Source organism: Phascolarctos cinereus, unplaced genomic scaffold (assembly GCF_003287225.1).
Source record: "Phascolarctos cinereus isolate Bilbo 61053 unplaced genomic scaffold, phaCin_HiC Scaffold_2;HRSCAF=192, whole genome shotgun sequence".
In the NCBI taxonomy this organism is placed as follows: domain Eukaryota; kingdom Metazoa; phylum Chordata; class Mammalia; order Diprotodontia; family Phascolarctidae; genus Phascolarctos; species Phascolarctos cinereus.
The window spans coordinates 23941723-24073553 of NW_027555625.1; the positions used below are offsets into that span (position 1 = coordinate 23941723).

The following is a 131831-nucleotide window of genomic DNA, read 5'->3' on the forward strand; positions in this document are numbered from 1 at the left end:
AAAGAAGAATCGGAACAAAAGGGAAAAACCATGAGAAAGAAAAAAAAACCAAAAAAAAGAGCGAATAGTATGCTTCGATCTGCATTCAGATTCCATAGTTCTTTGTCTGGATGTGGATAGCATTTTCCATCATGAGTCTTTTGGAATAGTCTTAGATCATTGTATTACTGAGAAGTGCTAAGCCTATCGAAGTCAGTCATTGTGGTTGCTACTACATACAGCGTTCTCCTGGTTCTGCTCATTTCACTCAGCATCAGTTCATGTGAGTTTTCCTGAAATCTGCCTGCTCATCATTTCTTATAGCACAATAATATTCCATTACAATCATATACCACAACGTGGTCAGCCATTCCCTAATTGATGGGCATCTCCTCAATTTCCAATTCCTTGCCACCACGAAAAGAGTTGCTATAAATATTTTTGTACATGTGCCCACCTCCTGACAGTGCAAATTGAGGCATATTATTTTTCAGACCTGGCCTATGTAGGAATTCATTTTGCTTGACTATGCATGTTTGTAACAGGGGTTTTGTTCTTCTTTCTTTCTAAATGTAGGAGAAAGGAAGGGAGGAGGAAGAGAAGGCAGATTTTTATTGATTAAAATTTTTTTTAATTTAAAGAATGTCAATACACCACGAATGGATGGCAAAGTTTAATAATAATAAAAATAATAACAATTCATGTTTAAATTTTTTAAAAGAATCCTTTCTTGAGAAGCCCTGGCAGGCCTCTGTTTAAATACTGCCAGTGACAGGGAATTCATTACTTTAAAAAGTAGGCCATTCCTTTGGTAAACTATTCTGTTAGAAAATCCTTCCTTATACTGTGTGGAAGATCTTTCCCTCTCCAAAATCCACTGGTCCTAGTTCTGCTCTCTGGAGAATAATACATTTATACATAATATTTTTATATTACATATTATTACACATTACATACATGATATATAATATTTTAATAATACATTTATTCCTCCCACATAACAGCCCTACAAAGAGTCAGAGACAGTGATTGTGCCCCTACTCCGATTTTCTCTGTTCTGGACTAAATCATGCCGGGTGCTCCAGCTGTTCCACATGTGACATGACCGCAGTGCCCCCTGAAGTCCTCTAAGCCTCTAAGTCACTGATGAGTTGCCAATTTGCATTCATAGAAGGATTTTCCACACTGGAAGTAACTCATACACTAATGAAACATATTGAGAGGAGAGAGGGAAGAAGAAGTCTCCCTGTTCAAAATAAGTAATAAAAGCCTTAAAGAAGGTATTTTGGCTACTTTCAAGAAACAGGGCAAAGAGAAGGGAAGAACTCTCCCCCATTCCAGGCTGATTGGCAGGAACTCAGAATCATAGAATTTCCTGGATGGAAGAGACGACAGTAGCCATGAGTCCAACCTGTACCTCACCGAGAATGCCACCTACAACAAATGTGACAACAGTCTTCTCACCCTGGTGCTCTGATTTCTGCCAGGCCCAAGCCGGGTCCTTCTTCCAGAGGATGGCTGTTGGGGGATGTACTTGACAGCATTGGTCATGAAGCCTCAGGAAAGAGCTCAAGAGCTCTTTTCTTCTCAAAGCACAAAGCCTCAGTTCCTTCACTGGATCCTTATATATCATGATCCCAAAGCCCTTTGCCATCCTTTTCCCTCTCTGGGATATTCTCCAGGTTGTCAATGTCTTTCTTAAGCAGTTGTGCCCAGAACCCAACTGAAGACTCCAGATGGAGTCTGGGCAGCGCAGAGCACAGAGAACAGAGTGGGGACAATCGATTCAATTTAATTAAATATAGCAATGGTTTATTAAGCAACTCGTGTGTGCAAGGTCAAGAGGAGAGATGATACCAGTAAACAACTAGCACAGAGGGTCTTGGGATTTGCTGATGGGGTACTAGACCCAATCATCTATACCCGAATTCATTGTCTTCTCTCATAAGCCCATGCCCTCTCCTGACTTTGCTATCTCTATATAACAGCACCACCATTGCCCCAGCCCCCTTCAGATGAAGCCTGGAAATCACCTCTGGCTCCTTCTCTCCATCATGCCCCACATTCCCTTGAGTCCTACAGATTCTTCCTCTCTAGTATTCCTTAAATCCACCCCTCCTTGTCATTCTAATAGCATCCTATTGAAGCTCTTCATTTCCTCAAGCAGTAGCCTCTTAATGGGTTTCTCTGTCTCTGGGCTTATCCTACACTTTCCTGTCAGAGTCATCTTAGATTGGCATGTTGTCATTTATCCTTCATTTTGGAAGAGGACCAATGACATCAATGGTGATGACTTGTACATGAATTAGATTTAAGTGAGGCAGAATTGTGTAAAGTTGTTAGGCTCATTTTCTCTTCCTGAGTCATTAAAGTCGTCCAGCGACAGGACAAAAGTCAAGAATGCTGGTAATGGTAATGGCCCAGGATACAGTGGATGACCTTGGCATCTTTGATGCCTGACCAAGGTCAAAGTGCTCTACAGCCTTTGGAACCCATTCTGTCAGAGAAAGTCTTCATGTGCTTGGGGTAGACACCCCCTAACTCACCAACAGGTCTGAGGCCTGTCAGTTACCCTCAAGCTGGTTTAGCCCATCTGCCAACATGGTTTACTGGGGTGTGATCGTTGTACATGCTATAGCTTTAGGAGCCACAGGTGAGAGTTGGGTGGTAAGTGGACACCAATGATGGATGAATAACCCTGAGAAGGGCTTGGCAAGTCCCCACACCGGAAGTGATAGTCCTCCCTGAACGCCCCACACACCCCAGATTGGTACATTAGCTATCTCAAATGCCTTTTATAGCTTCTCATTACCTACAGGATAAAATCCAAATCACTTAGTCTGATATAAAAGGATATCTACCACCTTTGCACCAACCTTGCACTCTAGTTAAATAGCCACATGACATTTCATGAGCACCCTTTCTGCAAGTTTTTGGTTATTCTACTTGAAGAAATGACTCTGCCACCATTTGTGCCTATTAACATTCAAGGCCCAGGTCTCCCTGAAGACCTTCTCAGATAACCCCAGGCAGAAGTGATCATTTCTTGGAAATTTCATGATATTCACCACACACTGCATTTTTTCTTTACCCTTTAAATTCATTTTGTTAATTAATTTTTGTTCTGAACTTAACAAACAGAAAGTAAAACAGGCCCTTCCATAGATAATAGAAAAAGCGGATTGCATATAAAATTGTGAATCTCTGTTATATATAGCTTGCCTTTTTTTTTTTAAGGCGATTGGGATTAAGTGACTTGACCAGGGTCACACAGCTAGTAAGTGTCGAGTGTTTGGTCTGAAGCTGGATTTGAACTCAGGTCCTCTTGACTTCAGGGCCAATGCTCTATCCACTGAGCCACCTAGCTGCCCCTACAGCTTTAATTTGTGGTCCCTGAACCAATTTCAGTTCTTATTGCATTATGGTATGTAAAGAATGTTTTGATTATTTCTGCCTTTTTACATTTGTTTGCAATTTCTCTTTGTCCTAATACATGGTCAATTTTTATAAAAGTTCCATGTGGTACATAGAAATATGTATGTTCTTTTGCAGTAGCATTTAGAAAATGCCATAAGTCTTTTAACTCTAGTTTCTCCAGAAATTTATTCAGTTTCATATTTTACCTTTTAAAAAATCTTTCTGTTAGACTTACACAAAATTGATAGAGGGATATTGGAGTCTCCTGTCACTATTGTGTTACTATGTCAATACATAAACAGTTACTCTGTCTATGCACTGGTAGTTGAGAGCCTGCTTTCCCCAAAAGTTCAGAACTTTGCGCTTTTGCTACTCCTGGGTTGCAGCCCCCAGGCTTTTGATCCTGAAGGGCTTTGACCAAGCTGGCTTTTGAGACTTGAGGAAACTTCCACTTGAGGAACCTTTGAGAGCTGGAGTCCTTACAGCACTGGAAGGAGGAAGGGGATTCTGGGGTGTAGGGATGGGCTTTGAGGTAGGCACATGTTGTATCCTTGGGTCTGCTAGTGTGACCTCGCTGGTGGTAGTGTGGAAGGTGGAAGAAGGCTACTGAGTGAACTCAGGGTCAGTGAGTATCAATTCCTGGGTTTGGGTTTTTTTTTTAAACCTTCTTTGGGATTCTTTGTGTCCTAGACCATATAATAGCTGAAGTTGCTTTATCCTTGACACATAATTTCTTTTTGGGGGAGGTTTGAGAGGTTGTGGGGATAGGAGAAAATGTCTAGTATGTCATCTTATTGTCCACATGACCCAGAACCAACATGTAGCTTTCAAAGCTCACCTACTTGTCCCTGGTTCCTTCTGGCCTTTCTTTTATTTTATTTCATGCATTTAAAACAAATTTCAATGATGCTTTTACTTTCTTTTTATGCTGTCTACGCTTTACCTTCTCTATTAGACTGTTAGTTCCTTGAGGCCAAGAATTGTGTTTTATATATGTTTGTATCCTCTGCAGGTCATAAGATTTAAAATTGGAAAAGGCTGCACAATCCCCTTGTTTTACACATGAGAAAACTAAGTCCAAGAACGTTTAAGTGACTTACTTATTATCATACCTGGGTAATAAGTAGCAGCAGAGCTTTGATGTGAACGCAGATACTTTGCCACCAAATAAATTACTCTTTTTGCCACATGATATTGTCTCCATAGTATCTTGCACATATCGGGTATTCAGTAAATATTTATTGAATGAATGAAATGCTGACATGCTCATTAATGGGTTTCCTGAAATCAGTGCCCTATTTTTGTTGCCTAACGAATCGTTGACTCTCAATGATGGGAATTTCAAGGTAGGTGGAAGGGGACCTCCATGGTTCTTTGGTAGACACTTTGGGAACAAGGCAAGACATATTTTGGGGTGGAAACAACCCCGGGTTACTGGTCACATGATAGGATATGGAATGGACTGTTTATGTGTCTGACAAACTCTGGGAAGACCAGTAGTAAGAAGTGTTTCGCTCATCTAGCTTCTAATCTCACCACTCCACTGAAATCACAGTCCACAAAGTTATCAATGATCTCCAAATTCACTAGACTAATGAGATTTTCTCAGTCTTTCTTTTCTTTGTCATCTCTGTCATTTGACACTACTGATTGCTCTCTCCTGGAGGGTGAATGTTCTCTCTTCTTTGTGTTTTCATTTCCTAGTTCTCTCCTAGTTTTCATCCTACCTGTCTGACCATTCCTTCTCAGCCTCCTTTGCTGGGTCTTTATCTCAGTCATATCTACTAATTGTGAGGGTTCCCCAAGGTTCTGTCTTGGTCCTGATTATTTTTTCCCAGTCTCTACTATCTCATTTGGATTTAATTTTTATTTCTTTGTACTTAATAACTCCAAGAGCTATCTGTCCAGCCCTAATGTCTCTCCCCAGCTCCAGTCTATCTGCCTATCAGACATTTTGAAGTGGATGACCCAGAGGCATCTCAGACTTAACACACTGGAAACAAAACTCATTATCTTTCCCTCCAAATCCATCTTTCTCCCAAACTTCCTTATTTCTGTTAATGGCAGCAACATTCTTCCAGTCACCAAATCTACAACTTTGGTGTTATCCCCAACTCCTCAGTCTCCTTTACCCAACATATTCTACCCATTGTTAAATCTTGCCATGACTACATCTACAACATACGGCACATCTGTCCTCTTCTCTTACCCACAAAACCACCATACTATTCCAGGCCCTCACAATCTCTTTCGTAGACTATTGCAATGACTCCTTAATTAGTCTTCCTGCCTCAAGTCTTTCCCTATTCCAGACTTCCTCCAACAGTTGCCAAAGTGATATTCACAAAGCACAGGTCTGACCATGTCACTCCCCATTGAAGTTTATAAACTTCAATGGCTCCCTATTATCTGTAAGATCAACTGTCAACTCTTGTGCCCTCTGAAGCCTTTCACAACCTGGCCCCAAATCTATTTTTTAACCTTATTATACATTATTCCCCACCATGCATTTTTCAGCCTACTCAAGCTAATCTTTTTAATGTTCCTCATACATGGTACTCATTTCCTATGTGTATACGTCTGCACTGGCTGTCCTCCACACCTGCAATGCTTTCTCCCTTCACCTCTTCTCTTAGAATTCCTAATCTCCTTCAAGTCTTGAGTTAAGCACTCTCCTATATGAGACCTTCTCTACTCCACATCCTCCTCCATCAAATCACTTGTATCTATTTGGTGTGTCAATAGATGCTTTCCCTGACAAAAAATAGTTGCCGAGCACAGTGTCAGTTTAATTTGTGTCTTTGTACCTTCAGCACCTGTCATAGTACGTGGCACATGTTAACATGGTAGTTGTTTAATAAATACTTGTTGCCAACGATCAGCCATGATTCCGAGTGGACGGACTAAGAGACAGAATGAGATACGTCATTTTGGAAATGGCTAATGTGGAAATTTGTTTTGCTTGACTAGATATATTTGTTGCAAAAGGTTTTTTTTCTTTTTCTTTCTCTAGGGGTGATGGGTGGGAGGGAAGGAAAAAATGCTGATAATAAAAAACATGTTTAATTTAAAAAACAAATACCTATTGATTAAAAAAGAGAATAGTGGAGTAGAATGATATTCTAAAAAGGAACTAAGGAGAGAACTATGATGAACATGTGGGTGAAGAGCAATGAAGGAAAGAACAGAAGCAATTTTTTCATCAGGGTGTACTATGAGTCACCATGACAGAAAGAAGAAATAGATGAAAGTTTGGGAAACAGACCACAAGCTTGGACTAGAGATGCTATAATAGTGATGGGAGACTAGACATCTGCTGGGGTTTTCTCTCTGCCAAAAGCAAAACAGCTAACAACATTTTGGTTTTTCTTAATGGTAATTTCATTCTTCAAATTTGGAGAAACCATCAATGGGAAATCCTAGTCCAGGAGTGGGGAACTTGTGGCCTTCTAGGTCCTTGGGTACAGCCTTTTGAGTCCAAGTTTTACTAAACAAATCCTTTTATTAAGGGATTTGTTCTGTGGAGTTTGGATTCAGTTGAAGGGCCGCACCTGAGGACCTAGTGGGCCACATGTGGCCTTGAGGATACAGGTTCTCCATCCCTATTAGGTTCAGGGCCTAGTCTCTGACTCTTGCCAATAAGGGGGAACTGGTTTCTGGGGTGGATATTATGAGAACCTTTAGAATAGCAAAACTGACCGTTCTTTTCTAGAGTCTATGATGGAGAAGAAGAAAGCTGGGTATAGTGTGCCATGCATCCTAGATTTTAGGGGCAGATTTCAGTGAGTTCAGAGGAAAGATAGGTGGAATCTCATGGACTAAAATTCTACTGGGGAAATCCTCCCACAAGGATTGGTGAATTCTCAAGAATAAAATTCTGAAGACCTAAAGGGAAGCAATTCCAATGAAGAAAAACAAGAGTCATCTTAAGAGACCAATGTGGATGCTCACAGAACTCAGAAGACAACTTAAATTTTAAAAGGATATGGACAGAAGCTTCACAGGGCTGTTCTATATGCAGAAGAAAGCAAGGGCTGGGAAGGAGACTAAATACAAAAGCCTACCAAGTTCCTATAAGGATAGCGTCAATGAGCTGATAAAGAAAACCAAGAAACAGAAAGGGGTGCGGGTGTGTGTGTGTGTGTGTGTGTGTGGTGTGGTGTGTTTTAAAGCTATACTGAAAATGGAGGAATGGAAAAGTGATAACAGCTATTCAGGGGAAGATGGAATGATAACTGACAAGAAAGAGAAGGCAGAATTTCTCGTTTTTATGTTGCTTCTATTTTTTTCCACCAGGGAGAATGGCTTTGCATTTGAAATAACAGAAATGGCTTCCAGTGAGCTAAGTACAATGATGCTAAGGCAGCCTCTAGTTGCCTTTGATGACTTTGCTACACCTTTGGGTTTTGGCCGAACTGGCTGATGGAATTCCTCTGCCACTGCCAGTAACATTTCAGAGAAATCACAGAATTTTAGTGTTAGAAGGGACCATCTAATCCACACCCATACAAAAAGAACTCTTTGCTTGAAGCCCTCCAGAAAAGAGGAGCCTACCACATACCAAAGCAGCCCATTTCACTTTTGGAAAGTTTTAAGTGCTAGGTAGATTTTTCCTGACATCAAGCCTCAATTTGCTTCTTTGCAACTTCCATCCCTTATTATGGGGTTACGGTCTGGAATTAAATGGAACAAACCTAATCCTTCTTCCACTTGACAGACCTTTAGACACTTGAAGACATCAATGACATCTCTGTTGAGTCTTTGCTAGACTAAAGATCCTCAGCCCTTTCAACGGATCATCCTCATGTGACATGGACTCAGGGGTCTTCACCAAGTTGGCTGACCTCCTCTGAACAGGTATCAATGTCCTTCCTAAACAGTGGTGCCTTGAATGGAATGTAACGCTCATAATAGTTCTAACAAGGGCAGAGAACAGTGGGATTATCGCTTCTCTCTTCCTAGAAGCTCTGGCTCTCTTGTCACTCAAAATCTCATTAGCTTTTTGTGAGCTACCACATCATAACCGCTGACTCAGATTGAGCCTGCAGTCCTAAAACACTCAGATCTTTTTCAAACTGCTGTCTAACCGTGCCTTCCTCCGTCTCGTACTTGTGAAATTGATTTTTCAAACCCAAGCATAAGACTTTCCATATTTATCTGTATTAAATTTTATATTACTAGATTCAACTCAATGCGGAAGTAGTACATTACCTGGAAAAGGGCACATGTACTGATTTTCAAAAAAGGGAATTAAATGGAATCTATAAACAATATGTCAATGAATTTGAATTATATTCTTGGGTAAACTATTTTTTAATTAAATTTGCCTTTTCTCTGTCTCTAGCTCTCTACCCCACCATCATTTGAGAAAGAAAGAAAAAGAAAACACCTATTATAAACATGTATAGTCAAGCAAAACAGACTTCCAAATTGGCGATGTGTATACACACATATACACATGCATATGTGTATATACACACACGTATATGTATACACATATATACATATATGTATATGCATGTCTCTTTCTGCACTGAGTCCTTCACCTCTCTCTCAGGAGGTAGGCAGCATGTTTCATCATGAATCCACTGGAATCGTGGTTAGTCATTACTGTGATCAGAGTTCTTAAGTCTTTTAAAGTCATCTTTACAAAATTGTTATACGTATATAAATTGTCCTGGTCCTTTTCACTTCACTCTACATCAGAAGTACTCTCTGAAGCCATCCCCTTCCTCATTTCTTACTGGGCAACAGCATGCCATCACATTCTATACTATAACTTGTCGGGCCATTTCCCAATCAGTGGACAACCTCTCGGTTTCTAACTCTTTGCCACCACAAAGAGAGCTATTTTAAATATTTTTTACATTCTTAGTTTGTATTGCTTAGGACTAATTCCTTCCTAATCTACCTTCTCTATTATTCTCCTTTCTCCCTCCTCTTATTTCCTTTCTACTTCCTCGTTGAACAAAATGTATTTCTGTACCCAACTGTGTGTGTATTTGTCCCTCTTTTGACCAGTTTAGATGACAGCGAGGTTCAGGTGTCAGCAATCTGCCCTAGCCTTTCCTCCTTGTTTGTTCAGATATCTACTTTCACACCCTGATTACATGAGATAATGTTCCTTAACTTTCTTCTTGTGTTCCCCTCTTAGTGTATCCCTTCTTCCCTCCCTTTCTGTTCTTCTTCTAAGATTATCAAGACATAACAGAACCAGTTCCCTTCCTGGGCAAATTCTAGAGGAGTCTGTTTTCAAAAAGATGGTTAGTGGATGTCTAAATAAGGAGCATGAGGAACCATCATGGCTTGTCAAAGAACAGATCACCCTTGAATTTATCTTGTATATATCTTATTTGTAAGTAATTATTCACATGTTTTCTCTCCCATTAGACTCTGAGTTCCTTGAAAGCTAGGGCTGTTTTTTTGTCTTTCTTTCTATCCCCATTACTTAGCAAACTTCTTGAAAAATAACAGGTGCTTAAGAAATGCTTGTTGACTGACTGATGATGAAAAATGATACCTACCTCTTGACAGAAAGGTGTTGACTCAGGACACAAAACGAAACTTAGCCTTTGGATAAGGCCAGTGTAGGGATTATATTTGTTAAAAGAGTAATGGTTTTTTTTCTTTTTCCTTTAATGGGAATGTGGAGGTAGACAGGAGAGAACATAAATTTCTGTTAATAAAAAACAATTTAATTAGATTTGAAAATAAGAAAAGCCCTCTGAAATAAACCATTTTAAAATTATAACTTATAGTATTCCCAAACAAAGACAACATTGCACACTAAGACAACACACAGAGAACTCAGTGAAATTCAAACTAACCTTTTTGGTTATTCAAATAAAACAATTGATATAACTTGTGGTGAACCTTGAAGAATCATTTTCTTAAGAAAACATTCAAACTCTCTTTAACAGTGTCTTTGAAGGATTCTTCTTTCAGAATACTCAAAGGAAAACTCAAGAGATGTTTCTATTAATTAAATTAAGCAAATACTTCTTTTTTAAAATTAATTTAGTTTTAGTTTTCAACAATCACTTCCATAAACTTTTAAGTTTTAAATTTTCTCCCCATCCCTCTTTCCCCATCTCCCTCCCCAAAGAGTGTGCAATCTGATATAAGCTATACATATACATTCCTATTAAACATTTTTTTACTTAATTTATTTTGATTTATCAACAATCACTTCCATAAGCTTTTGAGTTTTAAATTTTTCTCCCCCTCCATCCCCAAAATGGCGCCCAATCTGATATCGGTTATACATATACATTCCTATTAAACATATTTTCACATCAGTGATGTTGTAAGTAAGAATTAGAACCAATAGGAGGAACCACCAGAAAAAGGAAACAAAACACAACAGAAGGAAAAAAAAAAAGCAAATAGTATGCTTCGATCTACATTCAAACTCTATAGTTCTTTCTTCTTTGTGGATAGCATTTTCCATCATGAGACCTTTGGAGATGTCTTAGATCCTTCTGTTGCTGAGAAGGGTTAGGTCTATCGATATTAGTCATCACACAACATGGCTGTTACTGTGTACGACGTTCTCCCGGTTCTGCTCACTTCACTCAGCATCAGTCCATACAAGTCTTTCCTGGTTTTTCTGAAGTTTGCCTGCTCATCATTTCTTATAGCACAGTGGTATTCCATTACATTCATATACCACAGCTTGTTCAGCCACTCCCTAATTGATGGGCAACCCCTTAATTTCCAATTCTTTAAGCAAATACTTCTTAGTCTTAATCAAACACTATTTACCCTAATCATTTCAGGTAGGTGTCCCTCCTGAGCTGATCAGGCTCTATACATTTATTAGTCCTTAAATAAGAAGGATATTAAAAATAATTCAGTGCTGAACATTGTCTCAGAATTGATACTTAAACATTGGCAAGGTTTCACATTCAGGTGGGATCAAGGACTTCAGAATGAAGTATGATCTTATTAGGGTTCTATAAGAAGCAGCCTCAGTTTGCTTCAGCAGAGAAAAGAGTCAACACATAGCATCAGGAAGGAAGCTAATGCTGATGTCTCCACTCTGTGATTATCTTCAATCTATTACGCTCTTACACACACACGTATGTGTATGTAATATGCATGCAATGTGTGTATGTATATGTGTATATGCCATATATACACACATATATACATATATAGATATGGATATAGATATATCTTATTTGTACATAGTTGTTTGAATGCTGTCTCCACTATTACAGTACCAGCACCATGAGGGCAAGGGCTGTTTTTGCCTTTCTTTGTAACCCTAGAGCCAAGCACAGTGCTTGGCATACAGTAGGTATTTAATATATGCTTGGTTTGACTTGATTTGACATTCTAGAACATTGGTCTGTATCTAATAAGATGAAGTTGGACAGGGTTACATGTGAAATCTCATATTTAGGCTCAATAAATAGGGTTTTCCCTAAGTACAGGACAGAGATCCCAGACCTTCAGGGGCTTTCCTGAACAGCCAGCTCAGTATGATTCAGCAGTGTGACATGGCACCCCCCCAAGAGGATGCAATCTTTGGCTGCTTTGAGAATGATTCATTCAAATACCCCAAGCAGCACAGGGTTAGCGGGGAAGGGACCACAAAGGGCATCTCACCAAAACCCTTTATTTTATGGATGACAGAGCTCAGACCCAGAGAGGATGCCGGGCTCAAAGTCGGCAGGTGTAGGAGGGAGTATGTGAATCTGGGTCCTTGAACTTAAGATCTGGGGCTGTTTCCACTTTACCAGGATGCATAGCTGCCAGGTATGGGGAGACAGATAATAGTCCCTCTGACACCTGGCCTGCCTGACCATACCTGGAATATTGTGTTCAGCTCTGGTTACCACAGCCCAGTGAGGACATCGATGAACCGACGAGCGTCCAGAGCTGGGCAATCCAGATGAGGAAGGGCCCTGAGTTTGTGATGACGTGGGATTGGTTGAAGGAACTGGGCATGTTTCGCCCAGAGAAGTAAAAGTCAGGAGAGAAATGCTTGCCTGCAAGTACTTAAAAAAATACTGTATGAAAAGTGATTCGATTTATGTCCTCCCCTTTGGCCTTCCAAGTTCAGTTTCAGAGCTACCTTCTATAGGATGCCTTTCCAGCTCCCTCCCCCCCCCCCCCCCCGGCTACTCAGCACCCCTCCCCAAAATACCCAGCATTCACTTGATGCCTATAAACTATATGTACATGTTGTCTCCCCAACAGAATGTGACCTCCTTTATTGGTGGGGAGGGGGCTTTTATCTTCTTAATCATCGTATTCCCAAAATCTAGCCCGACGCCTTGCATCAGGTTAAGCGTTTAAGAAATGCTTGTTGACTGACTGACTCCAGAGAGAGCTAAAAGCAAAGGCTAGACTATGGGAAGCGGCAGATTTAGGCTTGAAATCAGGAAAAACCTTGCTAATGATTGGAACTAACCCAAAGAAGAATGGGCGGCCAGAGGAGGGAGTGCCTTCCCCACACTGGAGGGCTGGTCAGTGGACGAGCACAGAGTCAGAACGAAAGGAGCAGGGCTCAAATCCTGCCTCTGCTCCTCCTCCCTGGGTGACCTTGGACGGTCATCCTCGTTCAGACATCGTTTTCTCTACTATAAAAGGAAGGGATTGGATTACATGGTGTCCAAGGACTCTTCCTGCTCTAGATCTGAAGTCCTGCGGTTATTTGTCGCGTGACGCCAGTAGAGAAGACAGAGCACCAGACATGTGGAGCTGGAGAAGGACTCAGAAACTCTCTAATTTACAAATGAGGAAATGCAGGCCCAGGGAATCAGGCCACTCCCCCAAGGTCATATGGAAAACTCAGAGGCAGGGTGGAACCCAGGAAATCTCTGACTCCAGAGCAATTTCTCTTCCCTTTGCATCACCCTGGCATAACTGCAGATTACATCAGGGAGCAACTGCAGATGAGAAAAATGCTCATTTCACTGGTTCGATGCTGGCTCAGTCCTGGTCCTCAGCACCAACACAGGACATCCAAACTACTCTTCCTGGCTGCTTCCTGCCAAACCACCAAGACCTTCACCTTGACCCCTGGCCTCAGCCTGGGCTGCTCAGGCTGCTACATCGCACAGCTCTGGCATCTGCTTCTCGGGCCCCCGGCGTTTTTGGTTTTACAGACGCCAGGGAGAGAGAGTCTTCTAAAAGACCTCCAAAGTGGAGTCACTGTCAAAGTGCCGTCCCCTGACCCACTGACCATGGTGGATGATGAGCCTTCCTCCCTAATCTCCCTCTTCACCTAGAACTCCCAGAAATAAGTGCTCTTCCCTGGGTGTACTGGACAGTTATCTCACACTGGGTTTCAAGCCTCATCAATCTCCTCATCTGTATTTAAGAAAATTTAAAAGTTTATTGATGGCTTTTGTTTATACAATCTGCATCCATCCATCCATCCATCCATCCATCCATCCATCCATCCATCCATCCATCCATCTATCTACCTACCTATCCATTCATTCATTTACAAATGTGAATTCCTCCCTCTCCATGGAACCTTCTTTGTAACAAAAACAGTGAAGTAAACCTAAGCCACACGGTGACCTCCTCAGAGGTATATACATTCTTTCCCCATAGTCCTTATCTTTCTTCAGGAGTTCTTAACCTGGGGTCCCTGGACTTGTTATTGTTGTTGTTTGAATAATTATATTTCAATAATAGCCAGCCTCTATATGGCACTTTGGACAGCTAGGTGGTGCACTAGATAGAATGCCAGGCCTAGAGTCAGGAGGACCTGAGTTCAAATTCAGTTGCAGGTACTTGCTAGCTGTGTGACCCTGGGCAAGTCACTTTACCCTGTTTGCCTCAGTTTCCTCATCTGTAAAATGAGCTGGAGTCGAAAAGGGCAAACCACTCCAGTTTCTTATCAAGAAAACCTAAAATCAAAGAATCAGACACAACTTAAAGAACCGAATAACAACAAATATACCACATAACCTTTGTAAGGCTTACAAAATGTTTCCTATACCTTATCTCGTTGGTCCTCACAACAACCCTGGGAGATAGGTGTTATTATTATCCCCATTTTACAGACAAGGAAACTGAGGCAGACAGAGATTAAGTGTCTTGCCAGGGTGCCCTGGCTCCTAAGTATCTGAGGCTTGATTTGAACTCGGGTCTTCCTGATTCCAGGCCTAGGGCTCTGTGCATCCCTTAGCTTTGTAATACTTTGTATTTTATTTTATGCATTTAGAAACAGTCTTTTGAGATGGGGTCCATAGGCTTTATCAGACAGACTGCCAAAGGGGTCCACACCCTGCTCAAAAGGAAGGAAGAATATAGGTTTTCTTTCCTGTTCTCCAGGATCAAGATTGACCACTTCAATTACTTAGAAGCTGGTTTCCTTTAATGTTCTCATTTACATCATCCTAGTCATTCAGGAAGCCATGTGGTGCTGTGCACACAGCACTGGGCCTGGGGTCGGGAACACCCAAGTTCAAATCTACCCTCAGATACTTACTAGCTATACAACTTTACATCTGTTGACTTGATTTCCTCATCTATAAAATGGGGATAATAAAAGCACCTCCCTACTAGGGCTGTTAGGAGAATCAAATGAGATAATAATTGTAAAGCCCTTAGCACAGTGCCTGGCCCTTGGTAGGACTATGTAAATGCTAGCTAGTGGTGGTAGTCGTGGTATTCCACATGTCCTTGACTTCCTCAGTCACTTTTTCTTAGGGTATAATAACATTCTATTACACTCACACACCGATTTGTTGCAGCTACTCCCTCGCTGATGAGCATTCACTTTGTCCTCAGTTTTTTGACGCCACAAAAGTGCTGTATGTTGGGTCAGGACCACATCAGTTTTGTCTTTGTCTCCTAAGCACAGGAGCACAAGGAGCACATAGTAGGTCCTTCATAAATGCTTGCTCATTGATTGCCTCTGACCTCCATGGGCCTGTGCCCAGCCGTCTCCCCTTTCTCCTTATCTGTAGATCTTCCCTCAGAGGCCCTTTACCTCCTCCTCCACTTTGGCTGCTGCCCTCATGAAGATCCCCACCAGCTGAACCCCGTGGGGGGGGGGGAGGTCTGCTCTACCTAGAAGCAGAAGCACTTACTCTACTTTACACGGTATTGTCCTTGAGCTCTGGGACCCCAGGCCATAAACCCTCCTTTGAACTTAGTACCTTACTGCCCTCCCCCCCAACCAGACTCTGTGGTTTTGAGCTTGTCCCTCCTTATGGCCCCCAGCTGAGTTGACAGAGAGGTGACCTCCTCCTTGGGGACAATGGTCACTGGCCACTGTTCTTTCCTTCCATCTACCGGGTCTGTGCATTTCCAAAGTTATGACCAAGTCCAAGAGGTGGAATTCACAGGGAAGCTTCAGGATGCTGAACCACAAATCTAGGTTTGGTCTTTGTAATACCGAAAGACCACATACTCTGGTTCTGAGAATGTTTGTTAATCACCTCCTAGGTGCTATACGCTGTGCTAAATACAAAAATGAAAGTGACACGGATCCTGACCTCAAGGAGCCTATCATCTTAAAAAAAAATCAAAATGACAAAAAAACACCTGGACCTCCCTCCTTTCAGGAGAAAGGTTGGCATCTGCTGGCATGGAATGTCTCATACTGGTCACAATGAGTCGCTGCACTGGCTCTAATTGGAGAGCACCCAGAATTGGCTGCCATGTCAACACAAATTCATAAAACTTTCTTTTTTAAAAAAATTCCTGGGACTCCCTTAAAATCAGTATTCCAAGGGTCACATGGCTCATATGACCCTCCCAGTAATCTGGCAGGGCCATTTCATCACCAAAGACCCTCGACGGTTTTGAAGGGAAATTGCAATGACCTCTTTTCTGCCCCCATCACTGGTTGGAAGGAGGCTGGGTGGGAGCAGTCCTTCCGTGGAAGACTTTGCAGAACTGAAATGTCCCGCAGGTTCTGCAACGCTTACGTGAAGAAGCTGGTGGCGAATTTTTGAGCTGCTGACTCAGCCCTGAAAACCTGAAGCTGCTGGGGTGGCTTATCAGTTGTCTGTGGTCAGATGAGACCTAAAAGTTCTTCACTTTCGCCTGGAGAGGGGATAACACTGAACATGGCGACTTGAGGTCCTACTGGGTAGGAGAGAGCCATGGGGTTCTGTCTGTGCATTTCCAAAGTTATGACCAAGTCCAAGAGGTGGAATTCACAGGGAAGCTTCAATTCTTGCTTTACTGATTACCTTCAATTTATCTCATATGCATCTTGTTTGTCCAAAGTAGTTTGCACGTTTTCTCCCCCATTTGACTGAGTTCCTTGTGAACAAAGGATATTTTTTTGCCTTTCTTTGTATGCCTGGTGCCTGGCATACAGTAGGCATTTAATAAATGCTTGTTGGTGGGGGCAGAAGAAGAGAGGCAGCTAGGTGGCACAGTGGATAGAGCACAGGCCCTGAAATCAGGAGGACCTGAGTTCAAATCCAGCTTCAGACACTTGACACTTACTAGCTATGTGACCCTGGGCAAGTCACTTAACCCCATTGCCTAGCAAAAAACCAAAAACAAAATCAAATAAATGCTTGTTGATTCTGTATTTAAAAAAATCTTTATAACAGCTAGAGCTTCCCAACAACAGGAAGGGAAGCGGTGAGCTCTTTGTCAATGGAAGTATTTGAGACGAGTCTGGACAGTCAGTTGTCCAGGATATTACTAAAGAAATTATTGCTGCTTGTATGAGAGACCAGACCAGAGAGCCTTTCATGTGCCTTCTGACTCTAAGGTCCTATAAAAAGCGGGGTGGAATTGCCCTGATACTGGGCCTGAGCCTTCTGCCTGGTTCATTTTCAGAGACAAGCAGACGAGCCTTTGATCCTTCCCCTGCACAGGTCTCTCTTGCTGACTTGGCAGAGAGCCGTTATGGGTTGTTTCCCTAAGCCAGGGCAAGGCCGTTGCTCCTTTCCCTCCCTCCCCATTAGAAAACCAAACAGGAATTTCCCGCTGGGCATCTGCCGGCACTCTTGCTTTCCCCAGGCATTCTGTAATCCTCGATGTCTGCACCTCCACTCCCTTCTTCCTCCCCTTTCTGTCCTCCCTCCACCCTCCTGGGCTGGACCAATGATAGAGAGCAGGGCTTGGGACCACTTGGCAAGAAGATCTGGTCTTGGCTGTGGTGATGGCAGACACCATTCAAAACCACAACCAAACCTAAACCATTCCCCCAGAATAATTGATATTCAGCTTCATAGGTCTTTTGGGACTGTTTCTTCTCTGAAATTGTATTTCCTTTCGCCAGTCCATCAGACATTCCTAAGAATGTGGCTCCGGGAGCGCGTGGTGGCTAAGCCAAGCCAGTGGGAGCTGGGAGCCAAAAAGGAGATCATTCCCTAAGCAGAGGGATGCAGGAGGGCCTCCCTGGAAGAAAAACTAGCACATAAAATGAGGTTTCACCCCTCTCCCACGGGCCACATTCAATCCAATCCAATCCAATCCAGTATCTACTCTGGGCAAGTTGGTTGGTTGTCTGGTTGTCCTCCATTCTTGAAGAAGACCACAATGACATCTCCACGTTAGAATCAAGGTATAGTGTGTCTGGCGCACGTTGACCAGACCAATATGAGCTCAGAACGCTCTACCACCGGGCAGGTACAAATAGTCCATTTGGACATTTGGAGTGGAGATGTCTCTAAATTTGCACATCTCTTATGTCTTTTGAGCTACTGAAAATCTGTTTTGCTCATAGAGCAGAGTGTCTTCTTTGATGCGGGCACGCCATGCTGAGTGGTCTTCTGCCAGCATGATCCATGTCACCCAGCTGATTCCAAAGTTCTTCAGAGAGACCTTGACAGTGTCCTTGTATTGCTTTTTCTGTGAATGCTTGCCTTGTGTGAGTTCTCTGTAAAATAGTCTTTTAGGCAAACATACATTGGCATTCAAACCACATGGCCAGCCCACTGGAGTTGGGATCTCTGCAGCAAAGTTTCAATGCTTGGCGATTTAGTTCGAGAAAGCACCTCAGTGTCTAGTACCTTATCTTGCCAGGTGATCATCAGAATCTGCCTAAGACAATTCAAATGGAAGCGATTCAGTTTCTTGGCACGGTGCTGGTAAACCGTCCAGGTTTTACAGGCATACACCAATGAGGTCAACCCAACAGCTCTGCAAACCTTCAGTTTGGTAGGCAGTCTACTACCTCTTCTCACCACACTTTCCTTTGAAGCCACCCAAACAGCGAGCTAACTCTGGCGATTCATGTTTCAACATCATCATCTATGTGAACATCACTGGAAAGTATCCTGCCAAGGTGAGTGAACTTAGCCACGGTATTCAAAACTTCTCCATTTGCTATAACCAATAGTTCCACGTATGGATGGTGCGGTGCTGGCTGATGGAGCACCTGTATTTTCTTGGTGTTCATTGCTAGGCTGAAATCAGCACAAGCAGCAGAGAATCGATCCATACTTTGTTGCCTCTCAGCTTCAGAGGCTGCACTGAGTGCTCAATCATCTACAATTAAAAAGCCGTGCACCAACACTCCCTCCTCTTTAGTATTGGCTCGAAGCCTTTTCAAGTTAAATAGTTTACAATCAGTGTAGTCGCTCACCTTGATGCTGTGTCTATCCCACGCTAAAGAGCACTCCACTGGTGACTGGGAAAGTGCAAGAGCATCGTCCATCATCTAGAACCCAGGCAAACACACCGTCATGAAATTGATCTACAATAGTGATGACCTTTTTGATGTAATTTTCCTCAAGCCCAAATGACTGACAGTATCAAAGGCCTTGGTCAGATTGAAGAACGTTGTGTACAGACCTCTGTTCTGCTCCTGGAATTTCTCCTGGAGTTGTTGGGCAGCAAACACCGTGTCGACCGTTCCTCGGCCCTTTCTGAAGCCACAAGGACTCTTGGGTAGATGACCATGGTCCAGGTGAAGGATCAGCCTATTAAGGACTCTGGCAAGGATTTCGCCAGCAGCGACTAAGAGAGAGGCCCCCTGTGATTGTCACAGTACAACCCATTTCCTTTACCTTTACAGAGATGGACAACAGAGGCATCCTTGAACTCCTGGGGGACAACCTCCTCCTGACATGTAATACAGAAGATTCCAATCAGCTTTTGTATGAGCAGCAGACCCCCTGCCTCTGGGCGAATACACATCAGGGAGTTATTATTAGGAGAATGGTAAATGTGGAGTCAGAGGAGCGTGATCTAAATTCCACTTCTGCCACCACTGGCTATGGGACCATGGGCAAAGCCTTTTCCTTCTGGGAGCCTCAGCTTTGTCATCAGTGTGAATAAGGTAAGTGTCATAAATGTCAAATGAGGAGTTTGGACCAGGTGAATCCTTGAAGCTCTAAACTGACTGTATTATATTTCAGAAATAAACCTGACCCTTCCAGTGGAGAGCTACTGATATTTCTTAAGCATTTGGTAGCTTGACCACAATCCTCCATCTCCTCCCAATTCCTGTCTCATTCCCTCTGCACTGTTTTTAAACCTTCCCTTGCAACAAATCAAACCCACACCTTGGCCACGTATGAAAACATTTGTCTTCTTCTGTGCCTCTAAGGAATCAGAGGCTCTCACCACAGCCTTACAAACACCAAACCAAAAAATATACTGGCCTACAACAGAGAAATGCACGTGAACTGTGCGGCTGCTGTTTGCCTTCCCGGTCAAATGGTACTGCACAGCAAGATAAATTACATCAGCAGTTTTCCCCCTTGCTTATCAGGCAAAACTGCTACTTATCTAAGGCAAACAGGTGACTGGTTCTTTACAAGACCACTTCCCAGTATTATATAAGCATTTAAAGATACCTTGAGCTGGTAAAGATACCAGCTCAAGCTGGCTCCAAGACTCTGGACTTCACATGGACCGAGTCCAAGACTGGGGGTGACCTCCATGAGGATTATTTCTTATCTTTGGCTCATTGCTGCCATCTGGAATTGCTCCAGAACTTATCCTCGTGGTGTGACTCAGGCTCAGATCTCCCCAAATGAGGATATGAGTCCCCAGTTCACGTACTCAAGGTACCAAATACACACTGGGTTCAGGACAGCCACTATTGCATCTCACAAAACCCACAAAAGATGTAAAAGATACCTGCGGGATCATCAGACACTCAATAAACATTTTTTTTATTAAGCACCTACTATGTGCCAGGCACTATGCTAAATGATGGGGATACAAAGAAAGGCAAAAAAATAGTTCCTGCCCACAGAGAGCTCACATAGAATTTAATGGGGAAACAACAGCCATGTATGTACAAATCGTACAACAATGTACAAACAAGCCACAGACAAATTGTAGGTGATCAACAGAGGGAAGAGTCTAAAGGGGAATCAGAAAAGGCTTCTTGAGCTGAGACTTAAGGGAAGGCAGAGGGCCACTCAGGAGATACAGCAGCTGGTGAGAAGAACAAGGAGGCCAGTGTCACCGGACTGAAGAGTATATGAGGAAGAGGAAGACTGGGAAGGTAGGAGGGAGGGGGCTGGGTTACAAAGGGCTTTGCACTACAGAGAATTTTTTATTTGATCCTAGAAGTGATAAGGAGCTGTTGTTCAGTCTTGTCTGCCTCTTTGTGACAAAGGTGATCTTTCTTGGCAGAGATACTGGAATGGCTTGCCATTTCCTTCTCCAGCTCATTTTACAGATGAGGAAACTGAGGCAAACACAAAAAGGTTCAGAACTTTTGCCTTGGTCAAGACTAAATTTGGTGCTTTGCAACTCCTCTGCCCCATTGCTCCTAGGTCTGACCTTTATGGCCAAGGAAAATAAGTAAATTCCTCTTGGACATTATACGTCCACTCCAAGTCTTTTCTACTCCAGGCCAAACGTTTCTAGTTTCCTCAAGTGATTCTCACATAGAATGACCCTTTGCCATTCTGGCTGCCCGCTTCCAAATGCTCCCCATCATATCAATAGCCTTCCTAAAATGTGGCACCCTGAACAACATATGGTCTGACTCCGGCAGAAAACGATGGTGCTCTCACCTCCTTATTCCTCAAAGCTGTATCTTTGTCTATCAGTCAGTTAAGGAGCATTTATTAAATGCCTACTGTGTGCAGACAGGGTGCTGAGAATATAAAGGCAAAAGACCGTCCCAGAGGTCAAGGGGGGGACAATCTAATGACAACGTGCAAACCACAAACTAAACTGGAGATAATCTAAGAAGGAAGGCATCTTGGCTTTGACTAATATTGATCCTGGAACCACAGATTTCGTGATGGGAGGGTCCTTGGATGTCACCAAGCCCAATCCCTTCATTTTACAGATGAGGAAACCGAGCTTCTTTGAGGTTAAGGGACGTGCAAAGGGAGGGGGGAGGAAGGGGTGCTATTATTACTCTCCTCTTCCAGAGCGGGGCTGCTGAGACAGAGAGATGTTCGGTGAATTGACGCGCAGGGTCACGCATCAGGTAGCTAAGTGTCGAGCTGTCAGGCCAGCGCTCTAACCACTGCACCACCCCGCTGCCTAACACGAGTCCGAAGGAGGAGATTTACAGAAAGCCTTTGCAACAAGTGCCCATCTCTCAGCCACGTCGAGGTGCCCTTGCAGCCTACTCTTGTTTCTGCCACGGGCGCGACGGAAGCCCTCCATGCCTTTGCCCGGCGCAGGGGAGCTCCCGCTCCTCTCACCCGGCTGCCCCTTGGCAAGTGAAGCCAAGAAGTCACTTCTCGTTCTCTTTACAATTTTGACAGCCAGGGAAATCCCATCAAGACCCGCCCCCTAACTCAGAGCCTTCTTAATACTGATTGGTTGATCCAGATCAGAATGGCAGCCCCTTGGACCAATAGAACCATGAGCAGGACCAGCGCCTGTGTAAACAAACCCCCCCAAGGTACTCCTCGCCCCGGGCTCCTCCCCCACGTGGGGACCGTAATAGCCCCTGGGCCAATCTCAGCTCCGGACTGGCTTAGCCTGGTTTTAGCCAATCGGTGACAGCCTTTCCGTAGTGGTCATGCTCCACCCCGGGGGGGACCCCGCCAGAAAATCAGAGGGTCGGAGCGAGGGGGCGGAATGACGTTTACAACAACCAACCAGCAGCCGGGAAGGGCCAACTGGGGGGGCGGGGAGACACTCGCCTCTGGACCAATTCGAGTCAGGGATTCTCCATCGCTGGGGCTGAACGGCAGCCCCCTCGACCCAATGGGGCCAGCGGGGCGGCGGGCGACGGCCAATAGGGCGGGCGCAGGGGCGGAGCGCGAGGCGAATGTGCCGAGTGTGGTAACGGAGCGAGTGGCATCGGTGGCGACGAGGGCTCTGGAGCTCGGGCTCCCCTCTTGGTGCTTGAGGACCAAGGCGGCGGGGGCAGTGACGGCGACGACGGCGACGGACTCTTGGCGGGCGGAGAAGCCTCTTCTCGGCCCAGGTGAGGAGGGGCCTGAGCGGCGCGCGCTGATCCGCTCCAGCCACTGGGGCGCCCCCCGCCGCGTGCTGCCGGACACGGCGCGCGCCCTACGGCCCCGCGTGCGCGCTCTTGCATGCGCGCCCCTGAGGCAGGTGGGGAGGGGGAGGGCAGCAGCGCGGGCGCGCGCGCGGGCTCTGGGACGGCGGCGTGCGCTCGGGATTCCGCCCCAGCCGGGCTTCCAGGAATGGGGGCGGGGGGTGCCATTGTCACCCCTGGGTTCGCCCTGGATTCGAATCCTTCTTCAGCCAACTACAGTCTCTTATAGCCTTCCTTGGCCTCAGTTTCCTTATCTGTCAAACGGGGAGGCTAGATCCTGGGATCGTAGATTTAGAGCAAGATCTTAGAGGTCACCGGGTCACCTCTCTCTTGATTTTACAGAAGAGGAAACTGAGGCTCAGGACCACAAAGAGGTCTGAGGCAGGATTCGAACCCAGGTCTTTTGAGCTCTTCACTCACTGCACATTGCTGATGATCTCCAAGCGTCTGCCAGCCCCAAACCGTATGATCTCGGTGCTCCATCAATGCGTGTTCATCACTGAAGTCTCCTCCCCAGAGAGGAAAGGGCTCAGGCACCTTTTTTGGGGCGGGAGGGGGGGGGGCTCGGACAGCTCGTCTCTCCCCTCGCCCCAGTCAGTAGGCAGAGACACTGCCTTCTCATGACTCCCTGTGTTCTCTTCTCTTCCTGCAGCCCCTGTGGCTGGCCGGAGCCGGGGTCTCGGGGTCTCGGACTTAGACGCTCCTTCCCCGGCACTCGCTTCTCCTCTCACCTTGCCCCCCTCATCCCCTCCCCCACCCCGGCTTTTCTGATTGGGCGGCCCCAGGCTGGGAGAAATTGACCCGGGTGCTATAAACTGGTAAGAAACAAAACACTGGAACATTGTTGCCTCCTTCCCCCCCCCATACTGCTCCCTTTAAGATGCAGCTGTTCGCATAGCGAGGTGGCCCCCAGTACTGCCTGCTGCTAAGGGTGAGGGGCTGCGGTGTGTGGGGCAGGAAGTCGTTTCTTTGGTTAGTCCAGAAGGTGGGCATGTGCTTTGGCATGAATGGGGGGCAAGGAGAAACAATGTAGTCTGTTGGGCTGGATTCACCTCCCCCTTGCTATGGGCAGCACAGGGTAAGGACCGGGGCATGGCTGTCTGTGGAGACCCTGCGGCCCTGGGGCCCACAGTTTATTTATAGAGACGCTCTTACGTGATCATTCTGAATTTCCTAACTGATTTTGGAGGATCCAAACTGTTCGTTTAGCCACTAGACCATGCCGATTTTTTTAAAAAATGGAATGAAATTTGGAGTGTAGGATAAATAGGAGCCTCATGGGATTTTTCTCTTTTAGTATGTTTGTGAAAACCCTGCATTGTGTTCTTAACCCAATCTCTGCTTTGTCTCTGGTTTTACCAGAGGGATCTAGGATTTCCCTGGGTAGCTGTGGGGATAATAGCCGCTGGGGTGTCATATTTATCACTATCCCAGCTTTTGGGTGGTGGGAAGAATTCCCCTGCTCACTCTCACGTGTATCCCAATGAAAGATAAATGTTAGTAAAACAAAATCAGGAATGCTTGTTCATAATGATTATTGTAAAACAAACGGCATCTGAACAGACTGGCTGGAGGTGACACATGGTCCTGGTGTTCCATATGTTTGAACTGGACACAGTTGAAACCAGCAGTAGGAAAATCGGCTTATGTTAAAAGTACATGTGAAATGCAGGTCTTGGCCTCCAAAGCTACAAAAATTCTAAGACAGGTTTTATCATAAAAAAAGTGTCTGGGCCAGTGGGGTGTGGGGAGGCGTCAGAGTGAGATGCTCCAAGTACTGGGGGGCAGCCACTCTCAGATCTCCAGGCCTTGCAGCCCGCCAACTTACTGGAATTATCCAGCTTATCCCCTGTGCTTAGGCAGTCATTCTCTCCTTGTAGGGAAAGTACTGCATAGCTGTTTAGTTTTTGCTGAATTTTATAAAACCAGTCGTAGGAGCGTAAGTTTAGGGCTGGAAGGGACCAAACTTATTGTTTTACAGATAAAGAAACTGAGGCCCAGAGAAGTTCAGTGACTTCACAACTGTAAGTGGCAGCGTCAGAATTTGAACCCAGGACTTCTCACTCTAAATCCAGGCCTCTTTCTACTTTCCCACATTTGTTAAAGTAATCTCATGTTTGGCTCACAGATATTAGAATATTAACTTAATTCAGCTGAGTTGAAAGTTTTCAAGTCAAACATTTCCCCATGGCCTTGATGAAGGCCATTTTTTTGGACCAGTAGCTAGCCTGTGTAATAGAGACACCATTCTTTTGTACTTCTCTGAACTTCCTTTCCAGCATAACGTTCATTTCATGTTTGCCTATAAAACTTAGATTTCCTTGTCCATGTGACATCTAGAGCACACCATGCCGGTGCCTTATTTTCTCTTGTATTTGTGGAGGTGCTGGAGCCAAGAGTTGTGGTGTTCTTCCTGCTTTTAGAACAATCCCTGAAACAGTACTTTGTGCATAACATCCTCTGGAAAACTAAGGGCGTTGCCTGGGGCCTCCTGGTTGGTCTTGCAGCCTCAGGCCGCACCGTTGAGGCAGCCCTGGTTTCCGCTGTCCTCTGAGACCTTCCTTCCATACACTCTCTGCGTTTCTGCACTTGTTTGTCATTGAACACAATCCCTTTAATTTTCACAAGCCTGTGCTTATGCCTTCCTTGTTCTGCCTTCCCTTTGCTCCACATTCTAAGTCATTCCAGCATTGAGGCTTGTGTGAAAGTGCCAGGAACAGATTTGCTGGGTTTATAGCTTTTCTGAACTTTTGAAGCAGTCAGAGAGTATGATTTGGAAGGGCCTGCCCTAGGCCAGCTAGTCTGGTCTGTACCTGAACGGGTTCTGTGGCCTCTGTGTCCACTGAAGAACCAGTGAGAGCCTCCTGATGCCTCCCATCCCACGTTCGACTTCTGTGGAGCTCTGATTGTTAGGAAGCTTTCCCCTAAGTGTCCTCTGACTCTGCTCTCTTGGGCCAAGTGAAGCAAGCTTGGTCATCTCCGTGGTCTGTTTCCCTCCCCCCGCCCTCAATCTTCTCTTCTCCAGACTAAACGCCCCCAATTCCTTCGACTGATTCTCATATGACATGGTCCTGAGTCCTTGATGCCTTCCTCCAGACAGCCTCCTGCTTAGCAGCTTTTTAAAATGCCGCTTCCCAGCAGGAGTCAGTATTCTATTTCTGCTGTTACCATAAAGTGCTATGGATTACTGCCTCCCTCGTCCCAGACAGTTCCTTTTTTAATGCCACCTATGATCATGTTAGTGTTTTAGGGCTGCCATATCACATACTCTTAGCTCAGACTGAACTTGAAGTCAACTAAAACCTGGAGGTTCCCCCCCTGCCCCAGCTGCTGTGTCTCCATGCTTCCCGTGTCTGATATTTGTGAAATGGACTTTTTGAAATCATGTATAAAATTTTCATTTGTCCTAATTAAATTTAACATATCCATATCACGAAATTGAGCAATTATTTATTCTCATGATGTTCTCTAAGTGTTCTGCATGGGTTAGGCTTGGTTCCCCAGATAGAATGCAAGTTTCTTTACAAGGGTAGAGATCAGGTCTTCACAGGCCTAGCATAATGTTTAGCACATAGTAGGTGCTTACAAAAAATTATGATCAATTAGTGAAAGCTATCTGTCTGTGGAGTATTTGAGTCCTATTCATAATTAAATGTATTTAATTGTTAGAAAACTATTCTTGTCTCTTGCACCAGATATCTAGCTTTAGAGACTATTTTAACTTAATAAGGACATATGTTATTTGTTGCAATTGATTCATTTAAGTTTATATTCCTTAACCATGCTGGATAGGGAAATTTAATTGTTTTTAATATGTATGAGAGAAGCTGTGATAATCCTCTGTATATGTGTCAGTATTAATGAGGCTGTGGGAGAAGTGGCTAATTTTGTTTCCCATAGAAGCAGCTGTGGAGAAACTCTGATTTATACTGATAAATAAGAAGATGTCCAAATTCTCACTTTTTAAATGAACTTCAAAAATTAATTCTAAATGGTGCTCTGAGTGGGAGTGCAGATCAGAATTGAGTTACTGCCGGAAAGATTTTTTAACGGGACTGAACCAGTATGGGAATTAGGGACACAACCTTTTAGAGTTCCTGACAGGGATATGGGAGGGGAACATGTTTGAGAAGGTATCGATGACTTCTGAGGATTGTTAGGCATTCTCTGGAGTACTAACACTTTGGATAACAGACTCCTGCCTCCCAGTTACAAAACATCTCTCATCTCCATGTAGGGAGTGGCCAGTCTGCTGAGTTGGTGTATCAGTGTGTATATTTGGGGCAGATATTTCAAGTCGAGCCAATAAGCTTTTTCAGTCAGTAAACATTATGATGCACCTACTATGTGCTGCGCATTATGTTAAGTGCTAGGGATGCAAAGAAAGGCAAAAACACTTCCTGATCTCAACAGGTTTACAATCTAACAGGAGAGACAGTGTCTCCAAAACGACTACTCCTACTAATATGATCACTGGGATTTCTAGAGAGCTTGAAGGTGGCCCAATTTTATCTTCACAACAGCCCTGGGAGATGGGTGCTATTATTACCTCTGTTTTACCTATGGGGACACTGAGGAAGACAAGACACCACCATAATAAGTGTCTGAGCCTGGATTTGAGCTTTGGTCTTCCTGACGCTGGGTCCAGTGTGCTACCCATTGTACCGGGTGACCACATTTATGTACAGACAGGAGAGATGCAACATAAATTGGTGATAATGACAGAGGGAAGACATTGGGATTAAAGGGAGTGTGGGAGGCATCCTGGGGAAGATGGGATTGTATCTGAGACTTGAAAGAAGCCAGAGGAGCATTCCAGGCACGGGGAATGGGCAGCAAAAATGCATGGCACCTGGAGATTGTGCGAGGAAGAGCAAGGCAGTCACCAGTATCGCTGGATCAAAGAGTATTCAGAGGAGAGTAACTAAGCGCCTACTACGTGCCAGGTACTGTGCTAAGTAAGGAAGTAAGGTATGAGAAGACGTCAAGGAGAGGAAGGACCAGGTAGGAAAGGCTTTAAAAGCCAAATGGAGGATTTTATATTTTGCTCCTGGGGGAGATAAGGAGTCATTGAACTTGACTGAATAGGACATGGACATATTCAGACCTCTGATAGCCAAGGAGAGGATGTCCTGGAGTGGGGAGAGACCAACCAGCACATAACGGTAGTGGTCCAGGCATGAAGTGAGGAGGGGCTGCTCTAGACTGGTGGCACTGTCAGAGGAGAGAAGGGGCACATGTGAGAGGTGTTAAGAGGATAGACTCGGTAGGAGTTGGTAACAGATTGGAAATGGGAGGGAGAGAGAGGGAGGGGTCAAGGAAAACACTGAGGTTTTGAGTCTGGTTAACTGGTAGGATAATGGTGCCCTTGACAGAAACAGGAAGAGAGAAAGGTTTTGGGGAAAAGAACATTAGTTCAGTTTTGAAGTATTTGGTTTAAGATGTTTGGGATCCAGTTCAGCATGTCCAGTAGACATCTTGGTGTAATGCCAGAGTGGAGGCCAGCCAAGAGGTTCCAGCTTAGTAAATGGATCTGAGAATCAAAACCAGAGATGATCATTGAATCCATTGGAGCTGATGTGATCACCACTTGAAATAGTGTAGAAGGAGAAGAGAAGAGGGCCCAGGACAGAGCCCTGAGAGACACTGCTCTAGATGAAGATCCAGCAAAGGAGACTGAGAAGGAGTGGTCAGACAGGTAGGAGTAGAACCAGGAGAGAGAGGTGTCCTGAAGACCTAGAGAGAAGAAGGTGCCAAGGGGAAGAGAGTGATAGTGTTCGAGGTTGTAGAGAGGTCAGGAAGGATGAGGATTGGGAAAAGGCCATTGGATTGGCCAAAATTAAGAGGCCACTGGTAATTTTGGAGAGGGCAGTTTCTTTTGAATGATAAACTCAGAAGCCAGATTGTAGAGAGTTCAAAAGAGAGGGAGAGGAAGTGGAGGCACCTATTGCAGATGGCTTTCTCTGGTAGAAAGGGATGTGGATGGATGGGACAGTGGAGGGGGTTTGAGGATGAGGGAGACACAGGCATGTTGGTAGGGAGTAGGAGAGCAGCTGGTAGACAGGGAGAAACTGAAGATAAGTGAGTGGGGGTGAGAAGGGGCATCGGCGGGAGGAGATGGGGTTGACTGTTGGGCTTGTGGAAGGTTGGCTTGGCAAGGACAAGGGTTCTCTGCCGTTTGTGAAGCTGTATGTCAAAGGTCTGATGCACACAGAAAGCTTCCAGAATTGTAAATGACCATCAATTCTCAATCAGTGACAGTCAATTCTATTGCAAAAGGAACTCTGTGTGATTATTAATGAATTAACTTACTGACTTTTGAAATGGATAGGACTCTCCCTCTCTTCCTCCTGCCCATAAAACTGATTTAATTTTCCTTTTATGTGGCATTTGCTCAGCTGTCGGTTGGACAGTCCCATCTGGAGGGCCTGTAGATGTTTAAAAGCAGCATGCTCAGAGAGCTTGTTGTCCTTCCCCTCTTCCAGCCCTCCTCTATTTCTAAGTCCCCTGTTACTGTTGAGGGTTCCACTGTCCTTGTTTCCATTGGCTGAGCTTCACAAGTTGAATATTTTTGACTGTTCCTTCCTCATCTCTCTTCATTTCCATCCCTTAGAATGGATCCTTGACTTCCCTCAAGTGCCGCTTCTGATGGCAAGTCCTAGCCTGATCTCTCCCCCTTACTCCAGCCTGCTTTGTGTAGGCTTTTATTTGCTTGTCTATGTTCATGTGTTAGCCCAGTAAAGGGTCTAAGCTTCTTGAGGGCAAGGATGTTTCACTTTGGCTTGTTTCCCCAGTGCATTGTGCCAGGGTCCCTGGACCTCTGATTGACTCACTCATCATTTCTAGCCTGACTTCACCTTTTTTCTTCATGCTTTGCTCTGGTGATCCAGGCTTCACCTACTGCCGGCTAAGTCACTGACCCACTATGGGTCCCTGGGCTTCCAGTTGACCATTCCTAGCCCAGCCTGGCCCTCCATGCTGCTGTTCTCCCAACTGTCTTCTCAACATGCTGCCATTGGCTCTGACAGCAGTAACCAAATCATCTTTACCATTTCTGGAAAGAACATGTCAAATCATTGCTCTGTGACTGTACTTACTATTCCCATGACTTTACTCACCAAAATACACTCCTGTCCCCCACCCTCCCAGATGGGTAGTCTTCTGTTGTTAGAATGTAAACTCTTTGAGAACAGTGCCTGACTGACTTTTTCTGTTTGTATTATTAGTGCTTAGCATAACACCTGGCACGTAATGAGTACCTGATAGATGCTGGTTGAATGAATAAGTGAAAGTGTTACTTTTATTTAATGAAGAAAACCCGTATGCTTTCTCCTAGAAGACCCTAAAATAATAGGCACATGAGGTTTTTAAAAAAAGTTTTCAAATGTTAAGTAACGTTTCAGTTACAGAGTAACAGGAATGGGTTTTGAGAAGCAGCACACTTAGCTGTTGTACCAAGCTGGTTGTTTGGCCATCTGCAACCCAAAGCAAAAATGGTACCTGTTTCTCTGGAATTGTGCCACTTCAAGGATTAAATTTTTAAAATTTGATATTTAGGACCTACTGTGTGCAAGGTGCTGGGCTTTGCTCTGAGAGGGAGGGGGGTGTCATTGAAAACATTTGAGCAGGCCCTGTGTGGTGACCAGAACTCTCAGGAAGCACAATTAATCCACCAGGGGCATGCTGAGAGTGAATTGGACAGAGTTTATGCTTAGATCCAATTCTAGTGGGCATGATTGAGCCCTCTTCTCTTCTCCCTCTGTCTGTCTCGCTTGGTGATCTCATCAGCTCCCATGGATTCAGTGAGCATCTTTATGCTGCTGACTCCCACTTCTCCTTACCCAGCTCTGACATCTGACCTCTTTACGAGCTTCCACTCTCCCATTTCCACCTGCCTACCTGGCATCTGGAACTGGATGCTGCTGAACTCCTCACCTCTGCCCCAATCTTGCCCTCTTCCCAGCTTCCCTGTTGTTGTCAAGGGCCTCACCATCTTCCCAGTCACCAAGCTTGTATCTTTGGGCAGATCATCACCGCTCCTCCCTCTCACCCCCATATCCAGTCTGCCACTGTATCCTGTCTGTTCCACCCCGATTACTTCTATGACCAAATGTCAAATCCTGTTTGGTCTCAAAGCCATTCATAACCTGGTCCTTTCCTACCTTGCCAGGCTTCTCCCACCTCCTCACATACTCTGTGATCTGGTGACACTGGCTTTCTGGCTGTTCTGGAATAGGACACTATGCCTCCCAACTCTGGGCCTTTTCTCTGGCCGTCCTCCAGGCCTGAAAGGCTCTCCCTCCTCGTCTCCCTGGCTTCCTTCAAGTCTCAGCTAACATCCCACCTTTTGTGAGAAGCCCCTCCCGGTTCTCCATGAAAAGCTTAAGACATGTCTGTTGACTTAGCCAGTGTAATGAAGCAAAAATTTGCTTTCTCTTGTTCTTCTGTAGCTCATGAATTCGATACAAGAAAACTTGAAACAGGAACACTATAGAAGTGGCATGTTTTTGTTAACTGACAGTTACATCCTTGCTTCAGAAGTTGAGAGATAGCACTCCAGGATGCCTTTTTATCCCATTTTCCCGCCTTAGTTAGCAATGTCTGCCAAATATAATTGACTTTTTCTTTGGTGATTCAGGATTGAGGTGCCTGAGGGTCACCATCACGAAGATCCTTAAAGATGATCAATCCTGGAATGTAGAAGGATGGGATATTGACCCACATTTTGGCCCAAGAATCTCCCTTAAGTCCTTGGTAAAACTTGTTCCTTGTTACTTATCTCTTTCCTCTTAAAGTTTGAGCCAAGAATGTTACAGGGAAACAACCCAAGAAATGAAAGATTTTCCTTTTTAATTGAATATCTGCATCTAATTTATCAAGATAAAATGTACCATCCTTGGCTTAACCCCTAGAGAAAGAAGCAATCTTATTTTTGTGCTGGGTGTGAATAACCCATATGACAAAAACACAATTCCTGGAAAATGTAGTAGTTGAGAAGTGCTAGAAATATGCAAACTGGAGCAAAAAGACAATGGAAAATTCAACCTCTAGTGCTAGCATATGAAATTGATGTAATGATTGGCCTTGTTATCAGTGACACCCCAGAGTCCCCTTTTCACATTCGAGCTGCTGAGAGAGAGAGTGTGGCTAAAATCAACCCCCTGTTAAATGGAGTATTTGCGGAATCAAGGATACTGAGAACCGTTTTGTATATTCACTCTATCTAGTTTGGTATTTGATGTTACCAGTAAACTTTTGTTGTGTTTAATTTATGGCTTCACAAGATGGATGATTTAGAGCTAGGCCAACCCTTCCATTTTATAGAAGACACTGAGGCTCGCCTAGGTGAAGTGGCCTAGGATTCAAACTCAGGCCCTCCGACTCCAGGCCTTGAAGCATGTCCACCGGGCTCTGCTTGTTTTTTCTCATTAGAATCTTTGCTCTGTTGAAGACGTTGTGGTGCCATTGGAAGAGTGCTAAATTTTGAGACTGAAGACCCTGCCATGGCGCTCACAGCGTGGGCCAACTTGGGTGGCCCCTGAGCCTCAGTTTCCTCATCTGTAAAATAAATGGGTTGGACTAGATGGCTTGTGAGGCCCCGTCCTGCTGTGATGCTGAGATTGTAGGATGGGTACCTAGCATATTGTAGGATGGGTACCTAGCATATTGTAGAAATGGTCAGTAATTCTCAAAGGCGTAGCATGGAGGGTAAGAGAGAGAACTGTGGTTATGTAATGATAATAGTTAACTTTTACATCAAAGCTCTTAATGCATTTGATTCTCACAACAGTCCTATGAGGGAGGTTCTAATACTTTTAAAATGGAAAAAACAACCTTCCCTGCGGGACTTTGTGTCTTCTTGTTTTAAAACTAGAGGAGAGAGGAAAGCAGAGGCCACACCTGCCACTTTCTGGGAAGAGTTTTGCTTCAGCCAGTTTTTCTTGTCTGTTTACTTTCCTGTGATAGAGCCTCTCAACTTCGTTGCTCTGCTGTTGTTAGATTCAGAAATGGCGATGGGAGGCTGGAGCTGGCCTGGTGTCTAGACACATCAGGCACGCTGTTCAGACCAAGGAGGGTGACGTTGTCATTGGGGCTGGTGCCCACAGGAGCTCTCCAGGAGCTCCACGTGTCGCATGAAGGGGTTCAATTATCTTCTTGAGGTCGGGTGGGAAACCCAGGATACAATTCCAGGGTGGAACTCCAACCACAATAACAGGGGTCATGGCCAGGTTCTATTTTCCTTCCAGGATCTCAGGCAGTTGTTCAGGTCCCTGAAGGCTGGGGAGAGCCAGGTTTCTTTTGGTGATTGCTTCTGTAAGATATTGTGGTTCCTGCCGTTAGAGCCCACCCTGCGCTTCCTCTGCCCCTCTTCCGGGGGGGCTTCTTGGGGTTTTTTACCCACTCATGTAGCAGGGGGCCAAGCACAGCTTTCAGAAGCACCTTCGATCTTAGGAATGTAGGTCTCTCTTTAGAATGCTGTTGAGACACTTGCCAGAGGCTTCCCTTCAGCCACAATATTTCCCGGAGCCTGTGTCTGGCCAGTGTGCCATTTCATGGAGAGCCCTTAGTCACAGTCATTGTCATCTGGTTCTCACGGTGCTTGAGCCGGTGTCACAGAGTGACCCAGATTACTAGGCACTTAGTGGGTGGGCGTGGTTCTCTTTCTGAAAGTCGCTTTTTAATAATGAGTCTTGACCAAGTATTCTTGACCTTAGTCTTGTGGGTTGATGATAACATCACAACCCAGTCAGGAGAAGCTGTTTACCTAATGTGCTTATTAAGGCTCAAAACTGGGGGGGGGGGACGGAGGCTGCCTTGACTTGTGATGTTAATTGAATTATGTCTCCTAATGAAAATGGGGAGTGGTTTCAGGGGCATTGCTGTCTCAGGTCAGGAGTCAGGACTCACAGAGTGCTCTGGATTCACCAGGTGTTTTTTATTGAGTACCTGGCGTGTGCCCAGGGAGCACAGACGTAGGAGCTTACATAGCTGCGCATGGATGGAACAGGGAGAGCCTGGGGGAGGCTCCCATCTAAGCTCTGGGGCCTGACCACAAAGGCACTTTGCACATTCGCAAGCTGCAGTGTGGCCTTCATGTTCTAGTCATTCAGCATAAGCCAGTCCTTGTGAAGTGGCAGGAGAAGACTCAAGTTCTTAGGTTACTAAGGAGACGTCATTAGGGTCATTTTGGCTGCTGATTAACGTTGTAGTTTGTTTGAAAGGATGTAATTAGAACTGCATTTCTTAATTTCTTTTATTGGCTATGTCATTGATTCATTCTGCGACCGTATTAACAATTCTTTAGCTGGCTTAAAACTTGCTTGTTTTTTTTAAATTTTTTTTAACATAAGTTAGTTGTCAAGGCAGGACCCATTTGTGAAAGGGTTGCGTTTAGGGTGACAAAAAAGTGTTTTGAAATTCAAAATGTATTTTCTAATTAAAAAGAGGTATAATTCCAGTCCAGCTATCATTTGTCGAGGTCTGTTATTTGAACTGCAGCCTGAGGATATAAATAGATAAAGAATTTGTTAAGTTCTTACTGTGTGCCAGCCACTGAGAATACAAAGACAAGCAAAAAGATAGTCCCTGCCTTCAGGAGGCTTGCATTCGCACGGGTGAAGACTGCGCATAAAAATCAGTCAACAAGCATTTATTAAGCACCTCCTTTGTACCAAAGAAAAATGAGAAGTGGGCCAGGTAGAGTCTGGATGGAGCAAGGAGCAAGGTGAAGGCCCGGCTACCCGGGGCACTTCCTTCATTGGAGATCGTCTGGAGGAATTCTCCAGTCAGAGACGTGGACTGCAGGGTCAGAGGCATCTTTAAGGGAAGAATAGTGTTGGGGCAGAGGTGAAGTCCAGAGAGTCAGGAGAGGACCCAGGAGAAGATATATAGACACCGCCCCCCCCCCAAAAAAAGAAAAAAAAAACACCACCCAGACAGAGTTGCTGCTCTAAAAGAACTTGGATTCTGCTGTGTAAACCAAAAGGTGTATGCTTGATGACTTGAGACTGTGCCTCAAGCAGGGGCCTTCCCCACAGGGCAGCGTCCTAAAGAAGGCTGGACATTCTCAGAAGTGGAGGTGAAGAGGAAGTGCTGGAGCTGGGGCATGCCCCTGAGGCGGGCAGTATGCTGAGGCAGAGGTGTCGGAGGAGAAAGTGGGCCAGTTTACCTCAAAGGCTGAGCGTGGGCAGGGGAGTGATGTGCAGTAAGGACTTGGTAGTTAGGTTTCCAGGCCAGGCCCTGGAAGCCTGTTGCCCCCTCATGTCACAGTTTGTGGTCCTGGGAGCTGTGGGCCAGGGGGTACAGGAAGGAGGAGGGAGAGAATGGCCCCCCCTTTTCAAATGCAGCCGGTTGGTTTCTGGCTCTTTCTCCCTAGGCGTCCTCCTGCCCCTGCTGAACCACAGTATCACTGGGCTCTGTAGGTTATTAGAAACAGCTAGCTTGCCCCAGAGACTTCTGGCTCCTCCTATGATTGAACTATTCGAAGATAATGAGTATGGTTTTAAAGATAATTCTATTGAATGCAAATGAATCTCTGATTGGTAGAATTTCAGACAGTATCAGGGAAGAGATTTTTGGGGACAGGGAAGGCTGCCCCTTATTTGAGAGTCTGGACCTTTCCTTCCTACTCATCTTAGCTACCGTACTCCATTGCTTTGGAACCCAGAAGTTATCTAAAAGTTGTATGCTTTCATAATGACTTCATGGCAGTGAGGCCTCAGATGGTTTGTGGGGAGAAGGGAGGCACGAGAGTAGAGTTTGGAATTTTTGGAAAGTTACCTGTTCCCTACCAAGTTAGTCAAAGGGCCCTTGGTTAGTGGAATGATTGATGCACTGATCCAAAGGGGAGTTGCTAGCTATGTAATATTACATGAGTTTCAGTACCATTCTCTTCCAAGATTCAGTCAAAGTTGTCTTTCTTTAAGAAAGCTCACTGGGGAACCCTGAACAACTCCTCTTACTTATGTGTTTATCATACTGTGTCTGTTCACCTTAGTAAATTCTTTTTTCCTGAAATGCCTGCTTGCCTGTGCATCAAATATTTTCATTCATGAAGTTCCTACAGTCGTACTCTTCTTTCACACAAATACTGCAAATGGGAAGAAAGATACTGCTTTCTTTTCATTTCCTTCTTAATTACATTTATGTCAAGGCAGTTCATTAATTGCGGCATTTTGAACCCCACCGAGAAGAACTCAGTTGTATTTTTAGGTTGTGGATTCTTTGTGTGTTCAAATAGTTGTGGCGGTGGCATTGTTTTCTGTGTATTTCTCTCTTATGTTTATGTATATTCTCGCTTTTCTTTAAAAGTAAAAACTGTGTTTAAGCCCTCTTTTGTCAAGCCCCCCCACCCCCACCCCAACATCACCATGTGCTGATGTTTTCTTTGAAGGCAGTGTGTTGGAATGGAAAAATGCTGGCCAAAGAGTCAGGAGAGACCTGACTTCCAGCTCCACCTCCTCCTCTTAGCCTCTTCCCCTGTGACTAAGCCTGCTGTTTTGTTACCTTCAAAAGCGGTGAGACTAATCGTGCTAACCTTATAGGGCTTTTGTAAAAACAAAAAAGATTATGTTTATAAAGCATTTTGCAGACCTTCAGGTGTTACATAAATGCTGCAGCCTGGGTCCAGCTCTGTAGGAGGCTAGATTCAATTTAGGAACATTTATCAAACCCATGATACAGTGAAGGTGCCAGAGAAAATGATAAGTGAAAGATTCCTTGTCCTTAAGGAGCTTATGTTCTGATGTGGGAGGAGAATATGACGTAGGAATAAGTAACTGAAAGGTGATCTGAAGAGTCAGAGAACAGAGTTGGGGAAGGAAGGCTTCCCAAGTCCTGGCTGAGCAGAGGTCCAGAAATTTTGGAGGCAGAGTAGGGTAGAGATGGCATGGCTGGCGTGGCAAACTGTTTGGGTGACTTTACGGAGTATCTGGTTTGGCTTGAATCAAGAATATGTGAAGAGGAGTAATAGGACGTGAGCCCAGAGAGGTCAGTGGCAGCCAGCTCCTGGAGAGCTTCAAACACCAGGCACAGGGTTTGTATTTTAATCTGGGGGGGGAAGGACACCTGCAGCCTCAAGGCCACGTATGGTTCCCCACCTCTGATCTAGAGGTTCCAGGGAGCAGCTGGAGGTTCTTGGAAGGGCGGTACCGCAGTGAACCTTGTTCCCTACGTTGATTCCTTTGGCATCTGTGAGTGAGAGTGATTGGAGAGGATGGAGGCTGAAGGTGGAGAGACCTCTGGGGGGCTGTTACAACTGTCCAGGTGAGGGATGATGGGGGCCTGAACATTGAGGAGGGAAGTGTCATTGATAGGGCCTGACAGCTAATGCTTTGGGAGGGAGGACATCGAGGTTTCATACCTGGGTGCTAGTCTCAATTAGAAATCAGAAACTTTGGAAGATGCATAGAATATGAGGGAAAATCATTACCTGTGTTTTTGACTAATTGAGTTTGTGAGTCCAATGGGTTAACAAGTCAGGAAGTTGAATATGTGTGGGAGCTGAAATTCCAATGAGAATATTTTTGGGGCTCTCTGTATAGATTGGGGCATCATTTGCATGGACATAATAGAACTCCTGAGAATGGATGGGAACACAGAGAGTCAGTCAACGAGTATTTACTGAGCCCTTGCACTATGCTGGGGACAAGGTGGGCTAAATGCTGGAAATACAAGAAAAACAAAAAGTGATGTAAACATAATGTAAGCCCTCAAGGAGCTTACATTCTAGTAGAGAAGACAACGTGGACAAAATTTTTCACTTGTACAGTTGTATGGAGTGTGATGAGAGAAGAGAAAGTGCCCCGGGACAGAACATTCATTGGGAGATCCCAACACTTCAAGGGCTGCAGCAGTGAAGACTGAGAAGGAATGATGAGATAAGTAGGAGAACCATCGTGGACATTGGGGAGGGAGATGGTGTCCAGAGGAGGAGATAGTGGAGGGTCAGACGCCAAAGGCTGAGAAAGGATGGTTGAGCTTGGCAGTGAAAGGGTAGGGGTATCAGGCAGTAGCTTGAGGGGATGGTGAGATTAAGAATGAGGCAGCAGGGAAGGAGCCAGTACTTAGGGAGAAACTGAAGGTGAGAGAGAGGGAATGGATGGAGCTAGCATGGGAACAAGGGTGCATGTGAAGGAGACACCCTTAGTAAGGAAGAGGACCACTGAGGAGAGGGTGAGTGCAGATGCCAGGGGAGTTGTGGTATGGAGGGGGGCAGGAGAGAGCTCGGCAGGGACCCTCAGTTTAACAGATTTTTTTTTATTATGAACTTGACAGATATCAAAGATCCTGTGTGAGCGCATATTATGTGGTTATACTTATATTAAATTTAACTGAAGAGTGACAAAACTATCCTGTTTGTGGCTCCTTCTGAACTTTAAGGTTGGCCCTGTCCTCTGCACTCTATGGGCTAGTCCCCTTAGCCTGCTACCATATTCAAACCTCTCATTATTTAGTAAATCAACTCTAATCAACTCCCATCCCAATTCATTAAATGATATTTATTTGATAAACTACGGATAGGTGGCACGGTGGATAGAGCTCCAGCCTTGGAATCAGGAGGACTTGAGTTCAAATGCGCCTCAGATACTTGACACTTACTAAGTGTGTGACCCTGGGCAAGTCATTAACCCCGATTTCCTCAGCAAAAAGCAAAAAAAAAAAAAAAAACACCAAAATCAAAAAACTTTCCATATAAGCAGTCCTCCTTATCTCTCTCTCTCTAGGGCAAAACCTTGAATCTCCTAAGTTTAAAGTAAACTTGAAAGCCACTGGCTATACAGTTTATTAGCAGTGTAATAAATAAGACAAAGACATCAATAATTATTTGTGGTGTTTCCACTGTGAGAACTCTCCTGGAGCACCTCTAACCATCACTTCACTGCGGATGTCTCAGTCCTGGAATACAGCTTTCTCAGGAGAGCAACCAGAGCTTTTCAAGAATTCTCTTCCTAATGTTTATTCTCAGGAGAGAGTCGCAGCCGTCTTGGTGGCCTGTGCTTATGATTCCTGCTGCTGGGGGAGGCTGGGGCTGGGTGTTGCTGGAGCAGGGACTGGCTTTGTTTTTCTGTTCATACTTAGCATTTACCACAGTGCTTTGCACATGGTGAACACTCAGTAAATGCTTGTATGTTTACTCAGTGAATACTGTCAGAAACAATTTTTTTTTTTGCATCTAACACTAGGATTCTTAGGATGCTGTGGCAAAAGCATGTGGTAATGAATCTTTAAAAAAACAAAAATATTCAGCGACATCTAAATTTCCCTCTGTATCTTTACCCTTCCTTTCTTGTCTCAATCCATTTCATATAACAAAGAATTTTTTTAAAATAGAGAGGAAAAAAGTTGAGCAAAACCAGTTCATACGTTGAATAAATCCAGCATTATATGCTGTGTGCCCCTTGGGCCCATTCCATTTCTTGCCCCTGCTGTGTAAGGGAGTGGGGAAATGTCTTTTCATATCTGTTCTTTGCAGCCAGCCTTGTGCTTTGGCATTTTGTACCATTTGTTTTTGATTGTTTTGGGGTGGTTGTTTTTTTTCTTTTACTTTGTTGTGGCCGTTTTATGTATAATATATATATATATATATATATATATATGTATATATATATATATATGTATGTATGTATGTATGTATGTATATATATATATGTATATATATATATGTATATATATGTATGTATATATATGTATATATATGTATGTATATATATGTATGTATGTATGTATATTCCCCCCCACCTTGGCTCTGCTGACTTCACTTTGTTTCAGTTAATGTAAGTCATTCCGTTCCCTGTATTCATCATACTCGTCTTTCTAATGACAGTAATATTGCGTTTCATTTATGTACCACAATTAGTTTATTAGCCATTCTCCCTCTACTTGATAGGCGTCTTCTTTGTTTCTAGAGCTTTGCTCCCAAGAAAAGTGTTTGTTTTTGTCAGCGACGTCGTTGGGGTGTACGCCTCACTGTGCCAACTCTGGGGTAAGAAGGTATTGTCATTTTAGTCATTTTATTTGCCTCCTTCCAAATTGCTTTCCAGAATGGTCGTACTAATTCATAATTCCCCCAGCTGTGTATCAGTGGGCCGTTCTACAACCCTTCCAACACTGATTATTCCCATCTTTGTCATCTTTGCCGATTTGCTCTGTGTGAATCGAAACTTCATGGTTTCTCTTATTAGTAGTGATTTGTCGGTCAACAAGCATTTGTTAAGCACCTACTGTGTGCAGGTGCCATGCTAAATGCTGATGATACAAAGAAAGGCAAAAACAGTCCCTGACCCTAAGGAGCCTGCAGTCACATGGGGGGAACACCCTGCAGACAGCTGTACAAACAAGATAAGTGCAGGATAAATTGGAGCTAATCAGTAGGGGAAGACAGTAGCATTGAGGGGAGAAGGAAAGGCCTCTTGTAGAAAGTGGGAGCATAATAGATCTTCTTTAACGTCATTCCATTGATAAAATGGTGTCAGTTTCTTTTCTCCCCCATTTTTTATTAATTTATTTTTAATTTTCAACATTCACTTCCACAGGATTTTGAGTTCCAAATTTCCTCCTGATCTCGCCTCTCCCTCCACCCCAAGACCGTGCATTCTAAATACCCCTTCTCCTAATCTGTCCTCCCTTCAATCACTTCCCTCTTCTCTTATCCCCTTCTCCTCCTGTTTTCCTGCAGGGCAAGATAGATATCTGTACCACATTGCTTGTATATCTTATTTCCCAGTTGAATGTAAAAACAATTTTTAACATTTGTTTTTAAAACTTTAAATTCCAGATTCTCTACCTTCCTCCTTGCCCGCCCATCCACCCTCCTTGAGAAGGCAAACAGCTCAATATAGGTTATACATGGGAGTCATGTTGTGAAAAACTAACTATATTTCCCTTCATCCTATCCCAACCCCCCCCCGTTTATTCTATTCTTTCTTTTGACCGTCCCTCCTCAGAAGTGTTTGCTTCTGATTACCCCCTTCTCCAGTCTGCCTTCCTCTCTGTCATCTCCCTGCTCTCTTATCCCTTCTCCCCCCCCCATTTTCCTGTAGGGTAAGATAGATTTCCATACCCAATTGAGTGTGTATGTTATTCCCTCCTTAAGCCAAATTCGATGAGAATAAGATTCACCCATTCCCTCTCACTTTCCCCTATATCCTCTCCACTGTAAAAGCTTTTTCTTGTTTTATGTGAGATAATTTACCCCATTCTACCTCTCCCTTTCTCCTTCTCCCAGTATGATCCTCTATTACCCCTTAATTTTATTTTTAGATATCACCCCTTCTCACCCTGTGCCCTCTGTCTATCTATCTAAAACATATATCCATATATTTTTTCCCTCCAACTCCCCTAATACTGACAAAGGTCTCATGAGTTACAAATATCATCTTTCCATGTAGGAATGTAAACAGTTCAACTTTAATAAGTCCCTTATGATTTGTCTTTCCTGTTTATCTTTTCATGCTTTTCTTGAGTATTATATTTGAAAATCAGATTTTCTATTCAGCTCTGGTCTTTTCATCAAGAATGCTTGAAAGTCCTCTATTTCACTGAATGTCCATTTTTTCCCCTGAAGGATTATACTCAGTTTTGCTGGGTAGGTGATTCTTGGCTGTAATCCTGTCCCCTTTGACCTCCAGAATATTATATTCCAAGCCCTCCAGTCCCTTAATGTAGAAGCTGCTAAATCTAGTGTTATCCTGATTGTCTTTCCACAATACTTGAATTGTTTCTTTCTGGCTACTTGCAATATTTTCTCCTTGATCTGAGAACTCTGGAATTTGGCTATAATATTCCTAGGAGTTTTCTTTTGGGGACCTCTTTCAGGAGGTGATCAGTGGATTCTTTCTATTTCTATATTACCTTATGGTGCTAGAATATCAGAGCAGTTTTCTTTTTGTAATTTCTTGAAAGATGACGTCTAGGCTGTTCTTTTGATCATGGCTTTCAGGTAGTCCAATAATTTTTAAATTCTCTCTCCTGGATCTATTTTCCAGGCCAGTTGTTTTTCCAGTGTAATTGAAAGGATTATGTACTGCGCAGTTTCAATTTAGGTTTGGATCTCAAGATATAATGACATGTACTCAGTGTAATCTTAACAAATTATCACATTTATTTTACAATGATTAATAGTGATTAAAGCAAAACACACACATAAAGATAAGAAAAGCATTCAATATAATAAGTAATAATCAAAATAAAGAAAAGGGGGAATGAGAAAAGAAATGATACACACTCACTGACCAGCAGAGCTCAAATATCTAATAGACCAGGGAGACTGAAGGACGGCCAAGAGGTTTTGGTCAGGGAGGCAACAGAGTGGCGTTGCGTTCTGACTCAACAGAAGCCGTGCACGCGTCCCGCTTCTGAACGGAACAGAGATTCAGCGTCCCTGTCTCTGACATCAAAGTACTCCACAAGTCCCCTTTCAGATGACTCCTTTTTATATCTGTGTAAACCAGGGAAAAACAATCTTGATGTCTTGTGTTGTGTACGTATCCTTGGCGCTCAGGTCCAGGCACACACACATCTTAACAAAGGTTGGGGCTTGATCAGAGCCCCAAATATCTGTTTGTTGTATAAGTCTCCAAGGAGTGATCAATTCCTTGGACAGTTACACACCTTTCTCAAGAAAAAATGTTCCTTGAGATGAATTGCTTTCCCAGGTAACGTAGTTTGTTGGTTATTTAATGTTCCATCTCCATAGTCACCTCCGCCATGCATGGTAACTCCCATTTATCTTTATGTCAGGTCATGAGGCAGTTACAGAGGGGGCTGGGGAGGATCTATCCTCCTCAATTTCCCTTACATCCAATGACAAATTTCACATTGTGTTCTATTTTTTCATTCCTTTGGTTTTATTTTACAATGGCTTAATTTCTCATCAAATCACTAGCTTCCATTTGCTCCATTCTAATTTTTTTTTTTCCTTTTTGGTGAGGCAGTGGTGTTAAGTGACTTGCCCAGGGTCCACAGCTTGGTAAGTGTCATGTGTCTGAGGTCAGATTTGAACTCAGGTCCTCCTGACTCCAAGGCCAGAGCTTATCCACCGTGCTACCTAGTTGCCCCTCTATTCTAATTTTTAAGGAAGTATTTTCTTCAGCGAGCTTTTGGACTTTCGTTTCCATGTGGCCAATTCTGCTTTTTATGGCATTCTTCTCCTTGTTGGCTTTTTGGACCTCTTGCCATTTGGGTTAGGCTATTTTTTAAGGTGTTATTTTCTTCAATATTTTTTGGGGGGTCTCCTTTAGCAAGCTGTTGACTTGTTTTTCATGATTTTCTTGCATTTTTCTCTACTTCTCTTACTTCTCAAAATCCTTTTTAAGTTCTTCCATGGCATGGGACTGATTCATATTTTTCTTGGAGGCTTTGGATGTAGGAGCTTTGACTTTGTTGTCTTCTTCTGGCTGTATGTTTTGATCTTCTTTGTCACCAAAGATTCTATGGTCTGACTTTTTTTGTGAAGTTTACTCATTTTCCCAGCCAATTACTTGAGTTTTAAACTCTTTGTTAAGGTAGGGGTCTACTTCTAGTGTGGAGAATGTATGACAATATCCCAAGCTTCAGGGGTTTTGTGCAACTATTTTCTTTTTTTTTCTTTAAATTTTTATTAATTTATTTTGATTTATCAACAATCACTTCTATATGCTTTTGAGTTTAAAATTTTTCTCCCCCTTCCTCTCCACCAGCCTCCCCAAGACAGCACACAATCTGATATAGGCTATACATTTACATTCCTATTAAACATATTTTCACATTAGTGAAGTTGTAAGTAAAAATTAAAACCAATAGGAGGAACCATCAGAAAGAGGAAACAAAACTCAACAGAAGAGGAAAAAAAAATGATAGTGATTCAACTTCCATAATTCTTTCTTTGGATGTGTATAGCATTTTCCATCACAAGGGCCTCGGGAGATGTCTTAGATCCTTGTAATGCTGAGAAGGGTTAAGTTTATCAATATTAGTCATTGCACAACGTGGCTGTTATTGTGTACAATGTTCTCTTGGTTCTGCTCACTTCACTCAGCATCAGACCATACAAGTCTTTCCAGGTTTTTCTGAAGTCAGCCTAGTCATCATTTCTTATAGCGCAGTAGTATTCCATGGCATTCATATACCACAACTTGTTCAGCCATTCCCCAGTTGATAGGCATCCTCTCAATTTCAAATTCTTTGCCACCACAAAAAGAACTGCTATGAATATTTTTGTACATGTGGGTCCTTTTCCCATTTGTCTTATCTCTTTGGGATATAGCCCTACTATTGCTGGGTCAAAGGGTATGCACATTTTTATAGCCCTTTGGGCATAGTTCCAAATTGTTTTCCAAAATGGTTGGAATGCATTAGTGTTCCAGTTTTCCCACATCTTCTCCAACATTTATCATTTTCCTGTTTTGTCATGTTGGCCAATCTGATAGGTGTGATGTGGTACCTCAGAGTTGTTTTGATTTGCATTTCTCTAATCAATAATGATTTAGAGCATTTTTTCATATGACTACAGATGGCTTTAATTTCTTCATCTGAGAACTGTCTGTTCATATCCTTTGACCATTTATCAACTGGGGAATGGCTTGTATTCTTATAAATATGCCTTAATTCTCTATATATTGTGCAGTTGTTTTCAGAGATACTTCTAGGGACCTATAAATTTTCAGTTCTTCTAAGGTGCTGTGATCAAGGTTGAGGTGTTTACTCCTTTCCTGGCCTGGGCTCTGGTCTGTGAGTGACTACAAGCACTCTTTTCTGCCTTGGAACTGTGAGGAGGATTCTCTCTGCACCGTCACTACAATCTCCATCACACCAGGGCTCCTCCTTGCCCCAGGACCGCCACCTACAACTGTGACCCAGATCCAAGCACAAGCAAAGCAAGAGAATCCTGCCTCAACACCAGCAAAGAGATCTCTGCAACCCCCTTTTCATCAGCCATTCAATTCCCCCTCTGTCTGTGGGCTGAGAGCTCTGGAGGCAGCTGCCACCCTGGGGCTGTACCAGGACTGGAACTGGGACTGAGCTTCTCTCTCACCATGGTCAGACAGACCTTTCCTACTGACCTTCTAAATTGTCTTTGGCATTTGTGGGTTGAGAAGTCTAGAAACTGCCACAGCTGCCTGTGATTCAGTCCTCTGAGGACTGCTCCAGGTTCTCTAAGGCCGATCTTTACCTGCATGGCCTATACTGAACTGCACTCCTCTCCCAGCCTGGAGCAACAGACCTTTCCAATCAACTGTCCAGGTTGTCCTGGGCTGGAAATTTGTTTCACTCTGTCTTTTTGTGGGTCCTGCTGCTCTAGAATTTGTTTAGAGCCATTTTTTACAGATATTTGGAGGGGTTTGGGGGAGAGCTCAAGCAGGTCACTGCTTTTACTCCACCATCTTGGCTCCACTGTGGCGGAATTTCTGCTGTTGAGCCATTTGATGGTGCCAAAGACTTTGGTGGCAGGTCTTGTCTTTTTCAGCTCGTAAGTAGCCATTGCTTCGGTGGAGGTGGGGACTGTAGAAGGAGTTGCCAGGCTATATCTCCACTGGGATCACTCTCCTCAGGGATGGCATTGAGAGCTGGTCTGAAAGCAGAATGGGTAGTCAGGGGTTTTTTGTGGGGGAAGTTGTGGAGTAGGAGGTTTTAATAATGATGCTAAAACTAAGAAAGGAAAGGAAAAAATGCAAGGAAATATAAAATACACAGAGAACAGATAGTTGTTCAGAGACAATGAGGACATCATGAAATTACCATGTTAAATTTATTATATATTTTTAAAAATAATTACATAATTGCAATTCATGGTTTCACATTCAATTCTCTTTTTCTGTTCTTTGTACAAGGATGTGATCATATTTGTTGATATTTGTCAAGTTCATACTGGTCAATAAAATAAAAGGTGGCACCTGGCTAGGCCTGTCTTGAATAGTGAGACAGGTGAGGCACTTCCCTGTGAGGCCAGGTCAGGAGGCCTGCAGGTCCAGTTCCTGAGAAGCCCTGACATCACTGGGCAGTGTAGGGTAATGCTGAATATGTTATATCAGATCATCTGCTAAATAGCTCTGTAATTTTTTTTTCAACATTCATTTTCTTTTCTTTATCTTTTGATAATATTCTATTTTTCAAGATATACAGGAAAGGGATATAGAAATCTATCCTGCCCTACAGGAAAATTGAAGGGGAAGGGGGATAAGAGAAGGGGGGGGAGAGATAGAAAGGGTACTCAGAATGCGTGCCATTTTGGGGTGGGGATGAGATGGGGAGAAAATTTGGAATTTTTTAAATTTTAAAATAATAATATTCTCTTTTCCCCCAATCACATATAAAAACAAATTTGAACATTCTCTTTTTTTTTTTTTTAAGTTTTAGTTCCAAAATTCTATCCCTTCCCTCTTCCCGAGATGGTAAACAATCTGATATAGGTAATATAGATCACTTTGTGGAAGAAAACTCAGACTAAAATAAAAAGAAAGAAAGTGAAAAAGAGTACACTTCGGTATATATTCAGACACCATCAGTTGTTTCCCTGGAGGTGGATAGCATTTTTCATCCTGAGGCCTTTGGAACTGTCTCCGATCATCATGTTGCTGAGACTAGCTAAGTCATTCACAGTTGTTCATCATACAGTATTGTTGTTACTGTGTAGAGTGTTCTCATGGCTCTGCTCACTTCACTTAGTATCAGTTCATGTAAGTCTTTCCAGGTTTTTCTGCTTGTCACTTTTTATAGCACAATAGTATTCTGTTACGTTCATGTACCACAACTTGTTCAGTTATTCCCCAGTTGATGGACATCCCCCCAATTTTCAGTTCTTGGCCACCACAAAAAGAGCTGCTGTAAATATTTTTGTACAAAAATGGTTTTTGTCTCTTTGGGATAGAGACCCAGCAGTGGTATTGCTGGATCAAAGGGTATGCACAGTTTTATAACCTTTGGGCATGGTTCCAAATTGCTCTTAGAATGCTTGGATCATTTTACAACTCCACCAACAGTGCATTAGTGTCTCACTTTTCTCCCATCTCCTCCATCATTTATTGTTTTCCTTTTCTGTCATATTGGCCAATCTGATAGGTGTGAGGTGGTACTTCAGAGTTGTTTTAATTTGCATTTCTCAAATCAATAGTGCTTTAGAGCATTTTTTCATATGCCTAGAGATAGCTTTGATTTCTTCATCTGAAAACTGCCTGTTCATATCCTTTGATCATTTATCAGTTGGGGCATGACATGTGTTCTTATAAATTTGACTCAGTTCTCTATAAATTTGAGAAACAAAGCCTTTATCAGGAATACCTACTATAAAATTCACCCTCCACCCTCGTTTTAGGTTTTCCTTCTAATTTTGGTTGCATTGATTTTGTTTGTGCAAAATCTTTTTTAATTTTGTGTAATCAGAATTATCCATTTGACATTTTGTAATGCTCTCTATATTTTGTTTGGTCCCAAAATTTAGGACCTAAATTCTTCCCTTATCCATATATTTGACAGGTAAACTATTCCATGCTCTCCTAATTTGCCTATGGTATCACCCTTTATAGTTGAATCATGTAACCATTTTGACCTTATCTTGGTATACAGTGTGAGATATTGATCTATACCTAGTTTCTGCCATACTTCAACATTCATTTAAAAAAATGTAAGTTCCAAATTCTCCCCTGCCGTCTGGCCCCTTCCCCACCCAATGAGAAAGGCAGCAATATGATCCCCAGTATACATGGGATGTCATGCAAAACATATTTCCATATTAGCCATATCCTCCCCTCCAAAAAACAAAACAAAAACAAAAACAAAAAACCAAACTCTGTTTTTTTTAGACAAGTGACTTACCTTGTCTAAACTGTGTTCTCTTCATCTCTGTAATCTGATCTTTGGGCTGCATTTTGCCCAGAACACTGTCCTTTCCAGCCCTTACATTCTTTGACTAGAGACTTACCCACAACGTTACCCCCTCCAGAAGTAGCTATGAAAGTAGGCATCTGTATGGGAGGAAAGCTGCATACCAAAATAAATCAATACCACCAAAGCAGCATGGACCCTCTGCCTTCACTCTGTCCAGTGGAAGGTGCCCAGACTCTTTGTGCTGTGGTAGGGAACTTAGTAACTTTCTTACACAAGGTGCCTCCTTGGCACATGGTGAGATTATACAGGAATCCATGATCAATCGAACCATCAGGTTCAGTTAACTGCTTGAGGAAATGTCCAACAGAAACCTTCGTTTGCAAAGGTGTTGGCCGGTCTCATGAAGGATGTCCTGTGAAGGAGCCAAACAGAAAAGGCTTCCCTAGAAATAGTGAGGTTTTCCAGGTGTTCTTTGAGGTTGATGCTGTGCTGATCCCATGGCGTCCTGAAAATATCACTGAGCTCCCTCAGTGAGATCAAGAGCCTTTCAAAAGAGATTGATCCAACAGTTCACCTAGGAAGAACCAAGCGGATGGAGAATGCGTATTGCTTACATGCATTTGGAAGGCAGTCCGGTGAGTTGGTCTGGTAGTACATTTTGTTTGAACAGACACTAAAGATGGATACTGAGCTGAGCCCAGAATTGAAAGGAAAAAATCCAGCTGGGTCGCATTTTGGAATTTGCACAGAGCTTCAGTGATCTCATGATACTCCTTGGCCAGAAGCACTCCTTTTTCCAAGAGCGTTATTCTTTTATTGCCTCTGTAAAAGTCCTTTTCTGATGTCTCACGATGATGGCATGGACATTACCCTAAGTCCTCTCAGGCCAGGCTAGTGCTGCACAAGCTTGACCAGGTTTTTCCAAGCTGGAAAGTCTTTGGATGTGGCCCTGGTCACAAACAGTGTCTGTGTGAGAAACCAGCCCAGCCAATATGAAGTAACCCATCACCAGCGGCAGGCCTGCCTCTCTTCCTAGTCATGCATTTGCTTAAGCGTGTCTTTTTTTTTTTTGCCAAATCATAACTTTTTCTTCCCAAATTACTGCTCTTGCTCTGCTCGCCGAAGTCAGGCTCATTCAGGTTGCTTTTCTGTTTGCTCTTTATATAATGCAGGACCTTCTAAACAGGCAGTCACAAAGCCCAGCTTGGTTAATGGCAAGGAGCCTACTTGCCATGTTCCCCTTCCCAGAGCAGGAGAGAATTGCCGTGAGGACAGCAGTGGCCCAGAAGGCCTTCTCCTTTCTGCCCTCCCCCGCTAGGCTTGAGGCCCATCCCTGCTTCTCCCTTCCTCCCCTGCGAGTACTCACTCCAGCCGTGGATTTAGCTTCCAGCATTTCTGCTCTCAAGGCTTAGGAGAAATACAAAGTAAGCTCTTTTTGCAGGAAGATGGGAAAACTGATTTGCAACATAGGAAATTTTCAGCTTACAAATTAGTATCCAAAAAATTCATACATATTCTAAAAGTTGGTGGTTTAGAATTTGGAATTCATTTTTCCATGGAAACAGTGTTAGAAATTATAAAGACTTTTGCGGAGATTCTGAAGGGGACTTCTGGGCACTTTGAAGGGCATTAGAGGTTGATGACACTGGTTATTATGTCTAATTTCATTTTATAACTTAAAGATTTTCCTTTTCCTGAACACAGATCAATCATTAACACTGCATTTGTACTTCTCAGTCATGATAGGGGTCACTTTTTGGGCACAAATGGAATGAAGAGAGGGACAGAGGGAGAGAACCAGAGAAGAGAGGGAAAGAAATTTTCCTGTAGTAACTGGGGAAGAGTTGGAGGAACAAAGGGAAGGACAAAGGGGGATTAGATTTGTGTGTGCCTATGGGAGAAAACCTGTATAGAGTATGATTCATTGAGCCATGAGGAAGAAGCGAGGTGGTTGGGAAGAGGCTTTGGGTTAAATGTTTCTCTCTGCCAGCCACTAGGTGGGGAGTGGCCTTGGTTTGAGTGGAACACAGTCTGTATACCTAGGGAGGACATTATGTGTCTTTTAAAGGGAATTAAGCCTGTCTCACTATGAGCATAAAGGAGATTAGGGAATAGGGCAACTAGGTGACAGTAGATGGAGTGCTGGATCTGGGGTCAGGAAGACTCCCCTTCCTGAGTTCAAATCTCTCCTCAGACACTTACTATTTGTGTGATCCCAGGCAAGTCACCTAATGCTGTTTGCCTCAGTTTCCTCATCTGTAAAATGAGCTGGAGAAGGACGTGGCAAACCGTTCTAGTATCTTTGCTCAGAAAACCACAAATAGGATCATGAAGAGTTGGACACAGCTAAAAGGACTGAATAACAAAATTGTGGAAATAAATCCTTAGTATTTGGGAAATTTAGGCAGCTGTGACTATAAATTGCTGAACAGAGTTTCTAGTTTTCATTGGTAAAGGAAATTTCTGTATCAAGAGTGCCCCAGCTCAGTGAAATCAGAGGTCCAGACTAAAATTTGAGTGATCTCGGGGCTTAGGGCACAGTGTTAGGGACTGTACTGCTATGATGAGCCAAGGAAAATAAGATGCTTTGTAAACCATAAAGCACTCTCTCAATGAATGATGTGGTTACATTTTCAGTGCCCCTGGGGCCTTGCAAAATATTAAGTTGGAGGGGCAGCTAAGTGGCACAGTGGATAGAGCTGTGGCCTTGGAGTCAGGAGGACTTGAGTTCAAATCTGGCCTCAGACACTTGACACTTACTAGCTGTGTGACCCTGGGCGAGTCACTTAACCCTGATCACCTTACCAAAAAGAAAATAAAAGATATTAACTTGGCAGGGTATGGGTTTTACCTGTTTGACATCGTCAAGTAACCATAACAAAAATAGAATGGAAAAGGTCTACTCTAGCGACAGCATGTCAGATTTAGGAGTTGTTTCTTCTGTTTGTAATTTACACGTAAAATAAAGTTGGTTTCCTATTTTCCTTTTTAACATCTTTTGCTGTGAACAATTGCTTGAAACGACCCCCTTCCTTCTAACACTTCCTTGGCTTCTTAACGTGTTGAGCTTTTCAGCACACTCACTGTCATACTTCTTTGGGTGAATGAAATAAATGTTGTGTGTGCTTACAAGGCATGGGCGACAGCTTCTTACTGGAATTAAATGGAAGGCTGCTACGGCAGGAGCATCTGTGCATCAAAGCTGCTGATGCATCTTTTGCAGGACTGATGCCGAGGAATCCCTTTACGCGCTCTTAGAATGCCACGCTTCTGGGGGAGCAAAGAGAATGAATGGTCCCCAGAATGGAGGAGGTTAGGGTTGTTTTCAGACTGACATAGAATCTTATTGTGGGGGCTTGGAGGTAGAGAAACACACACACACACACACGCACGCACACACATACTCTTTTATCCCAAACTTCTGTCTCTTTCCTGGAGATGCCAGAGAAGAACAGTAGGTTCATTTAGTTAATGAGAGATCACATAGTGATGTTGAAAACAATGGAAATGTAGTTGTCATTTCTTATGAAAAAGATTTGACTTATTCCAGATCTTATTTTTAAAATATTTTTGTCTTTGAGTTTTGTAATTTTAAAAGAGTCTTTAAGTGGTTTGTTACTACACTAAAGTCACTAGAGATAAAGACAGGAAATGTATACAAAACGGGCTTCAACCTGAAAAGAAAAATATTTGGCCGAACACCTGGAAGTAAAAGAATTCTATACTGAAGAAGAAATCCGAGTGTTAGATAGCAATGGCAAGTTTAGATGTTGCCTGGTTAGCAGTGAGGTATGGGGCACGGGGTGAGGGGTAGGGAGGAGTAAGGAAGAATGGGAAAAAATGGAGCTGGTGAAGGTGATCTGGGAAAATCAGGGTGAAATGTAGCTCCTGGAGTATCGAATTTGATTCTGCAACTCTAATTACCCAAAAGAGGGAGGAGTTCATATAGGTCAGGCAGACCAGCTGTTCTCTGCATTCTGCAAATAAGGATTAAGCAAACACTAAGCACTCCTTACATTGAAGGCACTCTTTTAAGTGCTGGCCTACAAAGATGGCCCAGCTCCGGTCTCAAAGAGATTTACAGGCCAGGAAAGGGGATGAGATACACACAAGTAATAACTGTAAAGCAGGCCAAAAAAAATGTCTACATACATAGGAGAGGTCAGAGAGAGTGACCTGAGATAGAAAGAGGGGCAGGGGCATTTCTGGGGTGAAGGAAGGTCAGGGTATCCGGGAAGAATGCTGCAAGGCGTGGCAGAAGGGCTGGGGAGGAAAGGGGGATGTCCCATCTCAAGCATGGGAAGGAAGTTCTGGAGGCAGTACAGTTTGGCAAGAAGATGACATTGAGGGGGCAGCTAGGTGGCGTAGTGGATAGAGCACCAGCCCTGAAGTCAGGAGGACCTGAGTTCAAATGTGACCTCAGACCAAACACTTGACACTTACTAGCTGTGTGACCCTGGGCAAGTCACTTAACCCCAATTGCCTAAAAAAAAAAAAGGAAAAAAAAGATGACATTGAGCAGAATTTGAATACTTGATTCAGTGTAAATTAATGAGGAACTTCAAGAATCTCACCCTCTGGTTTGTGAGACATTGCTTCTCAGAATTCGAATTGTGAGACTGACTCCAGAGGGCAGAAAGAACTAGAAGCTTTGGATTAGGGAAGGAACTTGCGAACAGCGAGAGCTGTCCGACAGTGGAATGAACTGCTTTGAGAGCAAATGCAGTGGAATACTGGCCCGTGTTCAAGCAAGAGGCTGTCAAGCAAGAGGCCATCAGGAATGGAGACAGAGGATTCATGCTTGCCTGTGGTGGGAGGATGGGTTCCATGACCTTGAAGGATCAATTCGGGTTCAGTGATGTTACTTGTGCCGGCAATATGATAGCATCTGCTTTAGAAAACATCAAAGGGACACCAAGAAGGAATGGAATCTAAACCTGGAATGATGCTGTTGATATCAGTAGTTGTAGGGTTGGTAATTGTCCCAACCAACACTTCATGGTTTAAAATTAGATTGGATGAAATGGCTGAAGTACCCAAGCCTCTGAGCATTTGTCCTCAAGAGCGTGTACAAGTTTTAGCTGTGTACATAAGTTGCCCGGGATTTGTGCCTGTGTTCACATAAGGCTTTTCCTTTCTATACCATGCTGCAACTCCTCCTGGCAAAGAATCCCACTGGGCCTTGAGCAGAAGAAGTTTGGAGAAGTTCTGTCAGTGGGCAGCTGACTAGTTTCTGCCCCAGCTGCCCAGCAGCCACTTTCTGGTTCTTCATAAAGCAGTTCCAAGACTATCATGGATTGGCAGATACAATGTCACAGCAAATGAAGACCTTGGAGTTCAAAGCACAGCTAGTTTTCAGCATGGTCATGCCAGGTCCAAAAAACTGGATTTTCAGTGTGCAAAATTGATGAAGTATGTGCATGAGATCTTATGTAAAACTGTGGATATGAGCCGTCCCAGGCCGATCCCAGCCACTGTCTTTTATTTGCAGACTCTGCCTAATCCCCAGTGGAGTGTCCTGGACCAAACTGTTGCTTAAGCATATTTTTTTTTTGTAGTAAAAAGAACCATATGCTTTCTACCTTGAGCCAGAATGCACAGCTGCTGTTTCCCGTCTTCCAGAAAATTTTCATTAACTTCTCTGTAGAAAAGAGTCTGGTTTTTAAAAAAAAAATCAAGTTTGGCTTTCAAAACATAGTCAAGATGTATTATAAGCTTCAAAAATACCCAGACCAGGTGTATAGCTCCTTACCTGTCCCAGTTGTTGGTGGGAAGGTACCTGGAATGAGAAGTTTCTCAGCCTCGCAATGACCTTCAGGCCTTTTCTTTGGGGGCAGGCAGAAGGCATCATGGCACAGTGATTAATTTCTTGCCCAAGTTCACACAGCTGGTAAGTGTTATGTGTCTGAGGCTGGGTTTGAACTCAGGTCCTCCTGAATCCAGGGCCAGTGCTCTATCCACTGCACCACGTAGCTGCCCCTGTCAGTAAGCTATTAATATTTATTAAACACTTGCTGTGGACATTATGGCATGTTAGATCCTAGGGATGTTATAAAGAAGAGGTGATCCCTGCTCTTTAGAAGCATGCCGTCAAATGGAGGAAATGGGATAGTAATATATATACCTCTAGATCAAGCAACAGATGGATGTAACCGACTGTATGTAAATGTGAAGGGGAAAATTGGAATGGAATTTCTGAACCCAAATGTGGTAAGATGCAAAGGCTTTGTGGAGGCATGTGAGATTTTGTTGTGGAGGAGTAGGGGCATTTAGGTGGGAAAAGTACCACATGCCAAGGTTTCAAGACCGGGGAACATGATATATTGGCAGGTAATAGTAATTGACTCTACCAGAGGACAGAGCACCGGTGAGGGTATTGTGCTCATCCATGTCAGATGGTTTGGAGAGGTGAGAGGAAGAACTCCAGGACAGTGCTTTAATGTGTTTGGAATTCGTTTTTCCAGTACTCTAAATTAAGAGGCTATTAAGAAGTCTGTGGATGATTATTCAGCAGAGCCAGTATCTCCAAGCAGAACAGTTCTCTAAGCGTTAGGTAACATCTTCTCAACCCCTAGTGATGTTGGAACACTTTCTATCTTGAGATTTGTTGGGCCAGTTATTTATTAGCCCAAGTCATATGCGATTTAAAAAATTTTCTCTTTCCTTCCAATGGGTTTTATTTTCTATTTTGGCTCCAAATGGGGATTTCCTTGCTGTAATTGATGTAGATAAATGTTTCTGAGAAAAGGTGAATCTCTGCCTTTGACCCAGCGATAGCACTTCTAGGGCTGTATCTCAAAGAAATCATAAAAATGGGAAAAGGACTCACATGTGCAAAAATATTTAGAGCAGCTGTTTTTGTGGTGGCAAAGAATTGGAAATTGAGAGGATGTCCATCAATTGGGGAATGGCTGAACAAGTTGTGGTATATGAATGTCATGGAATGCTATTGTGTTATAACAAATGATAAACAGGCAGACTTCAGAAAAATCTGTAAAGACTTGTATGGACTGATGCTGAGTGAAGTGGGCAGAACCAGGAGAACGTTGTACACAATAACAGCCACGATGTGCGATGACTAATGTTGATAGACTTAGCCCTTCTCAGCGATGCAAGGATCTAAGACAGCCCCAAAAGTCTCATGATGGAAAATACTATTCACCAGACAAAGAACTATGGAGTTTGAATGCAGATCGAAGCAGACTATTTGCTTTTTTTTCCTTCTGTTTTGTTTTGTTTCTCCTTTCTGGTGGTTCCTACTGTTGGTTCTAATTCTTTCTTACTGCATGACTGATGTGAAAATATGTTTAATAGGAATGTATATGTAGAGCCTATATCAGAGTGCATGCTGTCTTGGGGAGAGAGGTGGGGAGGGAGGGGGAGAAAATTTAAAACTCAAAAGCTTATGCAAATGATTGTTGATAAATCAAAATAAATTAATAAAAAATTAAAAAAGAAAAGGTGAATTTTTTTTCACTTAAACTATTAATAGATCCCCTTCCAAATGCATATGTGGAAGCTTTATTTGTTATTCTGGCAGAAAAATTCTTTTCACCTGAGTTGTCTGCTTATTGTAGGCTAAAGCAAAGTTCTGACCTCTGCCACCAAGATAGCTTTACTGTATGATCTGGAATGAGATGGGTATTTGTTCTTTGGGTGCTCTGGTAGCCCAGCAGTCTTCCTTGTTGATTTCTTGCCTCCCAGAATTATTGAGAAAATAAATGAATATTCAGAGAAATCCTAAAAAAAAATTAGTTGGTTTGAAGGTACTTGATTCCTCTTCATGATATTATGTTTTCTTATGAAAAATGTAACTTGTCTTCTGCCCCCATCTTGTAACAGAAAGGTGATGAGTTGTACAGCTTTTCACCATCCTTCTTTAACTATTGCCAGAGCCGGATTGGCCACTTTTCAAAGGTGGTGCCAAATCATCATTAATCCACTCTCTCAAAAGGAGAAGACAGAGAGAAGGGCAGACAAGTCCCTACTTGAAGGATTTATAGGCTAAAAACAGTGTAGGTGTTAAATGTTGGATTTAAATCTGTGTATAAAGGTCAAGTAGACTATTGAGGACTCCAGCCAAGGGGGCTTTTCTTTTCTACCATTAATACTAGTTAATAGTATTTTATTTTTTTCAATTACATGTAAAGATAGTTTTCAGCATTCATTTTTGTAAGACGTTGAGTTACAAATTTTTCTCCTTCTCTTTCTTTCCTCCACTGTCCCCAAGACAGCATATGATATGATAACGGCTATACATGTACAGTCATATTAAACATATTTCACATTAGTCATGTTGTGAAAGAAGAATCAGAACCAAGGGGAAAGCCATGAGAAAGAAAAAAAAAGTGAAAATAGCTTGCTTCGCTCTGCATTTAGACTCCATAGTCTTCCTCTGGATGTGGATAGCATTTTCCATCAAAAGTCTCTTGGAATTGTCATGGATCACTGTATTGCTGAGAAGAGCTAAGTCTGTTATAGTTGATCATCACACAGTGTGGCTGTTACTGTGTACAGTGTTCTTCGGGTTCTGCTCATTTCACTCTGCATCAGTTCATGTAAGTCTTTCCAGATTTTTTTGAAGTCAGCCTGCTCCGTATTCCTTATAGCACAATAGTATTCCATTACATTCTTATGTGACAGCTTGTTCAGCCATTCCTCCCCACAATTTCCAGTGCTTGGCCACTGTAACTGTTTTTGTACTTGTGGGTGCTTTTCCCTTCTTCATGATCTATTTGGGATACAGCCCTAGATGTGCTGTTGCTGGGTCAGGAGTAGGCACGGTTTTATAGCCAAGGGGGCTTTTCTGAGGGCTTCCTTGGGTGGGGTCTGTGGCTAGCCCACCTCCGGGTGGAGGATCGCACACCCTGTTGTCACTTTGGATCTTACTTGTAAAGGCACAAGGTTTTAAGGTACCAGTCTAAAAAGTCACAGTATGTCCTTAGTCTTCTTAGCGTTGTGATTCCCCTGTTTTAAATGGGAAGGTTTTTAGATTCGTAGTCCTGCTTTTAAAAGATAAAGACCTAAGTCTGGGCTGCCTAGGAGCTCACGGTGTAACGGAGGCCACGCTGACGTGCAGATTTCTTCCCAGAGGTGAGAATGGATTGAATGGGGGAGTGACATGGTCAGACCTGAACTTTAGGAAGGTCATTTTGACAGTTGAGTGGGAGATGGCCTGCAGTGGGGAGAGACTTGTGGCAGGCAGAACAACCAGCAGGTGACTGCCATAGTCCAGGCATGACGGGTGGGGCCTGTACCAGGGAGAGAGAAGGGGGCCCAAGTGTGAGATGTGAGAAGGTAGAACCCATAGGACTCGGCCCCCGATTGACTGTGGAGGTGAGAGATCGAGGAGTAGAGGATGACACGGGGCTCGTGAGTCTTGATGCCTGGAAGGAGGTCAGTACCCACATGAGGGATTTATCTCATTAACCAAACACCCCTCTTAACTTTCCAGGCCTTGGGTTATTTCCCCTCACTCCACCCCCTACTCACTCTTACCCTCTAAAACTTCCTGGTTTGACTAGAGAATTGACCGATGCTAGGGGCCAAAGCTCTCCTCTCTGGGTACAGTACCTTTTTATTAAGGAAGAGGACAAAGGATCTCAGCAGTGAGTCGGGGAACACTTAGTAAGGGCCTTCTGCGGGCCAGACTCGTACTAAGCGCTGGGGACACAACGTGAGGCAAAGGCCCAGTGTACTGTACTCACTTTGACAGTGCCATCCCTCTGCTGACTGGTGCTGTTCTGGGCCATTTCCCCCTTACACCATAAGCTCCGTGAGCTGCCTTTTGCATTTCCTTGTATCTCCCGTGTTTAGCACAGCACCTGGCACATAATAGTAGGCACTTCATAAATGGTTACTGACTACTTAAAATATTTAAATGGATTATAGAAGTTTCCCTCTCATTGGCCTTCTCTGTTGGCCCCTGTAAGTCAGCATGTTTCACTTTGAGGAGCCCTGATAAAAGAAAATCTTGATTTTGGATTTAGAGTTGGAAGGGATCTTAGAAAGGCTCTAATCGAGCCCTCTCATTTTACAGATGGGGAAACTGAGTCCAGGAGAGGAGAAATAAGTTAATCGGTCTGCCAGTCAGTGGAAGATCCAGGTTTGAACCCAAGCATTCTGACTCTGAAGCTAGCCCTGCTCCTCCTACAGGAGAGATTACAGAACCCTAAAGCAGTGATCACTCTATTGACATTTGAGAGTGAATACATAGAATCAAGTCACATTTTCAATATGCCAGGGAGCTATTTAAAAGAATCCTGTTGGATTTACTTCCTTTGAAAACATGTATACAATTCAGACAAGTGGTTCTGTGAATGTGGCCTGCTGGTTAGTTTGCGTTTGCTTCGCCCTCTAGTGGTGGGCTTTGTAAATGTTCTAGCTTGATTCCATATGCTAATTGCCTGCTTCTAGTGGAGTCGCCTTGAAAAGTTAATTCATTTATACCAGCAGTGCTGCCCTCAATCACAGCATTTTTGGGGGGCAGCTAGGTGGTGCAGTGGATAGAGCACCGGCCCTGGATTCTGGAGTACCTGAGTTCAAATCCGGCCTCAGACACATAACACTTACTAGCTGTGTGACCCTGGGCAAGTCACTGAACCCCATTGCCTAACCAAAAAAAAAAAAAGCATTCTGGGAACTGCTCTCAGAGTCTGGAATATTCTTTTGACTATCCAAACTGGTGGTGATTCCTTTGATGGTGGATCTGATTTTTTTTTTGATAGCCAAAAGTCATTCAAAACTAAGTCTGATAGTCAGATTGGTTAATATCATCTTGAAGTTTAAGGAAAAAAAATGTGGCTGTCAAGCAGTGAGACATATTTTCTAGTGTGACTTAGGTACTGTCTCTGAGGGCACTTTTTAGAATGAGAAATATGCTAACAGTGATCCCTAATGTGGTTTGAGCATTAACATCGTCATTGGAATACATGAGCGACTTTTCAAATTAACTACTTTGAAGGAACATGCTCACTTGGATGGCTAAGGCCTGGTATGTTAAGTATTCAGTCTTGTTATTTTGTTAGTAGATGTCCTATTACACACGTGTCAGTGGTTCTGCCCCTTTTCCCATTATGGCGATACCAGGTCTCTGGCCCTAGTCTGGCACGAAATCCAAGGGCAAAGTATGACTGGAATTAGGAATGATTCAACTGGAGGCTATATTTAATGGGATAAATTGTTTTACCCTGGGGACCATAACAGTCTGACTTGCTCTCTACTTGTCACAAGCATTTGGATGTTAAATGAATATGATTGGTAGTGTTACTCCCAGTTTTCTGTACTTAACACAAGAGTCCATGTTGTCAGTTCAGCTTGGCATGTACCTGGGAACTCTAAGTGCCAGGCTAAAAGGGTGAAATGTCTAGTGATGATTAATGGGGAGATTAGCTTTCTCTGTGTGCTAATTCCTGCTTTGACTTTGCCTGAGTCCACACAAGGAAGTTCTGTGACTGAAGGGGAAAGAAAAGTATACCACAGAGAGATTTCTGCCATCATTTGGACACTTGAGTTCCTGTCACATGAACACCCGCACACACACAGCTTGTTTGGCTCCTCACAATGTCCTGAGGAGGTATGCTGTTTGCTAAGGTACAATACTGCCAGTGGAAATGTCTTGGGAAGTAAGCTATCCACTGGGTATTCTCCAAAGAGAGCTTGAAATATATCAGAATGTCCTGGAAATTCTCAGCATATCCTTTTTTCTGAGTTGAGAGTTGCTAGAACTTTGCAGAAGATTGGTCAAGCTTTCGGGGATCTTTCAAAGACCAATTTCAGCATAATTGTGTTTAGTCCTTTCTTTGGCTGGAGGAGAAGAGGTGTGCTTGCTGGCTTCTAGGACTGATACATGGCACGTGTGAGCCACTTGGCAGCTTTTGTACAAAACGTCACATTTTTGTATTCCTGTCTGATTTTGAGGCATGAATTAAGCCTTGATTTTTAATATTAAACTAAAGATTTTTTTTCTTGCTTGTTGCCTTGATTTTGTTTCCCCATTAATAAACACAGGCTAACTATTTGAACCAGCTTTGCTTGGATAGCTTCTTGCAGAGACTAGGCATACTGAGGGGATTGGAAGCACCAGCCCCTCAGCTAGGCCTTGCACCACCATGGTTCAGTGTCTCCCTCCTCAGCCTTGCCACTGAGGCTGTGGGGGCACCATGGCAGGTGGACTGCAGAGCTCCAGCCTTTTGGCACAGCTGCCCTCAGACCTTGTCAACCCAGAACAGCTGCTACAACCTTAACGTGTGAGCCTTGTTTGTCTTTTCACGTTCCATGGATAGCTTTTGTTTTTACATTCAAGTTGTGTTAGAGTATTAATGTGGCAGCTTCTATACTCCACCTCAGTTGAATCCTCCCTTGTGACAAGATGTTGTTCAGCCCGAGCAGTGACATTATGGTCCATGCAGCATTACACACCCAAATGACCCATGGGTCTGCTGAGGGAAGAGAGTCTTCATCTCTTCCAGGGGACCCAGACTGGTCATCACAGTCATGTAGAGATCACCTTCCTTTTAGGGTTTCTCTGCAGCTCTTAACTGCACTCTCTCTGACATCACCCATTCCTACCATGTTTTACAGTGTAATGATTTTCCATTACGGTCACAGACTGTGATTTATTCAGCTACTTCCCATTTGGGGCATCTAGGTGATGTAGTGGATAGAGGACTGGAGTCAGGAAAAACCTATGTTCCAATCCTGTCTGAAATACTTAACATCTGTGTGACCCGGGAGAAGTCATATAACCTCTTCCAGCCTCAGCATATTTACCTGTAAAATGGGAATGATAGTAAAGCACCTGTCTCCCATGCTTGTTGAAAGGATCAAATAAACTCATGTCTGTAAAGCCCTTTGCAAACCTTAAAAATGGTTATTATTCATTGATTTGTTTTCTGAATGCCCCTTTGAAATCCCCATAATGAGTTTCGTGTTGAGTAGAAACCAAACATTATGAATTTCTGCTGTCGAGCGTGGTGAGAGACATAAAGGGAGACTGTGCATTGAAGCAGACAGGGGTACACACTGGCTGCTGGAGTGGGGGGAAAGCCCATTTCTCAGTGGGTCCCAGTCTTGCTGAAGCTTCTGGATTGTCCTTGGTGCTCATCTCGGTGTTTGTCTTGTGAGAACTCAGTGTTTTTCGACACTTTCTTCGTAAACATAGTCTTTTGATTGGCTGCTTATATTCTTGTCTCATTCCTCAAGCAGTAGGGTGATTCGTCCCTCTGTCCTCCAGCCTTCCAAAAGAGTTTGGTTGATTTCTCTGGCGTGGGCAGATGCCTCAGAGAATTGAGCCTTCATTTTCTGTGGATGATCTCCACTCTGGTAGGGAGAAATCAGTATGCCTTTTGTTGTGTCTGCCAAGTGCTTTTCAAGAAGGAGAACACTGAGGGGCAACTAGTGGACTCAGGAGGATCTGAGTTGAAATCCGGTCTCAGATCAGACACTTGACACTTTCTAGCTGTGTGACTCTGGACAAATCACTTAACCCCAGTTGCCTCACAAAAAAAAAAAAAAGGAGAATACCATAGCTTGCCCTTTCAGCAAGTGCAAGGATGTTACTATGAAACTGTTCGTTCAGCATGGCTGCTTTCATTGTGAGAGTCTTTGCCAGTCCTGCTTTGGGGGTGTCCTCTTCCCTGTGTGGTCCATATGGCGTTGACAACAGGCTTGCCAGCTGTCCAATAGATGCACTAGAATGAAGTGGTAGAAATGGTCTAGAAAGTGTATTGGGTAGCAACATCAGAGGAACGATCCGTGCCCCCTCAGAGGCGACGGCCTATTTAACGTCTGTACTGTCCGTTGTAAGCTGAAGCCTATTTTTTTGTCTTCCCTTTAGCAGCCTATGTACAAATTCTTTTAGGGATGGACCCAGGTTACAGGCCATGGATTTGGAGCTGGAAGGGACCTTGGAGTTCCTCTGGTTCAGGTATTTTTTGCAGGTTTATCTCCACGGAGAAGGTTATTGTTTTCTCGCTCATGTGTTATGCTTGTCTGTCAGAGTGGGAACATAGAAGCAGGAAGGGTGTTTTTTAGGGAGCAGGGTATTGGTGACCACTAGACTTGGAGCCAAGGCCTCGATTGAGTTCTGACTCCCTCACTGAGTGGCTGTTAGGCCTTGGGCAAGCCTCATTTTCTCACTGTGTCAAACTGGGGTATAAGATCATGGATGCAGAGTTGGAAAAGACCTCAGTGATGTAGCCCAGACCCTTCATTTGGTGGAAGAGGAAACTGGAGCTGAGAGCCATCTCATTCTTTTCTCTCCAAGATCATTCCCTTCACCATTAAACCTGCTTTCTCACTTATGTTCACTCTCTCCTTGTCTACTGGCTGTTTCACTGCTGCCTATAAACTGACCCTGTCTCCCCCATCCTCTTCCTGATCTCTCCGTCTCCGCCAGGAATCATCCTGTCTCTCTCTTCCTTTTTGTGAGTAAACTCATCCAGAAGACCATCTACAGTAGGTGCCTCTCCTTCCTCTTCTCTCCCTCTCTTCTGATCTCTGTGCACTCTAGCTTCTGACCTCATCACTCAAGTGGAATAGCTCTTTCTTAAGTAGAGTGATGTCTTAGTAGCCAAATCGAGTGCCCTTTTGTAATCTTCATCCTTCTTGATCTCTGCAGCCTCTGACGTTGTCTGGCGCTCTCTTTACCTTGAAATGCTCTTCTCTCTAGACTGTCGTGGTGCTCCTTTCCCCTGGTTCTCCTCCTACCTGACTGTCCACTTCTCAGGCTCCAAGTTGCATTCACTAAAAATGGGTGTCCTCCAGACTCTGTCCTGGGTCCTCTTCTCTTCTCCTCTGTGCTGTGGGTCTTGGGATCTCTTCATTTCTCAGGGTTGCAGTTATCATCTCTATAAGATGTTTTTCAGCTCTAATCTCTCTCCTGATCTCCAGTCTTGCCTCTCCAACTGCCTTGCCTGTCAGACATCCTGAATCAAATGTCCTATAGGCATCTTAAATTTAGCGCATCCAAAACCGCAGTCCTTGTCTTTTCCCCAAATCCTATTCTTCCTGACTTTTCTGTTACCGTCTAGAGCAGCAGCAGCCTCTCAGTCACCCAGGCTAACAACTCAGGTATCATTCTTTACTCTCACCCCCTCCCCTATCCAATCTGCTGCTCAGTCCAGTGGGTGCTGGTCTTTTCACATCTCTTATAGGACTCCTCCTCTGACACTACCCTGTATTACCTCATGCCCACATTATTGCAAGAGCCAACTGGTTGGTCTCCCTGTCTCAGGTGTCCCCCCTTCCAGTCCATCCTCCACTCCAGCTGTCGTAGTGGGATTCCTGAAGCCCAGCTCTGACAATGTAATCTCCTTATTCAGTAGACTCCAGAGACTCCCGACGGCTTCCAGGATGAAATACAAACTCCTGCATCATCTGGCCCTTCCCAGTCCTCCTGTACGTTGCTCACCCCGCATCCTCTGTGATCCATGACGTTGGTCTTCCTAGCTCTTGGACAGAGCACAAGGCATTCCATATGCCAGCTTCTAGGCTGAGAACTTCCCCTCCTCGTTTAGATCTCCTGGCTTCCTCCGAATCCCAGCTAAAAGTCCACCTTCCGACCCTCCTCAGTCTCAGTACCTTCCTGCTGTATATATGTGTTTGTGCACAGTTGTTCTCGGCTGGCTTCCTCCTGTCTTTTGGACTCTTGCTTTTCCTTGTGTCCTGTGCCTGGCCCGAGAGCAGGGGCTTAATCAGCAGCATTGTTGCCTGCTGCCGAGTGACGTGGCAGCTGGATGCGGGCAGTGTTTTGTTCTCCCTGCCCAGCATTGTTCATTTAAAGGGCTCTTTTAGTCAGATATCACGTGGCTTGGAAGGATAGAGCTCTTGAGCACGTGTGGGAAGGGTGAAGGCAGAAAGTCAAATACCAGCTACCAGGGAGGGGGAGGAGACGAGCCAGGGAGAGAGCAGCTGTATCGTTACTATGTTTTTTTGAGCTTCTGATGCAACAGATACACACCTGAACCCTGGAGTCTTTGTCCACCATACACCCTGGCTGTGTGACCTAGGGCAAGTCACCTAGCTTTTTGGAACCTCCTTAACACTTACGCTGCCTCCCTCCCTGCTGTTGTGATCAGCTGAGATAGACTTTGTCTTGGCTTGTGCCGTCTGTTTCAGCCAGCTGTTATTTCTCATCCTTGGCCTCCCTTCCAGTCTGGTGGAGGAGAGCTGCTGAGTGCTTAGCTGGGGCCCCTGACCGGCTAACTGTAAGTGCCTCCATCTGACTGTAAGGAAGGGAGAAGAGCCGTGTGTGCTAACTCCTCGGCCACGGCTTCAGGGAGTCCGTGAGACTTGAGTCAGGTGACGTTGGAAGCAGGGCTGAGAGTCGTGTGGACGGGGAAGAGGGAGGGAGGCGTTTCGGGTGGGGGAGCTGGACGTGGCCTCAGAGAAAGCCTGAAGTATGGCGTGGGAGCAGGGCAGAGAGGAGGCTGGTTTGACTGGAGAGGATTGGGAATGAGGGTGGTGAGGGAAGGCAGTGGCCAGTGATAGGGATTTTGCAAGCCTAGCAGAATTTAGATTTGATGTGGTCAGCACTTGTAAGTCTGGGAACATGATTAAACCATATTTTAGGGAGATTAATCAAAGGTTATCTGTTTAAAGCTGAAAGGGACCTTGGAGGCCATCAAGTGCAGCCCCTCCGTTTTTCAGATGAGGAAACTGAGGCTGAGAGGAGTAAGCTCCCAAGGTCATACATTGTCTGAACCAGAGTCTTCCCGATGCTAGCCCAGATCTCTTCTCTTCACTCCCACAAGCTGCCTTTCCTAACGGCAAGAAGTAGAAGCTCTCCAGCAATGAGACCAGCTAGGGATCGTGATCTAGGTAGGAGGTGAGGAAGGTTTGGACTAGGGTGGACCAGTGAGTCTAGAAACGGAAGAGTGAGTCTGAGAGGTCGTTGGAGTTCGAGGGGGAAGACCGCAGCAGCTTGTGATTGGCTGTGGGGAAGGTTGTGATAAGGGGAGAGGGCAGCCATTAGGTAGTGACAGTGAGTTTTTAAAAAGAATCAGTAGAACATGTATCTTTAAAAATCATAGCTGATTCTCAGATGGTGAGCTCTGTTAGGGCAGGGAGCAAGTCCTGTTTATCTTTGTATTTCCCCCTTCTTGTAGGCATTCTTAATTCTACAGACGTTTATTTATAGTTTACAACAATGGTGTCAAATTGAAATGGAAACAGGGCCACTAATCCATATAGAAAGATCCCCGTGGCCACATCTGGCCAGTCTTGAGATGTCATGTTACCTGTTGTATTGAACTTTTGCTCTTTGTGTTAAATATTTCCCAATTGCATTTTCCTCCGGTTCGGCAGCATCGGGGCAGTTGGCCACGTGTGGCCCCTGAGCTCTATGGGATGTCTCTGGTATAAGGGATAGAGAGCCTGGGCCCATGGTGCCCCCTCTGCTCCTGTCTGGCTGGGTGACCCTGAGTGAGTCCCGCAGGCTCTCGTTACCTCTTGCCTGGATTACTGCAGCAGCCTGCTGGTCAGTCTTCCTAATCAGGCCCCTCCCCATTCCAGCCCGTCCTCCACTCAGTCGCACCTTGTTAAAAACGGGATTGGATCTAGAGGCTGCCCAGCCTTCCACTCTGCAAACTCAGGTGGCTCCGTTATTTCCAGGATCAGTGGTAAGATCCTTTGCCAGGCTTTTAAAGTCCTTTCCAGCCTGGCCTCTGCCTCCCTTTCCCATCTTTTGACATACTGTTCCCATACACGTGTCCTAAAGCTCAGTGACACCAGCCCTTTTTGTTGTTGCTCGAACAGAATTCACCTCCTTCATGCATACCTTTTCACCTGCTCCCCCCATTTCCCTTCACAAACCTTTGCCTCCTTCCAGACTGAGCTCAAATTCCAGTGTGAAGGGGGCTCTTCTTACCTTCCCTTTTCCCTCCCCCAGTATCTTCTCTCTGAGATCTGTCTAGACATATGGTAACATCCACTGATAGTGTTATAGATATGTATCTTGTACGTACATAGGTATTTTCATGTTTTTCCCCCATTACTGGGAGGCTCCTGAAGGACAGAGATCCTATTTCTGCCTTTCTTTGTATCTCTGGTGCTCAGCTCCAGTGTTGAACACATAGTAGGTGCTTAATAAATGCTTGTTGACCTACTCAGTCAACTCCAGTGGCTTCCTGTTGCCTCTCAACCAGATATAAACTCCTCTGTTCATCTTTGAAGTCTAGTTTTCCAGCCTCGTTGGACATTATTCCATTTCCTGTTCTCTTCGGTCTAGCCAAATTGACCCTATCTCTGCTCCTTGGTGGACCCCCATCCCTAGAACATGATCCCATGTTACTGCTTCCTCAGAACCCTTCTATTCCTTTAAAGACATCGCTCATGCTCCCTTTCTGGACCCACCTAGCTTCTTCCCAAACTACTTTTTGTTTAGCTGCTGGAATATGTGTACATTTATTCCCTTTATGTTTATGCTCCATGTGTATGTGTGCACGTGTGCATGTTTGTGAGGTTATGGGGTGTTCAGGGAGGACTGGCATCTCTGGTGTGAGGGTTGCCGAGCCCTCTTGGGGGCCTCTTATCTAGCTTTCGTGCCCACCTTCACCCGACTCTCATCTGTGGTTCTAAGAAGCAGTAGCACATGCAACAGTCACATCCTAGTAAACCATCTCGGCGGATAAGCTAAACCAGATTGAGGGGAACCCCTGGGCCACAAGCAAGTGAAGACTTCCCTCGGTGTAATGGGCGAATGAGAGCAGTTTGTTCCCATGTCCATAAAGGTGGCTGAAACAGGTTCTCTGGAGAGCCTAGAGCTTGGTCAGACATCGAAGACACCAAGGACACCCACTGCATCCTGGGCCGTTGCCAGTCGTCCTGACTTTTGTCCCGCCATTAGACTTTGATACTCTGGAAGAGAGTGAGGCTGATGAGTTTGTACAGCTCTGCCTCACTTCAGTCCAGTTCATGCAGGAGTCAGGACATAACTCTGTGCTGTCATTGGACCACTACCACTAGCAACATATATATTTGTATTGTTGTTTCCCCATTAGAACATAAGTTTCTTGCAAGCAGAGATTGTTTCATTCTTTGTACTTCTGACTCTAGGGCCCAACAGTGCCTGGCCTGTTGATTAAGTGCCTGAGCACTTGATGCTTTGGTTGATGACCAAGCTTAGCTCAGGAGAAGAGAAAAGTCATCTCTCTCCCTTCCCAGCAAGAATAGTACTCTGCAGAAACTCTCTCACTTGGTACATGGTGTTTACTTTTGCAGAACTGTTTGGTTCCTTCTTTCTTCATTCTTGTTACAAGGCATGGTTTAAAATCTTGGGTCAGGGAGAAGGGAAGCAAAATTCAGAAGTGAAGGTGATCTAAAAACTAGAGATAAAACAATTACTATTTTTAAAACATGGGTATCTTCACACACACATGTTGAGGGACACCACCTATGTCCTATATAGGTAGATCACAAGAGACACCATCATGCAGTAGAAAGAGAATTGGAATTCAGAGTAAGATGACCTAGTGTTGAATCCCCGATTTGCCACTTACATGGTGGTGCTGTCAGAAGTAATAGGAAGGTTTTCTGGAGAAAGATTACGAGTTTTGTGTTGGAGATGTTGAGTTTGAGAAACCTGTGGAACATCCAGTTTGAGATGTTTGACAGGCCCTTGGTGGTGAGAGACTGGCACTCAGGAGCAACACTTGGACTGGATGTATGAATCTGGGAATCATTTGAGTAGACCCGTGGGGGCTAAGGAGATCACCGAGTGAGATGGCGAAGAGGGTCCCTGACAGAGGCTTGGGGGACACCCGAGGTTAAAGGGGAGTGACTTGGAGGAAAATACATCGAAGGGCTAAGAAGGCATGTCAGGCAAGAGGAAAACCGGGGGAGGGAGGAGAGAGAGCGCGCAAGCAGTACCCCAAAACTTAGAGAAGAGAGGGTGATCAGCAGTATCATAGAGAGGTCAGGGAGGGTGAAAATTGAGAAAAGGCAGTTAGATTTGTCAATTGAGAGCTAATAACATGGGAGAGAGCGGTTTCAGTTGAATGGTAACTGTAGATTGTAGAGAGTTAAGAAGACCTGAGAAGACTTAGTATAAATATACATCACAGGGGTCAAAGGCTCACCCACTAAGGCATACCCAAGTGGGGAAAAGTTTACCAGTGTAGATAAAGGTGTGCTGTACAATGGAGATCACGTTCATTTGTGGTCTTCTCAGTCAGTGTCTGGCTACAGGCCTCTCTTTCTGTTTGAGTTTGACACCACAGGTGTAGATGACTTTCTCAAGGAACTTAGCTGAGGGGGTGATGGAAAATTGATCTAGATAGGGCTTTGTAAGGATAGTCAATACACGGGCAGGTTTGCGGCCAGCAGAGAAAGAGCCAATAGACAGAGTGGGATTGAAGACTAGAGTGTGGAGCAGTTAGCTGGAGTAGATGGGAGGGATGGGGTCAGGGATGCATGTGGAGGGGTTTTCCTTGGCAAGGCACCTGAGCATTGTGAGATGAGAGGGAAGGAGAGGAAGCTTTTGTTGAATGGTGAGGCCCCTTGGCTTTAGCTAGAGGAAAAGTGAGAAGGTTTGAGACCACAGCTCCTGTGGTGAGTGAGATCGGGATTCCATAAGGGAGGTGGAGCAAAGCACCGCAGGCCCAACTAGGGTTATGTAATATGAATTGTAGTAGAGCCGGTCCATAGGGCTTTGTGACTTTGTCTAACTCCATTCAGCAGTACAGGAGGCAGATGGAGGGAGTGACCCCAGTTTGAGGTCTGACAAGGCATGATTGTGTGATTGGTGGTAGGCCAAGGAGGGAAGGGATTTGAGTGTAGAGAATGGTGTTGATTTAAACTGATTTACCAATGGGTTAGTATAGTGAAGGAAGGGCAGTGTTGTCAGTGCAAGGGTGATGGCCTGGGAAAGTAGTGAGGAATTGGAGGAGAGAGAATGGGGTAGAGATGGTAAAAGATGGTCAGATGTGAGGGTAAGGATGGTCAGCACTGTGGAGGATGGGCTAGAGTGTGTGTGTGTGTGTGTGTGTGTGTGTGTGTGTGTGTATGAGTATCAGAGTGTGCATGTGTGCATATTACAAGTTTAGTTTTGAACTATTTGTACTTGTGATGCTTATAAGGTGCAGATATCCAGCAGAAAGTTGGTATTGCAGAATTGAAGTTTGGGGGAGGGATTAAGTCTGGATATCTGGTCTGCATAAAATACAAAATGGAGGTCAGCATAAAGCTGATCATTGAAGCTGGTGAACTGGTGAGATCACCAAGGTGGGGTGTATAGATAAAGAGAAGAGGGCCTAGGATGTGACTGAGAGGGATGCCCATAATCAGAATCTGAGAGACAGACAATCCAGCAAGGAAACTGAGGAGAGGTCACACTGGTGGGATGGAAAGCCAAGACGTAGTGTTGATGTAGAAGCCACGGGAGAAGAACAGGGTCTGATGCTGGCATTTTTACAGCACAGTCAGGTCTTCAAAGCTCTGCAAAAACTGCACTGAGGTCAAGTACAGTGAGGTCTGCTCAAAGGCCATTGGACTGGCGTTTAAGAGATTGTTGGTAGCCTTGGAGAACAGTTTGGGATTGGTGTGAGTTTAGAGAAGTGAGTATGAGGCTAAAAAATGGAGGCTTGGGAAATAAAGAGGAGATAGAGAATGAGAGAAGGAGGGCAGGGTCAAATGAAGGGTTTTTAAGGATAAGGGAGACCTGGATGTGTTGATAAATTGTGGGGAAGGAGCCAGTGAAGGAGGAGAAAACGGAATCATGATCATACTTCAAGCCCTGGGGCATCCAGAGCCTCTCAGCTGACGTCCTTAACCACTGAAAAGGAATACCTCATCATTCACACCTTAGGAAGAACCAAGCATGAAGAAAATCTCTTTTTTGCATTAGGATTTGAGGGTAAATGGACAACAAATTGGGCCCAGGATTAAACAGGAGAAGAAGAGTGAACTGGATTGTGTTTAGGAAATTTCAGAGCTCTTTTAATGACCTCAAACTGTTCAACAGAAATCAAAGATCATCTTTCTTCATCTCTGTGTTCTCCCTTTGTTTTGTGGCTGTGAGTCACACAACACTGAAGTCTTTGGAGAATTAAAAATGAGTTACTCTAGGGGCAGTGGAGAAGCATGAGTGTGTGTGTGTGTGTGTGTGTGTGTGTGTGTGTGTGTGTGTGAGATAGATAGGCTGAAGTATGACAACAGTTACAGAAGAGACCCAGGGGACAGGGTATAGTCAGAGGAGTAAATGATCGAGAAAGAAAATGTATTGTTCACATGGCAGCAGCAGGGGATAGCTGGTGGACAGGTATCCTGTTGGTGTTTGGGGAAGCTGGACCCCTCTTGGCTGGCAGTAAGTGGAGCAGGTTCCCAAAGTGAGATGGATGGGGAAGAGAAGGCACAAGTAGAGGGGTTAATGTTTGCAAGGAGAGACTTTCACCTCCTCATCAGAGGCTAGAGCGAACAAGGAAGGAATTAGGGGAGAGGAAACAGTGGCTTTGAGCTGCAGTGGGAAGGCGAATTCTGCATGTTTTCTGTTTAAAATGAAGCAGCTAAACTACTTTACTACACACAAGTTCTCTTTTCTTCTTCATGACATCCTTTGGATAGAGTCTTTTCAAGGGAATCACCAGGTCTTAGGGATTGATCTGATTTGTGACTTTTTTATGTTGCCATGCTAGTCTCCAAAAATTATCCATTAATTATAGTCCCACTAATAACGTAATAGTGTCTGTTTACTTGAAGTCTTATAAATAGTTATCCCTTCCATATCACAACTTTTCCTCTTGAGGTTATAGCGTGGGTCAGCATAAGAAATTAAATGGGAATTTTGGGGGAGTTTTGCAGAAGCTGCAGACAATACAGAAAAAGTTCAGAAACTCAGAAATGCATAAAATATATGTATGATATTTTATAATATCAACATATTTTATCTTTTAATACTATAATAATTCAGCCTTCTTCTCTGGTACAAAGGAAGGACCAAAAAATTTTGCACAAATTTTCCACATCTCAGGTGGAGGTGGAGAGGGGGGCACCCGGCCTTTAACCCCAAAATGTGGAAGGAATAACTGTATTGGATTTTGTCATAAGGGGGGTGGGGTGAGCCTAGGTTTTCCTATTTAGTGAGTATAAGGCGTTATCTTAAGGTTGTCTTCACTTGAATTCCTTTGATTGTTAGGAAATTTCGGCATCTCTTCATGTGGTTATAATCAGCAATTTGTATTTCAAAAATTATATTTATGTCTTTTGAATGCTGTTTCATTGAAGAATAGTGTGTATTACTATTATAGTTATGTATTGTTCTTTACAGATGCTAGATTTCATTTTATTTACTAGAAATATTTTTTCCCAATTTGTTGCTTTTTATTTTTGTTTTATTGCGTTTGATATACAAAATTCTTATATTTGGATAATCAGCTTTTGTCTTTAGTAGTTGTGTTTGATTATATAGGTTACCCCCCTTCCTGATCAGAATAAATAAGTGTATGTGCACATATGTGAACACTGAGGTTGTGACTCTTTTATTTTGGTGATTGTCGGGGATACATGCCTAATCCCAGTTTTCCACCTGCAGTAGTATGGTTTTTCCAGAAGTTTTTATTGAATGGTAATTTCACTTCCCAGTGTTCACTACACCTTGCTTAGCAAACACTCTCCTAAATAGAGCAGGCTCTGTGTCTGGACTTCTCTTTATTTGTCTCTTTTTGCCGAGCACCTAACAGCTTTTGGACTTCAAGCTTTTTGGTACATTTTTGTCTAAGTAGAGCAAGTCTGTTTTTACTGAGTTCTTGTTCATAATCTTTACATTGACGGAATTACATAATCCCCATAACCAAGCTAATGTCGACCCGATGATTTCACCTTTGCAACATCTCCCAAACAGACCCTTTCTCTCCTATGACACTGATGCCATCCTGGTACAGGCCCTCATCACCTCGTGCCTGGTGGGTCTGCCTGCCTCAAGTCTCTCCCCATTCCAGTGCAGCCTCCATTCAGCCACGGAAGTGATTTTCCTGTCTGTCCACATCATACTCCCCACTCCCCCCCAGTCCAGTGGTTCACTGTTGTCTCCAGGAGCAAATTACACATGATCTTATGTTTTGGTTTTTTGCTTTTTGGTGAGGCAATCGGGGTTAAGTGACTTGCCCAAGGTCACACAGCCAGTAAGTGTTCAGTGTCTGAGGCTGGATTTGAACTCAGGTCCTTCTGACTCCAAGGCCAGAGCTCTATTCACTGTGCCACCTAGCTGCCCATGATCTTATGTTTTAAAAAATATTCCTGCTTATGTGCAACTCATCTGTGGATCAGTAACAAAGCCATGTCCTATGAGACAACAGCTTAGTAGGAATAGCTGTCTAGATAATGTTTGTTTTTTTAACTTTCTCTGCAGTGTAGACGCTTGTACATTTGATAACTAGAGGCGTAGTCTTTACTGAAGAGGAGGTGCAGACTAATAGATTTTGCTCAGCTTTATTGGAAAAACTTTTGATTTTAAACTCCAGATGTCCAAGCTGTAGAAGATTGAGTAGGGGGTCGCATTGCTACCGCCTTGTTCACACTTTCTTTTTCTTTTTTCAGATTCTTTAATGATGAATGGGTCCAATGTTGCCAATACAACACCCAATGCAAAATCCAAAGAGGACCAGGTAGTGAATGGGCGTGATGAGAAGGAAAACAACCCCTTTGCTGAGTACATGTGGATGGAGAACGAAGAGGATTTCAATAGACAGGTAAAGGAAAGTGTGAGTACCGTGCTCTGTTTAGTTTTCAGAGCCTCTTCCCTGGACCTCTCCAGGCTTCCACCTTCTGCCCCTGGGCTCCTGGGACGCACCAGCCTTCTCTCTGTCCTCCATTTCAGCTCCGGGCATTTTCATGGACGGTCCCTCATGCTTTGCTCTCTCTCCCTTCTCATTCACCTGTTGGCGTCTCTCATCATTCCCCTTAATGCTGGTGCCTTCCCTCTGTCGATTACCTTCAGTTTAGCCTGCGTGTGTCTTGTTTGCACATAAGCTGCTTCCCCTGTTAAATTTGAGCTCCTTGATGTCCCTATCCATCTTCTGCCTTTCTCTGTCTCCCCTGTGCTTAGCACAGTGCCTGGTATGCAGTGGGTGCTTAATAAATGTTTATTGGCTGATCTCTGGCTTTGGAGGGGGAATGTCATTTAATCATAGGGACCTGCCAGATCTACTCACCTTGGCGTCATCTGTGCACCGGTTGGCCACAGATTAATTAGAGGACATCGTAGTTTGTGGCCTTCTTTCTGGAGAGGCTTTGGGTCAGAACTGGCTCCGGCTGGGTAGGGGGCCCTGTTCTAGCCTCTGGGCGCCTCAGGAAGCCTTCTTCTAGTGAAGTGATTCTGGAAGGATTCTAGAAGGTCACCAGTGAAATAACAGATTGATTTCTGAAATTAGCGCTCCCCAGTCGCAAGTTCAGACATAGGAGGGACCATCTAATCCAACCCTGTCGTTTTGTAGAGGAGGAAACTGAGTCCTCAGTTAACGCGGCTGGTATTTGGACTGGGTTCTCTGACTGCAAACAGTGTTCTCTGTGCTGTACCACAGCGAGCTCAGTGAGTCTGCCTTCCCGGGTGACGCGCACAGGTGGACGCAGATGTTCCATGTGCGGTCCGACCGGGACAGAGTACCGTAACTTAGCACTTACTTCTTCCCTTACTTCACTGACCTCTGCTTTTTGATGCTGTTTGTTTCAAGCCTTTTACTTTTTTGCTCCACATAATTGGATTATAGCCAAAATGATAGCAAAATCATAACAGTATTTATCAAATATCCATATGGCACTAAGCTGCGCGACAGGTTCAGGAACGATTCTGAGGAGCCCAAGAGTCTGAATCAGCTTGGAGTCTTCCTAGACTCAGTGGAGTTGTCTAGAATAGCTAGGTACTTTCTGGGCTTCCCCTTATCCTATTGGAATTCTAGGGCCTTCATCACTGTCTGGTGACCGGAAATGGAGCCTGAAGCACACTGACAACATTTACAAAAATAATTCTACTTTAAGCCTTAATTCATGATCCTTCCAAGAATTTCCCCAGGAACCAAAGTCAAGCTTATGGACCTGTAGTTGGCAGACTCTGTTTTCTTTCTTTTTTTTCTTTTTTCTTGAAAATGGGGACATTTCCTGTTCCTCAGTCTTGTGGTGCTCACCTTTTCCATGATCTTTCCAGTATCCTGGACAAAGGCTCAGCAAATGCAGTTGCCATTTCTCTCACAATCAGAGGTTGTAGGATGCTCTCAGCAGCTGGGTGATGTGATTCCATCAAGAACAGCCAGGTGCTCTCCTACCATCTCCCCACTTACCTTAGGGAAGAGCTTTCTGTTCTTCATTGTTCTCCTGTTCTCTCCGATGTAAAGGTTAACGAAAACAGAATCAAGTTAAGAGTTGTCACTTGGACCTCCTCTCCGTTGTGGGTTTTCGTTGTTCGCTCTGCTCCAAGTCAAGACTTTTCCTTTCTTGGAGCTTCCTTTTTTTCCCCAATACAGTTTAAACAAACCAACCAACCTGTCTTCTTCCCTGGCACACTTTCTGCAGGGATGTGATGTATTCTGTCCTTGTCCCCTCTTATGGAATCTTGCTCCCATCTTCTCTATGGTTCTCACAAATCTCCTTTGGTTGTTGAGTTGTTCATTGGGATGCACTTACACTGGTCTCAAGACAAATCCCATTTTTCCTCCTCAATTTCCCATTGTGTTCTCAGAATTTCTTTCCCGACCATCTCCTGTCCTTCCTGAGCTGACTTACCCTAAGCAGCACTTCTTAAACCGGGTCGCAACCCCGTATGGGTCAGCTTAAGAAGTGCTGAACTAGTCACGAGTGGAAAAAGTTTGAGAAGCCCTGGTCTAAAGTACTTTATTCCCTGGTGATCCTACCTGTATTTCCTCAGAACTCTTTGACAGCTGCTTTCTGAAACCCTAGGGTACCTGTCGGACTGTACCCAGAGTTCCTGTCCTGTCCCACAAGCTCTAGGAGTACTTGGTTCCTTTCCTTCGAGGGTTCCTGTCATTACTGTGTCAGTACTCTCCACTAGTAAGAATCAGGTCCAGAATAGGGTTTTCCTTGGCTAGTTCCTCTGCCTTTCAAGGGATGAAAACATTACTGAGACTGTTCCAGAAAGTCATTAGCTGCTGTGTTCCAGTGGGTGTATGGATAGTTGAAATCCCCCTTCCCCAGGGATCTTTCCTCCGTGTGTATAATGCTCCCACTCCCCTCTTACCTGCCCTGTGACAGGTTTCATCCCGCCACCTCTCACATATACCCATGAGGTCAGCTATGTCACTGTGTGCTCTAGTTCTGTTTGTTTCCTAAATCTGGGGCATTAGTATCCAGCCATGAGCTTCTTCCACCTCTGAATGAAGGCTAAAAAGTTGAAAATGGCATTTGATTTGTACCAGGACCGAGACTGTCTCTGCCCTCCCCAAGTTTGCCATTTTTGGAGAGGAGAATGCCAGCTGCAAGGAGGAATCTGAGCCCCGAAGGAAGCTGGGCTTTCATAGGCACAGGCTTGAATTAAGGGAGCGCATGGCAAAAGCAGGAGCACAGAGGTGAGACATAGGTCTTCTCCTTGTGCCTTTGCCTGAATTATAGTGTGATCAAAAGGAAGAAGGGAGCTGGTGCTGGGAAGAGGTTGGATGGGGAGGTCCTGAAATGTTGGGCCACTGGTTTGATATTTTGTCCAAGCATTAGGGCACTGCTGAAGGTTTTTTGAATGAGAAAATAGCGTGGTCCTACCTGTACTTTAGGAGCTAGACTCTTTTGACTGCTATTGGGAGAATGAATTGGATGAGGGAGAGACTGGCAGCCAGTAGACCGTTAGAAGGCTGTTGCATTTGTCTAGGCCAGAAATGAAGAAGGCCTGAACTAAGGTGATCGTTGTATGAGGGTAGTGAAGCGGCCAGATTGTGAGATGTTGTGCAGGTAGAAACAAGGCTTTACAAGTGATTGAATTGGGGTCTGAAGGTGAGCAGAGAGTCCAGAAGGACTCTCTCATTCCAGATTGCGGTAACTCAGTCGTACTTTGTTCTCAAAGAGGACCACAGTGACATCATCTGTCTGGGTGAAGGTACAGTGTGTCCGACTGTGGCTGATCAGGCTGTTGTGAGCTCGGAAGGTCAGGCACGAATAGTTTGTGTGAACATGTGGCGTGGATTCTCTGATTTTGTGCATCTTGCATTTCTTTTGAGCTACTTCATTTCTGCTTGACTCCTAGAGCACGGTGCCCACTCTGATGTGGGCATGCCATGCTGGGTGGTCCTGTGCCAGTGTCTCCCATGTCTTACAGTCAGTTCCAGAGGTCCTTGACAGCGTCCTTGTATCGCTTTTTCTGACCACCATGTGAGTGCTCGCCCTGTGTGAGTTTTCCATAAAATAGTCTTTTGGGCAAGTTTTGCATCCGAAGGCCTGACCCGGCCTTGGGAGACGTGCCGGGACCTCCTAGGGCTGAGAGATGGCTGATGATCCAGCACGGGAAACCAGGAGAGAGCGTTGCCCAGGGAGGGAAGGAGATCCAGGAGCAAGGACAGGGACGGTCAGGTTTTAGCTTGAGCTTCCATTGATGGCCTTTGAGAGGTAATGGGGGCTCAGAACCAGGTTTTAGGGAGCCTCCAGGGAAGGGGTGGAGGAGGCGCTGAGACAGCAAGTGGAGCTGGAATTTCCCGCAGAACTTTGACTGTGACAGGGAGGAGAGATTTGGGACAAGAGCCTGAGGGTTTTTAAAAGTAAAGGCCAGGGCATATTTGTAGATAGCAGAGAAAGGGCTGATCAGTATTGAGAGTGGAAGACGTGAGAACCCAGGAATGAGCATGGCCTTTATGCTAGGCATAGATTGTTACTGACGAGTTCTGGGTCATGTACTCGTGGTGGAAGTAGGGGGCATTCACTAGTGACACTGTTAGGAATCTTGTGGGCCAGGTGGGGCATCCCTTTGTCAGAGCCTGGGGACCCGGCACATTTTAAAACTCAGGACCCAAACAGGTCATTTCTTTTTCAGGGGAGGAAAGGTGGGGGTAGTGTGAAACCAGATACAGGCAAAAAAGGATAAAGGAACAGAGCCAGCCGGGTTTAGAAGGAAAGGTTGGGGGTGTTGAAAGCCTTAGAGAAGTTTCAGGAGAACTAAGGGTGTTATCCAGAGCATCTTGTAGGAGGGAGTGAAGGTCCTCGAGGGAGCTGAGCCACTCCCAGGGAAGCTTCTCTCTTATTACCAGCCGTTTCACAGTGTCACTTCAGTTCAACAGCATCTCTGTCATTGCCATTGTGACATCTTCCTTTCTGAGGATTTTCCAAGGAGCTCCCTGACCCTTTCTTCCCCCCTTGGAAGAGTCACGGCTTTCTAAACATGGGATCTCGACCTCATATTGTCCTTGGAGACATTCCTGAATATGACTGTTCTGAACAGTACGGGTTTGTGACTGTGGCATTTTCTAGATAAGGGCAGCTAGGCAGTGCAGTGGTTAAGAGCACCTGAAGTCAGGAAGACTTATCTTCCTGAGTTCAAATCCGGCCTCAGACACTACTTGTGTGATCCTGGGCAAGTCACTTAACTCTGTTTGCCTCAGTTTCCTGGAGAAGAAATGGCAAGCCACTTCATTATCTTTGCCAGGAAAATCCCTAGTGGGGTCATAAAGAGTCAGACACTACTGAAGAACAGTTCAACATTTTCTAGATGACTACTTTGAAAAAAAAAGTATTATATTTTTTCCAATTACATGCAAAAATAGTTTTCAGCATTCATTTTTTATAACATTCTGAGTTCCAAAATTTTCTCCCTTCCCCAAGATGGCAGGCTATCTGATAGAGGTGATATGTGTGCAGTCATGTAAACATATTTCTACATTAGTCATGTTGTGAAAGAAGAAATAGAACAAAAGGGGAAAACCAAGAAAAACAAAAACAAATGAAAATAATGTTTCATAGAGGACTACTTTCAAGAATGTTGTAGAGTGGAATCTCGCTCCGGGTCAGGTTGCACTAGGTGGCCACTGGGGCCCCTTCCCACCGAGGGTCAGCGATCCTGTGACTTTTCTCCCAGGTGTTAGGTCACTTCTCCCTTGTTCCAAATGATATTAACCTTTGCCAAGAATGGGAAAGTCACTCACTGTTTATTCCCTTTTCAAGAGGTCACTCAGGTCATCTGATTGTTTTTATTTTTTTTCCCAAAAAATGTTTCTCACTGATTGACACATTTTACACTCGCACAGCTGTGCAGAGTGGGGGTTTTGTCTGAGGATACAGTTAGAAAGAGGTTCCTTGGGGTAAAGAAGGGGGAGGTAGGAAGGAGTCTATTAGAGTTTTAGATTGAAGACTCTTGAGTAGTTTACTTTTGGGGTTTTCATTTGTAAGCTGAAGATTACATTTAATCTCCAAGGACCCTTCCAGAGGAAAGAACTTCAAAGATAGGGAGGAGAATGTGGCTTCATATGTGATGAGAAGGGAAAGAGTACACCATTCCATTGGGTTTAGAAGTTTGTCCTGGGGAGATAACAAAAAACATGCTTTAAAACCCAAGTGGAACAAATTCTCCCCTTCTTTCTTGCCTTGGTTCTGAGTGGAAAGTTCTTTTTTCTTGTGTGAAGGGGTCTCTAGCTTCCGAACTGGAATGAGAGTGGGGGCACCTCATCTGTCAAGTGGGAATGATGCTTTCTGTGGGTTCCCTCTCAGGGTCGGTGGGAGGAAAGTCCTTTGCAAACCATAGAGCACTCTAGAGATCTAAGTGGTCTCAGCATTACTTGCTGCGGGACAATACTCTAGGCCAGGTAATAGGAACAGCTGATGTTTCTAGAGCCCTTGGAGGCTGGTAGAGCGCATCATCAAGATGACCAGATCCTTTTCACATCTCAGTCTATGATCCTATGATCACATCGGATCCTTACAAAGAGGAGGCAACAGCTGGTGCCGTGCGTAGCGCACCTGAAGTCAGCAAGAACTGAGTTCAAATCCAACCTCTGACAGTTCCTTGTATGACAGTGGACATCAGTCACTCATCTCAGTTTGCCTCAGTTTCCTCAGCTGAAAATGGGGATAATAGCCACTATCTCTTAGGGTTGTTATGATGGTAATTGTAAAAAGCTCTTTGCACAAGGCCTGGCGTATGGTGAGTGCTATGTAAATGCTTGTTCCCTTCCCTTCCCTTGCAGTCCCACAAGGGATATCTCTCTTTTATGGATCAGCACAGCCTGCATGAAGCTAAATGGTTTGCCCAGGGAGACCCAGCTAATAAGTGTCAGTGGCAGATTTTGAACCCTGATCCTTCCAGACTCCCAAGTTCAGTGTTTGAACCACTGTACACTGTCATTTACTTGTGAAAGCCATGGAATGAAGCCTAGCTAAGTCACCAAATGAGATGTAAGCCTGTGGAAACATTCTCTGAGGATGGCAGTGTCCTGAGGGACTGGTGAAGGACGAGGTGAGGGCCACTGAAAACAATTATCCTTAATTCAAAGTATTTTTCACTCACTCAAATAATTATCAAGTAATACATGTTTTTTGGTGACCTTTGATACCTGTAACACCGTAGGTAAGGATATCTTTTTGGAAAACATAGCTCTGAAAGCTCAGTAAGATAGGACTGAAACAGGGCTGAAAGGAAGAAAATCTGAAGCTTTCATGGCATTAAAAAACTGTGTGTTACAGAATATGCATCTTTGTGCAGCCCCCTAGAGTCTTTTGACTTTTTCAGGCCTGTTACTCATTGCATGCTGAGATTTGTGGCGTATCCTCTTTGGCAGATTGGGAATGGTTCCCAGACCATTTTTTTTTTTATCACATCAAGTGCCCCTGGAACATAAGTAAATTAAGGAGGAAGAAATCAATTTCACTTTCATATCTGTTATCAAATTAGTTTCTTCTTGGATAGACTCTTCAAGCTTTTAATATGCAGTGAATAAGAAAACATTTAAAAGAAATCAGTGACCCGCCTATTTTTAGTCTTCGAGGCTAGTCTGGTATCTAAAAGAACTGGAGTACGGTTTGTTCTTTCTTTTTTCTTTTAATGTTTTCTTTGGACTAGAGGGCGGCTGGCTGGTTTGGGAGGGTGAAGCGGAGGGCATTTTGCACAAATGACGGGGGGGTTTCTTACCCTGGTGATACGGTGATCCTCGCCTGGGATTATCTGTGCCCCATGCGGTGACAGCTGCAGATGCACACACCCCACTGCCATGCCCAGAGGCCGTGGTCATGGGGGTGCTCAGCCTGACGTGGGCAGGGGCATGGCTGGTCACAGAGCACGAATCACAGGACAGTGCTTTCGGGGCCCATAGAGAGATGCAGACTGTGGTTGTAGCAGGTAATTGGGATCAGGAGAAGCCATCAGCGGCTGTGGTCCAGGGTCATGGAGGAGACTGGAGAGTGTGACGTGAAGATGTGCGTGAAGGGCTTGAGGTTGTCTCCCAGAGCTGGCCGTGCCACTGGGGTCATGTCAGCCAATTCTGCATTTGTGTTTCCTCAGGAAGAAACAGAGATGATTCCAGCTGCAGGCCCGTGATCCTGTGACTGCTCTCACATAGCACAGAAAACAGACATCAGTGCAGTTCAGATCAAAAGTTAATGGGACGCGACCAGCAAGGGCAGGAGTCCCAGAGCTAGAGTCAGGAAAACTCAGGTTCACTTACTGCCTTGGACACTTGCCAGTTGTGGGACCCTGGCCAGTCGCTTAACCTCCGTGTGCCCCAGTTTCTGTAGTGTGCGCACATGTATGTGTACCTTAAAGTGCTGCATAAATGCCAGCTATTATCATCCTCATGCCTTCTCAGACTTTTCCTAAATACGGGTTGTGCACAAGAAATAAAGCAACTTCAGCTGCCTCCATAGTCTGGGACACCAAGAACCTTAACCAGATAGAAGGCTTATTCCTGGCCCCAGACGGGCAGATTCAGTACCCCCTCCCCCACCACTCACCAACCCATAGGTTTGCCACAAAACCTCAGTGTGTTCTCTCTCCGCTTTCTGGTGCTGCAGAAAGTCGAGTCGGGAGCTGTAGTCTCGAGGTAGCAGACTGGCAGGGATTTGTGCTGCAGCAGTGTTCAGCCAGAGACTTGAAGAAGAGAGGAAGTGTGACAGGACACCTTGTGTGGGGCTGTGTGACACTCTCCAGAGCCAAGGGAGAGAGCCCAGCGCCCAGCTGGGGCTGATTTTTTCTCCCAGAGGTCATTTGGGACAGGGACTAGGGCTGCCGAAATGTCAGTTACCCCGTGTGGGGTACAGTCCTGAAGTCCAACCCTGGGAAACTTTCATCAAAGGAGTCAGAAAGTGAACAGTAGAGGAATGTGGAGAAAACAGGTTGATCTCAGAAGGAAGAAAATTCAGTGAAGAACCTTGTGCGTAAGCAGACAAACCAACTCGGAGAATATTAACGACAGAAAGGCATATGGCCTTCAGATCAGCCAAAATAAATATTCTTATGCTGCTGGACAAGGGAAAAGGGATCAACACCTGATGAGCTGGAGGACCCTGTAGATTCCCCGGAGATTAGGGAACTGCAGTGGAATGTTCCTGAATGGTCTAAAAGAGAAATAAGAATTGTGACAGAAGAATTCATGGCCTGCGAACCAGAGGTAATTAGCAGACTAGGACTAGAAAAACTTGAATCCACTGTGGCAAGACTCACCCAAGAAACCAAAGAGAAAATACAATTGGGAATGCAAATACAGAGAAGTGTGGGACAGTCTGGAGGACGAAGCAGTAACAATCTTCATACAGGCAAGACATTTGGTCCTGACGGGATGCGTAGAAACATCTGATAGATTATAGATCTCCCGGAGGAATACGAGTCCGAAAAGCTGACTGCCACCATGCGAGAAGTAACTCAAGAACACTGCCAGGAACTTCTGAGCACAGAAAAGAAAGTGACACTTGAAAGAGCACACAGACTGCCTCCAGAAGAAAGCCTGTGCGGCAGATGCTGAAGACAGAATTAACAGGCCTGTGTGCCATGCACTGTGCTGAGCTCTGGAACACAAATCACACGAAAGGAACCGACATTCTAGCTGAGTGAGTTACTCCAGAGGCTCCGGGGGAGCAGACTTCTGAAGTGTGAGCTCTAGGGCTACGGTGACCTTCCAGGAGGAAGAAGCTTCTGTGGCACGGTGGGAAAGTCCAGAGGAGTGCACTTCTGCAAAACGGAGCCCAGCCATTCAAGTAGAAAGATGCATGGTCAGTCAGAAGATGTGTTGGAAGCTTTCCTAGAAAGAAAGCCAACCCTGAAGAGATTATCTGCTCCTCAGACACCCTAGATGCCAGAAATACAAGAATGGCAAGCAAAAACAGTGACCAAGGACGACAGCAACAAAATAACGAGAGACCGTGAAGGTCTATATGATAAGAGGGAAAGCGGAAGTTAAATACATGATGGTGGGGAAATAGGCCTGGACCGTCCTGGACCAAACCTCACAACACTCTACCGACAGATGAATTAAGAGTTTGTTTGTTTTGTGGGACTAAACTACCAAATGAGATGGCATGTAAAGAAGAGGAGGGGAGGAGGATGAGAGAGGTTAGTATGTGATGTACCCTCATTAAGTTGAAGGCTAACAGTGACGGGAAGATACTTTCTGTAGTCCCTCAGAAGCATGAGATCTTAAGGAGAATGGCAAAGAGGCAGAACGAGGGATTGAAATGGGGAAGGAAAGGGCCGGTGCTCTATCCACTGTGCCACCTAGCTGTCCCCTAGAAAAGTCCTTAAAAAATACAATTGGCCAATTGGAAAAAAAAGTACACTGAAGAAAACAAGTCCCTTAAACATACAATTGGCCTATTGGAGAAGGAAGTACAAAAACTAACAGAAGAAAACAGTCTGTTAAAAACTAGAATTGGACAAATGGAAACTAATGATTCTATGAGAGAGCAAGAATCAGTCAAAACAGAAACAAAAAAAATGAAAAAAATAAATGAAAACTTAAAATACCTCATCGGTAAAATAACTGACCTGGAAAATTGATCCAGGAGAGACAATTTAAAAATTATTGGAAAATCATGATGAAAAAAAGAGCCTGGACAGTATCTTTCAGGAAATCATAAAGGAAAACTGCCCTGAAGTCCTAGAACCAGAAGGTAAAATAACCATAGAAAGAATACACTGCTCACCACCTCAAAGAGATCTCAAATTGACAATGCCAAGGAATATAATAGCAAAATTCCAAAATTACCAGATGAAAGAAAAGGTGCTGCAAGCAGCCAGAAAGAAGCAATTTAAATATCATGGAACCACAGTCAGGATTACACAGGACCTTGGAGCTTCTACATTAAAAGACTGCAGGGCATGGAACGTGATATTCTATAAGGCAAAGGAGTTTGGACCGCAGCCAAGGATCCCTGCAAAAATGAGCACCTCACCCCTTATCATAATGCCTTGAAAGAACTGAAAATTTACAGGTTCCTAGAAGTATCTCTCAAAATAGCTGCACAAAACCCCTGAAGCTTGGGACAGTACATTCTCCACACTGGAACCAGACCCCTACCACAATAAAGAGTTTAAAACTCAAGTAATTGGCTGGGAAAATTAGCAAACTGCACAAAAAAAAGTCATACCATAGAATCTTTCTTTGATGCCAAAGAAGAACAAAACATATACAACCAGAAGAAGACAGCAAAGTCAAAGCTCCTACATCCAAAGCCTCCAAGAAAAATATGAATCAGGTCCCAGGCCATGGAAGAGCTCCAAAAGGATTTTGAGAAGCAAGTAAGAGAAGTAGAGAAAAATTGGGAAGAGAAATGAGAGTGATGCAAGAAAATCATGAAAAACAAGTCAACAGCTTGCTAAAGGAGACCCCAAAAAATACTGAAGAAAATAACACCTAAAAAATAGACTAACCCAAATGGCAAAAGAGGTCCAAAAAGCCAATGAGGAGAAGAATCTAAAAAGCAAAATTGGCCAAATGGAAAAGGAAGTCCAAAAGCTACTGAAGAAAATACTTCCTTAAAAATTAGAATGGAGCAATTGGAAGCTAGTGACTTTATGAGAAATCAAGACATTGTAAAACAAACCAAAAGAATGAAAAATAAAGACAATGTGAAATATCTCATTGGAAAGACAACTGACCTGGAAAATAGATCCAGGAGAGATAATTTATTGGACTTTCCAAAAGCCATAATCAAAAAAAGAGCCTAGACAACATCTTTCAAGAAATTTTTATCAAAGAAAACTGCTCTAGAACCAGAGGGTAAATAAGAAATGAAAGAATCCACTGATCACCTCCTGAAAGAGATCCTCAAAGGAACACTCCTAGGAATATTGTAGCCAAATTCCAGAGTTCCCAGGTCAAGGAGAAAATATTGCAAGCAGCCAGAAAGAAACAATTCAAGTACTGTGGAAACACAATCAGGATAACAAGATTTAGCAGCTTCTACATTAAGGGACCAGAGGGCTTGGAATGTAATATTCTGGAGGTCAAAGGAAATAGGATTACACCAAGAATCACCTACCCAGCAAAACTGAATATAATCCTTCAGGGGGAAAAATGGACATTCAGTGAAATAGAGGACTTTCAGGCATTCTTGATGAAAAGATCAGAGCTGAATAGAAAACTTGACTTTGAAATAAAAGACTCAAGAGAAGCATGAAAAGGTAAACAGTAAAGAGAAATCATAAGGGACTTATTAAGGTTGAACTGTTTACATTTCTACATGGAAAGATGAGATTTGTAACTCATGAGACCTTTGTCAGTATTAGGGTAGTTGGAGGGGGAAAAAATTACTGGATGGATAGATAGATAGATAGATAGATAGATAGATAGATAGATAGATAGATAGATAGATGGCACAAGGTGAGTTGAAGATGAAGGAGTGGTATCTGGAGAATAAAATTAAGGAGTGAGAGAGTATTATACTGGGAGAAGGAGAAAAGGAGAGGTGGAATGGGGTAAATTATCTCCCATAAAACAGACAAGAAAATTCTTTTACGGTAGATGGAAAGTGAGGGAAGGTGAGAGGGAATGAGTGAATCTTATTCTCATTTGGATTTGGCTTGAGGGAATGATATACACACTTAGTTGGGTATGGAAATCTATCTTACCCTACAGGAAAGTAGAGGGGGAAGGGGATAAGAGAAGGGGGGAGGCGTGATAGAAGGGAGGGCAGATTAGGGGAAGGGGTATTCAAAACGCATGCAGTTTTCGGGTGGAGGGAGGGATGAGATGGGGAGAAAATTTGGAACTCAAAATCTTGTGGAAATAAATAGAGAAAACTAAAATAAACTAATAAAATGTTTAAAAATTGAAAAAAAAAGTGGTCATGAAAGCCATCTGGCATTATTTAAAAAATAGAGAGGTAGATGAATGGAACAGACTGAGCAAGGGAAAATTAGAAACAATGAAACCCAGTAACTCAGCATTGAATAAACCAGTCAGGAAAGAGCTCCCTATTTGATGAAAACTATTGGGAAAAGTGGAAATCTATCTGGCAGAAAATAGGCTTAAAACAGTATCTCACTTACGCCATACTTCACATTATATTCTAAATGGTTATGTGACCTTGAAGATCATACCTTTTTAAAAATTAGAAGAAAAGCTGATTATATACCTGTCGCAGCTGTAAGTAGATGTATTCCTTTTTTTTTGTTTGTTTTTTGGTTTTGGGGGTTTTTTTGTGAGGCAATTGGGGTTAAGCAACTTGCCCAGGATTACACAGCTAGTAAGTGTCAGTGTCAAGTATCTGATCTAAGACCGGATTTGAACTCAGGTCTTCCTGACTGCAGGGCTGGTACTCTATCCATTGCACCACCTAGCTGTCCCTGAGTGATATATTCTTATTCAAAAAGATAAAATAGATAACTTAAATGAAAAGCTTCTACCCAAACAAAATCAGTGTACCTAGGATAAGAATGACTGGTTGAATGATCTAAAAAATCTTTAAATCAGATTTCTCTGATAAAGGGTTTAATATCCAAGTTTAAAACCTTCCTCTCTCTTTCTCATACATACATACAAATACATATATATGACCAAAAAGTGAGTCAAAGGATATAAACAAACCATTCTCAAAAGAAGAATTGCAAAATATTAACAGTATATGAAAGAATTTTCCAATTCATTAATAAGAGAAATAAAAATTTAAAAAAACTAAGGTTTTACATCACATCCTGCAAACTGGCAGACAGCAAAAGATGTAAGAGTTAATGTTGGAGAAGTTGGAGGAAGAGAGGCACACTAGTGCATTGTTGGTGGAGCTGTGGATCAGAATAGCTTTGGAAAGCTATTTGGAATTATTAAGTGAAATGACTAACATACTGCTTGAGCTATTGATTCATCTATTGGCCTTATAACCCGAGGAGGTGATTGATGAGAAGAAGATCTCCATTTATGCCAAAACACCTCAAGTAGTCCCTTTTGTTACAGCAAAGAATTGGAAACAAAGTACGTGCCCATGGGTAACAGCTCAACAAATTGTACTATGTGAATATAATGGAGTATAACATGGAATATTACCTATCATAAGAAATGAATGGGGTGAATACAGAAAAACATAGAAAGATCTATATAAATTAATGCAGAGTAAATAAGCAAAGCTAAGAAAACAATATACACCATGCTTACTTGTAAATGGGAAAAAACCCAACTAAAAACATGAAAACAAATATTGCAAAATTATACAGAATGGGTGTGGCTTGAAAAAAAATGAGCAGATGCCCCCCCCTTCTCTTTTGCGTAGGGAAGAGATCTACAAAAGGTTTTTTTAATGTATTGATCAAGGATGCTGTTTTTTTTTCTCTTTATCTTTTTTAGTCTTTAAAAATGCTATTTTTATATAGAATGGCCTTTGGGCAGGGGAGAGATTCTAGGTGAAATTATGGTGATGCAAAAAAGCAAACCAAAGATATCAATTAAAAACTCATTTAAAACAAAATAATGACTAGTTTCAAAGGTCAAAATTGTATGTCACATACTCTGCATTTAAAGGAATAATATGGTCAGATTAAGTTTTAATTTTCTGAATTTTCAGTCTTCTCTTCATCCTAGGAAGTTATAAAGTGTCTGCAAGTCAGCCAGAGGTAGAGCCATAGAAAGCAAAGGGTTTATGTATGTAGCCTGCAGACATGATACTTCATCAGTTTTGAAATAAGTGATCTTTGAAATAATTTTATACAGTTTTATACGTGTTGCCAAATTAAAGGGGCTCTTGTTTCTTTTTAGAGAAATACTCCTTAAGGAAATAGAAATGAAGATTTGTTTTAAGCATTCATGGGCTTCTTACTATTTTGACAAATGAAAAACATATGTTCTTTTTAGTAAAAGGCCAAGCATTGACCCTGAGTGCTCTTAATCGAAGGGTTTTGAGTGCACGAGTGCAGTCAGGCTGTTTCCCAGGTGAGAGGGGGTGTTGGGCAGACCAGTTGGCCCCTCTGTGTTCCTTCCCATTATAAAATCCCCCCAGAGCCCCTGTGAAGCAGCTTTGGGAAGAGGAGTCAGGGCCGTAACGTCCCGGATTGTTCTCAGTGTCCCATGATGAAGGGACCCTTGTATCATTAGGAGCAGACACTTCCATCTCCGTCTGCAGAGTTTACAGCCAATCCAGATCTTTGGAGCCCTAGTGAACCTAGAATCCAGTTGGAGCAGAAAACCCACTGTTGACTTGTTCTCCAGCCCCTGCCCAGTCGTCTCAGCCATCTTGTCCTTCTGCATGCCTGCCTGGCAGCATTTTTAAAAATTGTTGCCCTTTTCACATGTATTTCTTTGCCCGCTACTCAACAAGCTTCCCCACGTAACAAAGATTAAAAAGATAAACAGATTCAGTAAAACCAAATGTGGCTTAACCAGTAAGACGCTTCATGTCACTGTGGCGCCTGTTTTTGCCGTTCTGGGGTCCTTGTGTGTGTTGTTTGCCTGCTTCTGCATCAGTCCATAAAAGGCCTCCGGTCACTTTTCCACCCTCCCTTCCTGCTAGGTGGAGGAAGAACTGGAGGAACAAGAATTCTTGGACCGATGCTTCCAGGAGATGCTGGATGAAGAAGACCAGGACTGGTTCATTCCCTCTCGAGACTTGCCTCAAGGCATCGGGCAGCTCCAACAGCAGCTCAACGGACTTGCTGTCAGTGATGGTCACACTTCAGAAGATATCTTGGTAAGGGTCCCCGTGGGGGAGCACGGTGTCTGAGAACACCTCCAAGTTCTCTAGGCCCTCCATTGTGGGCAGAGGTGAAAGCCAGGTGTGTAGACTGCCTTCTTCCTCAGCCATCCTCCCTTCCCACTGTTCCCAGAGCCTGTCTCCTCAGTAGGGTTCTGAGTCATGTCGGAATTGGCCTGGGGGCTTGGAGAAGGGTTCAGCCTTGAACTTAGGAGCCCAAGCATATTCCACATTCTGGCGTAGGAATGGGTATTATTTAAGTGTCTGGGCCTTGTCTTTCTCGTGGTGCAGCAGTTTGGCCAGCAGGTTAGTGAGGGGTTCCAGTATTTGTTCACTTGCTAGCAGACAGCCTTCTAAAATCAGAAATGAAGGGGAAAGACTGAGCACTAAGTAACCAAGCTGGTTTAATGTCTGAATGAAAAAGCCTCAGGTTTATCTTGCGTTGGCTTTCAACTTAGCTCTTTCTGTCAGACTTAGGGCCCTTACAGTAACTTTAGAAGGCATCGTGGAGCAGATTTGGCAAGGGGGAAGGCCAACTGATGGGCTGGGGAGAAAGAGCCTGGCCTCCCACTTGTGCTACTGAGGTCTGAGTCCAGTTAGACACGTGCATGCGATGCTGTGCTCTAATCATTCAGGTCCCACTGAGAGTAAGAGAAAACAAGGGCTTTTCCCGAAGCTGCAAGAGACATTGGTGCTAGGAGTAGGTTAAAACCACTAACTTCTGGAACTTACCATTTTCTTTTGGCTCCTCATTTCAGAGCAAAAGTAACCTGAATCCTGATGCCAAGGAGTTTATTCCAGGAGTGAAGTACTGAATCTTCCCGAAACCTTTCAGGAGGACTTGTGGGGCTCTTTTTCCAGGGACAAGACTGCACAAAGAGGCGGGGGCTGGAGGGGGTGGGGGATGCTCAGGGGAGGGGAAAGGAAGGGGGGCAAACTCGACCCTGTGAATCGAGTGGCTCTAACGCAGGCAGTCTTATCTACAAGCTTCTGCGTGTCTCTTTTGTTCTGCTAGCCTGCATTTGGACACTTTGGATTTCTTTTTCCTTTTCCTTTTTTGAACATAATGGCTCCTTTTTTTCCTTTTTTTGTTTGTTTTTGTGTGAGAGGATTGCAGTCTCTCTGTCTTTCCTTTCCCTTCTATAGAGGATGTTTGTATGTGTTAAGCATCTTTTTCCAGGATTAGTGTTTAGGGAATGACCTTCCCATCCTGCAGCATACTCATCAGATTCAAGGAAAACCTGAAGAACTCCTTTACCATATCCACAGAGGAGGGAAAGGGGAGAGTGGGGAGGAGAGGTGGGCTGTGGGCATTTTTTACCATGGGGGGATTTTTTACTATGCCCTGTTGGAGCTTCCTGCCAACCCCCTTTCCTCTCTACAAAGAACTCCGTCCTCGGAGCACGGACTGAACCACTGGCTCACACTGACTGTTCTGCAGGAAGCAGTCAGTCATGAATTCTCCTTTCAAAAGCCATCATCACCGTGGTCTCAGGTCCTGTGGTGGAGCTCTTAAGCATCTGTTTATTTATAGTCACTTTCAGGCTCATTGTTTGGAAAGTAAAATAACAGTAGTGTCGGTTTGCCATCTCCTTCTCCAGTGTCCCCTGGCCCCGTCTCCTTCTGCCACTCCTCGGCTCCCTTGGTTTTTAAGATAGTGTTACCGAAGCAGTGGGGTGGCAGGTGGCACGCTGTGTTTGCAACCAGCAGCACAGGCCCAGGGAATTCCTGTGCGGGTGATTTTAACTCAGAAGTTGAACTGCACACTGTGACTTTTATAATACTTACCTCTGTTAGCATTTGGTACTGTCTTCACCTCCGCCAGCTTTCTTCTCCATAAAGGCTTTACTCACAGGGCCTTTACACAGCAGGGTAGGTGATGTCCAACGATATATTTCCAGGGCTAGTTCTCACTGTTAATGGCGGTCCTTCCTTGTGCAGTTTTGCCTACAGGCCCTTGAAGAGGACCGTCAGTGTGAGGGGAGGGGCACACTCCCCTCCCTGTCCGTTAACGTCTGGCAGGGTGTCTCAGGCCCTGCTTGTGAGCCCGTCACGTGTGTTTCCTTGGTTGTCCCTCCTCCTTATTAAAGGGGGTCTTTGTTACTACTACTCATGAGAAACTTAACCACACACTAGCTGTGGTGGTCAAGTGAAGAAGCTGGCCAAACTTCCCTTCCCTTGAGACCCAGCACTTGCTCCCACATTTGGGTGCTTCTGCAGGAGGGCAGCCAGTCAAAGCAGATGACCACTTTGGCCTAGGTGGGAGCACGTTCGAATGCCCAAGCTGTTGATGAGAAGAGCCACTTTTCTAGAAGCCCTTGATTTCTTGATGAGCCAGATTAGGGTCATTTTTTTAAACTTTGGACTGTTTCTCTTCCCTCCATAATTTACTCTGCTGTTTCTTGCCCTGTTTATTTGGGGAAAACTGTCTCCCCGTCTTGGCTGGGTGAAGGGTACCAGTCCTCCGAGAACAGGTTGCCCATTCAGAGAATACAGCAGGGGCTCCTTCCATTCCTCCCTTTGCTAGAGATGATAGCCGCCCACTTTCAGCTGTGGCCATCAGATACTCCTGTTAATGTTCCCAGATCCCAAAGGGTCAGCGAGCATGTGAAATAAGAGCTCTCCCCCTTCTCCAGGCTGCTTCGAGGGGCAGTTGTGAAAGCATTTGTTCCATTCTTGCGTCTGTGGTAGTGAGGAAGGGGATGCTGGCTTTAAGTGACCATAGTCCATTTGGAGGGGCTCTGAGAACAAATCAACCGTCCGGGTGGAAGGGCTTCGTGGGTGACCTAGAGACTGGGGGCAGGGGAGGGGAGGACAGAACAGCTGGAGGAGTCCCCTCCCAGCGTTCAGCCCTTTGGAAGCTGAAGCTCGTATTTAGAGGCCTGCTTAGAGGGCTCGGACCTAAGTGACTAATTTCAACTTCAGTATCTTTTCCTTGGAAATGGAGCCTGTGTAGTTATAGAGTCATAGATTGGAGCTGAAAGAGACCTTAGAAAGTCATTGAGTCCAACCTCTCCGTTTTACAAGTGAGGAAAGTGAGGCACAGAGCCTCAGTGATTTACCCAGGGAGTGTCTGAGGCTGGATTTGAACTCAGATCTTCCTGGCTCCAGGCCCAGCTGCTTGTCCAGTACTGGCTCTTGGTATGCACGTAACCTGGGCCATAGGCAAGCTTGGACATCCTGTGTTAGGAGGGATTATGTTTCAGGATCTGTTTAACGATTAAGATAAAATTCCTCATTAAGAGGTTTTTTTTTTAATCTTCCCTTTAAAAAAGGCTGTTTAAAATGGTAGTAGTCACCCTTTCCTTTTCAGGTTTCCCTACAGCACCAGCTGCAGACTTTGCTGATGTCTCCCAGTTCAGATCCCCATTGCCAGTGAGGACACTGAGACTCTGGAGTGTAGGGGAAGCGGCAGAGGGGAACCAGAAACGTGTGAAGGGCTTGAATCTTAGCCTCCGAGCCTTTGTAAGTAACACCCTTATTTGGGGAGGCCAAAGTAGCAGGGATCTTTCTTCATTAAGTTTGCAGTGATACCTGTATTTAGAGTTTTCGAGAAATGTCCAGCATTGTTGTGATGGCAGCAAAAAGCTGAGGTGAAGGAACTCAAGGTCAGTGCAGATGCCGGGCAGAACTGCTGTGGTTTGAATGGGATTGTTGGTTGTGTGAGAAGGAAAGTGAAGAGAGAGATGGAATGGCACCTTGTCCAGAACGGTACCGATGTTCTACATGTAAGAACATCAGATGGGGATGTAGCACAGACAGGCCCTGGCTAATGGGCTTCTTAAGATGTGGTGTGTCGGAGCCCTGAAGAGAGTGTGATGAATTGCTGGGAAGGTCAGTGAGTGGGTTGAGAACTGATTCCCAATAAAGGGTAAGAGAGATTGACCAGCCTGGAAGGGATAGTTAGATCTTGAGGTCTCAATGACTTTGTGCCATCTCCTCACCTCCTGGGTGCGCCATGTTAGTAATTTGGAGAGGTAGGCAGAAGCAGAAGCAAGAAAGGGTCCCTAGCTATAGACATACTTTTTAGTTTGCGCTGGCTGACATCCTCCTGCTTCTCTCTGCAAATCTCACAGGAATGGCCAGTTTTGGCGGCTTGTGGAAACCTGTCCACTGCACCCTCTACTGTCACAGACTAGAGTTACAGTACCAGACAACAGTCTGGTAACAAGTTTGGGGGAGGGGAGAAACATATACATACATATATGTATGTATGTATGTATTTCCCATCCCTCCTTGCTAAGGGAGTTGGACCTGGGAGAAGGAAATGGTATCTTCCATTTCCCATTAGCTCTTTGGTTTTCTCTTCTACCCCTGCCCGTCTTGCGCAGGAGGCTGAGCACACTGCCTTATGGGTTTCCCAGCTCAGATGCTTATTCCGGGAGGCAGAGAATAGAGAAGCCCTTGAGGTCTTCCTATGTCACCAAGCATGCTCATTTCTCCGATTAGCTGTTCCCGTGCTGGTCACCTCCACTTGGAAAATGGAAGCACTGGCACAAGCAGAAACTTTGGTTATTTAAAGCTATAAAAATATGGAGTTTACTGTAGCTGATACTAAATGATAACTGTGCCCTGTCTGAGAATTCAGAACCCTTCATGTTTGCTGCTCTTGAGAGGATACTTCATCACAAACATAAAGCACACCTTGGCTTTCAGCCGCCATTGCCACGCAGCTAGCTGCCTCAAGAAGAGCCATAGGAACGGTCAGGAAGTGGCCCAGACCTGGCTGCCTCCCAAGGAACGACCCTTCAGAGCCAGCTTCACTTCATACGGAACTTCTGTGTTTGTTTTTTAAATGACAGATTTTGCTTCTCATTGGAAAGCTCGGATCCCATCTAGCCGCTGGGCAAACAGCCCTGGAGACTTCCAAGGCATGTAACGATGGAATAAATTCTGGAGTAACAAGTGGACAGAGCTTGAAAGCGCCCAAGTTAAGAAATCTCTCCAAACTAGCTTTCTAATGAACATGGTGACCTCTCTCCATAGACCATGCCGCCTTTGTTTGTTGGGGAGGGGGAGGGAAAGGAAAGAAGGATCTCTGGAGGGTTGGAAGGGATGGGCCTGAGGAAGTAGGAGCTCCAGCAGGAAGGGAGGCGTGTACCAAGGGTGTCTAGACTGCCTTTTGGAGCTGCAGCTGCTGGAATTGGCCCTTGGTCACCTCTTGTCCCTGTGGCCCCCTGGGGGTGGGGGTGGGGGGGAGACCTTCGGGCTTGGCTCTTGGCAGTTCATACCTTGCAGAAATATCAAAAAGCACTTTGGTGAAGCACATGCTACACGGTGGTTGGGTGAAGAGCTTCTGTCTACGATATTTTGTTGGGAGAGGGAGAACAGGAGTTTAAAATTGAATTTTTTTTTCATAAAAATGTCAAAAATGGGGAAAAAAGTTACCTTTTCTGAACTTTGCTATTCAAACCAAATGGCAGCTCTTGAAAATTTCAATAAAATGAGAAGGCAATGATCGGCTGTGGTAGTCAGTCCTTGTGTGTGGTTCCTTCCTACATCAACCTCGATGACATTGGGTTCTGCAGTGCAGACTAAGGACTCCCCCCACCTTCTTGTCTCCACAGCTTTCTGGCCTAAGGACCCCTACTTCACTGTGTGAATATGCTTTCCTGTTCAGAAGACTGGGGTATATGGCACAAAAGTTAAGACCCTACTCTGTGCAGCCCTGTGCAAAAGTTAGAATAGTTATGGTTCCTGCCTCCCAAGGAGATCACTGTCTGCTGAGAAGGATGCCAACTTACTTTTCCATCCTTACTGATCCGCTGCCCCCATCCCGTGCTCTGTGCTCCGGGCATCCTGGGCTTTTTGGGCATTTCTCAGATAATACTCCATCGCAATCCCTTTGTCAAACATGGTGTCCCCTGCCCCCCAAGCCTCAATGCCCCCTTTCCTCACCTTTACCTCTTAGAGTCCCTTGTTTCCTTCCAAACTCAGCTCAGGCACCACTCTCTACCTGAAGCTTTCCTGGCCCATTCCCCCATCGCCCAGATTACCTCATATTTTGTGCACTTGGGTGGGCACATCTCCAGAATGAGAAGTGTTTCTGCATAGGAAGGGCCCATTTCATTTCACCAGAGCCTGGCACAGAGTACCAACAACACTTGTGATTGCTTAATAAATGGGGAAGCAGGTGAGCCTGGCTCACTCCAAGTGAGGAGGGGTCAGTGGCTGCCTAGCTGGGCAAAAAACCTAGCCACTGGCACCTGTGAAATAGCCAAGGGCAGAGGGAGAATAGGGAGAAAGCATCAGAGGCATGTCCCCACCTCCCCCAGTCCTGGGAGTGGGTTGTATCCCACTGAAGAGCCCTAGGCTCGAAGAACTCAAGAGAGCTGGGTTCAAATCGCAGTGCTGACACTTGCCAGATATGTGGCCCAGGGAAGGTTCATCTCGCTTCTCTGTGCCTTAGTTGCCCTATGTAAAATGAGGATGGTTAAGAACAGCTATCCTTTACATAGTGGCTTTATGGATCACAGAATGCTTTAGGGACAGTGTCTCACTGGATCCTTAAGACCCAGTGAGGTCAGGATCCATAGTTTCTGGTGGGGAGACCAATTTAACCAATAGTGAATTTCCCATGGTCGCACAACTAGTCGGAGACAAACCTAGGTCTTGCCTGCCTCCATATCCAGAAGTCTGTCCCCTGTGGTGGTTCCGTTCCTCAGTCTGCCACCGAGCAGCAGTCTGACTCAGGGCAGATCCCTTCATACCTCTGTGTCCTGACGTGTCCAGTGGGAAGAATCCTGTCTTCCCTGCCTTCCTCAAGGAGGTGTGATGAGGAAAGGGCTTTAGCAACTCTTGTAAAAGATTGCCCTCATCTAGAAGTCCTGTGTCCTTGGCCCTATCATGTCCCTCTGTGCTCAGGAAGTTCCCGTGGCTTCCTGTGGCCTCGAGGAACAGCCTGTCTTTCCATACTTGGGCCCTATCCCCTTTGCCTGAGTTCCCTGAGGCCGTGATGGCTTCGTTTTAGTCTGTGTTCTCAGTGCTTCATAGCTGATAGCTCATAACTGTGGGCTGCTTGTTGGTGAGCTGATGCTCTGTGGGCCAGTCAGACTGGCCCTGAGGCACCTCACATGCCATTCCCTCTTCCCACGGAGCTCAGCCTGTCCTCCAAGGCGGGAATGTGCCTCCTCATTTAGCCCTTCCAAGCTCAGGCCACTGGCCACCAGCCTATCTATATTGTGAGTGGACTTCTATGTGGATGTGATACCAGCCCCAACAAAATGTAAAATCCTTGAAGATGGACCTTTGTGACATGTAGTAAGCACCTCAGTGCTTACTGATTGGGGGAGCAGCTTTATCATAGACTATATGCTCTGGGCCCCAAATCCAACACTCTGCCGCTATCTTAACTACGAAATAATGGGAGCCTCTGATGGGTGAGGGGAAGTAACTCCACCATCTCAGCATCTCATACATCCAGGGAGTTACCGAGGAGGCATACAAGGGTCATGGAACTAGGGTCAGAGGTGAAGTTTGAATCCTGGTCTTGCATGAAGGAGGGCCTCGAGAAAAATTTGAACTGCATCTTCTCCACAGCCCTCTCCAGAGGGAGCTGTGGTGTAAGCAGGCACACCTCGTTAGGCTAGTGAGACGTAAAAGTTGGAGAGACATAATTTCTAGGTAATTAGTCATTTGATTCATTATGTCAGCATTTTAAGAAAAGAAGTCAGCGGCACTCTCAAACGCCAAAGATGGCAGCAGGCTCATAGCTGATAGACCGTTTTCCTCATTGGCGTAGCGGCTCAGGATCAAGATTGGAATCAAAGGAGACGTTCAGAGGACATCTGCCTGGTCCCAAGAGGTTTCCTTAGCCCTGACATGGAAAGGGGAGGATAGAACACTTGGCTGAGAGATGGTGCCTCCTTCCCTGGTCAGCAGGGCGGGGTGGTGACTCATGTGCACCCTTGGGACCCTGGCCAAGAGGAAAGGGCCCTGACTTCCTTTATGCCATGAGGTGACCAGGATGACTTCCGTTGTGCTGCGAAGTGACCGGGACATCATGGGCTGAGCGCTGGCTCTTGCTAGATATTTTCTCCTATCACAAATGCATACCAAAGACCCCTTACAAATGAGCACACTGAGGGTCATATGGCTGCCAAGCTAATAGGGAATATGGGTGGGTGACTCCCAGGCTCTTTCCAACAGGTGGCACAATCTGTTTCTAGAGCTGGACAAAGGAAGGGACAAGGGTGCCTGGTCTGAAAGCAGAGTAACACTGCTCGTCCGTCTAAAGACAGAAGGAAAGACAATTTATTTTCTTTCCTATGTGACTGATTCAGAACCAGGTGGTAGGTGGCATTGTAGATAGAGTGCTTGACTTGGGAGTCACCTGAATTAGAATCCTGCTTGAGACACACACTAGTTTACCCTTTACATGTCACTCAACCCCTGCCTCAGTTTTCCCATCAGTAATATAATGACTTGGATTAAGGCACAGATAGTATGTTTCTCACATTTGCAGGTAACACTATTGGTAGATAGCTAACCCACTGGGTGACAGGTTATAAAAAGGCTAGAATTGGGTTAAATCAAATAAGATGAAGCTTAACAGGAATGAATGCAAAGCGTTGCGCACGGGGCAAAAATCAGCTTCATCCAGTTTAAGATTGGGGAAGCATGGTTTGACAGCAGTTAAGAAAAAAATCTGGGAGTCTGAGTGGACAGCAGCATGATGGGGACATCAGGCTGCATCGTTTGGGAGGTGCCAGTACCCCTGCGCTCTCCCCAACCAGACCTCCTTTGGAGTGTTGTGTTCAGTCCTGGCAACCACACTGTAACACCGTTGATAAGCAGGACAGCGTCTACGGAAAAGTCACCGAGATGGCAAAGGGCCCTGCATCCATTACACAGGAGTGTTTGGCCGGAGAGAAGAAGACTCGGGGATGATGCCTGTTTTCCAGTATGTGAAGGATGATCACGGGAAGGTCAGACCGGAGATATCGTTTGGCCCCAGAGGATGATTAGCAGCAGCGGGTAGATGCTGTAAAAAGGCCAATTTAAGTTTGAAATCAGGGGAAAAAAATTAAACAATTAGAGCTGTCCGAAAAGGAGATGGGGAGCCTCCAAAGGTAGCAGGTTCAAGCAGAAGCTGGTCAGCCACCTACGGAGTGCCCTGTAGGAAGGACACCTTTTATGGACGGGCTGAACTCCACATCTTCTGAGGATCTCTCCAACTATGTGAGTTGGTTTTTGGACCTACCTCTGCAGGCTGCTGGGACATAACAGATGTATAAAGTACTAAAAAATTTTAGCTATCTTTATTGATTAATAAAGGTAATGATAATAAAGATAGCTGCAGTTTTTCAGCATCTGATGTCCACTGACTGGCCTTGAGGTGGGAAGGCCAGCCCTACCTAGAGAAGGTGTGTTTAAAAAAAATAGCTGCGTTGTTGTCATAGTCCAGGGGCAGCACCTCCCCAATAAACTGAGCCCCCAGGCTGGCTCCCCCCAGGGCAGAGGACTGCTTCAGTTGGAGCAGGGTGAAGCTGGAGAAGGCTCTCTGGATCTTCTTTCCCTCGGCCAGAGTGGAGACAAAGCCTAGAATGGGAGATAGGAGAATGAGAGGGGTTTGGGCACCAGGCGCTGTCTAGAAACTCTGGTGTGGCAGGTGTCCTTGAGCAGTGTGCGGTGGGTGACCTTGTGGACGATGCCGTGCCCCTCTCCTCTCACCCCTCCCTGCCTGCTCCTTACCTTCTTCCAGCAGCTCCCAGCTCTTCCATACAGAGCCCACGCACACAATGGGGAGGCCCACTGGCCCCTGGAAAAGCTTCTGAGGGGAGATGAGAGAGAGTTATTAATACTGGCTTTTAGGGAGAAGGAGAGGGCTGCCATCTCAGGATCTTTCAGCCCCACAGGGGCTTGGCCACTCTGGTCCATCTGCTCTGAGGGAGCACTTCATGCAAGCTGGCTTGCCCCTCCTCCCACAAGGAGCCCAGACTGAGGGGGCCTCGCAGTGGTTGGAAATGGTAGAATGGGAGGGCAGAGGAATTCAGGACTTGGAGATCATTTAGTCCAACACCTTCATTTTATATTTGAGGAAACAGGTCCAGACCAAGGAAGTGCCTTGGCCAAGGTGGAGAAGGTCTCACAGGAGCTATCAAGGGGCAAAGCTAGGACTCTAACTCGAGTCCACTGGCATCATACCCAGTGCATTCTCTCTGGTGTACTGCCGCTCCCCTTTGCAAAGTGGATTGATTCTCAGGCTGTCCTCTGAGGTAGAGGGGGTGTGTGTGTCTGTGTGTGTGTCAGGGAGGGGAGTCTGGATCTGTGATTTATTCCAGGGAACCCTGTGTGTGGAAATACCTGCTGTCGATGGAGATCGGCAGTTCCTATGCATGAACAGTCTGTTTTTAGCCCAAATGGGGTACTTTCTGTTCTCCCTTCACAACAGTTTATCACGGGCTGTTCTCCTATACTTGTAATGCACTCCCTTCCCATCCCCGTTTGGGAATGCCTAGTGCCCTTCAAGGGCATTTCCTGATCCCCAGTGTGCTTCTACCTCCCCCCAACTCACTTCCCTATTTTGTATTTACTTATCTGTGTAAGATACATAACACACTTATTAAGCACTTCTTAATAGCGCCAGACACTGCCAAGCACATGTGTTGTTTCTCCCATACAATGTAAGCTCCTTGAGGGCAGGCATGATTTTGTTTCTTTCTTTTTGTCCTTAGCATAGTGCCTTGAAATAATAAACTCTTGTTGAATTGGAGTGAATTAGGAAGTTGCCTGAGGATCTCAATAGGGGAAGCAACCTACCCAGGGCCACCAGCCTTTATGAGTCAGGACTTGAACCCTGGGCTTCCCAACTCCAAGGCCAGCCTTCCATCTACTATACTATGCTGCCTCTTGAAGAAACAAACTCAAGTCAAGTGAGAGAAGGACAGAGATGTGAGTGAGTGGGGACAAGGAGCTAGAATAGAGGTAAGAGAAAGCGAAATGAAAATTAGGTCAAAGTAAGCCTCATTTTCAGCAACCATGAAGGTGGGATTTCTTTGCTTATCTATTGCCTTCCCTCCAGTGCCTACCTTCCCCATTCCCCACCTCCACTTACCGGGTGTATCTTGGGCAACACAGCCAGTATATGTCTGGCCAATACTTCTCCAGCCTTCCTGAAAATGTGGTGGCAGAGGGGGTCACCCTTTTGAGCACCTAAAATGGAGAAGCAAGAGAACTGAAGAATGAGGGAGCCTGGACTCAGCTTCATCCATCCATTCATTTACCTATGCATCAGTTCATAGAAATCAGGTCTTTATAGAGCATCTCTTATGTGCCTAATCTTGTGCTAGACACTTCAAGGAAGGAAAGGAAAAAGTGAAGTTACTGCCATGGGGAGCCAGAGAAACCCTATCCAATGAGGACTTTTGAGCAAAAGAATAGATGGACAAATCCATGCATGAAGAAGCTTAATCTGGAAGTCGTGTGAGTGTGAAGAAGGGACGTAGGAATCCCTGATAGGAGAGTATTGCAATAGCCCAGGTGGGTGGGAATGAGGCTAGTCATAGGGTGGTGGCAGTGGGCATGGTGAGGAAGGGACAGATATAAGAGGTGTTGTCATATAAAAATGGTCAGGATTTAATGATATACTGCACGGAGGGCAGAAAGAGGAAACAGTCAAAAGGATGTTCAAAGTTATGTACATGGAGTATGAAGGGAATGGTGCTGCCACAGTCAGAAATAATGAAGTCAGGAGTCAGAGTGGATTTGTGGGAAAGATAATTAATTATCTTGGTTTTAGATAAGTATGTGAGGGATTCTTGGGGCTGGTAGGCAGTTGGAGATGTGGGTCTAGAACCGGTAAGTCTTAGCTCTTTTTGAGTTATGGGAAAATAAAGATGGAAGAGAAAGGAGTGAGGGAAGGAATCAGAGATTTATCCAAAGCAAGTTTTGGTTGTGGTTTTGATTTTTTATTATTGCTGTCTATTTTCCTAGAAAGAGACACGTGCCCACTGAAAGAGAATGTATGTTTTAGAGCTAAGATAAGCATTAAAAAATCATTCAGTCCAGTCTACTCATTGGAAAGATGAAGAAACTGAGCAACAGTGATGCCAAAGAAGAGGGCCAATGAAACACTTTTTTAAATGCAGAGAGAACAGAAAAGTTCAAAATGAAGCCTAGACAAGTAAGACAGTTATGAAAATAACATGCAGAAATCATTATATACTTTCTTTAAAAAGCAAGTAATGAAATAGAGATTGTTTCATAGAAAACCATCCTTTGTGATGTGGAAATGCTTGTGTGTGTGTGTGTAGGAAAAAAAAGTTCAAGAAAGTCTCCATAGCAAAGCACCAACATTCAGTGGGATTCAGTGGGAGTGAGGTCTCATTCCTGACTCCCACGGCTGCCTGCTGCCCTTCCCCTCATGGAGGCTGGAACCAAGCTGGACAAGACCACAAGGTTATGCTTCCCACCCCATCTCTCCTGTACCTTCTGCAATTTTCCGGCAAAATCCGGCAAACTTGGATTTATCAAAGTTTCTATAGAGGTGGTTGAGGAGTCCCATCCGGTCAGACACCTGAGGGCACAGAAGGTTGTTTAGATGGTCATTAGAAAGGAGAAAGCTTTCCCAGAAAGCCTCCAGTGAACTTCATCCCAACCCCATCACCAACAGTGGCAGCTGTGTGGTTTGAAGACAACTGGAGGGATGACTGGTCTTCACCATAGGAATTCTAGGAAACCTGGGAATTGTATTGTCAAAGGATATGGAGCTCAAAGTGACCTTAACAGAATCAGAGCCATAGAATTGCCAGAGGGTGGACCTGGGGGGTCATCCAGTCCAACCCCCACATTTTACAACTGAATCAACTGACCCTTACAGAGGAAAGGACCTGTCCCAGGCCACACAATCTCCTCCTAGAGCCAGGACTAGATCGTCTCTCCAGACATTCACTCCAGGGCACCTTTCACACTAGTCTTCCTCTCTAACCACTTCTGCCCTTTTCCTAACCAGTAGCCCTAAGATTTCATCCTGAAACCAGAGACAATCTAGAGTCTAGACCAAAGCCTTCACTTTACAGTGGAAGAAAACCAAGGCCTAGAAAGAAGCTTTGAATTGCAGGGGGTCACACCCCAAACACAGGTCCCTGAACTTTCAGTCCAAGACTTTGTCTCCACCTGCACTCAAGAATTAAATAATAAAAAAAGAAAACCAAATCACAATAGTATCAAAAATGAAAAGGGTAAATATACCACTAATGAAGATGTAGTCAAAGCAATTGTTGAGTTATTTTTGCTCAGTGATATTCCAGTAAATTTGACAATTTCAGTGAAATGGAATAACTTACAAAAAGATCTGTTAATGCCTGCATTAACAGAAGAGGAAACAGAATATCTAAATAAATCTATTTAAGAAAAAGAAATTGAACAGGCCATAAATGAACTTTCTAAGAAAAAAGCATTAGGACCAGATGGATTTGTAAGTGAATTCTACTAAACATTTAAGGATGAACTAATTCCAGTATTAAATTATTTGGAATGATAGGCAAAGAAGGAATCCTACCAAACTCCTTTTTTGAAACAAATATGGTGCTGATACCTAAACCAGGAAGAGCAAAAACAGAGAAAGAAAATTATAAGCCAACTTCACTAATTAATATGGCAGCAAAAATCCTAAATAAAATACTAGGTAGGACGCTACAGCAATATATCACAAAGAACATACATTGTGACCAAGTGAGATTTATACCAGGAATACAGGGATGGGTTAACGTAAGAAAAACTATTAGCATAATTGATTATATCAATAACAAAAATCATGATATCAACAGATAAATAGAAAAATCTTTTGACAAAATACAACACTCATTCCTATTAAGAACACTTGAAAGGATAGGTATAAATGGATTGTTCCTTAAAATGATAAGAAGCATCTACCTAAAATGGGTGGGGAAACTGTGGCCTTCTAGGTCCTTAAGTGTGGCCTTTTGATTGCATCCAAATTTTACAGAACAAATTTGTTGACTGGAGGAGGACTAATGTCCCAATTGCCAAAAAAAAGAAGAAGAGAAGAGAAGAGAGTGCAAACTTTAGATCAGTGAGCTTGACTTTGATTCATGGGAAAATTCTAGACTAGATTATTAAAGGGATGGTTGGTGAACATCCAGAAGGGGAAGCAGTGATTACTAGAGCCTGCAGGGGCTTCACTGAGAGCGGGTGATGCCAGACTCTTAACCTCTGTTTACCTTAGTTTTCTTATCTGTAAAATAGGGGAGGTGGATTCGGTGGCATCTGAGCTCATGGCACCTGACCTCCTCACACCCACAAGCTGGCCTTGTTCATCCATCCTTCTAGGCTACCAGGTTTGTAATCTCATGTTATCCCAGACTGCTCACTCTTTCTTGCTCCATTTATCCAATCTCTTGTTGCATGTGTGTATATGTAGATCTTGCTACCCAGGGTAGACTTTCTTCCCTCCCCCCCAACCAAGGCAGGTGTAGGGAAGGTGCTCCTCTCCCTACTGCCACCTTTTCTCCTTCCCTTCCACTGTACCTAGCCTGGGACGGATGGGGACTTAGGGGAGGAGGGACCTACCTGGAAGTAGTCAAACATGGCTTTTTTGACATAGTCTATCTTATGTGGAGACACCTCCAGGTTGTCCATGGTGTCAAAAACTGTCTTCACTGCTAAATGTGCAATCCAGTAGGCTGTGGAAGAAATGGGTGAGGTCAAGTCTGGAAGGGAGATGCCTCCTCTGGAACAAGTGAGGAAGCTGAAGCCCAGAGGGTCAGTAGGTCATACAGCAAGGGAGCGTGAGAGCTAGACACCACAGGTCTGGGCCCCCCAACCCAAGGCTCTGTTGCCACACTTAAGTCAGAACTGGGTGTGGTGCAAAGGCCTCTGGATTTGGGCCCAGTGGATAAGGGTTCAGAACTGGCACTTTCTACCTCTGCCACCTCAGGCATGTTACTTCCCCTCCTTGGGGCTGAGTTTCCTTATCTGTAAAATGAGATGGTTGGATCAGATGATCTCTGAGGGCCCTTCCACCAACTCTACAATCCCACATCATCTCCGGAGCTGTTGGAGTCTGGGAACTCCAACCACACTCTGGTCCCCACTCAGAGACAGGCTAGAGTCTAGAGACCTTGAGGGTTGATGAAGGAACCGGAAGCATTTAGTCTCGAGGGGAGAAACTCAGGTGGGGTGTGATCGAGGTGTTTAAGCATCTGAAAGGCCCTGAAGAATACTCAGACTTGTTCTGTGTGCCCCACTATGCAGAACAAGCCTCAGTGGGCCGCCTGGGTGGGGAGTGGGTGGGGAGAATGACCACTTGTTGGGAATGTCATGGGGGCATTCCCAGAGGTAGGCAGCTAGGTGGATCAGGGGAGAGAGCTCTGGACTTGGAGTCTGGAAGACCAGAATTCAGATCCAGGACCCTCTAGTCTAGAGGGCAGCTTGAGGGCCTCAGGCAGGGAGAGATACAGCTGATGTGATGTCCCCGCCATTTCCCATTCTCACCAGAGCCTTCATCACCCATGAGGTGTCCCCAGCCACCGCATCCTTGCTCAGAGCCATTTGGGTTGATCAGTTTGCAGTTGGACCCTGTCCCAGAAATAAGCACCACTCCACCTGGAGGGAGAGAGGGCATGGCTCAGCAGTTTTCCAACGGCAGAGACACAGTTAAAACGCCTGTTCCCTCGAGCCTGGAGGATCTGGGGCAGGAATCTCACTCTTCAGTTGAAGACTGTTTCCAGATCTCTGTTGAGGCTAATGGAGTACATACTCCAGGAAAGACCTTATTTTGTGGGGTCCTTTCTCCCATGGTGGGAGGACTGTGTATGGAAAAGAAACAGCTGTCATCTGAACCCCAGATTTCCCAGCCAGTAGCCTGGCTGCCCTGCAAGGGGCTGCACCACCTGGCTAGCCTCCAGATCTTTTTTCTCTTCCCACTTCTTTACAAAAACCCTAATTTGGACATACTCTGCTCTAACGTTTAACTCTGTTACTTTGACCACCCTTGTGGGGACACTTCTCCGCTTCTAGAGCACAGTTCTTAGCCTAGAGTCCATGAATTTATTGTTTTTGTTTATGTTTTTAATATTCTGATATCCATATTTCCATATAATTATTTTACATGTTATTTTTTTTATTTTATGCATTTAAAAATATGATTCTGAGAAGGGGTTCATGACACAAGAAAAATTCTCAAACCTTTGCTCTAGAGGGTCCCTAACTTTGGACTCCTCCCCAACATTTTTTCCCCTTCATCAAAATACACCTCCTTCCTTCTCTGCTCTGGGCTACCTGGAGTGGTACAGAAGGTGAAGTCAGTCAACTCAGAGGACGTCTAGAGTGAAGCTTAGGATCTAAGGAAGTTGGTTCCAGCTGTTTGCAGGGAATGTCTCCTCTTCCAGGGAGCACAATTCTGGAGGGACCCAGCCCTCTGATGTCCCTAGCCGAGGCAGCCAAAGCCCTGACGAGAGCCCTGTCAGTGAGGCTGGTCTTACCTTTGGCTGTGGCTGTGGCAATGGACCCCGCTGCATCCGTAGAGATGAAGTAACTGTCACTCAGGTCAGGATAGAGGCTTTGCAACCGCTCGGTCAAGGAAGACACTGCAGTGCTCTGTTCCGCCCCACTCAGGCTCAGGCCCTGCCATTTGGAAAAGGTCAGAGTTCAGGGATGATCTCTAACTCTGTTCAAGACTCGTCAATAGGTCCCCAGTATTCAGGGTCACATCCACCCTCTTTCTCCTAGAACTCAGGGGTCTTCTACCATCTGGCTCCAGCTAGACTTCGCTGCCTTATCTTCATCCAGACCCCACTCCAGCCAAGCCAGTCTCCCCACTGTCCTCTAATTGTGCCAGCCTTTGAGTCAGGAAGACCTGTGTTCGCGCTTTGCTTCTGGAACGTATGATGGGACACGGGGAAATTACTCATTTTTGTTTTTTTAAATCAACGAATAAAAAACCAAAATCCTCAGCACCTAACACAGGGTCTGGCAATAGTAGGCCCTTAATAAATTCATACCAAATTGAAGTCAGGAGGGGGAACTTGTTTTGGGGAGATAATGATGGTCGTGGTTTGGGACCTACTCAGTTTGGAATACTAGCAAAAGATGGAGGCAGTGTGATACCCTAGAAGGATTGCTGGATTTAAAATCAAGGTTCAAACAGGATCCCTAACACTATTAGCTGTGTGACTCTGGCAAATCACCTAACCTCTGTGGACCTCAGTTTTCTCTCTTTTGTTCTGGAGGCAGCCGGTGTTAAGTGACTTGCCCAGGGTCACACAGCTAATAAGTATCTGAGGCCACATTTGAACTCAGGTCCTCCTGACTCCAGGGTCAGTGCTCTATCCACTTCATCTAGCTGTCCCAACCTCAGTCTCCTCAGTTGTTAAATAAGAGGGTCAGATTAAAACACAGCCATGCTTTCTTGCCCTGTTATCTGCTTGTTTGTCCCCTACTGGTGACCTGGGGGACTCTCGGGGTGTTCTCGGTCCCGTATTTTCCCTCTGACACCACGTGCTGATGCCTAGCTCTTAATTTCCCAGATCCCCTCTCTGGCTTCTGCCCCAGACTCACCAGGCTGCGCAGTGGTTCATTGAGCTTGACCCCAGCTTTCTTCTTGGCCTCATTCACCATGGCATTGATCCTTTCTGCACATGCATCCAGCCCAATCAGCTGGTGCCAGGAGAGAAAAGGAGGGAAATGGGCTTTGGACTGTCCCGCCTCCCTCCCCCTTCCCAACCTCTCCTCTGCAGAGCCTTTTCCCAGGCCACAGAATGCTCCAGGGAGAGCCAAGCAACCCCAAATCCACCCCATCCCCAAGTCTGTCTTACCCACTGATTGGTGTTAGGTCCGTCAGCTTCTGCTACAACCTTGCCTTTTTCATTCAGCAGCAGGACCTTGGAGTGAGTGGCCCCCCTAGGGAATAGCCCAGACTCAGTCCCAGCTCTGGTCTGATGGCAGAGAAACAGCCCCCACCCTCAGGAAGCCCCTCGTCTGATAGGGAAGATACAATCCTAACTCCTCTTCATCAAATCCCATCCATCTGTCATGGCCTACCCCTTCTTCCATGGAGACTTTCTCCTCTGAGAGGTCCTATACCATTGACTTTATGACCACTTAATCTCAGACTACAGGGGACCAGGCCTGTGGCTTTATTGATGCAGGAAATAAATTACCCATAAGATCATGGATGATTTATCTTAGGGAATTAGCTGGCATTACACGGCCAGGGGCTGAGGTAGGACCTGCACCCAGGTCTTTCTGGCTCCAAGGCCTGCTCTCTGTCCACTAGGCCACAGCTGCCTCTGGTAACATTAGCTGGCCTTTATAGAGAACTCTCCAGAAGACCTTATTCCAGCTTCCCACCTCAGCTAGTTAAATGCCCGTAGGCCTGGGCAAGCCACTCCTCCAGCTCTACAAGAGATTGGTGATTAGATTCTAATCAAGGCTGCGGCTTGACTTGGGTAAGCAAGTCACAGACTTTGAGGAGCCTCAGTTCTCCCACCTTCCTGTGAAATAAGGGCTATTGCCTCCAGGGACACAGCCACAGAGTCTAAAGGGGTCTTAGATATCATCTCCTTCCATCTCTTCGTTTTATAAATGAGGAAGTCACATGCCCAAAGACCATATTGTTAGCCAATAGCAAAGAAGGAACTGAAACCCCAGTGTCTTGGCTCCCAACAGTGTTCTTAAGATCAAGCTACCTCTTAGGAAGTAATGTGGCATGGCATGCTGGATTGGACGTAAATGGCCACTGGTTCAAATCTAATGTGGTGTGACCTTAGGTCCCCCTCCCTGGGTTGGTGTCAAGTGGGGGGTTAGTCCACATGACTCCCAGGGCCCTATAAGCCAACAAGGTAGAAGTATAAAACTCTGTGACACAGTGATACACACACAGCCAGGTTAGACTAGCCATATATAATCACTGTACCCATTGTACTTGGGATCAGGAGAGACCCAGGATCGAATCCTGCCTCTGACAACGGCTAGCTGTATGGCCTTGAACAAGTCACTTCTCCCTTCTCTAAGTCTCAGTTTCCTCATCTGGAAAATGGTGATAATAGCACTCACACTACCTGCCCCAGAATAATGTTGTAAGTAAAACTCACATTACTCTAGATGTGTGAACCCAAGTGTTATAGGAATGGACTCAGCCTTAGGGACAGCTAGGTGTCAAAGTAGATAGAATGCAGGGCCTGGAGTCAGGAAGACTCATCTTCCTGAGTTCAAATCTGAGCTCAGACACTTACTAGCTGTATGACCCTGGGCAAGTCACTTAATCCTCCTTGCCTCAGTTTCTTCATCTGTAAAATGAGCTGGAAAAGGAAATGCCAAACCACTCCAGTGTCTTTGCCAAGAAAACCCCCAAATGGGGTCATGAAGAACTGAACACGACTGAAAAAACCTGAACAAGAAAAGAATCCTGGTGGACTCTTCTCTCTAGAGCCAACTGAGGTAAGGAGATTATGGCTCCTTCAGGAAACTGATATTCAGTACGGCAGGAATGTCTGTCTGTGTGGAAGATCCAACTGATTTCTCCATACTAGGTCCTGCTACACCCCCTCATATTCCAGCCAAACTGCCGTATTTGTTATCCATCCCCCCCTCTCCTCCCTACACAGATGACATTCTATTTCTTCTCTTTGCCTGTGTCCCTGGAATGCAATCACCTCCACCTCTTAGAACACCACCTTCTACTTAAAGGGTTCCTGATCCCCCACGTGGTATTTTTCTGTCCCCATTCAATCAGTCATTCCATTTTTTACTTTGTAAACATTTTTATCAGCTTATCAGTGTACTTTCTGTCTTCCCCAATCAAACATAAGCTGCTCCATTTTTAACTGTATCCCCAGAATCTAATTCAGTATCTGATACATAGTAGGAACTAATTAATTAATGCTAATGGAATTGAATAAATGCTTATTAAATTAAAAGACTGTTACACCCATCCTGGCAAGAAGGGAGGAGAGGCTTGGGCCAGGGTAGCAGCATCAGTAACAAAGAGGATGGGGCTCAGTGAGAGATTAAATAAAGAATCAGCAGGTGCACATGATTCTCCTATCTATTTATTGAGCGCCAACCTCTCCGCTGATCTCCAGTTTCAAATCTCCAGTTGCCTTTTCAGACATCTCCCTACCTGGCAGACATCTGAAGCTCAACATTTCCCCCTTAAATCATCGAGCTCTTCTTTCTTCCCTGGTACCAAAGGGTACCAGCCTCCAGTGCCCCTGGAGCCCTCACTATCTCTCTCTCTCTCACACTGCCATATCCAGTCTGCTGCCTTTGCAGCATCTCATCTTTTCTCGTCTGACACTGCCTCCACTCTGGACCATTCCTCTCATCACCTCATGCCTGGACAACAGCCTGCGGGTGGGTCTGCCTGCCTGCAGTGTTCCCAACTGTCCTCCACTCAGATGTTAATAGATCTTTCTAAAGTGCAGTTTTGACCACATCACCCCCATATTTAATAAACTCCAGAATCCAATATCAAATCACGTTTAGCTTTCTTTTTTAGCACCTTCATTACCTGGCTTGCCCCTCCCTACTTTTCCTGTCTTCTTACTCTGGAAGTAATTCCATGCACTCTTGAGTCAGTGACATTGGCCCCCTGCCTGTTCCTCGCATAACACAAGTATCTCTCCACTCCAGGTTCTCCTTACCTGGCAAGCTCTCCCTTCTCATCTCTGCCTCCCCTCAGCTAAAATCCCCTCCCTCACTCGTTCGTTCGTTCCTCCTAACTTAGGATCGGTGCCTCCCTTCATTCAGAATGCCTTCCAGTTCATCCGATCCACCTTTTGTTTGCATAGTTACTACCAGGTTATCTCCCCCATTACAAAGTGAGCTCTTGGAGGGCAGGGACAGTCTTTGGCTTTTCGAATACCAGGTGCTCAATCAAAACCTGGACGCTGGAGGAGGGGAGAGGAGGGAGAAGGGTGACAACCAGGCTCGTAGGCCACGTGCACAATGATTAGGTAGCTGGAAGCTAAAGACTCAGGTTCAAGTCCGGACTCAGACACTTCGTGGCCGTCTGACCCCGGCGGGTCGCTTTAATTCTCTCAGCCTCAGTTTCCCTCTCTGCCAAGCGAAGGGGCTGAATGATCGCTTCCAACTCCTGCGGGTCCCCCGCTCCCTCTCGCACCCCGACACCATCAGAGACACAGACGGACACACCTGGCGGCATCTGGAGCAGCGGGGCACGGCGGCGCGCGCGCGCGCCCAGCACACCTCCACTTACTTGGGAGGCGACAGCCCCCCTGGGCCGGGGTCAGTCCCAGCCCCAGTCCCAGCACTCACCCCTCCACGCCCCCCGAACAGCTCCATGGGGCGCTTCCGTTGCGCCGCGAGCCGATCCCCGCCGCTGGCTCCCGACCGCCCGGTGCCCCTGAACCCTCTGCCCTGCTCGGCCGGACCCCGACCACGTCCGGCTCAGGCCGGCCCGTCATGTGACGCCTTCATTGTGTTGCCACCAGTATTTCCGCAAAGCCGGGGAGGGCGGAGCGCCGGGGTCCCTCCCCGAGGAGGAGCGAGCCCGTGACGTGGGAGCGTGTCTGAGTGCGTCTGTGAGTGGGAGGGTCTGGGGGAGGTGGGTCCTGGCCCGCTGGATGGAGCCCGAGAGTGGCCGGGGCTCCAGCTTGGGGGGCGGACCAGGGTCCCGGGGTTCTTGTTCTGATACCGCTGGGTCCAGCTGCAGGTTCAGGTCCCTTCCAGTGTGGACGGGCTGTGGTCTGCGGGGTGTGCGGTGGGGGGGTAGGGGGGACCCCAGGCGGGGGCAGGGCCGAGGGAGGGGGGCTGTCTGAGCATCTCTGGAGGTGTCGGGGGAGTGGGAGTGGGAGTGCGTACCTCGCCAAGGGTGCTAGTGATGGGCTCTGACTGTGCTTTCAGCTGGGAGTTAGGCTGCACGTGAATGTGCGTGCGTGTGTGTGTTTGTGTCAATGTGTACTTACGTGTGTTCCTGTGTGAAGCTACGTACGACAGTGTCTGAAAAGGGTGCGCTGTCCCTGTTGCTCTGCCTAAGCTCCCTCCTTCCTTGGGTTGGGGGCGGACCGGGGTCTTCCTCCCCCTTCCCTCTCTCAGGAACTAGCGAGAAAGAGGAAAGACTACGTGGTCTAGAGGAGCCGGCGAGCAGCCAGGAGGGGGCCCCCCAGATCAGCGAGTGGCTTTCTACCCGTGCGCTTCTTTCCCATCTAAGAATTGACAACAGGCAGAGAAGGAAGGGTCCCTGTCCAGACCCTGCCACCAAATGCCCCTCAGATACACAGTCGCTCTCTCCACGTCTGTCCCATCACACTGCCCAGCCCAACATGTGCATATGTTAACCTGGAACCAAGGGGGTGGCGTTCTATGAAGGTACCCGTGCACACAAAGAAACGCATCCATTCATTTCCCCGCAGAAAGAAACCAGCACAGACTGGAGGGTGAAAATCATACATCAGTAGGGTTGGAGACTGAGAGCTGGAAGAGCCCTCAAAATGCCAAACACGACGTTTTACAGAAGAGGATGTTACAGCCAGAAAGGGGAAGGGAGGCATTGTCCCAAAGTCCCACAAGTAGCCTAGATGAACTTGAAGCCAGCTTTTCCCACTGTAGACTTCCAGGATTCTGCTATTTCTAAGAATGCTTCTCTTATTTTTCACTGTTAGAAGAAAAGGAGCTGGGGGAGACGATCTCTGAGGTGGGCGCTAGCTCTTGGAAGCCCTCGTCCAGACACTTGCACTGCCGCCCAGGTGCACAGCATCTGTCCACACAGAGACACAGCAGGCTCACAGCCACACACACAGACTTATAGTAATATACACAGCCTGTTTGCATCCCCCACGGACACACAGGTACCTGTGGATGCCGGTGAGGGATTGTGTCCTTCCTCCCGAAGTAAGCCACCCCCTGGATGCTGTCAGGAAGTAAAAACAAGGACCATTCTTGTAATTAGGCAATGATCAGTCTCCTCAGTTCTATTTTCCTTATTGCCTCCCCAAAAAGACCACTTAGAGTTCTGTTATATTGCTTTCAGCTGCCAGAGGTAGCTGGTAGGGTGGATAAAGCTCTGGATTTGAAGCCAGGAAGACCTCCGTTCAAATATAAGCTCAGAAGATGGATTTGGAATCACAGCTCCTGAGTTCCAGTCCCACAACTATTCTGTAGCACCTGTGTGATCCTAGGTAAGTCACTCAGCTCTCTGGCCTCAGTTTCCTTACCTGTAAAATGAAGGGGCTGGACTCAATAACCCATCTACTGGAAACTCCTGTTTATATCAAAGCACTAAAAGTCACATAGATTGGATCTCCTAGTTAAAAGCAAAACAAAACCAAACAAGAACCATTTATTTAAAATATTAAGGGGACAGATAGAGCTCCAACCTTGGAGTCAGAAGGACCTGAGTTCAAATGTGGCCTCAGACACTTACTAGCTGTGTGATCCTAAGCAAGTCACTTAACCCCCACTGCCTCACCAAAAAGCAAAAAATAAAATATTAAGCAATAGGACATCAAGGAAATGCACCTGCTTGTAATACCTGTAACCTCAAGTGAGTTGGTCCCAATCTCCTGCCCTGGCAATTGAGTGCTATGAACCCAATTCATTCTGGGATCCAGCCTTTATCTAGGGATCATTGCAAGAGTAACTTGCCGGTGTCAGGGAGCCTGGGCCTGGCCAGGCCACGCCTCTGCCCCCCAAGCAGGCCTGGGAGCCCAGCCGAGCTGGAGCATCGGGAACGGCTGCAGCAACTCGAGTCCTTTTATGAAAAACCTTCTCCTGGACTTATCAGGGAAGATGAGACCGAGCCAGAAGACAGTATATCAGATGTACCGGGCAATGAACATGCCAGAGAATTTCTGGCTCATCAACTAAAGGCCTCTGGATGCCCCTGGGGAGAGAAGTCAAGGTTATGCAATGCTGGCGCTGTGAACGGTATGGATGCAGAACAGGGGACGAAGAATGCCCATTCTTCATCAAAGGCAATCTGAAATTAGAACAATTCAGAGTGGGTACAACAGCTAAAGAAGCTGCTAGAGGATTCTACCCCAGGTGAAGATGGCAGTACTTCCAGCTCCTCAGAATGTAAGGAGAAGTGTAAGAGAAAGGAGAAAAGTAAGAAGAGGAAAAAAGGGAAGAAAAAGGAAAAAAAGCATAAATCTAAGTCAAATGGGAGTTCAGATTCTGACTAAAAAGTAATTTTCTCTTAATGCACCTCATTACTCCAGAATCATAGCTGAATGTCAGAGATACTAAAGAAGTAGCCACAAAAGGGCCTCAGTTAACAGAAAAAGGAAGCAAGAAATGTGTGTTGCTAGCATCACTTCTGCGGCATTCTGCTCTTGCTGCCACAGTGATGAATGCAACAGGGCGCTGAATCGCTTATACACTGCACGTCGGGACTCATTGTCCTCCTCTCTGATGACTGCAGTTTGTGGTAAATTTTTTTAAGAAAATCAAGCATAAGATATAAAGACATGAAGACATTCTAGGCATTTCCAAAAGACACTCGATTCCCCCATGAAAGCAGAGGGTTAGTGGGACTGTGGGCGGCTGACTTACTTGAAAATTCTAGATCTTCAGCAGTCGCAAGTGAGTGCTATCAGGTGATGAATAATAAAGCTCAGTTATCTCGGACTTAAAAGTGAACACCCTTGCTGCAGACAAGAAACTTGTTTGAATTGTAATGGTGGTACATGGAAAAGGGCAACTGTATGAGATGTCTCATCTTCATTATAATCATTCTGTTTTGGAGTTTGACACTGCGCTAAAGTAACTTTCATAAAGATATTGAGGAAAAATTATTTTTCAATCAGCAAAAGTCCTTTCCCTGTCCTTCACCTAACTACATTCTAACCTACTCAAAACGAAAGACAAAGCCCCATTAGAAACATAAACTTAAGCCAAGAAAAAAAAAACCCAAAAACTTGCCCATTAGTGTAAGACTACCCCGTCTTATCATAGATCCAGTTCTAGAGCTGAAGGGGACCTCAGAGGTCATGGAGGACACCTGGGTGGCGCCATAGTGCATAGAGCACCTAGCCTGGAGTCAGGAAGACCTGAGTTTCAAATGTGCCTACAGTCACTTACTAGCTATGTGATCCTGGGTAAGTCACTTCACCCTGTTTGTCTCTGTTTCCTTATCTGTAAAATGAACTGGAAAGGAAAAGGGCAAATTACTCCAGTATCTCTGCCAAGAAAACCCCAAATGGTCTCAAAGAGTCCAACAAGACATGAGTGAACAGCGGCTCCTTGAAGGCAGGGACTGAATTCCTTTTTGTTACATACAATTACAATTGCTCTGTGTACTCTGGGATTCAGCTTTACTGGCCTGCTTGCCATTCGTCACACACCATGCTCCATCTCCCATCTCCAGATCTTTGCCTGGGCTGGGCCTCTTTCCTGGAATGCCTTCTCTCCTTACCTCTACCTCTTCAAGTCCCTGGTTTCCTTCGAGACTCAGCTCAAATGCCACCTTCTGCAGGAGGCCTTCTCCAAGACAGCGTTCCGTTTACTCTGCATGTGTCTTGTCTATCTAACTGTCCACGGACATTCCATCTGGTGCTTCGTCTCTGGGGGCTTCATCAGGACAGAGGCCTCACAACCCAAAACTGACCCCCCCCCCCCAGCTGGTTAAGGAGCATCCTCGAAGCTCCCAAACCCTAAGCAGGATCAGCTTTGCCACCCTGTTTTTCTTTCTCTTTCCTCCTCTCCTCCCCATCTCCTCTTCCCAGGGTCCTTTAAAAAACTCCTGCTAGAATGGGGCACGAATTTTTGGACACAGCAATGTGGGAATTTGTTTTGATTGACTATGGTTATTTGGAGGCAATTACGTGTCAAAGTGGATAGAAATTTGGGGCTTACAGTCAGAAAGACCTACATTCAAATCCTGTCTCACTGTCTATGTGACACTGGACAAATCATTTAACTGATCTGTGCTCAGTTTCCTCATCTGTAAAATAGGAGTGATAATACTTACTGGGCTGCTGTCAAGATCAAATGAGATAATATATGTAAAGGGTTTTACAATTCTTTAAAAGCTATATAAATGCTATTTCTTATTTGTTGGAAGGGTTGTAGGGGAGAAAAAATAAATGCTTGACTGAAAGTAATTTTATTTTTTTGTTTTTTGTTTTTGTTTTCCTTTTTGGTGAGACTATTGGGGTTAAGTGACTTGCCCAGGGTCACACAGCTAGTAAGTGTCAAGTGTCTGAGGTCGGATTTGAACTCAGGTCCTCCTGACTCCAAGGCCAGAGCTCCATCTACTTCACCATCTAGCTGCCCCAAGTAATTAATTTTTTAAAACCTCTGTGTGTGCCCGCATGAACACACATGTACACATGCATGCAGTCAGAGTCCACAGTGAGGCTGCATTACCACTTGCTATGCCAATTATATCTATTAAGGACATACTGAGTATCTGGCCCTGTGCTTGTCACTGGGATTTCAAAGCCAAAAAAGGAAATATCCAAGAGGCTTTCCGAAGTGCCTTAGGTAATTTGAATAACCATATTCAGTTGATCCCAGTACTTAAGGGACATTTTTGTTTAATGAGTAAATTTTGTTTTGACTAATCAAATACCAGGGTTCTTAGCCTGGGGTCTGGGAACTTGGCTTTGAGGGGCATTAATATTATACTACTATATTAATAACCAATTATTAATTTGTGAGTCATCCTTTTTCCTCCTATTTTTGTCAAGACCCCACTGCTGAAGAGGCCAGTCAGTCTCCGAAGGGCATGGCTGAGTAATGTGATCACTCCTATGCCCAAGGTATCTGCTCGCTGACTTCCACGAGCTGGTCCCCATCCAAATGGGATCTTGGCTTTTGTTTACCCAGCAAACTGAAGCCTAACTGAGCTGGTGGACTCTATCCAGAGATATCCCAGTGGCCTTGGTCTCTTCATTAGAGTTTGGGACAGCCCGGCTCCTGAAGGAGACACTAAGCCCGAGATACCATGAGGGGTCACCCAGATTGCTAGAGGGTGCTCCAACCTCATGACCAGGTGTCATTCTTAGCTGATCTCCCACCCTTTAACAGCAGCTGAGGACTCAGCCTGCCTCCTCATTAAGTATCCACCAAGTAGGGTTGCCTTTTTCTTGTCAGGGGAAGTCCCAATATGGGGTTTTTTTCCCTTTTTTTTTCTGAAGAAGACCAGTGACATCACTGGGTGATGTCTTTACTTGAGCATGAAGTGGATTTAAGTGAGGCAGAGTCGTCACTGAAGTCCAATGGCAGGACAAAAGTCAGGGTGACTTGCAATGGCTAGCATAATCTCGGTACCTGGCCAAGTGCCCATGTAATTGGAATTGTTCTCATCCGCCCATTGCGCAAGGGAAGTCTTTATGTGCTTGGGGTTGGTGTTCCCCTAACACACTGATGGGCCTGAGACCCACCGGCTTCCCTCAGCCTGGTCTAGCCCACACTCTGGTTTCCCAGAGTGAAGCTGCAGCTTCTTGGAGCAATAGTAGATTATAGAGAGATAGCAAAGTTACTTATTTGAAAGGAAGAACAATGGGCCTTTAAGGTGGCTCAGAGACTTCCCTTTCATCTCTGATTACTGAGAGAAATCATTGACCATCAATGTATTGATTATTGACTGGCCTAATAAATTTAGTTTTAAGACCCAGAACTTTGTCTCTTGGAATTTTATTCACAATAGTTTTTTAAAATTGATAACTATATTTCAATTGTAGATGGCTTCTTTTGTATTTTATTTTATATGTGCTTTTCTATTACATAAACACATGTTCTTATATATTTTTATGCATTTAAAAACATAATTCTGATAAGAGGTCCATGGACTTCCTCAGACTGACTGACAAAGAGGTGTAGGACACAGAAAAGGAGAAAAACTCCTGACATTCCCAAGTGGATCCCCCACCAGAGTATAATCCCTGACAGCAGTTAAACCAAACAGCAGAAGAAAGCAATCGTCATTCATAGCACATAAAACCTTGCTTTTGTATAGCTGGCTTTTAGTTAGAAGAACGGAGGGCACGTGTTTTCGCTTGAACAAGTAAGCAGCGATGCTGTCCACTGTATTCCAGCAAACTTCTGTTGATGTTTAAAGCGCTGTCCTTTATAGAGTTGTTGTCCTTGTAGACGTCATTCTCCTGATTCTGCTTTCTTTACTCTGATTTCACTTCATAAAAGCCTGCCCATGTGTCTTTGAATTCTTAATATTCCTCTTTCCTTATAGCACAGGTTTCATTCAGCTGTTTCGCAATCATTGGCTTATGGATTAACACTGGAAGGAACTTAAGAGGCCATGAAGTCCAACCCCCTCATTTTATGGATAAGGAAACTGAGGCGGATAGAGGGGAAGTGACTTCCCCAGGGTCACACAGCTAGTAATTTTCTAAAGCAGGGTTTAAACTCAGGTCTTGTCTCCAGGTCCAATGTTTTAGTCACTACCATGCCTTGTTACTATTACAAAGAGTGCTCTGATTTTATATATACATATAAATATATACACATATATATGTATATGCACATATGTATACACATATATATGTATATGCACATATATACACCTATATATGTGAACATACATATATACATAATATACATATATATGTATATTTTACAGATAGATAATTTCTTACTGTCAACATTCATGTTTGAATCTAGTTGTGAGATCACTAGATCAAAGGTAATAAATAATTTTCTGGCTTTTATTACTAACAATCCAAGTTTTCTAAAAGTGGTTGGACAAGTTAACCACTGTAGCAATAGCGAGTTAACATGCGGATGTTAACAAATGTTTGGAAGGATTCTTCTCCTGAAAGAAGAGGAAGTGATCTGGGGCTTCGCTAAGGACTCTGGGGCTTGGAGTTTTTCACTACTTTTCCTAGCTCAAGAAAAGGATGGATGGAGCATCGGGCGGATTAGACAACGGGGTAGAGTTACTGCCACGCTGGAATTTTAGGAAGTAAGCGCCTAGGAATGGGAGAGAAGCATGAACCAGCGGATGGCAGAGGCAGAGAAAGATGGTGTCAGACACACTAGGGTCCCCATCACTATGTGGAGCACTGTTTTTTCCTGGAGACAGAGGAGAGCAGGGACCAGAGTGGGAGGGAGATGAATTTAAATAATTTAAATAAACTTTTCGGGAGAGGGGCAAGGATGCCTCCTTTTCCTTTCTGCTCTCTCTTCCCCCTCCCTTTTCTGTCTGAAACGTTTAAATCCAGAGCCCCTCTGTCCTTTTTAAAACTGTTCCTTATTGTTTTGATAGCGCTTTAAAATCTGGCTTTCTCTAGTTTAGGGGGACTCTTCATCTTTGATGTTTTGTGGACCCCTTGGGCAGTCTATAGCCCTGTGTTGGAATAATTTAAATGTTTAAATTTAATATGTATAATATTTAACTGTGCATAATTTAAGTGTCTAAATGCGTAAAATAAAATGTGAAAGATTATAAAGGAAACTGATTATACTGAAGTACAGTGGTCAAAAAATGTATTTTTTTAAGTGTGTGGACTCTTTCAGTAAAGAATCCTTCCCTGGCTCTAGATAAAAGATAAGACCCATTTTAATGGTTTCAGTTTATCCAATTGCAATCATATGGTGAAAGCAAACAACTTTAAAAGACTTAGGAATTCCAATAAAATAATTTCCATATTCTGGAGGACTAAAGGAGAAACCTGTTCCCTACCTCCTGATATAGAAGTGAAGGTCTCAGAGGCAGAGGGAGACATATATCGGACATGGCCAATGTGGAAATTTGTTTTGATTAACTACTTTTGTTTTTATTTCCTTTTCCGTGTGGAAGGGAGAGGAGATGGAATTTTGCTGATTGAAAAAAATATATATTTTTTTTAAAAATCTTGTTTTGAGGTGTATCTTTTTAATTGTGTTCAGAGTTGGCACACAAGGAAGCCTGTGACTCTTAGTACGGGGAATCATTTAATTACCTGAGACGCTTCCTTCCCAGCTAGATGCCACCTGGGGGCAGGGAGAGCTGTTGGTTTATTTTATGATTATAATTCTGTAGCCATCCCATACCCAGAACCTTAAACTGAATCTGTAGTTTCTCTTTCTACTCCATACTAACGAGCTTATTGCTGTAATTGGGTGTGGCTGATGGTGAGAAATAGTGCTGGCAATCACACTTACCAACATGCAGAGGCGTCAGAGGAACCAGTGTATGGTGTCCTTAGCAAACAGGCCCAGGGTACATAGGAGCCGATGGACCCGAGTAACATTTTCAGCAGGCTTTCAGTCACAGTGGAGGACATATACAGTTGGAATTTTAGAGAAGGCAAAGGAGAGATGGTCCTGCCTCTGGCCAGCTCCAATGGGATATTGGCATGGTCTGGGATGATTCCGTTCCACCCCTTTTCCTGGAGCAGCTGTTCAGACGCTCCCCCTTCTTGGAGGTCCTCAAGCAGGAGGGCCAAGTGGTAGATATGCTGTAATAAATAGGAACTAGGAAGGAATGAGGAGGAAAGACTGACCAGCCAGCTTTGCTCTCCACGGAGACAGCAGCAGTTTGTACCATGGCCTTATTGACATTAAATTTTTCCATCTTTGCAAATTTGATCAGGGTAAGGTGATAACTCAGGCTTATTTTAATTTGCAACTCCAGAGTCATTCTGGGGGAAATAGGAGAGTTTTGTAGAGATAATCATGAAAGAGATAGGAGAAATTGAAACCCAGGCCCACTGCCCACAAGCCCACCAGATCATGCATGCTGCCTCTCTCTCTGAGGCAAATATCTTCTGCCTGAAAGTCCCTCCTCAGCATTAGCCCAGCTAAGAGCCTGTTGTGCAACCTAATTACTCTGGCTCTGGTCCCCCAGTCTGCATTATGATCTGGAGCCTGGGGGGTGGTTTTGTTTGCTTGTGTTTGCTGCAAGGGTCTGTGACAAATATCTTCGAGGAGGGCTCACCCAGAAGAAGGCATCAGCAAGCCTCTTGCAGGGGGGTGGGGGGGCACTTGGCACAGAGGCAGGGAGGGGACCCGGCTGGAGGTCACCACTGAACTCTGTGTGTGTGTGTGTGGTGATGTGGGAGGTTGCAGGTTGGGGCCGCAAGCTCTATGGAATGAGCCAGGCTGGGGCAGAGATGGTGCTTCCTAGCCCACTCACTGTGGATCTGGGGCAAGGGACTGTAGCTCGGTTTCCTCGTCATGAAAAGGAGAGGGCTGAGGGAGGGGCCTCCTCTATTCCACCTTTTAGGGATGGAGAATGGAGCTATTTCGACTGAGGGAAGGATACTGGATTGTCCCCAGATGGGGAGGCCTCAGTAGCGGCTTGGAAATGATTGAGGTGGAAGGGGTCTGCAGCTAGGGCCCCTGGGCCGCAGCCTCATTAAGCCTAGGCTGGAGTGAATGGCTGGCACCAGCCAGTCTGTCCCCAAGGCCTCCATGGGCTGGGGGAGGGGAAGGATGAGAAAAGGGGAAGTAAAAGCCAACTTCTCCCTTTCTCTAAACTTGTCGCGAAGGATGCAGATGCCCAGGAGAGCCTGGAGAGATGCAGGAACAATACTGGTGAGTGTCTGCACACATGTGCGTTCGTGTGTGTGTGGTGTGTGTGTGTGTGTGTGTGTGTGTGTTTCAGCTGGTGCAAGGGTGTGAGAATGAGCATATCTACAAATCTGAGTGTTCAGAGTTCTGTGTGTTTGTGGGAACGTGTGCAACGTTTTCAGTGGGTGTGGGTGCCTGACTCATATGCATGTGTTTTCTGTGCAGTTGTATGTGTGTGCTGCCCATGTGCTGGGTGGCATGTTCTTTATTCATTCAACAAGCATTTCACCAAGGGCGTATGCGGGTATGAATAGTAGTGAAGGTGGCCACTGGTGTTTCCCAGCCCTCAGTACCTTCTCCTCTCTCCAGCAAGAGGTAAAAAGGAATATTCCGCCCTTTGGAACTCCTGCAGGTGGTTCCATGGCCTGGGAAGAGCGAAGGAAAGGCTATGGGTGCAGAGAGATGCAGCTTTGAAGAGCTCAGAGCTGGGGAAACTTCCCAAGAGCCACACATTTGGGGCTGTGAAGCCTGCTCTTAGACAGGGGCTCAGAGGTTGGTTGAATGTGTCGGCAGAGTGATATCTGAGGATTCCTCTGGGCTTGCCGGGGTTCTGAGAGCAGGTCAGAGTCTTTTAAAAATATGTGTGTATGTTATGTGTGTACGTATGTGGGTGTGTATGTGTGTATGATATACATATATGTAATTTTCTTATGATTGCCATTTAAAAGGTAAGCATGCCAAAGTGGATAGAGGGGCAGCCTAGAAGACCTAGATTCAAGTCCTGTCTGTATGACCTTGGAAAAGTCACTTAACCTTTTTATGTCCCAAGCAATTCTATAGATTACAGATAATCTGCAAAGGTAGTCTATTCCAGAGTGACCCATAACTGATAAAGTCATAGGTCCAGACCACTAAAAAAAATATTATCTATAGATTTCAATAATTACTATTTAAATAAAATGCAGCATGGAATAGGCTATAGAGTGCTGGCCTTGGTTGGAGTCAGGAAGTCTTGGGTTCAAATCTCACTTTGGACATTATTGGCCATGTGACGAAAGGCAACTCACTGAGACTTGTCCTGAGTCGTAAATGAGCTGAGAAGGGCATTCCCACACCTAGGAAATCACAGGCCGTTGACCTGTTATCATGAATCTAATTTACTTTGCAATTTAAAAAATCAATTATGTATTCAAGCAGCAATAGCATTGGAAAACCACAAACTCAGGGACGCCTTTTAATTGATTGTGCAAGTTGCCTGTCAAATCATTGCCACATCTAGGAATGCAATCTTCTGGTCTTCCTTTTGCCCCTTTGCTCCATATTCCTGGCGTCAGCTAAACCCTCGGCTTGTTCATGTTGACACAGCTTCCATGGCATTGATGTCCATAGTCTGTTGTTTCTGGGTTCCTGCTGTTATGTAGACACAGCTACAAAGGCCTTTGGACGGAGTTGAATTCATAGTTCTGGGAATGAGATTAATTGGTCCAAAGGGCAGGTCGATTTTATGGTTTGGGGATTTTTTCCAGAGTGGCTACACCAGCTTGTGCTGGTCCTTCAGAATAGCGAGAGTGCCTGCTTCCCCACAGCCACACCAGCACTGAGTTTAAACATTTAGATTTGAGGCGGTACATCATGGTTGTTTTAATCTATTCTTGGCAGATATTCCTGACCCAAGTCCTCTTCTGGGGTATCAAGGTTTGGCAACAACTCTGGCTTCATGAAGGCTTGGCAGGGTCCTACAAAGGCGGAAAGGCTTTCCTTCCCTGTGATCGATGGACTACATGCCTGTCACCCAAGAATGTGCTTAAGTGATAAGAAGTCCCACAACAGAACATCGGTACTGGTTTTTTTTTAACACAACGAGCCAAGAAGATACCCTAAGGCATCCTAAGGCAGGCTAGATAGCACCAAAGTAACAGGAGCTGTTTTGTTCTTTGTAGTTGTGTTATTGGTGGCAGGTACAGGGGCTTAGTAAAAGTTGATTGATGGATTGACTGAGGATCCTCTCAGGGCTTTGCCTTGTTGTCAGGTTCTCTTCTCTATTCCTTGGAACAACAAGACTGAAAGCAGCAGGTGAAGAAAGGGACCTTCTCTCCCCAGTACCAACCCCCGAGGCCCTGTTCCACTTCCCATGCCCTAGGACAAAAGCTTGTAAAATGCTCCACGCCAAAACTGGATAATGGAGAGGAAAGTGGGACACTTTCTTGGGTTCCAGAGATCCGGGACACTGGCATGAGCGTGAGGCAGTGACAGGGTCCTGGGGACTATGTTGGATTAAGAAATTCTGCGGCTCTGAGCCACCAAAGCTTTAGAGATCTTTCCTAGTATTTTGTAATCACACCCACACATGCATGCACGCATGCGCGCGCGCACACACACACACACACACACACACACACACACACATACTATGGTATCCTTCTGAAAAACATTTTTAAAATTATACTATAAAAATCCAACAACAGCAACAATAACAATAATAAAGACTGTTCTGATGATATTTTTATAACTCTTTACAATTTGCAAAGATATGTATTATCTCATCAGAGCTTCACCACAGGCCCCTGAGACAGCAAACACAGGTGTTATTACACCCATTTTACAGATGAAGAAGCCAGGGCTCAGAGGGGTTAAGTGATTCATGGCCACATAGCTAATAAATGTCAAAAGCAAAACCTCCAGAGTCCAAGCCCATCTCTCTATCCCATAAATGGGAGACAAGATTATTTACAAGGGGCCTTACAGGACTTGACTTATGAGTTGCCAGAAATGTCTTATCATTCATCAACCATTAAACGGCAAACAAGTATTTATTTTTCTATTAAAAATTGTTGATTTTAAAATTTTGTATCACTTAAATTTCCCTCGTATCACTAAAGCCATCTCACATATCAAAGCTTGTTTTAAAGAAGATGAAAAAAATAAAATCAGTACATTGAATAATTCTGACAATGTAGCAACATCCCACACCTGTGTATCCCAACCTCTGCATAGGTATGAGTAGAGGTCAAACCAGTATTTATTAAACAATTATTGTGTGCTCTGTGCTGGGTTTACAAAGACAAACATCAAAGTAGCTCTCAAAAACTTACTTTCAAACAGGAGGAGATCACATGTGCTTATAGAAATAGGTTGAGAATGTATACAAAGTGAATGCAGTGGGGTTTGGGGAGGGAAGGCACTAGCAGCTGTGTGGATAGGCAAAGGCTTCAGGCAGAAGATGAAGAGACAATAGAATCTGAAATGTTTGGAGCAGGGGTCAAGGGCTGGGGAGGGGTGGGCAGCCGTGTTCTAGCTAGGGTAGTAAACACGCTATGCTGACTGTCTCTCCCTCTTGCTACTGCTCAACCAAGGATTGTTGGAGGAAACCATGGGGCAGCATGGAGGGAGAAGATGCTGCTAAGTGTGAAGCAATCACCTAGACTGCTTACTTCCACGTTGCTCTTGGGCCATCCCAACTCCCTTTCCCCTTTTCCCTTTTCCCCATCAGACTTAACAAATCTAGCTATGAGGAGAGGCAGATTGGAAATCAGCCCTTTCTGTCAGAAAAAAAATATATTGTAAGAGCCCCAGGTAACCGGTGATCCTGGGACGTGCAGTTTGGGACAAGAGTAGAGAAAGGAGGAGCAAGTGACCCCCAGGATGCCCTCTCTGCTAACCCTCCCTCCTTCCTGACACCAACTACAGAGGAAGCCTAGAAATCTAGTTCCAAAGAGGTCCAAATGTAGGAAGACGGGAAGAGCTTGCTGTCTATTAACCAGTGATCTGATAAGGCAACTTGTGGATCAGTCAGGTCCCCACCTTTGAGCTCTTTCATTGGCATTGTTGTTTAGTGAATTAAGCTCTGGGTTTTGAGTCAGGAAGACCTGAGTTCAAAACCTACCACTGGCACTAGCTGTGTGGTTGTAGGCAAATGTCTGTAGAAGAGTTTACACTGCTTCACATTTTCCTCAATGATTTAAATAAAGACATAGATGACATACTTACTAATTTGTAAGTAATATAGTAGCGCTGGATGATAGAGTCGGGATCCAAAAAGATTTTGATAGTCAAGGGAATTGGAATGAATCTAACGAGATGAATTTCACTAAGGATTAATGTAAAGTCATATACTTGGGTTCAAAAAATCATCTCCACAAGTACAAGATTGGGAAGGATGGCTAAAGAGCAGTTTATCTGAAAAAGATCTGGGAGTTTTAGTGGACCTCAAGCTCAATAATTAAAAAACTAATGAGATCTTGGGTTCGACAATGAGCTCCCTGTAGTTAGAGGTGTTCAAACAGAAACTGGAGGAGGGCTTCTGGGGTATATTATAATGGGGGATTCCTTTCTGAGAAGGGTTGGGCTAAATGACCACTGATGTCCCTTCCAAGACCCTAGGATTCCATAACTCTGAATTCCGTTTCTCTCTCATCTGTGCAAGGAGGATACTAAGCCACTTCCTGCTGATTTCAGTTATCCAGGAAGTCATCTCTGCTGAGCAGTCCCTGAGAGGCCAGGCCCTACCTGCCTGGGGTCACCTCCACAATGCAGACTCACTGCTCCTAGCAGGCGTGTGAGGCCTTGGGATAACATTGCTGAGCAGGTGGAGAGGTCTGCTGTCCAACTTGACAGAGGTAAAGGCCGAGGTTGAGAAGGGAGTTTTTTCCAGGGAGGCTTCCTGGAGGAGAAGCAGGCATTTCAGTGATATTTCAATGACGACAAGGATCTTGTTCAGAGGCTTGGGAACTGGGGGGCATTCTTCATTAAAGGATCATTGCTTTTGGAATTAGAAAGGGCCTCAGAGGCCAAGGCTCTCACTTCGCAGAGGAGGTCACTGAGGACCAGAGTGGCCCAGGGCCAAATCTGAACTCCAGCTTGGATCTGCTGGGTTCTAATGCCCCCCACACTGCAGTGCCTCTCATGCCCTTGGCATAATGAGGAAACCATCAAAGTCGGTTTCTTTTTTGGACTCCTCTCTTCCACCCCACGCCCTGCCACTCGCCCTTCCTTCTCCTACAAGGCCCTTGGTGCCTTCCTGGTGCCTCCTGAATCTTCCCATCGGAGGAAAAATGATCCAATCGAGTCAGGCCCACCCCTTGTCTGCTGGGTCAGTGCTTACAATTTTAAAGGGGCTTCCAGGGAGGAGAGCACTAAACTGAAAGACAGTGGGATTTTAGGTACCATGGCAAGGAGGGGTTTGGGCAGGAGGGTCACAGCCCATCAGCACCTCTCTCTTGCACTAGCTCTGCTCCCCTGTCCAGCTGTCTTCCCCCTCCCTGATTTACTGGGGTGTGTGTGTGTGTGTGTGTGTGTGTGTGTGTGTGTGTGTGTGTGAGTGTGAGTGGGGGGAAGAGAGTCATCTCCGTGACTCACATGGCCTAGTCCCACGTGGCCACGCATTCATGGTTCAGCAGCCCGGTGAGGCCTGAGCAGAGTGGACAACAGAACCTTTCTTGGGACAGACAGGGAGATAGTATCAGCCACGGCTGACCGAGCTGTGACCCGAGGCCCATCACAGAGCCAATTAGCACCCACTGAAATAGCGGGCAGCTCCTAACGGCTTCTGGGGGAGGTACCTCGAGCAACGGGCACGTCAGGCCGAGTTAGTGCCGGGAGGGATGAGTGGAGCGGCCTCAGCAGCCGTGCTAGAAGAGAGGAAGGAAGAGAGGGAGAGGGAAGAAGAGGGTGGCAGCCCTCCCCGGAACTCTGCAGGGCTGGGCTGGGCTGGAGTGGGCTGCATGCATGTGTCAGAGCACGTTTGCATGGTGATGCACGGGCCCACAGCTGTCAGTCAGTGTGTTTGCACATACATGTACCCATCAATGTGTGATAAACATGTGTTTGCATGTATGTAAACACCACATGTGAATTTATGTGTCTGAGGGGCCTCTGGTTTGTTGCACACACGTATTCCTGTGTAAAAGGCAGCCACGCCTGATCCTTTAGAACCCAGAGCCAATTAAGTCTTGAGGACTCAATGGCCAAATCAGCGAGCAGCTGTTAAGTCTCCAGTGCAGGGATAGAGCTTCGGACCTGGAGTCAAGAAGGGCTGGGTTCCAAGCTGGCCTCAGACACTAGCTGGGTGACCCTGGGCAAGTCACTCTACCCTGTTTGCCTCAGTTTCCTCATCTGTCAAATGAGCCAGAGAAGGACATGGCAAACCAACCATCTTTGCCCAGAAAACCACAAATGGGATCAAGAAGAGATGGTCACAACTGAAAATGACTGGATGACAGCAGTAACATTCCTGGTACTCTGCTAAGCCCTGAGGATCTAAATGTCAGCTAGCAGAAGTCCCTGCCCTTTAGGAGTTTGCATTCTAGGGGAGGAAGGCTAAGAAGAGGAAACTGAAGAGGGGGTGGGGAGGAGTAAAGTCTAGAGGTCCTTTTAAGAAAACTGGAGCCTTAGTTTTGAATGGCCTCGGCCACGCTCAATTTGCATAAAACTATGAAATCTGAGTGTGAAAGCCATGTAAGTTGTGTGTGTGTATGTGTGTGTGTATGTGTATGTGTGTTGTGTAATTCTGCCTGCATGTGTGATCTCAAGCCTCTCTACCCACAGTTGGAGCTTGAGGGTGATGCTATGTATATATTTAGCTGGGATGTGCTTGGGGGATTCCGGGGAGGTGTGGGAGCCTTTGCTGGGGCCTGGGCCATAAGGTAGAGACAATCGCTTTGGAAATGTGTGTCTTGATGTGAAAAGTAAAGGCCTGCAATCCAAATGATAATGGTTAACTTCTTTGCAAGCTTAAAGGATTGGAAGACTGTGAACTGTTTAGATGCATGTGTGGACATGGGAGTGTATGTGCTCAGAGGGGTGAGGCAGGCCCGAGACATGTCTCTGGACGGCCACACGTGAGAAAGCATCTGACTGTCACTCTGATACTGGCTGTGGGAGACCTACTGGATTGTGAGGCCGAAGCCTGGAGTTTGAACTGTGCAATTGCCATTTACGGGATGTCAGGCGGGATACTTCCCCTTCGGGGCCTCTGTTTGACTCTGTAAGATGCCTGGGTTGAACAAGATGACTTCCAGGTGCCCTTCCAGCTCTGTGTTCCTCTACAAGTAGATTTGATCAGTTTTCCTTCAATAAAAGTCCTTTTTCTACAAACCATTTATATGCAAAAGAGCCACACCTTTCACGTGATCTTACCTCAGAGGCCAGTCAGGGTGGGTTAGTCTTACATAGCGAGAGCTGCATGTGCTCTCAAGCACACACTTCCTCGGGGAACCTTGCTCTTGAGTTCATGGTTTCTTTTTGTTTTTTGATTGACCAGGGAATTGAAAACCAAAGTCAGAGGGTAGATGCTTGCTTTGCATAGCTGGCAATGAGGGCAAGATGGCGGTTCTGTTGCAGTCTGACCTCATCCTGACTTCTGCGTTTGCTTCTGAAGTAGTGTCCTTCCCACCCCTGCTTCCAACCCCCCCCCCAGCTCTGATGAGCAGAAAGAGACAGGTTGGATGTCATAGATCAAAGATCTAGAGATCTTTGAGACCAGAGACTCCAAACACCTCATTTTTTACAAAAAAGGAGACTGAAGCCAAGAAAAGTTTTGCACCCAGTTCTTCATGATTCCATGACCCACTCACTCATTGTGTGAGGCTGGGTGTGTATGGGGAATGGAGTAGAGGGGGGAAGACGTGAGTGCACATCTGGCCTCAGACATTTACTAGCTGAGTGACCCTGGGCAAGTCACTTAACCTCTGTCTGCCTCAGTTTCCTCATCTGTAAAATGAGGGGTTAGGCATTGTGGCCTCTAAGGTCCCATCTAGTCCTAAATCTATGATTTTAAAACTGGAAGGGTCCTCCATGGTGATTTTATAGAGGAGGCCTTGAATCTACCACAGTATCTGACATATAGTAGGCATTTCATAAATATCCAGTGATTAAAACTGATTAAATTATGATGAAAGTTATTAAAATTGATTAAAAGTATGTTTTATTATAGAAGGAATGGTAAGAGTCTTGTATTTGGGGTCGGAAGTAGTTGCTGGAAGCCCAAGTCTTCTGCTTCCTGACTTGGTGACCTTGGGTAAGTCCCTTTTCCACTGTGAGCAGCTCCTTTCTTCGTCTATAAGATGAGCAGGTTGGGTAGGTGCTCTCCGAGGTCATGGACATGTCTACCTAGCAGGTCACTAACTAGGTCTGAACCTGGGAGCCCACTCCCCGTCTGGCCCTTCTCTCCCTCCATCCTCCCTTCCTTTCTCAGACTCACCCCCACCTTCAGCCACCCTGTGGTCCTCCAGGAAGACTGGAGGGCAGTGCTCCATGCTGGGAGGGGAATGTTAGGGGAGTAGGGGCTCCAGGGTGGAATTAGCCACTGGGGTGAACATGCAGTCACTGCTTCTTCAGCAATAGTGACTTTGATTCAGAGTGAAGATACAGGAGCTGGTGTCCGTCACAGCAGAAAGGGGGGAAAGGGAGCAGCTAAGACTCTGTGCCCCACCCAGGGCCTCCCCCTCCAAGCTGTCTAGCTTGGCTCCTCCTAGGGCCTTGCTGGGAATGGGACTGATGCCCTCTCCCCACCTTGGACTATAGGCCAAATGCCAAGGTAGGAGCATAGGATTTTAATTATGACAATGTGAAGTGTCCTTTTGCAGCTTTGGGGGCAGTGATGGTGGATTTCAAGGACGAGAGAGGAGGAAGAGGAAGGAGTCAATCAAAGGAGCATTTTCTGCAGGAGGGGTGTTCTGGCACTTTCCAAGGAGCACCATTTACTAGCTTTTGGGTGAAGAAGGAGGTGGTACAATATGAAGAGCCTGGTTCCTTGACCAGAGAGCCCAGAGTCAGGGAGGGGACTGAGGGCTGAGCTCTGGAGACACTTTGGGGCTCAGGCTACGTTTGAGCATTGGGAATGGGCACTGAGGGTCGTGGATGGGAGTGAGGACCAGGGATGTGGCCGCGGTCCACTGATTGGATCTGAGTGCTGGAGGTGGGAAGACTGAGGGTCAGGGATGGGGACTTCAGAATTTATCTCACCCTTAGCCCCAAATGCCCTTGCCCTGCTGCCTCATGGGCTCAGAATGGGTATCCTGAGAAGACAGGTCTGACCTTTCTCTCTCTAGGCTGGTATCTATCAATCCCCTCTCCTTTCCTTCAGCATCTGGCTTCTCCACGCCCAGCAAGAAATCGTGTGGCATAGAGTCAAGGCTGGGGGGAGATTTAAATTGGAGTGGCAGATGGTCTAAGTGGGTCTTTCTCTTCTTATGTCCCTCCTCATAATGTGGTGTTTATTGTCTGCTCAGGGCAGTTAGCACAGAAAGGGGCACAGGGGCAGTCACTGCCCCAGGGAGCCCTGGGTATCAGAGGGTTGACCACCCATGCCCTCTGTAGGTCTTATAGGGATAGCCTGGTACCTGGAGTCCCCCCTGCCCTCAGGGGGCTTCAGAACTCTACTGCAGTCCTGGTCCTTGGGGATGATAATCCCTTCCCTTCTGGGACTCCAGGGGTTAATAGTGAGGCACAGTTCCTGTTCTCAGTCTCTCTGTCTCTGTCTCTGTCTCTGTCTCTCTGTCTCTCTCTCTCTCTCTGTCTCTCTCTCTCTCTCTCTCTCTCTCTCTCTCTCTCTCTCTCTCACACACACACACACACACACACACACACACACACACACAGACAGCAGTGGAGGGCTTTTATTCCCTCAGCTCCTGGTGTTATGGGGCTCTTAGTCTTTTATAGACATAAGAGAAATTTAATAATGTTGGGTGTTCATCAGAGAGGTGCAAATAAAGTTCTATATGAAGTGTGAGGAGAAAAATCCTTTCTGGCTGACTCAAGGTAAGCTCCATGTTAGTTGGGCTTGGAAGGATGGGTCTAATTTCAGTAGTCAAGATGGGAGGGAGAGGGTGTTCCAGGTAGGGCAAACAGCCTGAGCAAAGGTAGGGAGATGGGGAAGTCCAAGGCAGCAGAGTTGAAGAAAGGAGATACTTCTTGAGTCCAATTCATCCCTATGAATCAATCATTCAGTAAGCAAGCATTTATTACGTGTCTACTGTGTTCAGGGTCCTAGGCTCGGTGCTGGGGATAGAAGTATATTATACACAGTCACACACACAATGCTAGCAAAATTTGGGGTGGGTGAGGGCAAGGAGGGAATATTTGAATGAAAAGGAGGAGACTGTCCGTACAATTTTTGGCTTAGTGTGAGCCCCTGGAAGTAATGGGATGGAGGGGACGGTCTGGTTCTTTCTTCTCCACTGATCCCTTCCTAGATCCACAGCTCAGGGCAGAGTTGACGGGCTTGTGAATTAGCTTGGAGCTTTTTTCACAGTTTAAGGGACAGCAGCAGAAAGGCTGCAGAAGACCCTCACACCTCCTGATGGCTTTCTCCAGGGTGTGTGTGTGTGTGTGTGTGTGTGTGTGTGTGCACGCGCGCGCACTCCTGGATATGTGCAGGCATGTATGTGTCCACATGTCTGCGTGGGTGATTGTCACTTCCCTACCCTTCCGTCTCCTCATCTCCAGCTTCATCTGGCTGGACTGACCAATAAATCCCCTATGCCATTCCGGGTCCACGTTGTATGAGCGAGAGCTGATGATTCCATGGTGTGTTATAATTTCAAAGAACTTTGTGTTTTCCTCAGCTTCTGGTTCTCTGCACAATGTTGGTGCTTAATACCTGTTTATTGAACAAATGAATTAATAAGAAGCTTTCCTGCCCTCCGCAGACCCAAGGCCTCTTACTTATGGTTGCCACACGGGGGCAGCAAATCCCCCCTCCTCACAATTCACTTCTTCCCTCTCTCCTCTGGTCATCTTTGGGTTGAAAAGCCCTTTTATGACAGTCTGTTGGCCTTCCTCCTCATCTCATGTACTACAGAGGAGATAGGCAGGGATTCTTAACCTAGGTGCCAGGAAATTTAAAAAATTAATATAATTATAGTTGTATTTAAATATAATTGATTTCCTTTGTAATCCTATGCATTTTATGCATTTAACACATTCTTCTGAGAAGGGGCCATGGTCTTTCCTGGGGTCCAGTGTATGAAAAAGATTAAGGAGTAAGGGCTATCTCGTTACTCCCCTTGGGCAGTGAGGTGACACAGTGGATAGAGTACTCTTCTTGGAGTTAGGAAGACCTGAGTTCAAATTTGACCTTAGACACTTACTAGCTGTGTGACCTTGGGCAAGTCATTCAACTCTGTTTGCCTCAGTTCCTCATCTGTAAAATGAGTAGAGAAGGAGATGATGAACCACTCCAGTATCTTTGCCAAGAAAACTCCAGTTGAGATCACAAAGAGTTGGACACAACTCCAACTCTACTCCCCTCCAATAGTAAGCCCTTGTGAGAGGCTTTCTTTCCTCCTTGATGCTGCCAGAGGACAGAGGGCTAGAACTTTTAATCCATTCTGGAAAGACTGAGCATTCCAGGGCTGTTCCCATGAGTGCCCTCTAGAACATGCTTGGGGCTGTCTGGCCCTTGTTCTGAGAGTGGGAGATCTCAGGTTGGAGGAAGAGCCCAGGACTGGTTGGCTTCTCATCCTACCAAAGATCCACCACTAACTCAGGCAAGCCAAGCCAACAGGCACTTATTAAGCACCTACTGTGTGCCAGGCACTGTGCTGAGTGCTGGGGATACAAAGAATGACAAAAGACAGTCCCTGCCTTCAAGGACCAGTCCGATGGTCAAGTCATGGCATCGGGACAATTTTTGACCATTTCCCTCATTTGTCAAATGGGGATTCCAGAACCATTTGGAATTTCCTCTCCTGCATCCCGCCTCCTCTTAGAAACCTCCACGGATGGAGAACCCACTGCCATGGGAAGCCGTCTGTTCCACCTTGGAATAGCTCCAATTTTTAAGAAGCTCTTTCTCATGTAGCAGACCTGCCCCCTGTGCCCTCTGCTCCTGGCCCTGCCTTCAGGGGCTGAGCGGAACAAGGGCCTGTAACAGCCCTCTGAATACCCGAAGGCATTGATTGTGTCTGGCATTTATTAAGCGCTTACTGTGTGCCAAGCAGTGGGGATACAAAGAGCCCCTCCCCAGATCATCCATTTTCCTTGCTCTCAGGGAGGGCTGGTGTTTGGTTTTTGTCTTTGATGTTATGGCTTGTTCCTGAACTGGATTGAGGCAGGGTGGAGGCAGGGTGGCATAAAGTCATCAGCCTCCCACTCTCTGCCAGAGTCAGTGAGTCTAGTAGCAGGACAAAAGTCTGTACGACCAGCGATGGCCCAGGATGCAGTGGATGACCTTGGCGTCTTCCAAGTCTGGCCAGGCTCTAAGCCTGCACAGCACCTACGTGGGAACCAAGTGTTTTCCTTGGCCCATTCCCCTGGGGGAAGTCTTCTCTCGCTTGGAATAGACACCCCCCTAACTCATGGAAGGGTTGGGGCCAGTTGGTTACCCTGGGCCTGGCTTAGCCCATCCGGCCAGACTGTTTACCAGGTACAGTTGATGACCATGCTATTCTTGAGCCACAGATAAGAACTGGGTGCCGGGTGTGGACACCAGAAGTGGCTGGGCAGCCCTGGCATTGGAGGTTCTGGTCTCCTGAGCTCCCCAGGCTTTATAATGGGGTGACCGCCCCCACCTCCCTCCATGTCTCTTCTCCACGCTGAGGTGGTCTCCTTCTGGCACCGTCCCGGTCGCCCTCCTTTGGTCACTTTCCACTTAATCAATGTCATTTTGAGCCGTGGTGCCTAGAACCCAACACTGCAGTCCCATTGTGACCTGGCTGAGCATCGACAGAGTCCGGGGATCTCCCGGATCACAGACTGGGAGCTGGAGGGCCCCCGGAGGTCTTCTGGAAGGTCAGAGGAAGTTCACTGGCTCGTCCACTAGCACAAAGGGACCAGACCCGGGCTCTTTAACCCGGGGCCGCTCCATTGCAGTGTCCTGGGTGAAGCTTGGTCTCCCCCAGTGCTTGGGAGGGACTTGAGACAGATC

The 131831-nt window shown here is 45.2% G+C and overlaps 2 protein-coding genes and 1 pseudogene across 5 annotated transcripts; 2 read left to right on the plus strand and 1 right to left on the minus strand.

The window, feature by feature from the left end:
* The first annotated feature begins 22487 nt into the window (after positions 1-22487).
* Positions 22488-93041, plus strand: PAIP2B (poly(A) binding protein interacting protein 2B). 3 transcript variants are annotated; one of them, XM_021001101.2, is made up of 4 exons: positions 22488-22693; positions 72101-72252; positions 87404-87580; positions 88342-88466. In XM_021001101.2, the coding sequence occupies exons 2-4, from the start codon at positions 72109-72111 to the stop codon at positions 88396-88398; spliced, it is 378 nt and encodes a 125-aa protein (XP_020856760.2). In that variant the 5' UTR covers positions 22488-22693; positions 72101-72108; the 3' UTR covers positions 88399-88466. The 3 variants fall into 3 exon arrangements, with proteins under 3 accessions (XP_020856760.2, XP_020856759.2, XP_078005387.1); XM_021001100.2 differs by lacking the exon at positions 88342-88466 and adding an exon at positions 92386-93041 and having other exon boundaries at positions 22492-22693; XM_078149261.1 differs by lacking the exons at positions 22488-22693; positions 88342-88466 and adding exons at positions 63453-63777; positions 92386-93041.
* A 2773-nt stretch (positions 93042-95814) lies between these two features.
* NAGK (N-acetylglucosamine kinase) lies at positions 95815-105445 on the minus strand. Of its 2 annotated transcripts, none has more exons than XM_021001131.2 (9): positions 105361-105445; positions 105104-105202; positions 104029-104170; positions 103040-103150; positions 102116-102228; positions 100013-100100; positions 98640-98737; positions 97277-97355; positions 95815-96566 (listed from the first exon to the last, which is right to left on the minus strand). In XM_021001131.2, the coding sequence occupies exons 2-9, from the start codon at positions 105161-105163 to the stop codon at positions 96547-96549; spliced, it is 711 nt and encodes a 236-aa protein (XP_020856790.2). In that variant the 5' UTR covers positions 105164-105202; positions 105361-105445; the 3' UTR covers positions 95815-96546. The 2 variants fall into 2 exon arrangements, with proteins under 2 accessions (XP_020856790.2, XP_020856789.2); XM_021001130.2 differs by having other exon boundaries at positions 95815-97123.
* Positions 105446-109357: 3912 nt separating this feature from the next.
* On the plus strand, positions 109358-113644 carry LOC144455726 (retinitis pigmentosa 9 protein homolog pseudogene; annotated as a pseudogene).
* Positions 113645-131831: the final 18187 nt, after the last annotated feature.

Excerpts from the sequence above, each read along its gene's own strand:
- PAIP2B (XM_021001100.2), top strand. The coding sequence starts at position 72,109 with ATGATGAATGGGTCCAATGTTGCCAATACAACACCCAATGCAAAATCC. Across the intron at positions 72,253-87,403 it reads AAGAGGATTTCAATAGACAG|GTGGAGGAAGAACTGGAGGA; the intron begins GTAAAGGAAAGT and ends CCTTCCTGCTAG. Across the intron at positions 87,581-92,385 it reads ACACTTCAGAAGATATCTTG|ATTTTGCTTCTCATTGGAAA; the intron begins GTAAGGGTCCCC and ends TTTAAATGACAG.
- NAGK (XM_021001130.2), bottom strand. The coding sequence starts at position 105,163 with ATGGTGAATGAGGCCAAGAAGAAAGCTGGGGTCAAGCTCAATGAACCA. Across the intron at positions 98,738-100,012 it reads TTGCCGGAAAATTGCAGAAG|GTGCTCAAAAGGGTGACCCC; the intron begins GTACAGGAGAGA and ends TCTCCATTTTAG. Across the intron at positions 97,124-97,276 it reads CTGGGAGCTGCTGGAAGAAG|GCTTTGTCTCCACTCTGGCC; the intron begins GTAAGGAGCAGG and ends CTCCCATTCTAG.